The sequence below is a fragment of the Osmerus mordax genome, chromosome 6, assembly GCF_038355195.1.
Source record: "Osmerus mordax isolate fOsmMor3 chromosome 6, fOsmMor3.pri, whole genome shotgun sequence".
NCBI classification, from domain to species: Eukaryota; Metazoa; Chordata; class Actinopteri; order Osmeriformes; family Osmeridae; genus Osmerus; species Osmerus mordax.
This window is the reverse complement of record NC_090055.1, coordinates 13,999,743-14,143,921: the sequence shown is the minus strand read 5'-3', so window position 1 is coordinate 14,143,921 and position 144,179 is coordinate 13,999,743. Positions and strand designations below refer to the sequence as shown.

The following is a 144,179-nucleotide window of genomic DNA, read 5'->3' as shown; positions in this document are numbered from 1 at the left end:
ACATGTTTACGTGACATACCCGTGACCGACGCCTGCGATCGGGCATCTTCACTACATAATCGGTCACACTGAGCTTTTTCTCGATGACGTATGGGCCGCAGAAGCAGAGAGAGACGAACCTGGTACTGGCAACAACACCAAAACCTCGTCACCAGGTTTTAGGTCGAACAAAACAGCCACTTCGTCGAAGCGCTTCTTCATTTTCCCCTGAGCCACCTCCAAGTTCTGTCTAGCCAGTTCACACGCTCCGTGCAACCTTTCCCTAAACTGACTAACGTAGTCAAGCACAGGACGGGGACCCTGAATGTGGGACATAACGTGGTCCTTCAATAACTTCAGCGGACCACGGACAGTATGACCGAACACAAGCTCGGCTGGGCTGAATTTCAGCGACTCCTGTACGGTCTCTCTGGATGCGAAGAGCACAAAAGGCACGCCTTCGTCCCAATCCTTGCTTGTATCTATACAGTACTTCCTTAGCATCGACTTGAGTGTCTGATGCCAACGCTCCAACGCACACTGGCTCTGCGGGTGGTAAGCGCTTGAGACCTGGTGCTGGATGGCGAGCGTCTTCATTATTTGAGCAAACAATTTGGACAGGAAGTTCGAACCCTGGTCGGTTTGTACCACCTTGGGGAGACCAAAGATGGCAAAGAACTTCAGGGCAGAAACAACCACCTTGGTTGTTATCCTGCGCAGAGGGATGGCCTCTGGGTAGCGGGTGGCAGCACACATTATCGTTAGCAGATACTGGTTCCCAGACCTCGTTTTCGGTAGTGGGCCAACGCAGTCAACTATGACGCGCTCTCCCATCACCGGGATAGGGCAGAGCTGAACGGGAGGAACAACCTGATTCGGTTTTCCGGTTACTTGGCAGGTTCGGCAAGTTCGGCAGTGCCCTGCCACATCTTTCTTCAAACCCGGCCAAAAGAAATGTTGTAGAACTCGAAGGTATGTCTTAGTAACACCCAAATGCCCTGACCAGGGCAGGTCATGAGCGAGGGTCAACACACCCGACCAAAAAGCGAGTTATACTACTATCTGGAACACAGAACTCCAACTCTTATCCTCCCCCTTTTGGGAGGCCCACTTGCGCAACAGGAGCCCATCCTCCAGGAAATACTCAGTAACCTGCCCCCTAGCTTCCACCTGGTCTACCACTGAAGAATAACAGCTGGCCAAAGAGGGGTCTTCTCGTTGCGTACGCACAAAGAGCTCTCTGGACACAGGAAACACCTCCCTCGTTGTTTCGGGAGGGTCAGTGTGCCTCTGGTCGGTGCTACAGGGGGACAAACCAGCTACACTGTCCTCGCGGAACATGGGGCCCAACACCGTGTCGTCCAAACCAACCACATCATTACCCAGCCTACGAGTGTAAAGGCACCGGCGCGTAACTTGAGTGCTTAATAGGCTGCCTAACCCAAATAATGCCTCTCTATCAAAAATTACATGGGGCGGCACCGTTCCTTGCCTAGTGCGTTACATTTACATTTACATTTATTCATTTAGCAGACGCTTTTATCCAAAGCGACTTCCAAGAGAGAGCTTTACAAAATGCATAGGTCACTGATCATAACAACAAGATAGCCACAAAACATTGCGAGTAGCCAAAACATGAAGCACACATTGTGAACAACCAAAGTAAGTGCCAAAGGGAAGAACCATAAGAGCATGTAGTTAAACAAGTTACAAGTAAACAACATGAACTGCTATGAGTGCAAGTGTACCTGTGGAAAAAAAACAAGCAACAATAATAAAAAACAATATATCACAGCGAGTACAAAAATTTTAAATCAGTTACCACTAACCACAAGAGCAACAAGTCTCTGAGCAAGAGTCATTGTGATCCTTGAGGAAACTAACATTGGGTCAAGCGAACCATTCCTAAGTACCGTTGTACTCCCGTTGTACTCCCGGAACAAGTGCGTCTTGAGCCTTTTCTTGAAGGTGGAGAGACAGTCAGTGTCTCTGATGGAGGTGGGGAGTTGATGCCACCACTGGGGGGCCAGACAGGAGAAGAGCTTGTGTTGGGACCGGGCGGTCTTGAGCGGTGGGACCACCAGGCGGTTGTCTGAAGAAGACCGTAGGTGACGGGTGGGGGTGTAAGGCTGCAGGAGAGACTTGATGTAGACGGGTGCAGTCCCGTTCACTGCTCGGAAGGTCAATACCAGGGTCTTGAATCTGTTACGGGCCATGATAGGTAGCCAGTGGAGAGAGATGAGGAGCGGGGTAACATGGGAGCGTCTGGGTAGATTGTAGACCAGGCGGGCCGCTGCGTTAACAAGGGAGTAAGCTGCGTGATAGGAGTGTAGGCCCATGGGCGGCTTACTCTCCTGTGAGCGACCAACGAACAACACAAAACACAAACACAATGACTCTGTTACCGACAGAACTTAGCAGGAGCACAAACAGAACGCGAATGGTTGACTGCCAGCTCTGAAGACAGTTCCGGGGTCTTAAAGGCAGCGGGGAAGACGGACGGGATCGGGATTGGTCGGAATCCGGATCGAGCACAGCCAATCGTGGACAGCCACCTGTGGACAACGACAGGGAGGAGAACAAAAAGGGAGGGGCAAACACAATAGGGCAGACCAACACTAACACCAGGCCCTACAGGCCGTAACACTGATACAGTGCCAGAGGAGGACAGGGCAGGCCCTGTCGACCCTGGGGAGTTTTATCTGCCCATCACACGATTGGAACTCATAGCGGCTCAAAACTCAGACGTGAGATTGGCCAAATGTTTTACCTCCAATGGACAGCCCGCCAGAAACGACAATCTGGAGAGTGTAGACTATTTCTCTGACCATGGGTTGTTGATGCGCTGATGGAAACCCAGAGTGGGACCTGAATGGAACACTGTAGTCCAAATAGTGGTGCCAACGGTGTTACGCAAGCGAGTGTTATGTTTAGCCCATGACATACCATGGTCGGGCCACCTTGGCGTCACGAAAACCTATGATAGACTTCTCCGTCATTTCTTTTGGCCTGGCATGAAAAAGGACGTTTCGACTTACTGTCGGACGTGTCACATGTGTCAGTTTACCTGAAAACCGAACCAGGTAATCCCTCCATCTCCTTTAATGTGTGCCGCTACTAGGTATCCGGAGGCGATACCTCTGCGTAAAATAACCTTGAGAGCTGTGATGGCTGGTATGACCAAGTACTTCTCCACTTTTGGGTTGCCAAAAGTTGTGCAGTCAGATCAGGGAACCAACTTCTTGTCCTCCCTATTTAAACAGGCGTTGAAGTCCTTGTCCATCACGCACCAGGTTTCCAGTGCCTACCACCCAGAAAGCCAGGGAGCACTGGAGCGGTGGCACCAGACTTTAAAGATCCTGTAAAGCAAATTCCATGATTTGCTTCTCAGTACATTATATACGTGTGAAATGAGTTCCTAAAAGCATGTGCAAAGCGTGAAAACTTTGTTGCACTGAAATGTGGAGTTAGACCGTAGAAAAGTTTCTCTTCCATTTTCAGATCAGGTTTTAATGGGCGGAGCCAAAAAATTACCTATCTACGTCAGATCACTGAATGGTTCCTCCTGCTGTACTGTTATTGTAGCCTACATCAGCTAGCTAGCTAGCTTCAGGATGTCTTCCTCCACCCGGATCTGCATCTTCCTTGGATGTAAGAACTTCAGCTGCGCTGCAACGCTATTTAATTTCCCTATTGATGAGGAAAGGAAAAATAGGTGGATTGATTTTGTGAAGAGCCACGCTGATGGAGAGCTTCGGATAAACTCCAACAGCCGCCTCTGCACTGACCTTTTCATTCACGGCGGATAGTTTTAACATGGACCAGAGACAGACGGGGTTCAGGGACACACGGCTTCTCTTGCAGCGCGGAGCCGTACCGAGCGTCGCCCTCCCGGCCCTTCCTCCTCCGGTCGCACCTGGACCATCCACTGCCGCCAGCAGTTCATCACTCAGTTCTGTGTGCTTGTTATAATTATACTAGATAACTTTTCCAGAGGTATCTCTGCTATGAGTTAGTGCAAACCGCTAACTTGATATTAGGCTGTAGAATGATGGTATTTTGGTGAAATGGTAGCTAATGTGCTAGAAGTAGTTGAAGAGCTCACTGTCTGCTGTCTCTGGTGTCCATTTTTACTCCTGTGTTACAGCTCAGGGGAACATTTCATTTATATGCATGTCTGTATGTTTCAGTCATTGAACAAATAAATTCTAAGTCCATACCGTTTTGTTCGGCTTGACGTAGCGTCCATGATCTGGGTCGTAGGTAGGCAGCAAGGGGCGGAGCTTCAGCTCCTTCAGGCGACACGCCCCCCCAGTCTCAAGCAAAGAAGAGTGCTGATTTTCTCACGATTTCAAAGCCTAATTTAACATACTTGTCTGTGTCTTTTTTCATTCAAATTTGGATGGGTAGTTAATGAAGTGGAATAATATCACACTGCTGTAATTATGAAAGATGGAGAATGAGTATGGATTATATTATTGAAGTATGCCTTTTAATCACCTTTGTACTTTTATACTTTTATATGTTACACTACTGGAAAAGCCTGATGCAAAACCACTTTGATTGTTTAGTATTTCCCCTAAGATATAGAAGGAAAATGAAGCCCCAAAAGTGTTATTTTTGATGATTGGAGCTGGGTGTGAAAGAAGGCTACAAGATTAGGTTCCCACCATAGTAAACAACAAGGCGCCCAGTGTGATCAGTCTGATTCTGCAGAATTTGGCTCACGTTTGAAAGGAATCACCATGTTTGTATTGGATTCTGATTAAACACTTTGCATCAAACTCTGGAAGTTTTTGTGCTGTTTTCAAACTTAGAAAAATTAACCCAAGGACTTAGTACTTAGATTTTCTTCATCAATTGGCGACCACGAAGGGACAAGGGGGAGAGAACCGGTGGTCCTGTCCTGGAGGGGGGAGCACCTCAAATAAACGCAGTGGCCACTAAAAATAAAAATAAATAAATTATAAGGTAAGCAGAGTTTTTCTTTTTAGCATCTGCTTAATTCTGTGCGTTTCTGAGGTGTGAATTCCACCCGGGTCAGATAACTGGTCTCCTCCTTGTCAAATACCCTATTTCTTAAAAAACTGGATTAATAAGGACTTAGTACTTTGATTTTCTTCATCATTAATAACACATTCTTCTGTGGTGTGGTGAACTTAAAACTCCCGTTTTCAATTCCACTTTACAGGATCTTTAAAGTTGATGTTACGCAAATACTGCATGGACACAGAGAAAGACTGGGATGAGGGCCTACCTTACGTTCTGTTTGCTATCCGAGAGACCATCCAAGAATCCCTCGGTTTTAGCCCGGCCAAATTAGTTTTTGGGCATACCGTAAGAGGCCCGCTAAAAGTGTTGAAGGACCACATTGCAGACTCTACCCAACAGTCAGTCGGGGTGTCGGCATATGTCTGTCGAATTTGTGAGCGGTTAGTGAAGGCATGCAAGATAGCCAAGGGTTCTCTGTCTCTTACCCAGAAACGCATGAAGCAGCGTTTTGACAGGAAGGCTTCTCCACATTCGTTTCAACCAGGTGACATGGTGTTGATGCCTATCGCTGGCTCTGCCCTCTCTGCCCGTTTTTCGGGTCCCTATCCGATAAAACAAAAGTTGAGTGAAACTGATTATGTGGTGTTGACGCCAGACAGGAAACGACAATATCGTGTCTGTCACATATACTGTCTAAAGAGATATAATGTTTGTGATGAGAACGGGTTAACTACCGTGCCCCAGACTACCTCTTTTGCTTCTGTGGCTTCATGTTTCCCTGACGTGTTGAGGGATGTGGATGAGGATGGGTTACGCCTGCGGTACGCGCCTCAGGAGACTGCTCGGCTTTGCAACACGGAGATGCTGAGGGCTCTCCCCACAAGCCTTGCTGTTCGCTGATTGGACCTCCCTTACAAAGTAGTATACTAGTATATTAAAGTATACTATAAGTATACTAAAATATGGATAGTACACTTTTAGTTCACTTTTGATATACTTTTAAGAAGTATGCTTAGAAAATAGTTCACTTTTGATATACTTTTAAGAAGTATGCTTAGAAAATAGTTCACTTTTGATATACTTTTAAGGAGTATACTTAGAAAATAGTTCACTTTTGATATACTTTTAAGTATGCTTTGAAAATAGTTAACTTTTGTAAGAAGTATACTTAGAAAATAGTTCACTTTTGATATACTTTTAAGTATGCTTTGAAAATAGTTCACTTTTGATATACTTTTAAGAAGTATGCTTAGAAACAGAAAATGGTATACATTTCTTCTGGAGTAGGATGTACGTTTTCTATTATTATACAGCAAAAACTGTCAAAATAATTTTAAAGTACATTACAGGTTACATTTTTTTGATCCATCTCATTCTAATTATTCATGTCTATGAAAATCTATTATGCATTGCACATTGAATCTTTTTTGGTACTGAAGCTGTAATCTTAATTACTGCCAAAATATTCTGAAGCCCTATAATCTTATACGAATAATTATCAATTGGAGTATTAATGGAAAAAAAGAAAAAGCTACTTAAGAAAAAGCAAAAAGCAGACAGAAGGGTTGCATTTTGCATTTGAAGGTTATACTGTCAAACTGACTGAAGAACGAAATAACGCTAATAGCTAAATTTAATTTATTGAGTTTACTTCTTGAAGTACTTACATTAATTGAAAGTACTTACATTAATTGAAAGTACTTAAAAGTATTGCAAAATATACTTTGAGGCTCTTTAGGAAGTATACTTTATGAACTGAAAGTGCACTACACAGGCTACTTTAGAGTATTCCAAAGTATACTTTGAAGTACTTTAGGAAGTATACTTGATTAACTGAAAGTGCACTACACAGGCTACTTTAGAGTATTCCAAAGTATACTTTGAAGTACTTTAGGAAGTATACTTGATGAACTGAAAGTGCACTACACAGGCTACTTTACAGTATTCCAAAGTAAACCTTGAAATACACTATAAGTGTACTTTAAAGTGTACTAAGTGACCTAAAAAGTGGGCCAATTCAGTTTACTTAGTACAAAAATAGTATATAAATAAGTACACTGCTAGTATACTTTAAGTAACATGATAATACTATACTTTTTATAATAAGTATACTTACAAAATAAACTTGAAGTATACTTCTTTTTTGTAAGGGCTACAAAAATGTTGTTTCTGAAAACCGACTAATACACTGAAATCCCAGACCTAGTACAGAAGCAAAATCAAAATTGAGCGGAAGTACGTAGGAGGGCAGAGCCAGGATAGTAGAATAGCAACCTTTGAGCAATAACATTTTCCTCTGGGATTGTGTGTGGCTTCTTGCTTTTAGCAATCAGTTGAGCCACCAAATAAGAGTTTCTCTGAAGTTGTGGCCAAGTTCACCATCCGTGTTTTCTGGCGGGTGTATCCCTCGCTCCTTCGACAGAAAAACTATTTAGTTTTGTTATCAGATGTCGCTTTTGCTTGGCTGGCTTCATGGCTTCGTTTGCTAGCACGTGAAGACACATGACCCATTTTGATCTCCCATCGCTGTTCTCAATAAAACCAAAGTCAATATAACTGTCGTCATATTTTCTCAATTTAGCTAGATTGGCCTGAGCGTCACTTGACAATGTGGACTGACTAAAATGTGTATCCATGCTCGCCAGCTAGCTAGCTGGCTAACAAGCCAAGATAAGCGGGAGAAGGAACGGTTAGTCGCGCCCCGAGTGAAGCGAGGTAGGCCTATTCATGACAGATTGATGTGGTGTGTCACAATCATATCAGTTTCTATTGGCCAAACACTAACATGGGTGGGAGTAATGGACACAATATGCTTGTTGTATTGTATTCATCAAGTCCTTGTTCTGGACATATGTTCTTCTAAATGTTTGTTGGTTATTTTAAACAGATTATTCTGTTTATATCTGCGTGATCAATTAATGTTGCAAACAAATAACAATGGCTAAGAACTGAGCCTGCACAAGTTGCTGTTAAGAAAGTTACCTATCTCTGTGTTATCTGAAAATAAATTCAACAACTATGGTACAAATAACCACTGAACCACTCCGGAATGTTTATCTGTATCAGCAGTTAAGGGGTTGTAAATTAAATGTTGGGCCTATGTACAATGAATGTGTTTTAAGAGAAGTTTACAGTTGGATAAAAAGCTTGATACAATGAACGTTGATTCAACTCCATTTGGTAGAGATGCCACCTGTTGTTTTATGACACCTAACTAGGAGACGTGAAGTCTAGAGACGTGAAGTCTGGGTGACCTGGAAGAGTTCTTGTCACCTGGGGGGAAGAAGCAGTTGGTCTGAAGACAATGTGGATTCAACTGTATTGTTCTAAGGGTTTAACCAGTGACAGAAGAGATTTGGTATAGCTGCATGTCTGTAAGATGGACCAATGACTTTTGAGAACTGTCGTATCTATAAAATGGTCTGTTGAAGAATGTTCTGGGGGGTTCAGGGCCATCAGCTGCGTAGTGCTGGTGGGCTGGATTCTTCCGGTTCCATTCTAGAATACTAGATGGAGCTGTATGGTATTGTCTTTGTTAATGAGTGCGTTTACATGACCATGAGAAACCCAATTACTAGCAATTGTCGGTTTATGCCAATAATACGATTACTCCGTTTACATGTGTAAGTAGTTATGCGAAAACTCAATAAACGCGTCTACATGATTCTTTTTATTAATCGGTGTATGCTCCACGGACAAAACTTGCACCATCTTTCTTCTGCAACAAAGTTTCTTCCTGTGTCGGCCCTACTGCTGTATGTTTTATTCAATCAACACATTGAGTCCTACTAGGCTAGCTAGCTACATATTACAAACTTCTGCTCGGCGTCGCTACTTGTTACTAAGTAACAACTTTGTTGCACGAGCATGCTAGCGCCACAAACACACGTTAAACACAGTTATCCTTTCTCCGTGTTAACAACTAGTTATTTTGCTTATCGTTTGAGGATAGCTTATTGTATGTTATTGTAAAAAGGATGTTACTTTATTTGATGCAGAATCAAATGACAACGGCGTTCATGTTACTTTAAATAGAAACGGAAAAGTGGAAGACGTCATAATCTTATGATTCAGGCATCTACGCTCAGTACGCCTATGCTAGCTGTAGCTCTAGCTACCCATCACAAAATGCAGATGTTTTTAATGTATGTGGTTGTTTATTTAGATAGGCTAGGATAAATTAAATCATACGCGCTGTGACTTCAAAACAAGTGGCAGACATGCGCAGTTTCCAGAACCCGCAAGAAAGCCGAGTAAGGTGTTTACATGCATCAAAGAATCGAATGATTGGGCAAAAATCCAGGTGTCTTTATCGGGTTATGAATACACCGATTAAGACCTTAACTCGACTTTGGAAATGAGATAAAGGTGTTTACATGATCAGTTTAATAATCGCATTATTGCCATTATCAGGTTATGATCGGCGTATTAGTGTGCATGTAAACGCACTCATTGTCTTATGTTTGTGTGTCGATGATGTTATGTTGATAACGTTATTATGTTTATTACGTCATACGTCAAATAAACATTAACTCTGTACTTCACCCGACTTCAGCTCAATCTAGCCATAAAGCTCCTATCAAACATTTTACAGGGACATCTTCTCTGCACTCTGGAGAGACCAGGTGGATCCTGCCAAAGCCCATTACAGTGGGAGAGAGGCAATCCGGCATATCATTTACTCAGGTCACCTCTCTCATGGATTCTCAATTTTTGTAGAGAAAGAATGATTGATTAGAGGAAGAGATCATTCTGACCATTTATACAAGCAAAGAGAAGTCAAGTCACACTATAAAACATTCACATGGTGAGAACAGTGTCAAAGTTACTGGGTAGAAAGGTTTGGAAAAAAGCAGGCAGGGAACTCACACAACCAGCACACTTGGTGAAACAATGGAAATAGGAATGTGTCCATGTATCAAGGGAGACTATAACTATAGTAACTTATCCAATTCATGCTGGAAAGGAGAGGACAATGGCATTGGATGTTGTATATTATGGTGAAAGCAAACAACGGAGCAGACGTAGTGTAGAACTATCTTTACTTCACTTCTTCATCCCTCAAACTTACATACCTTTCCTCAGGTCTCTCATTATCCTAGCGTAGCACCCCTAGTGGATTGTAAGATATACCAGTCATTCCCTCTTTCTTAAAGAACCTCTGCCGGTGGCAGATTGTACAACTAGCCTACCTATTAAGAACTTCATTAGGCAGAACAATCACAACTTCAGTATTGACCATATACTGCATGTATTTTCTTTACCTTAAGAGACTGTACTTCAACCTATAAGATTTAACATGTTCAGTATTTAAACCTTGAGCATAATAAAGAATGGGTTTTGAGTCAGGTGGCTGAGAAGTTAAAGAATCGGGCTAGTAATCAGAATGTCGCTGGTTCGATTCCCGGCCATGCCAAATGACGTTGTGTCCTTGGGCAAGGCACTTCACCCTACTTGCCTCGGGGGGAATGTCCCTGTACTTACTGTAAGTCGCTCTGGATAAGAGCGTCTGCTAAATGACTAAATGATATGTTTTATTCGCCATGAAAGTTTGCACAGACAAGGAATTTGTTTTGGCAGGAAAGTGCAAACATTAAACATAGGAATCTAAAATTTAAATATGAAGACTAACTATACTAAGGGTACATAACTAGCAATACTAAGTGGAATTAGAATTAAAATAAACTATAAAATAAAATATAAGTTGCAGTAATTTACAATACAGAAAATACAAATATTACAAAAAACACAAATGGTACAAGATTGTGTTGTGCAGTGCAAAAAGCAGTGTGTTTTAAGGACATTGAGTCATGAAGTCAGTGTGAACCCTTGGCCTAAAGCATAACGTATGCAGAATATTAACATTATCACAAATGATACAACAGATCAATGTCATTCAGTGCACACAGCTCTAGAACACAATGTAACATTTTTTTTTAAAGTGAATATCTCTTCCCTCTTCTTTTTGGAAAAGTGTCTGTTACATAGTCCTTGTGCCATTCTGGAACACAAACAGTTCTCCTAGATGGCAATGCAGTAGCAGGCGGTGTGACCTGCAGCAGCTCATGCGTCTCATCAGGATGATGTGGAGTGTGAGGCACAGGCATGTTGACTGGCAAGGCAGGGGCAAGATGACTTGCGTTACAGATTTTGGTTGCAGGGCCTCTGTTCAATGATTTGCAGTGGCTTTGTAAACTTGTGAGCACTTTTCTTTACCAGAGTAGGCTTTTTAAAGCGCACAAAGCCACCAACCTGAAAAGTCGGGATTTGTGCACTGCGGCGTTTGCCAGTGTACTCCTTTGATTTGAGTTGTTTCTTCTTAACAGTGTCTCCGTTCTGCATCATCCAACTGCAAAAGACGTGTAGGCAAGCCCCTAATGTTCAATTTGGTGTTCATCAGGCGACCATGCAGCAGTTCAGCAGGGGAGACTTGGGTGATTGCATGGGGAGTAGCACGATAAGAAAACAAGAAATCAGTAGTAAACTGCTTCCAAGGTTTACCCTCAATGTCTGCTGTCTGGAGGCAGTCTTTGAAGCATCTGTTCCATCTTTCAACTTCGCCATTGCATCGTGGATAATAGATGGAACTACGGCAATGTTTAATGTCTCGGCGGGCAAGGAATCAGGCATGCAATCAGGCATGCAAACAGGTCAGGGGTAAAAAAGGTGAGAACGATAAGGCGAACCCCCGACCCTCTAGGGGGGTCCAGGGGCATGCTCCCGGACCCCCCCCCCCCCCCCCCCCCCTAGAAAACCTCTCCCAACTCTGCCCCTGATTGGCTGTGAGGTTTAGGCATTAAGAGTGACGGTTGGTTCCAGAGACAGTTGTAAAGTTGCGAAGCACGGGTAAAATGCTGTGTTGGCCAAGGACACAACCCCCCCCCCCAAATATTTTCTCATCGGATCTGCACAAATGTCGTAGGTGACCCATTTTGGTTTCAAAAAGGTGAGTCTCATCTAAAGGTGAGGAATTTGCATGCCTGTATAATGGAAACAGCAGATCCTGTGTCAATTAATAATTTCGTATTTACACTAGTGTCACCTGCTGCTTTAAGTGACACATTGCACCACAGTTTATTTGTCTGGAAATCGTTTTAATTCCCAATGCTTAACACAGTGACATCTGAAACTTCTTTTACAGTGGATGCAGGCATGCTTTTGCAAACTTTACCGTAATGTCCTGTCTTGTGGCACTTGTTACAGGTAAATGACTTGGCAGGGCATGAAGAACTGTTTGCCAAGTGACTGGATGATCCGCAACGGTAGCACTTATTTCCCGCGGAGTGGGAGTGCAGTTTAATTTTACTTGGGCGCGAAACGGAAGTCGATGCAATGATGCTGCGAGGTCTTTCGTTTTCCTCCGCCGCGAAAAGTAGTTCCCTGGACAGCCCCAACAACTCCATCATCTTTCTTAGTCATCGCTTTTGCCTCGGCAAGCACAGTTTCTATTTGGCTAGCAAGGCGTGACAGCCTTTTGTAAAGTCAATCCAGATTCTAATAGCAAACGTTCTTGTATTCTGGAACTGTTGGTTTTCTTGACCAGTTGGTCTCTAATCATGTCATCTGTCACCTCCCCATACTCGCAGGTGGAGGCAAGCTCGCGCAGGGCAGCAATATAGTGAACAACAGACTCACCAACGTTTTGGCTGCGTAGACGTAACTTGTTCCTTTCAGCCACAACGGTAACTTTGGGCATGAAGAAAGCCTTCAAGGCTTTAATAGCTTCTTCGTATGATGTCCCCGTTTCGAGATTGTAGAAAATTCGTTGTGCTTCCACACCAATGCAGTGAATCAAGAGCGCGCGCTTTCTTTTGTCCGCCAAATCCTTCTCGGACAAGTACGTCTCAAAACTTTTCAGCCAGGTATCAAAAGTAATTGTTAGGTTCACCTGGCGATTGTAAGAATGGTAGAGGTTGTGTCAGGCTGAGTAGTGCCATATCCTCGTCGCCAATATGTTGTATATTATGGTGAAAGCAAGCAACGGAGCAGACGTAGTGTAGAAATATCTTTACTTAGGGTGACCAGACATCCTCATTTACCCGGACATGTCCTCTTTTCGAGACCTAAAAAATGCGTCCGGCAGGGATTCAAAAATTGTCCGGGATTTTGCCTCGTCGGATATTTGTGTTTTTTTTCAAACTATTACGCCCTTACAAGTTTTGGAAAGGGCATCTCCCTTAAGTTCCACCTTCTTGCGCGAGCTCTGACTGTAGAGAGAACTATCATTTTGATCAGATAGTGCGGAATGCAATACACGACCAGCACTCCCCCCACGACGAAGTGTCCTCTTTTTCACAAACCCAAATCTGGTCACCCTATAGTTAACTCACCTATCAGTTAATGTGTTAATATCAATAGGAATTGATACATGATTCCGGATTTAATTAATAGTAAATCATATGTGACTCCCTATTAACAAATGATGTGTTCATGATCAGTGCATAATTAAGTACTTTCTGAGTTATGTATCACCTGATGATGATTCATGCATTAGTCAAAGCATTAATGAACGCTCATTAGTGCACCCTTATTGTAAAGTGTTACCCATAAAATAAAATAAGTTGAAGACTTCTTACGCAACCATTAGTGGTTTTGCGTATGATGACATATGTTACAGAAAAACATAAGTTTACGATCTAGGAAATATATATATTCAAATACCGGTGGTACTACATTCCTGCATCTATCCCTCCAAACTCTGTCTGAGGTCAATAAACTTACCTTTGCATTTCTCTTTTTTTCATTTTCTTGAGACCCCAAGAGGTTGCCTACGAAAAGCATTGTCTACTTTGTAAAATCCAAGTGCCATTCTGCAAAGGAAATACCTGCGCAAAACGGAATCTGAGCAAGACACACCGTGTGACCAAAAAAAATTAATTCTAGGAGCGTTGGTCGTTAGATGGCTGCATGACCAAAGAGCAGCAGCATGGTCAAAGCATTCTCTTTTCCTGCCTTTTGCAGTGAATAATTTGTGAATTTGTCATCCTGAATCCAGCTTGTTATTTCAGTTTCCCTTGGCCACTCAGATAGCCTACCTGATACACCTATCCCTCTATTCAACTAGGGGAATTACTAGTATCAGCAGCTTCTGGGATAACATAAGCAGCCTTGATGAGAGACAGCCATTGAAAGGTGGAGAGCGATATAGTTGCCAATTATGGTGCAGTATGTAGGCCTATAGAGACAACTAAAAACATGCACTAGGCATTCATCCATCAATGTCAATGAAAGTCTAGTAATTACATAAAATCAGCATCACTATAGTTGCGAATGTACATTTGCACAGATAGGGTGATAAGTATAGTATGTTCTAATCCATGTTACATGAAAGGACGGCATGCTCAGGGGCGTCTTAATAGCACTTGAGGCCCTGGGCTATGGACTTTTTTTTTTCTTTTTTTGAGGCCCCCCACACGCTAATCGCACAATCGCACGAGTTGCTTGTGTTGTTATTTACATTCCGTTGCACGGTTTAGGCTGAAATTCAGTTTTTGTGGTAAAAAGTGCCTTGTGTCAACGAAGGGAACTCAGTGCTAGCCTACGTCACAACGTCAGCACACGTTAGCAACGACGCATGGATACAACGTGCATTGCTGTTGCACAGCAAGTATCGTATCGTGCCGTGGTGTACTAGCAGCATTATACATTTAAGAAATTCAAGACTTGCATGTACAGTAAGTAATGTCACAATAAATTATGTATTTAAACTCAAGCTTGTGTGGTGCGTCGCTGTATTCAATGCCACAGCCTAAACTTTGTCAAAAGAAACGTTAATTTCTGGCGCATTCAAACAATAACCTCAGTGAAGTTTGGCTAGCAACAGCAGCTAGGCTAGCTTGCTCGTAGCACAATTCAGCTTCTCCACGCAGGGCTCTAGACTGAGACCAAAAAGTCGCGTTTGAGGGCATATTTTCAGTTAGCAGATGGTACCGTTTGAATCGCGATTCCATCAGAAAAATACTGCCGGTGACAACGTTGTTAGAATGGCTTGTCTCAAAGGGGGTTCAGCTTGTTTCATATTAAATGGACCCATCTGCAACCGACGCAAGCAAGCACACACTTCAAATTGTACCCTCTCTAGTTTTTGTTACATTTTGTTACATTTTGTTTAGATAAGGGGGAGGGGGGGGCCTCCCCTGCCTCCACATACAACACCAGAGGCCACTGTAGAGCAGAGTAATGACATCGCGAATACGGACGTTTATCATCATTATTATTTTGTATTATTATTAAGAGGCCCCTGATTGGTCGAGGCCCCGGGCTTAAGCCCAGGTAAGCCCGTGCATTAAGGCGCCACTGGGCATGCTTCAGACTTAATGGAGACCGCAACCATATCTGCTCATGCAGACTAGTCAACATGTTATGTACAGGTCTGCATCTCAACCAATGCATTCAACCTGACTGTACATGACATTTCTGCGACCGTGTTGTTGTTAATAGCAATTGCACAATAACTTCCATTTATACTATTAATGGATTTACCAAAAGTACAAACCAATTACTGTACTCAAGGATATTATTTGGGATATATATATCCAACTTGCTGAAATGAATCATTGCAATGCAATGATAAACTAGTGACGTGCCAAAATGAAGTAATGCTTGGGAAATAATAACTGCAGCCTCTGATGGAATTGTAACTTGTTTAACTGCATGCTCTTATGGTTCTTCCCTTTGGCACTTATTTGGTTTTCACAATGTATGCTTCATGTTTTGGCTACTCGCAATGTTTGGGGCTATCTCGTTGTTATGATCAGTGACCTACGCACTTTTGTAAAGCTCTCTCTTGGAAGTCGCTTTGGATAAACCTATTTATGAATCACATTTTAGTTGTTTTTCTCACACTTTTTATTACACTTGAAAAGTATGAAGAAATTGGCTGCTGGATTTAATCGGCAGATATCTTGATTTGGGGTTAATTATCAGGCTACACTGCAATGATGGGTAGGTTATAAATCGGATAAAGTTGGATGTGATTACACATCAGAAATCGTCCTCTGCAAGTTGATCTAGGAAAGCGGCTTAAGCAGTAATTAATGAGTGATGAAGGTCATGAATGCAGGCTTGGACTTCAGAAGGTGTTTACAACACAGCCCTCCATATTAATGTGTGGGAGTTGATTTAAATAGTAAAGAGAAAGAATGTTATTGGATCTTGTTCCAATTACCGTGAGAGATGTTACCTTTGATACAACGAAATGAAAGGACAATGTTAAGGTTCTTGATCCAATATTTGCATTTGTTGTATGAATATTTGATCTCAGTGATTAGACATGAAGAGGGAGAAAAGTGAAAATTCGACATCAAAGGCAATGTGTTTTCAATCTACTTCAACCCCTCCCGAATGGTCATTGCCTAATAAAGATCCTGTAAAGTGGAATTAAAAACGAGTTTCAAGTTCACCACACCACAGAATAATGTGTTATTAACTACCCATCCAAATTCGAATGAAAAAAAACACAGACAAGTATGTTAAATTAGGCTTTGAAATCATAAGAAAATCAGCAATCTTCTCTGTTCGAGACTGGGGGGGCGTGTCGCCTGAAGGAGCTGAAGCTCAGCCCCCTCTCTCAAGTAAGCTACCTACGACCCAGATAATGGACGCTACGTCAAGCCGAACAAAACAGTATATAATTAGAATGCATTTGTTCAATGAGTTAAATATACAGATGCATACAAATGAAATATTCCCCTGAGCTGTAACACAGGAGTAAACATTTACAGCAGAGACAGCAGACAGTGAGCTCTCCAACTACTTCTAGCACATTAGCTACCATTTCACCAAAATACCATCATTCTACACCGAGTAGCCTAATATCAAGTTAGCGGTTTGCACTAATTATAGCAGAGATACCTCTGGAAAAGTTATCTAGTATAATTATAACAAGCACACAGATCTGAGTGAGGAACTGCTAGCGGCGGTGGATGGTCCAGGTGCGACCGGAGGATGAACAGCCGGGGGGGGGGCGATGCTCAGTACTTCTTCGCGCTGCAAGAGAAGCCGTGTGTTGGTGAACCCCGTCTGTCTCTGGTCCATGTTAAAACTGTCCGCCGTGGCGCAGAGGCGGATGTTGGAGTTTATCCAAAACTTTCCATGAGCGTGGCTCTTCACAAAATCTATCCACCTATTTTTCCTTTCATTATCAACAGGGAACTTAAATGGCGTTGCAGCGCAGCTGGAGTTCTTGCATCCAGGGAAGATGCAGTTGCGGGTGGTGGGAGACATCCTGAAGCTAGCTAGCTAGCTGATGTAAGCTACAATAACAGTACAGCAGGAGGAGCCATTCAGTGATCTGACGTAGATGGGGCGAAATGACGTAGATAGGGCATTTTTTGGCTCCGCCCATTAAAACCTGATCTGAAAACGGAAGAGAAACTGTTCTTCGGTCTAACTCCACATTTCAGTGCGACAAAGTTTTAGCGCTTTGCACATGCTTTCAGGAACTCATTTCACACGTATATAATGTACTTAGAAGCAAAACATGTAATTTACTTTACAGGATCTTTAATAAAACATTGACAGGAGAAAAGAACTTGACTTAAACATCATGGTAGTAAATTAAACCATCTATCTCACATTTTAAATATAATCTCATCTGGAAATAACAGCATAAATAACAGACCACTGGGGAACCCAGCGCTGTATGTTAACTGTATGCACACTGATCTGACATTACCTGAGCATCATTGTAAAGGTTTGGTGCTTCTTTTGATGAGTCACTGATCCAGACTGCAATTTTGATACCAGTTAACCCTTGTGTTATCTTCGGGTCATTCTGACCCATCAGTCATTGTGACCCACCGTCGTATTGCGACAAATTTACCTCCTACAAAAACAAAGTGAAGCATTTTCTTTTAACTGTCGGGCTGTCTCAGACCCCCCACATTGCAATGGTTAAAAGAAAATTATTTTAATTTGTTTTTGTATTGGGTAAAATTGGGTAAACACAACGGTGGTTCGTTATGAACCTTTGGGTCATGTGACCCGAAGGCAGCACGAGGGTTAATCTTTTATTCCTAGCTAGAGATGCACCGATACCGGTATCGGGCCTGATACCAGGCTCATGTACTTGTACTCGTAAAAATACCCCGATACCAAAGACCGATACCTCACGTAAAAAAAAAAAAAAACATATTATGACAATGGTAATGTAGGTGAGAAATGAAATAACTAAATATATGTAGCTGGTTGGTGCGTTGTGTTCCCTCCCGGGGTGTCTGTTAGAACACAACTCTTGGACACGGCTTTCTTTTGTAGATTTATTGCTGGGAAATGAGTTTTCCGTTTCTTAAATGAGTGAGTGTGGTGTTGCTAAAACAACACATAACGTAGAAAATGATCACACTCCCGACACAGCATATTACAGAATATAGGTACCACAAATAATATATTACCAACGCCATTATATTAATAAAATCCGACCACTGTAGAAAACTAAACTAAATCCACAGCGCAGTATACACAATTCTCCAACCGCTACATAGACTTAGACCGCTACTTTACAGAATTAAATAAGGTTAAACAATCAGAAGACTAAAAACAACAACCAACATAATTTTATCATGAACGCACCGCATTTCACTAAATTAAAGATTGCTTACTGCGAGCATAAAAGAAAACTTAGTGCGGTATTACTGCAGAAGACTAACCGTCATTTAAATAACTCTAACTGATAAAAGTCTGACAAGCGTATCCGGTCTCCTATTGGCTGATCCCACCAGCCTTTCTTACAAGTAATTATGCCCTTTGAAGGTTATTGGACACTCACTGAAATGTGTGCTTTAAGTTTGTGATAAGCACATAAAAATGCTTTTTTCATTCGAGTAATAATAAATAAGCTGTCCTACATTCATTAGTCTCACTGTGTTGTGGTTGGAAAACTGCCCATCATCCCCCAAAAAATTCTACATGTATCGGTATCGACGAGTAGCCTAGCTCTGCCCTCCTACGTACTTCCGCTCAATTGATTTTGCTTCTGTACTAGGTCTGGCCATTCGGTACGTAAGTCAGATTTTCAGGTTGATTTTCAACCGGCCAATCAGCGAACATAGTCAGTGGCTGAGAACGATGACGTTGATGTCGTGCGCTAGTTTGTGTTGTAGTTCCGTAATGGCGGCGGAGAAAGATGCGAGCGAAGCCATTCGGCCCGTTTGTGGCAACGCTGCCGAATATCCAACAGCTAAAGCCGGAGCAAGAACAAGTTTTGCTGAGTTTTGTTGGTGGCCATGATGTTGTGGCCCTCCTCCCCACGGGGTTCGGGAACAGTTAGATTTTCCAGCTACGGCAGCTAGCTCTGTTACAGTAGTGGTGAAGGAATTGGCTAAGGCGAACGCTAGCGATTGGTTATGGCAGATCAGAGTGTCTCTGGGCAGATCCAATAGTTTTAAACTTCAACAGAGTACCCGCCTACAAGGAAGTCAACGCTTGTCAATGGAGCGAGGCCAGACTCTCTGTACAAATGAAATGTACGAGAGTCTGGTTAGGACCAGGCTAATCGACGAGTACCAGAAAAGAAATATCGGTACTTGTACTCGGTCCTTAAAAAATTGTATCGGTGCATCCCTAGTCCTAGCCCTTTTCTCTGTAGGAGAGCAGCAAAAGCTCCAGCTCTGATTAGATAACATGGGAGGATTTCACCAAAATAGGCTACATTGGAAATACAATGGATCTGAGGTGAGGTTCCCGCCACACTTTGTTGCGGAGGGATGCCAATTCCATGGTATAGTACCTCATCTACGTCAGCCATTTTCCAGATTGGTCTGAGAGGAGACTTGTCGAGTATACCTTAGGCAGGGGTGTTTAATGCGGTGGAAGATTTCCTCACTGTTGCACTGCGTGTTATGGACTAGCGTTGACGTAACTTCCAAAGGTTCAGTACCGGATGGAGGGATAGATAGAAAGAATTGGAAGCGAGAGGAGGAGTCAGATATCCCTCATGATCCCTGGCACAGGTGGAGAGAATGTGAGAAAAGAGAGAACTGAGGCTCAGTCCCCTCTACAGGAGCCCACAGAACAGTACCATGCCAGACCCAGGGTCAGATTCAGCTCAGTCCAAGGTGTATTTATTTATGATGATAATCTTGGTTCACAGCCAATCTTCTCCCCGAAGGAGGAGTTACTCAGAAGAGCACAGTACCATCCAAAATAATGGTCTAACCATGATCTTACTTTGATATGGATGCCATGGAAGCCCATGGAAGGAAAATAAATGTATCTAAAAAACTTTATTGTGTGATCAGATGTGATCAGATTAATCTGTTGCCAGATTGTTGGCCATTAGAAGTTCCAGTGGCAACTCTGGTAATGTTTGAATGGTTTCATGATACTTCCACAAAAACGTTTGTGTCGTATAATATAGTCAAATCTGAAACGAAGTCAGTATACTTAATGCACTTGTCTACCTAGGCTGTAGATCAGTACATCTGCAGGAAATGTGCCTTGCTGTCCAAAGAGGTGGAGATTTTCCATTCCATAAAAAAAGTTACAGTTCTGGATCTCTGTTCTCCTACCGACCCAGCTGTCAGCGCAACAACGAAGCACCCATTAGTGATATTCATTTTTAAGCCTTTTTAACACAGGGCCTCCGTGTTCCAAAATTATGAATTATAATTTAAAAACAACAGGTGTTCTTAGGAAATGGAATTTGTCCTTAGTCGAAACAAGTCTTATAGATCTCTCTTGAGACCAAGCTGTCTGTCTGTGTGGGACTCGTTGAGGGAAGCCTGTAAGGCTGAGGTGGTGGTTACCATGGCAACCGGCCCTATATATCTAATTTCCACACCTCTAAGATTGTTAGACTGTGCCACAACGATACTTTAGACTTCCCTTTGACCAAAAGGTAAGTATCTATGGCCAATGTGAGGGGCACTGGAGGAAAGGTAAAAGTGCAACAAAAGAGGAGTTGAGAGGAGAAAGAGGAGAAGAAATAGTAAGGAGAGAGACATAGAATATAAAAGAAAGTGAGAGAAAGGTGTCTCTCCTCCTTTTTCCATCTTCGACCTGAAATCTGACTAATTTGCAGCCTCACACCTCAGTGGCCAGGGTCCCCCAGTCTGTGACTCATTCTCATTGTCTCTTCCCCCCTATATCTCTCTCCCTCTCTCCTTCCTACTCTCTCCTCTGTCTCTCCCTCCCTGAGGCTGGTAGCAGAGCCAAGCCTAATGCAGGGTGTCGCAGGCTGGTAGCAGAGCCGAGCCTGAGGCGGTTGGTGGAGGCTGGTAGCAGGGCCGAGCCTGGTGCTGATGGAGGCCGGTAGCAGAGCCGGGCCTGGGTTCCTGGGAGGATGAGAGTGTGATTAGAGGATGCAGAGATGGTGGAAGTGATGTGGATGGTGCATGTATAGTTACCAGGGGGGTGATGTGGATGGTTCATGAATAGGTACCGGGTATGGACTCGGGGTGTGGCGGAGAGTCCTTATGGGTCACGGCCGAGCAGCGGCTCAACCGGATCCCCCGGGGAGCCTGGATAGACAGGGAGAAGCAGAGAAAAGGGGAGGGAGGGAGGGTGACAAAAACATGCTAGCACAAGGATCAGAGCAACGGAAGACACTTTATACAAGCCTCGTAATTGATACCGGGAGTTTGGTCGCATTCTTCCGTGCTTTCGCTAGGCTGATGCGTATGAAGTTGATTGGAGTTGGTGCGCATTCTTCCGTGCTTTTGCGATTTGCTTGATTGGAGTATAGGAGGAGTCTTGGTGCGCTGTCTTCCTCCCGAACTTTAGTTAGTTAATCTAACTCCCTTTAATGAATCAAGCCCAAAGCTGTTTGCACAGATTCATTCCCAATTTGTCTTCTGAAGGTCAGCACAAACTCCATAGCAGATGTTAAAGACACATTTACGGTTGGGATGCAAGAAAATGGAATGTTCCCACACAGTCCTTTAAAGGAACACGCAAATACACACGCATTCGTAAATGCCCTCTGTTGTCAATCCCTGTCACATCCATAGATCTTTAATCAGACACAGTTTTAAAAACGTTCAATTTTTACTGTGTCCTTCATTTTAGATCTATATTTGTATGTAAGCTTTATGAAATAGCTGACATGACACGATTGACATTGTACTTTCTAACCACCTTATGTTACCTTAAATGAGAGAGTGTCAGTCAAGGCATTGTAATGGTCTCTTCAATTCTTAGATAAATCACTTCATATTGTGTCGCTACCCACTACTATGGATCATTTGGCTTTTTTTCATCTCTACTTAATTTTTTTAGCAGAATACATCGTTTCCCAATTGTTGGAAGCAAAAGGAAGGTGAACATCAAGTAAGACAATCTTTTTACCAAACAATTATCGACAAATGGTCCAATTACTACTGACCTTGCACTAATATTGATATATGTGCATTTGATGTCTGAACATTAGTGTCACTGTACAAGGTAAACATTATTCTAAATGGTATTTATCCACATTGACACTATTTGTTTATAAATCCGTTGGAAAATAGATACTCCTTTGCAATAGTAATTCAATATGCCTTGATAGGTGACTGTTTAAATAGCCTATCTGAAGAGCGCGTGTCAAGATTGTAACCATGTACAATATTACTTTACAAAAGCAGCAGTTTTATCCAGAGTGTCAATCATAGGGGTCAGCATTTACTTATGCAGGGGTGGTAATTGTTGGCTTTTGTCGGCCAAGGAGCACTGCAACCTGAGCAGGTGAGTTGGCAGCTTTGCCATAGCGTTGGTGTTCTGAATGCCAAATAAGGTTTTCTGTTGTCCATAGAATAACCACTTGGAGCATGGCAGGTAACACTAGACAAATTCAAAGAGAGTGTGTGTGTGTACATGTGCATGTCTGTTTTTATGTGTATTGGATAGAAAGAGAGTATGGAAGAGGGCCTTAGAAAATCAACAGCCAGTCCATTCCCCTGAGATGCTAGACAGGCCGTGGTTGGCTGAGCCTGCGTCGTGTGAAAGGGGCCAATAACAGGCTGAGTAATGGGATTGTGCCACTGGAGATTGTCATCTGTGGATGGTCCAGGTGCGACCGGAGGATGAACGGCCGGAGGGGCGATGCTCGGTACGGCTCCGCACTGCAAGAGAAGCCATGTGTTGGTGAACCCCGTCTGTCTCTGGTCCATGTTAAAACTGTCCGCCGTGAAATGGTCAGTGCAGAGGCGGCTGTTGGAGTTTAACCAAAGATTTCCATGAGCGTGGCTCTTCACAAAATCTATCCACCTATTTTTCCTTTCATTATCAATAGGTAACTTAAATGGCGTTGCAGCGCAGCTGGAGTTCTTGCATCCAGGGAAGATGCAGTTGCGGGTGGTGGGAGACATCCTGAAGCTAGCTAGCTAGCTGATGTAGGCTACAATAACAGTACAGCAGGAGGAGCCATTCAGTGATCTGACGTAGATAGGGCGAAATGACGTAGATAGGGCATTTTTTGGCTCCGCCCATTAAAACCTGATCTGAAAACGGAAGAGAAACTGTTCTTCGGTCTAACTCCACATTTCAGTGCGACAAAGTTTTAGCGCTCTGCACATGCTTTCAGGAACTCATTTCACACGTATATAATGTACTTAGAAGCAAAACATGGAATTTACTTTACAGGATCTTTAAGCACTAAAGTGCTTAACTGTAAACATACCAATCAGGTGTAAGCACTTTAAAAAGGCAACAGGCAATGTTGCAGGAAGAGGGAGAATGAGGATGAGAGGAGGAGCCCATGGAGGATGAGTGGTAGGGAGAGGTAGACCTGGAGGCCTTGGAAGAATAGGGTCAAATTTACACTATCTAATGAAATTCAAGCAACATTGGTTGACCATATTGTGAACCATGGGGCAACATTGAGAGAGGCTGGACAGAGAATTCAGCCCAACCTCAACAGATATACTGTTACAACAGTAATTTGGACATTTCGACAAGAGCAAAGGTGAAAACTACTTTTCTCTACTGTCTCCAGTACAGTACAGTCAAATGTAGCCTACTATATGCACTACATCAGTAATTTTTTTGTACCCATTCACTGCAGTCCATGATTGAAACGATGTACTGTATTTCATTTGCTGTATGCTTTCTTTCGTCTCCACAAATGTATTTGCTGTGTTTACAGTATGTAGCCTGCTACAGTATTTGATTTGAAATATGTTCTGATCTTCTTCACAAAATGCAACCTTTACGTAGACAATGTGGAGAGTACAGTACATATTTTCATCAGTGTGCAGTACTAGTCTTGTTTGTTGTGTTTAGTCAATATATTCTCATACTTTACGTATGTACTCTACTGTAACAATATCTCTGACAAAATCAAGCAGGTTATATAATTAGAAAATAATAGTTACTGTAAAAGTAACACAACACACAACAGTGTGTCACAGGTTCAAACAGTCAAATTTGATGAACCATGTGTGTGGCATACAGTGACAGAATTGTTTTTTTTATAAATGATTATATAGTTTTGAACGAAGTGTTTCATTTTGCAAAAGATTGGAAGTGTTCTGCTACTTGTGTGTCTGGTTATGTGAATCGTGTGTTGTGTTTTGACAAAGTGAGCCCTGTTTTCAAAATTGTGCTTAAGCAATTGGAAAAAACTGTAAGTCCAGCTTTTTTGAGCTGCCTTTATGGAACAGGACTCAGATATTTGACACTAGGAGGAGGTATTTTGAACACAATGCCAGAAATGTGTTCTATGATGTCTATTTAATCTGTCTTATGTCCCCCATAATTTTACTTGAAGGAGAAATGGGTCCGGGTTCTTAAGGGTTAAATAAAATGAATGAAAATAAAATGGATAAATATGACTCAAACATTGTTTCCATCCAATAATCTGGTTAACTGCAATGCAAACTGTTTGACATTTTATCCCAATACTGAGGCCTCCCCAGTTGACCAAGCCAGGGAAAGCCATGAATCCAGCTGCATTGTGTGTAATGTTGATGTTCTCCACATTTCACTCCATCAATTGGGTGGCTGAAGCTGTGTAGTCCAGGCCAGTATTGGAGGTTTCAAGGGAGTGGATATCAATCCTCAAGTCTGTTGTTCTTTGCGTTCTCCACATATCCTTATTCATAAAGAGTGAATGCCACACGTCATATCACTGAGCATATTTCATGAGTGCTTGATTCCACCGGTGAACCTGAAGCAGAGCATTACTTTATCAGGCATGTAGCACTATTAACAACGATATACTATAACTCCAGAAACCCCTCAAAAGACAGTATTTGTATTATATTTAACTCCATTGTATGCTACAGTATTAAAGTGTGATTTAAAAGTCAGCCTCAGGGAACTACACTGAGATAAGTGATTTAACTTTGCTTTTAATGAACATCTGATTGATCCAGCAATAACATTGAGTAGTCTAAATGGTCCAAGTGTCTTGATTCTAATAAATTATCTATATCATCCTCCAAACAATATCCCTTAATCGTCAATCCTATTCTAAGGATTCCGGTTTGGATTTTTGCAAGGGAGCCACTTTGCAGCTTCTGCCATTGCATTTAGGATCCACTGTTTCCATGGTAATATCCATGGGGGGTACATAAAAAAAGAGTTGAAGTTTCATTGAACATCACAAAATACAGTCTCAACCATCAGTATCTTTTTGCTTTAGGTCCTGATCTACAATCATTCAGTAATTTCAGGCCGAAATTCACATTTAGGCTCCCCTCTTGGAGAGGTTAAGTAATCCCTTCAACCGATCTTCTATACTCGTAAGTCCTGTTCTTTTGACACATTTTTTTGCAAGAGTGACTTTGCATCGTCTAAAAGCCATTGCATTTAGGATTCACTGTTGCCATGGTAATTTCATGTGTCATGTTTTGACAGGAAGATAACTGGTTCCATTTTAATCAACCAGCAGATTCTCTCACTGCAGACAACCTGGTCTAAAAGACCAGAGAAATCACTTGTGTTATGGCACAATAAATCCCCAGAGGTCAATGCTGATTATTTGAATCCAGCCTGATTAGATGAGAGCAAATTTATATATCTTACATGCTGAGCTTTTGTCTTCTCCATCAGAAGTGTGACAAATTCCTCATCCTAATTAAGTGTGGGACCAAATGCAGTGTTTACACAGACACAGCCTCATTCTGTTTCCTGTTAACATCCATTTTTTTTTAATAATAATCCCTAATCTCTTCTATGCTTAGGGGAACTCATCTGCTGAATGATAAAATATAATTGGAGGATGAAAGTACTTTCAGTACAGGGTTAAAAGTTTAATGCTGAACATTAATAATAAAATACTTTCATCTCTTCCAATAGAGTATTTTTGCATTCAGATGGTGGAATTGGAAGTCATTCGGCTCTCTGATGGATTGTCATCTCATGGTCCGCTGAACAGAAAGAGGTGAAATCACCAGCACATCTGCTCCTGAAGAGGTCTGTCCTTAAACCATTGATCAGTTAACAACAATTAAAGATAGTGATCACTTTATGACTTCTATAGTGTTTGAAATGTTCTGAATATAATAAACAATGTTTGATCTATACCTTGCAATATTAATCTCATGAGCACATAACCCTTGTTTATGTCCAGGAGAGAAATATGCCTATCTATTAATTATGTTTCTTGTATCATTGATATACTGTCATTATACTGTTGCAATATGCAGATAGGAGTTTTGGTTACTTAAAAATGTTCTGAGGGCAGAAAGGATTGGTTTACAGATTCAACCAATGAAATTGAAGGAGAGGCGGGCTCAAGACGTTTGAATTGTGTGTAGGGAATCGGACATTTGAATTGTGGAGGAAATCGTCGACGTTTGGAATTGTGTTTGAGTGAATATTTTGTTCAAATTCAACAAACTCTGACGTTTACAAAGATAATTGGCCAACATTAATTGACAGAACTAATAATCATCTTATCTTATGCATTTTGATTTGACTCCATCAGTCGCACCAAAGCTGCTCATGGTGTAACGTTAAATAGGGTAAAACGTGCTTTTTTAAATGTTAGCCCGCTTTCTATAAAGCCATTATGCAACGACATAATTGCTTCAGATCTCCGTGACATTTCATTTATTCATTCATACATTTCTTACAACTTATTAATCTCCCGCTCTAGCGCTGCAAGATAGCGCTGTGCTATTGTTTTTGTATTTTTATTTTTAGTACTAGCGCTGCTCTCAGGGCAGGAGTGTATGGAGGACTAAAAGTGCCAAAATGAATTAAATAAATACACCATTAAATAATTACTTAAATGTGTCATTAATTAATTAAAATTGAAATTAAATACATAAATGTGTTATTAAATGTGTCCTGAATTCATTAAAATACCAATTCATTTGATGTAAAATACATATATAATTATTTCACTACTTAATTAATAGGCAGCTGCATATATGAAAAAACAAACACCTAACCCTAAAGAAATTCTAACAAAAGGTTTCTCAGCTGTTTTTTGTAGTATTAGGTGTCCTTAATAACCATACTAAAAGTTTACCAAAGTTTGACCACTAAAAAGGTGTAATTTTCAAGCTGGCGTCCAAGATGGGCTGGAAGCCCTTAAAATATCCTAACTCCTTCATTATTTGACCTAGCCAAGTAATTTTGATGTTTAAACCCCAAGGTTTTCTGGGTCTATGAATCCATTGGACATCGGTCTAAATTGCACTGACATGATTACATACTTATGGAATACAGGATTTTGTGAGATTACTGTAAGGTTTTATCTTTGTTTGGGGTGAACCAGAGGTGTACATTTAGTCATTTAGCAGACGCTCTTATCCAGAGCGGTGTAAACGATTAAGCCTATGTCATGTAACTCCTACTCAGTGGGTGTTTTTGGACACATACCCTTTTTTTTTGCTAAAACATAGACTTGACATTCAATGTAAAAGTTAATTCTGAATTAGCCCGAACAGAGGCCTGTGTGTGAACCCTCTAAAATGGTCACTCATTTCAATTGGAATAAGGTAATACATATGTAATGCATCCTAGATGTTTTTGAGTATATAGGTGACATTATACTAAACCCAACAAAACTAAATTCACAATTTAAGCAATTCAGAAGATGGTGGAAGAGAATACTGACATTTGATATTGCTTGCCTCATTGAAATGTTGTTGGCAGCACAGTGTTTACCATTTTGCTCGAACAAAATTCATCCTTGATTACGTAAACCACCCACCCCCCCACACATCCTCCCTGGGAACAGTTATTTTCCCGCAGTCTTGCAACAGGAGGGGCTCCACCATCAAAGTTGCCCAAGACCGAATCATTGAACCTGCTTTGCTGTTCCAACGGTTCCTGATCATGTCGAAAACTGAACAGTTTTCACTGGAAGATGTAATGAGCTATGAGCTCATTTCCTACATCCCTGTTTGAAGGAAAGGGAATCTTCCGTATAGCCAACAAGCCCCAACTAGCGCAGGCAGTCACTGAGTTCTCAAGCAAGAAATCTAACAAAACTGTCCTGGATTCCATCCCACCAACTGAGTCCAATGTCCTTGACAGTGGCTCCCTGGTTCACCGCTTGGCATGGAAAAAGGGTGACAGTTACGGTGCCATTGCACAGTCATGTAGACTTTACCATACACCATTATGGTAAAGCAACAGTTGTTTTTGAAGTTATAGCGAAGGTCCTTCCATCAAAGACAATACGCATCAGAGACGTAGTGAAAACACTCACCCCATCGTTAACTTCAATGCAGAGACTGAGTTTGTGGGAAGAAAGGATGATTTCCTTTCCAGATCTTGCAACAAACAAGGATTTATCAATCTTATGACCGAGGAGCTGGAGAAGAAGGACTGCACTGTTATCAATGCCTGCAGTCAAAGCTGCAGTCAAGGCCTCAGAACATCACCCCACAACATTGATAGGAGAGGATACAGACTTATTCTTCTCCTCTCCTCTCCTCTACTACCTCTATAAAGCTACTAAAGTGTACAACATCAGTGAGATGAAACACGTCCTGGGCTGCGTTTCCTGATAACGATGGATCGTAGCTGTTACGAGGGTTCTCTACGATCAAAATAACGATTCAGGACCCTGCAATCACCGTGACGAGTATAAAAATGCTCAGTTAACGCCCAAACCATTTGATGAAAGGCCAATGGCGTCTGAAAAAAAAGGAAAGCTGGCTTCAAGCCTGAAGAAATAGCGATTCTTATTGAATAAGTTGAAAACCATAAAGATGTACTGTTTTCTAGGTTTAAAGGTGCCCACACCAATAAACAGAAAACGAAGGTGTGGGAGGACATCGGCCAAAAATTGACGGCAGTCAGTGGGGTCAGGAGAGGGGGAACAGACATACGGAAAAAGTGACAAGATTTCTCCAGTCTCTCAAAAAGAAAGGCAGCTGCAGTGAGGGCTTCTCTGAGCCAAACTGGTGGTGGCCCAAGCTCTGCCACATCACTGACACCCGAGGAGGAGAGGGCAATTCACATCATGGCTGTCACTTCCACTGACGGAATCACTGGGGGGGTGGATATCCGTGGGGGTGTTTTTCCCACAGCCAGCACCTCAAGAGCACATGACCCTAATTGTCCGGTCTCCCCTGGTCTCCCCTGGTCTCTCCTGGTCCCTTGGTCTCCCCTGGTCCCCTGGTCTCTCCTGGTCCCCTGGTCTCCCCTGGTCCCCTGGTCTCCCCTGGTCCTCTGGTCTCTCCTGGTCTACCCTGTTCTCCCCTGGTCCCCTGGTCTCCGGTGTGCTGCAGACGGCGGTCTCAACCGCACCCAGGTTTGAGAGGCCACCTGTGCCTGCAGTCAGGATCTAGTGGAGCTGGAAAGGAGAGAAAATTAGAATTTTGAAGGGAATTCAGCAAACCCTGAAGGACTCAGCGGCCAGGGATGCAAGATTTCAGGAGGAGGTCCTGGAAATCAGGAGGGCTCGCCTCCAAATTGAGGAAAAGAAGCTCTTGCTTGAGCAAATGAAATTTGAGAGGCCCTCCATTTCTGTGCCCATTCTTCTGTCCAACCAACAAGGTAGTGTATAGGTTACCTTACAGCCTAAGCATACAATGTTCATTTTAATTAAGTAAAGGCTAAATTGTGTATTGTATCATATAATCAGTGTTGCCTGTCCCATCCTTACATGCTTTTGTTTTTTCATCTTATAGATCCAAGTGAGGAGCAGGAGCAGGGAGAACAAACTCAGAAATAAAACAAATATTTCTGATATCTTGTGCCTTGGTTTTTAACTCTTCTTGATACTCCACTTTCCATGGGCAAATCTATATGATTCCTATGTTTACTACTTTATTGAGCAACAAAGTAAAAATAACAAGCATTTAAATGGTATCACACATGCCATGACACAGCTAGCAGCCTAAATAATACAATGTACAAATACAAGCATCTCAATCTCCAACATATTTACTGTCTTATTTTCTATTGTTGACTATATCTACAATCTTGCAATAATAGGCCAACAGCTTTCCAAGAACATGTTTGCAATATCATGATTCCCACATTGGCCACAAATGACAATGTGACAAACACATAAGTAATGAACATCCCATGTCTTCAACATGGAATCATTGTTTCCAACATGAATAATCAACTCTAATTGATGGTTGATCAATTCTACTCATTATGAGTGTTAGATGTGTCAGATGACTCTAATCATTTTAATTGACATACAGACCCGTCCATTACATTCTCACGGTATATAAAGAAGAGGTCTAGCCTACTTCTCAAACGGAACATGGCTGCAATACAGAAAATCATTCGCTTGAGAGCTAGAGAGAGAGAGAGAGAGAGAGAGAGAGAGAGAGAGAGAGAGAGAGAGAGAGAGAGAGAGAGAGAGAGAGAGAGACGGTGGCGGCGGCCCAGAAGTAGGCTGGTAAGGCTCAATGCCTTTGTGAGGACGACGATGAGTCCACTGGACATCTTTGACGATTCTGCCGTACTCCATAAATACCGGCTCAGAAGGGCTGACATCGTGATGCTCCTGCAGAGAGGCCAACACTGAGGTCCTATGTACTCACACCTGCAACCCAGCTACTGGCAGCGTTACGCTTTTATGCCACTGGCAGTTTTTTGGAGGTGCTTGTCGATGGACATGGGCTCTCCAAGGCCTCAGTGTCAAGATCAGTGCAGGCTGTAACATCAGCATTATTTCGCCACATCCCAGACCACATCCATTTCCCCACAACAAGAGGGGACAAGTCTGCGGTGCAGGATTTTTTTTCCCAGACACACGACATCCCCCAAGTCATTGGGGTAATTGATGGCACCCTCATTCCAATTCTCACCCCTTCCAATGAGGCCCACGTTTATTTTTGTAGGAAAGGCTATGCTGCCATCCACTGCCAGGTTGTCTGTGACCATCAGGGGCTCATCACTGATCTTGTGGCGAGATGGCCTGGCAGCAGCCACGATTCTTTTGTTTTTTGAAACTCCTCTGTTGGCCAGGAGGCACAAGCTTCCAGGGATGGATGGCTGCATCTCAGGGACAGTGGGTATCCATTGAGGCCATACCTTTTTACTCCTGTCGCCGACCCCCACAACGAGGCTGATGAGAGATACAATGAAGCTCACCGTGTGGCCAGGAGTATCGTTGAGAGGACTCTTGGCAAATGGAAGATGAGATTCCGATGTCTCCACAAGTCGGCTGGAGGTCTTCTTTTTCACCCTTCAAAATGTTGTTTAGTTATTGCAGTAACTGCAATGCTCCACAACATAGCTGTAAGGGCTACAACACCCTTGGGTCCTCAAGAAGACCAGTTGGAGGAAGATGGTAAGGAAGAAGTTGATGGGCCTCCCCTGCAGGCCCACGATCCCCAGCATGACCAGTATCTGGCTGGCTTTGAAGCACGGCAACGTGTCATTAATGAGTTTTTTGTGTAGGCCCTGAATGGCTTATGATTTTTGTATTAGTTTTCACTCCCTCCCAGCCCCTTCACCCTGTGACTTCCCAGTCAACCCTGTGGAGTCCTTCCATTTCCTGGGCGCTGCCATCTGCCAGCACTTTTTGTACATCTCTCTCTCAGAGGTGCTTTGGATAAAAGCATCTGCTAAATGAATACATGTAAATGTAACATCTGGGTAGTGACTTGTTCCCAGTTGCTGTTTATTCACGCCTGATACAACTTCACACATTTTCTGTGTTGGCAAACAGACAGCATTTCAGAAACTTGTGAATGGTGAATCAACCATCCAGTCCTGTGCGTGCAAATGTATTTCTGCTCACACACACATCAAGCAAGGAATTTCATAGAGGACCATGGGACCAAGGCAATGGCAGTGTTGTTTGGCGGAAAGAGTACCGATTCACTTGCCTCTTTGCGCTACAACCTTTTTAGCAAGAAAATCGTTACCACCAAATAATTTGTTACCCCAAAACATCTGCCTCCAACTGAGTCCTCAACCAAATACCACTGCCAAACAGTTTACTTCCAGATCATGGTGTGGATTGGAAAGGTGGCACCCCTGTTTTGACTAATTTTACAGTACCACACAGTTCTAATGAATTTATTCTTTATTGGAATCAAAAGAATGGTTATGAACCACAGAAACCACCAACACTAGGCAAAACGATATGAGAAAGGAGAAATATGCAATTACTTAAGGGAAATTTAACTTTCGCATTAATATGCTTGTAACCAATTGCTTTCATATATAATTGTACTTGTAATCACTTATCTATCATGCAAATATGCTCATTAGAAAATAACATGGACAAAACATGTATCAGGCATCAGTATTCTTGGTTTAGGAGGAATACAAAGGAGTAATGGTCATTTTAACCCTCGTGCTGCCTTCGGGTCACATGACCCAAAGGTTCATAACGAACCATCGTTGTGTTTACCCAATTTTACCCAATACAAAAAGAAATAAAAATAATTTTCTTTTAACCTTCGCAAAGTTGGGGGTCTGAGACAGCCCAACAGTTAAAAAAAAATGCTTCACTTTGTTTTTGTATGCGGTAAAGTTGTCGCAATACGACGGTGGGTCACAATGACTGATGGGTCAGAATGACCCGAAGATAACACAAGGGTTAAGGACCTGGCGGCCGCCATTTTGAAAATGGGGCCTTTCTTGGAGTCGAACTTTGGTAAACTTTTAGGATGTTTTTAAGTACATCTGATACTACTGTAAACCATTGAGAAACCTTTTGTTAGATTTTTTTGGGGGTCATTCCATATTTGCAGCTGACTATAAGTATTTCATGGTCCTGTAACACTGAGTGGAGAATATTCAAATGCAATACATTTACATTTACAATATGCTAAACAGCGCCCCCAGTCGATTGCATTTACATTTCACAACGTGTTGTGTTGCAGTAGCCTGGCTCTGCCCTCCTACGTACTTCCGCTCAATTTTGATTTTTCTTCTGTACTAGGTCTGGGCTTGAGGTACGTAAGTCAGATGTCTCCGGTTAATTTGCTACCTGTCCAATCAGCGAACAGAGGGAGTGGCTGAGAACGATGACATTGGTGTCGTGCGCTAGTTTGTGTTGTAGTTCCGTAATGGCAGCGGAGAAAGATGCGAGGGAAGCTATTCGGTCCGTTGTGGCAACGCTGCCGAATATCCAGAAGTTAAAGTCGGAGCAAGAACAATCTTTGATCCCCACCGGGTTAGTTTGATTTTCCAGCTAGCTCCGTTGGTCGTGAAGGAGCTGGCTAAGGCGAACGCTAGCGATTAGTTATGGCAGAACCAGAGTGGCTCTGGGCAGATCCAATAGTTTTCAACAGAGTACAACCCTTCAAGGCAGGGCACTACACTGCGACCGAAATGGTCGCATTTGCGACCTTTTGAAATGCCATTGCGACCGTAATTTTTAATGGGTCGCAAATGTATCACTGATTATTTTTGTGCTTACCTTAGGGTTTAGGCAATATGCTATGATTTATTATGAGCATTTGTTAAAACCGTAATGTGTATTTTTAAGAATGTTTTAAAACGTGCTCTGAGCAAAATCAACCTCGTCAAGACGCATGCAGCAATCGCAGAGGCTACTCAATCTGACATGTTAAAATGAAGCGGACAATTCGCCATGTACGGCGCATGTGAGTGAGAATGATACGGACATACGAATTTCGACACCAGTGGCTCGAAGAATACCAGTGGTCATAGGTGCCATCACCAGAGTATAAGTAGTATTGCCAAACTTTTTCGCCAATGCAAGGTGCAACGTGTAGCCGATTGAAAAGTCTAATGTTTTTGTATCGCTTCAGATTCCTCACTACATCAAATGTGGTTGTCATTACAGTTTACTTAAGTCTTCTAAATTAAACTAGAGAGGGTACAATTTCTGGGGAAATTGTAGGGTGTGCTTGCTTGCGTCGGTTGCAAAGGGGTCCGTTTTATAATGACATTTTTACAAGCTGCCCCGGTAAATTGTACTACTACGGTACAGTACTAGACTACTGCTGTGTTTGTCTTGGTAGCGATTGCGTTGGTTGAATTGGATTTAACGTTCCGTTGTACGGTTTAGGCTGAAATTAATAATTTTCATGAACAGATTGACAAAGTTTAGGCTGTGGCAATGAAGTTCAGGTTAGTAGTCAGATAGTTTCACCTATTGAAAGACTTTTGATTTAAGTAAGGGGAGTGCCGAACATGTTCTGTCGCTGTTTGACTTCCTAAACAGCTGTGGAGATGTTTTTGTTAGAGCAAGCTAGATAATAGTGTGTCTCGCGTAGGCTACGGTACAGCGTTCCAGTGAGCTACACTGGTTTGAAACCACAGGTAATGATAATTTCACCAACAAATCGTTTACTTGTAATCTAATGTCATAATAAATCCTACAACAATTTTTTTTTGTGAGGAATGTTTATTTTAACGATTGAAAACAGATGCATCATAGGCCGCTGTAGTATGTGTTGCCCGGGCAACAGAGGCTAATGTCATGATGCTAATGCTTCAGTGAAACAGTAGACTACTGTTTCCGAAAGTAGATATACTTCCTTATATCAGCTTATATTGTATATTACACTTAACAATTGTGTTTCATATCACAAAGTAAAATGAGTAAATAGTTATCACCCTGGCCTCTTGGCTTGTGGCGTTTCTGCAGCCGCCTTGCAGTAAAGCAGTTAGCCATCTCCCAGAAGTTAACGAACTGCAAAACGAATGTTCTGCTACTGGGAGTCACGCGTGTTTTCGTGACGTTAGTGATGTTTAACGTCACGTCAGTGACTGTGGCTAGCAAGTTAGCCACCGTTAGCTTCACTTTTCGCCACAAAAACGTAATTTAAACTTAAACCATGCAACGGAACGTAAATAAAAATACAAGCAACTCAATCGCTACCAAGACAACATTTTTGAACCCAACGTTTTCTATGTAGTCCAAATATTGAGGCATCCTTAGGGGTGCGAAAAGAAACAATAAAAAGAAGAATAAATATATTGTGAGAGAACAACGGTTGAGCCCTTGCCGAAGTCAAAGCACACCCAAATGACAAATCTCAACATTTCCATTTTTTAGGTGTGTCCCAATGTAAGACATACAGTTAGGTCCATAAGTATTTGGACATTGACACAATTTTCATCATTTTGGCTCTGTATACCACCACAATGGATTTGAAATGAAACAATCAAGATGTGCTTTAAGTGCAGACTTTCAGCTTTAATTTCAGGGTATTTACATCCAAATCAGGTGAACAGTGTAGGAATTACAATACATTTTATATGTGGCCCCCCCCTTTTTAAGGGACCAAAAGTAATTGGACAATTGGCTGCTCAGCTGTTCTATGGCCAGGTGTATGTTATTCCCTCATAAAGGGAGTTCGTTATTTCATTGACAAGGAGCAGATAAAAGGTCTAGAGTTCATTTCTAATAGTGTCTTACTGAGTGTACTTCGTGACTGCCATCTGACTGTAAGTAACCAGAGTTTGTTTCATTCATTTGTGTTTTGCTAATTATTTGCCTCTTTGACAGAGGGTAAGGGTATAGCAGCTAAATTGGTCAATAGGTAGCTAGCTAGAGATCGAGTTTCAGGGTACTTGCCGCCGAGTGAGACCCTGGCTTTGTTTACATAATTAGGGCCATTGTAGAATTTGGTTAAATCAGCCCTGACTTCTGTAATCAGATTCAGAGCTAATAGTGTCTTACTGAGTGTACTTCGTGACTGCCATCTGACTGTAAGTAACCAGAGTTTGTTTCATTCATTTGTGTTTTGCTAATTATTTGCCTCTTTGACAGAGGGTAAGGGTATAGCAGCTAAATTGGTCAATAGGTAGCTAGCTAGAGATCGAGTTTCAGGGTACTTGCCGCCGAGTGAGACCCTGGCTTTGTTTACATAATTAGGGCCATTGTCAGCTGCGCCTTTAGCATATTTAGGCGAGTAGCACTGCAGAGGCAGCCTCGTCTGGCAGCCTCGGTCGAACAAAGACAGGGAGTCTACCTGCGGGAGTCCACCGAGGATGGCCGACGTGGTGGATCACCTCTTCTGATAAGTATCACCCTATTTGTATTCTAATCCACCTACAACATATTCATAGCTAGCATGTGTTTCTTCAGCATTCCCGTTCATTACACTACCCGTAGACGTAGATATATCACAAAGTATATACGGTCAACTTCTAACCTTCGCTACCTATCCAGATCTTCTCCACCTGCCCTCTCTCTTTCTATAGGGCTCTGGAACTGCCAGTCCGCTGTGAACAAGGCAGACTTCATCCCAGCGTTTGCATCTCATGCTTCTCTTCATGCCCTTGCGCTGACAGAGACATGGATCCGCCCTGAGAACACTGCAACTCCAGCTGCTCTCTCCGTCAACCACTCCTTCACTCACTCACCCCGCTCAACCGGGCGGGGTGGTGGGACAGGGTTGCTTCTTTCCCCACATATTAAATACACATCCACACCACTCCCTGTTACTGCCAAATCATTTGAACACCATTATGCGATGCTAACTGATCCTATCAAAGCCTGCTTAATTGTTCTTTATCGCCCACCAGGCCCGCTAGCCGACTTTGTGGAGGAGCTGGACATGCTCCTCAGCGTCCTCCCGGATGATGGAACCCCCCTGATAGTCCTTGGGGACTTCAACATCCACCTCCAAGGAACTCAGGCCGTCGACTTCTTGTCTCTCCTGACCTCCTTCGACCTGACGCTGCTGAGCACACCGGCGACCCACAAGGCAGGCAAACAGCTAGACCTCATCCTGACACGTAACTGTATCACTGACTTAACCTCTGTAACCCCACTGCATATTTCTGATCACTACTTTATCCAATTCTCTATCTCTCTCCCTCCAACTCCTTCTACCTCCCCTCCCCTTGTAACTTTCCGGCGCAACCTCCGCTCCCTATCCCCCTCCCATTTCTCCTCTATTGTAACATCCTCCCTCCCCCCCATTGACGAGTTCTCGTCCCACCCCACTAACACTGCCACCGACACCTTGTTAACCACTTTAACTGCATCACTTGACTCTCTCTGTCCCCTGTCAACCAGGCCTGCACGATCTTCTCCCTCCTGCCCGTGGCTTACGGATGTTATTCGTGAAGAACGGTCCACCCTTTGGGCAGCCGAGAGGAGATGGCGCAAGTCCAAAGGCGGTCTGGACCTTGATAAGTATCACTCCCTCCTCAAATCCTTCTCTTCTCACATAACTGGTGCTAAAACCCTCTACTTTCTGAACAAAATTAACTCTGCTTCAAACCCCCACAAACTTTTCTCTACCTTCTCCACCCTTCTTAACCCACCTCCCCCACCCCCTCCCTCCACCCTGACAGCAGACGACTTCTCCTCCTTCTTTGAGAAAAAAGTCGCCGACATTAGCAGTCGGTTCCCTAAACCCACCTTTCCTACCCTCTCACCCTCCATGACTGACCCAACTAAATGTCTAAACTCTTTTTCTCCCCTGTCTGAGGCAGAGATCTCTGACCTCATTCTCTCTCATCGCCCCACCTCCTGTCCCCTTGATCCTATACCCTCCCCTCTCTTTCAAACCATCTCCCCCTCCATCATAACTTTTCTTCTCCATGTCCTAAACTCCTCTCTCACCTCTGGCACCTTCCCCTCTGCCTTCAAACAGGCTAGAGTTACCCCTCTACTCAAAAAACCCTCCCTTAACCCTGCCGTTCTCCAGAACTACAGACCGGTATCACTGTTACCCTTCCTTTCAAAAACAATTGAACGTGCTGTATCTAACCAACTGTCTAACTTTCTCTCTCAGAACAACCTGCTTGACCCCAACCAATCGGGCTTCAAGACTGGCCACTCCACAGAGACTGCCCTCCTTTCAGTCACCACTGCCCTCCAGTCTGCCAGAGCGGCTTCCAGGTCATCCGTTATCATTCTGCTGGACCTTTCTGCAGCGTTTGATACAGTTAACCACCAGATCCTGCTCGCCAGACTTTCTGAGATGGGCATCACTGGCACTGCACTCCAGTGGATCTCATCCTACCTGTCGGGAAGATCCTACCAGGTTTCCTGGGGAGGCAAACTGTCGGGCCCTCGCCAGCTCTCCACTGGTGTCCCACAGGGCTCCGTCCTTGGACCCCTCCTCTTCTCTCTGTACACCACCTCACTTGGACCAATCATCACCTCCCATGGCTTCTCCTACCACTGCTACGCTGACGACACGCAGCTGTACCTGTCGTTCCCCCCGACCGATCCGGGGATCTCAGCTAGGATTGAGGCCTGCCTCACAGACATCTCCGCCTGGATGACCGAGCACCACCTCCAGCTGAACCTCGCCAAAACAGAACTTCTCATCATCCCGGCTAAACCCTCCATCTCCCACGATCTCTCAATCACCCTGGGATCTGCGACGGTGACCCCTTCATCCTCTGCCAGGAACCTTGGGGTTACCATGGACGACGAGCTCTCCCTCACGGCCCACATTGCTGCGGTCTCCCGGTCGTGTAGATTCACCCTCTACAACATCCGGAAGATCAGGAGATACCTGTCTGAGCACTCCACCCAGCTGCTAGTCCAAGCACTCGTCCTCTCCAAGTTGGACTATTGCAACTCTCTGCTCGCTGGTCTCCCAGCATGTGCAACCCGCCCTCTTCAGAGGATTCAGAACGCGGCGGCCCGCCTGGTCTACAATCTACCCAGACGCTCCCATGTTACCCCGCTCCTCATCTCTCTCCACTGGCTACCTATCATGGCCCGTATCAGATTCAAGACCCTGGTATTGACCTTCCGAGCAGTGAACGGGACTGCACCCGTCTACATCAAGTCTCTCCTGCAGCCTTACACCCCCACCCGCCACCTACGGTCTTCTTCAGACAACCGCCTGGTGGTCCCACCGCTCAAGACCGCCCGGTCCCAACACAAGCTCTTCTCCTGTCTGGCCCCCCAGTGGTGGAATCAACTCCCCACCTCCATCAGAGACACTGACTGTCTCTCCACCTTCAAGAAAAGGCTCAAGACGCACTTGTTCCGGGAGTACAACGGTACTTAGGAACGGTTCGCTTGACCCGATGTTAGTTTCCTCAAGGATCACAATGACTCTTGCTTAGAGACTTGTTGCTCTTGTGGTTAGTGGTAACTGATTTAAATTTTTGGTTCTCGCTGTGATATATTGTTTTATTACTGTTGCTTGCTTTTTCCCACAGGTACACTTGCACTTATAGCTGTTCATGTTGTTTGGTTGTGACTTGTTTAACTACATGCTCTTATGGTTCTTCCCTTTGGCACTTACTTTGGTTGTTCACAATGTGTGCTTCATGTTTTGGCTACTCGCGATGTTTTTTGGCTATCTTGTTGTTATGATCAGTGACCTATGCACTTTGTAAAGCTCTCTCTTGGAAGTCGCTTTGGATAAAAGCGTCTGCTAAATGAATAAATGTAAATGTAAATTTCAAGTATGGTATTTGTGTTGGAATCTGTTGCTGTCAACTCTCAATATGAAGTCCAAAGAGCTGTCACAATCAGTGAAGCAAGCCATCGTTAGGCTGAAAAATCAAAACAAACCTATCAGAGAGATAGCAAAAACATTAGGTGTGGCCAAATCAACTGTTTGGTACATTCTTAAAAAGAAAGAACGCACTGGTGAGCTCAGCAACACCAAAAGACCCGGAAGACCACGGAAAACAACTGTGGTGGATGACAGAAGAACTCTTTCCCTGGTGAAGAAAAACCCCTTCACAACAGTTGGCCAGATCAAGAACACTCTCCAGGAGGTAGGCGTATCTGTGTCAAAGTCAACAATTAAGAGAAGACTTCACCAGAGTAAATACAGAGGGTTCACCACAAAATGTAAACCATTGGTGATTCTCAAAAACAGGAAGACCAGATTAGAGTTTGCCAAAAAACATCTAAATTAGCCTGTACAGTTCTGGAACAACATCCTATGGACAGATGAGACCAAGATCAACTTGTACCAGAATGATGGGAAGAGAAGAGTATGGAGAAGGGAAGGAACTGCTCATGATCCAAAGCATACCACCTCATCAGTGAAGCATGGTGGAGGTAGTGTTATGGCGTGGGCATGTATGGCTGCCAATAGAACTGGTTCCCTTGTATTTATCGATGATGTGACTGCTGACAAAAGCAGTAGGATGAATTCTGAAGTGTTTCGGGCAATATTATCTGCTCAGATTCAGCGAAATGCTTCAGAACTCATAGGACAGCGCTTCACAGTGCAGATGGACAATGACCCGAAGCATACTGCGAAAGCAACCAAAGAGTTTTTTAAGGCAAAGAAGTGGAATAATCTGCAATGGCCAAGTCAATCACCTGACCTAAATCCAATTGAGCATAAATTTCACTTGCTAAAGACAAAACTGAAGGGAAAATGCCCCAAGAACAAGCAGGAATTGAAGACGGTTGCATCAGAGGCCTGGCAGAGCATCACCAGGGACGAAACCCAGCGTCTGGTGATGTCTATGGGTTCCAGACTTCAGGCTGTCATTGACTGCAAAGGATTTGCAACCAAGTATTAAAAGTGACAATTAGATTTATGATTATGTTAGTTTGTCCAATTATTTTTGGTCCCTTAAAAAGGGGGGGGGGCACATATAAAATGTGTTGTAATTCCTACACCGTTCACCTGATTTGGATGTAAATACCCTGAAATTAAAGCTGAAAGTCTGCACTTAAAGCACATCTTGATTGTTTCATTTCAAATCCATTGTGGTGGTATACAGAGCCAAAATGATGACAATTGTGTCAATGTCCAAATACTTATGGACCTAACTGTATATAATATTTCCTATTCACTAAGTAAATTTGCAGATCTCACTGTAGCAGGATTCAAAACACTGAACGCAGAGGTGCAAAACCACCGTCTGGTATTGATAAAACATGGTCTGGCCCTAGATGACCTTATAGGCACTGAGGGAGGGATGTGCAATGTGTTAAACTTGAAAGGAGGCAGAGGTGCCACTTTGCTCCCAGCCTCCAACAACATGTCCACCATCATTCAAAACCTTGAAACAAATAATTATTTCCTTCCTCATTCCAGTGTTTGCTGTCATATTGACCACCATTGCTGTACTTTTGTGCTCCTGTTGTGCTGTGAAGCTTGTGTGTAATGCAGTACCAAGACAGCCGTGCCCGAGTCCTTGATGATGATGCTCCCTAGAGAGCGTCCCCACAGACACCTCCCAGTGTGTGTGTGTGGCCAGAGTAGGCCTTTACAAGACCTGTGCCCCTTGCCCTTTTCTAAGGCAAGGCAGCACAGATATACATTCCGTTGCAGGCTCTCCTCACTACTATTGAAGCCCCCACTGACTACTGTTGCATAATCTTATAGACAAAGTACATTTTGAGGATTTGGAGAATCCTCAAGAGGGGACTCCTACATTTAACCATCTTTTAGACCAAGTAAATTTTTGTGAGGATTCAGAGAATCCTCAAGAGGGGACCCTTAAATTTATCTCCCAATACTAACATAAATAGACTCCTGTTGTTGAGGTCCAGAGAACTCGAACAGGGGAATGAAGAGGTCTGTCCTTAAACCATTGATCAGTTAACAACAATTAAAGATAGTGATGACTGGACCCCCTGCAGCCTCTACTGGACCCCCTGCAGTCCTCTACTGGACCCCCTGCAGTTTGCCTACAGATCCAACAGGTCTGCGGACGATCCAGTTAACATGGCCCTCCACTTCACCCTACAGCACCTGGACTCCCCAGCATCCTATGCCAGGATCCTGTTTGTGGACTTTAGGGCTGCAACAACAAATAAAATCGATTATTAAAAGCGTTGGCAACAAATGTAATTATCGATTCGTTGTGTCGCGCAATTATTACGCCACTCAATATGTCGCGGAGATGTTTGAGTATAAAAAAAAAAAGTTTCGTTGAGTGCGGAGCGGAGGTAGAGGAAAGGCCATCGGAGAGACGTTGTTGAGTAACATTGTTCTGAAGCACATGGCGGAGGCAGAGAAATCAGTACGACCCAAGTCATCCAAGGTGTGGGAGCATTTCACACTAAATACATCGAAACAGTGTGTTAATTGACCGAGGTGAAGTTAGTTTCATGTTCGACATTCGTCTCACATTCGGAAGACGCTACTTTGCAGCATCGCGTTTTTTTTAATTTTTTTTTAAATAATATTTTTAGGAATATAAAACCTCAAACAGACACTAGAGTATCTTAACAATGTCTGGTATACTTCCACAGCCTTTACTTTTTCAATGAAGTTTCAAATAAAATGATAGAAAATCACTAATCTTTGAAAATAGCTTAATCCTTGCAAATCTTAACTTTTTTCAAAATTGTGTCAAAAAATCTTAAATATACACCAGATTATTCTAATAAAGTCTGGCCTACATCCACAACCTTTCAATTTTCAATTAAATTTTAAACAAAACTCAAATAAATTGCTCATCTTGGAAAATAGCATTAAATCCACGCTAATATTAATAACTTTTTCAAAATTGTGTGCCTGTTTGCACATTCTGAAGTTTTTTTACACTGTGAATTTCCACTCTCCGTTCTGTTTTTGAATAAAGGGTTGGAAATTAATTGTGGAGTCCTTCCGCTTCCTGGGCACTATCCTCTCCCAGGACCTCAAGTGGGAACTGAACATCAGTTCCCTCACCAAGAAAGCACAACAGAGGATGTACTTCCTACAACAGCTGAAGAAATTCAACCTGCCAAAGACAATGATGGTGCACTTCTACACAGCCATCATTGAGTCCATCCTCACCTCCTCCATCACCATCTGGTACACTGCTGCCACTGTCAAGGACAAGAGCAGGCTGCAGCGTATCATCCGCACTGCTGAGAAGGTGATTGGCTGCAATCTGCCTACCCTCGAGGACCTGCACACCTCGAGGACCCTGAGGCGAGCGAGGAAGATTGTGGCCGACTCCTCCCACCCTGGTCACTCCCTGTTTCAGTCACTCCCCTCCGGCAGAAGGCTGCGGTCCATCAGGACCAATACCACACGCCACAAAAACTTCCCTTCCGCTGTTGGCCTCTTCAACAAGGCCAAGGGTTCACACTGACTTCATGACTTAATGCCCTTAAAACAACATTGCTTTTTGCACTGGACAATACAATCCTGTACCATTTGTATTTTTTGTAATATTTGTATTTTTATATTGTAAATTACTGCAACTTATGTTTTATTTTTTATTGTATAGTTTATTTTAATATAATTCCATTGCTAGTTATGTACCCTTAGTATAGTTAGTCCTCATATTTAAATTTTACATTCCTATATGTTTAATGTTTGCACCTTCCTGCCAAAGCTAATTCCTGGTCTGTGCAAACTTTCATGGCGAATAAATCCCATTCTGATTCTGATTACTTTATGACTTCTATAGTGTTTGAAATGTTCTGAATATAATAAACAACGTTTGATCTATACCTTGCAATATTAAGCTCATGAGCACATAACCCTTGGTTATGTCCAGGAGAAATATGCCTATCTATTAATTATGTTTCTTGTATCATTGATAAACTGTCATTATACTGTTGCAATATGCAGATAGGAGTTTTGGTTACTCAAAAATGTTCTGAGGGCAGAAAGGATTGGTTTACAGATTCAACCAATGAAATTGAAGGAGAGGCGGGCTCAAGACGTTTGAATTGTGTGTAGGGGATCGGACATTTGAATTGTGGAGGAAATCGTCAAGACGTTTGGAATTGTGTTTAAGTGAATATTTTGTTAAATTTCAACAAACTCTGACGTTTACAAAGATAATTGGCCAACATTAATTGACAGAACTAATAATCATCTTATCTTATGCATTTTGATTTGACTCCATCAGTCGCACCAAAGCTGCTCATGGTGTAACGTTAAATAGGGTAAAACGTGCTTTTTAAAATGTTAGCCCGCTTTCTATAGCCATTATGCGACTACATAATTGCTTCAGATCTCCGTGACATTTATATCATTGATAAACTGTCATTATACTGTTTTAATATGCCTGCATAGCCATAAGTTGGGTCTTTGTAAGGTGTGACTAGGGAAGGCCTGTGTCGCTGATGGGGCAGAGTTGTTGGAGCTCAGACTGTGAACTTACAACGCAGCATTGATTACAACAGGGATAAGTTTGCGGCTCTGCAAAGGAAGATGGAGGACATGGAGACTTTCCTGAAGGGTGGACGTGAAAATTGAGTTGCGGCTACTCGTCAAAACAACTACACCAATCTTATCCACTTTCGGCCCCGTAACCAGCACAGGCCTTGGCTGGAAAACAACTCCCCTGGAGAGCGCTGAAGCGAGACTATCTTGCTCCTCCCTCCCCCCCCCCCCACCGACATCTGTGGTTTGGTCTCTGCCCGGGTCATGACCAAGGATGTCTCCTGGCCAACACAATCTTCATAGGGAGAATCGGACTGATTGTGGCCTAGGTCGAAGGCGCCAACCCAGACCTACTCACACATTAACTTTTACCTACTACAGATATCACCACCCCCCCACCCCCATCCAACGCCTACGCCTGCTTGTTTCCCCAGGGTGGCTGGCGGGTCTGTGTCCAGCGCCTACCATGGCTGCAGGTCCAGATGCTGCTTGTCTACCGCCCCCCCCCACCCCCCACTCCCCGTTGCAAGTCACGTGTTTTTGTAAATGTTGTTGTGCTTATGTGCTGAGGTTTTTGTCTGTTCCCACACTGTACTCCTCTAGGAGCATTGTCTGGGTGTTGCCTTTTTCTCTCCTCCTCTCTCCTCATGTTATGCTGTAACTTTCTAGTTGGCGCCGAAAATGGCTGCCTAGGTAGGCTCTCCTGCCAAAGTAAATTCCTTGTCTGTGCAAACTTTCATGGCGAATAAAAACCAATTCTGATTCTGAACTGTATCCACTGTGTTTAGCGCCTGAGACCCACTACCTACATCACAACAGTCCTATATGACTCAGTTGGGCATACTAACGGCTTACGGTTGTGGGTTCAACGCCCCCAACTTGGGAGTATGTACACTATATTTGTTTGAAAAATGGGGAACTGGATAAAGATGCTCTTGAACGTAGATATGAAGGCTAAAACAATAGTTTATTTAAATAGGCCCAGGCTTGGGATAGTAGGTACTGTCGTGGGAGATTGATTATGGGGTGGCAAGGCAAACTAGAGAAGGTTACCCCAGACTAGGTTCTGGGGCCTAAAATTGCTGACTCCTAACTGCATAGGTGAAAATCACTGCACAGTTGATAAACTCCGCTTGAAACTGGTTTTCTCCAAACAGATGAGTATGATTTGGCAAAACTAAGTATGAGAAAGGAAATGGTATCCTTAATAACGGCCTATGATGGGGTCGTTAGGCTCAAGAGGGCCTGTCAAGAAAGGACAAGGGAATGAGACAGGGGGTAAAGAGTAGGCAAAGTTACTAAGAGCTCTTATCTCATGAGACCACCTTCATTGCCAATAGTGATCAGTTGTTGCTGAACCAGGCCTGAATTAGGAGTGATAGAGAAGAGAAGCAGAGTCTGTTATGATGGGATCCAAGGACAGGATGGGACATTGGAGGGGGAGTACTTGAAAGATGGGGGATTCAGCTGTGGAGAAGTTCATCAACATCTTTACTAGCCAAAACAGTGCCTAAAAGGTAAAGATGGGGGGAGGAAGTTAGAATACTAGGAAATCTAGGGACTTCCTGAGATAGTTCCTTCATATCATCCAGGGCGGGGGATTCTTCTCATTTAGCCTATAAAAGTTTTGGGGCATTGGTCTTTGTCTTTTCTGTATGTCTTGTGAATGCGCTATTGCCTTTCCGAAATAAACCATCAAGCTGCCTTAAGCTGTTGAAAGATATTTGGTCTTCGACTCCTTTTTTTACTACCTTCTACGGACGTCTTGATTTCTACAACAGTACATATGCCTGACACAAGAGAACCAAATTTTGTTTGTTTGTGTACACATTCACACAACTCCATCCTGTGTTTGAGCTTTATGAGGTACACAGTTCACTCAAGATTGTTATTGTCACTTTACATTGATCCTAATGTATTGCTGCCTGTATGCACTGAATTTGGTAGCACATTATCCGTTTATCATGAAGTTTCTGTGCGTGACATTATGAAGGAACATATGCTATGCTTTGTTGGTTGCATTTTCCACATAAGGAGAAATATACAAAATAAGCCGAAAACGTAATTCAAACACAAATTCTGTAGTTACACGTAAACCTATATAACTGGGGTATTCAACATTGATACAAATCACTTGGATCTACCACAATTTAATGACAAACCAGACTAATTTGATTATTTAAAAAATATGAAGGGCTGCCAGGTAGCTTGTCAAGTCGCAAAGAAAACTGAGTTATTTGTGTGCAAGTGCCTCTCTTTCCAATAATGCTATATCACTTGCTGACTTGTAATTACTGTTAATCATCAGGCACCGGTGACACAGGCCACAGAACAAGTTGTACATTTCACACAACGCACCCGCAGCCGCTGACATTGTTAAACAACGCCTTGGAATATTATAAAAGAGTGGACTGCAAATGTAGCAAACAATTATTTCTTGATTAAACACAATGCTGACAGGCTCATTTTAGTGGAGGAAGTTGGGATATCACTCAATATGTTACAATAGTTTTAAATGATGAGACAACTATTTTTATGAAGTCCAGGGTAACTGGCTATTAATAGGTAATCACCACCTGCTACCCAGGGTAAAAGCAATGCAGGCAAAATAAAAGGAGATGCAATGTTTTTTAATTGGAATTACATAAAAGTATTTCTGTGAGGATCAGCAGCAAATGCTTCAATTGGTATAAACAATTTCAAAATATGCTGTTCGGTCAATATGCTGTCAATATGCTGTTTGGTCACTGGTTTGTTGTTAACAGATCTGGCACGGCAATTATCCAATGATGGGGCTTCTTGTGGGAGGGCGGGTGAGCATCTCTGGAGCCTCTCTCTTCATCTCTGTTCTAGCTGTTGTGGCCTTGCAAAGCTTCAGCCATGAAGAGCTTCCCAAGGTTCTGAGAGGTGAATTCCTTCACATTCTGGCAGTAATTGTTAATTTGCCCTGTTGGGGATGCACGCCACACAATAAGTGGGTTGTCAGAAGAAAGGGAAGTGTCAGGAGGGGGTTGAGGGGAAACATCAATAACCTTTTATAAGAATGTAATTTGAACATAATGGTGAGATAATTACTGAACCAAAGGTCACTTTCACCGGACTTGGAAGGGCGTGTGTGTGTTTACCTGCGATGAGAAGGGTGTCCATGCGTGGAGGGGGCTGAGGAGGCTTGAACATCTTGCTGATGTCTTCCTCGGGCAAGGGGGGTTCCCCTCTGCTCTGCCGCTGGGTGTTCTCCTGCTGGCGCCTCTGGACATACTGGGGGGGAGGAGGAGACGGCAGAGGTGAGACGAAAGGGAGAGGTGGAAGAAGATGAGTTGACAATAAAGAGGTGGGAGGATAGTAGTGTGTGTGTGTGTGTGTGGGGTGAAATTAAGAGGAAGAGATGAAGAGGTAGATGGAGACAGGAGTTATGTGTGACAGGAATGACGTGATTTGTGTGTGGTTGACAGCCAGTAAATCAATGATGTGCTTTGTCCCTGGATATCCCTAAAAGCCCTGTTAATTTAGGAAGATAGAGGAGGAAGAGAGGCAGAGGCAGGAGATGGCGGAAACCTGAAGGGTTCTATCTCTAATAATGCCAGGAATCTGTATCTGTGTACGTATTAGAATGGTTTAGTTTCCAACGAGTACCTCGAGAACTGGGAACTCAGCAAAGTACATTTTTTGCAGGTGTCCCTTTTATAATCCAACAGAGTGCAGTGCCGAGATTGATGTTGTTTGGATTAGCTTTTCGACATTTTCAGGGGGTGTTTTGGTGGATGGTAAGTAAGCTTTTGTATTTCTGCTACCCATCCCAAAAAAAAGTATACACATGGCCAGTCGTCGCTGTGTTTTACCAGCTTACGGACACAAAACCCACCACCAGGAAGAAAATAGAATAGCAGTAGAAGGACATTCCAAATGAGGTTTTATTTGAAACTATGAAAATCAAATTTAGAAAAACATTTTGACAATCCACGTCCCGGGATTGAATAGTTTTTCTCGGACTGTCGCTCAAAAAGAACAATCTTGGCACGGGTGGCAACCCTAGCTACAATTAGTTTGCAATGCTGCTTTTAAAGGGTAGCCTATACTTCATGGATTAAATTCTGGCTAGCTAACAGAACGACAATATAAAGTGGATACTTTCAGTATAGATCAGTGAATTTTGTTACTGTAATCAATGTGTTTACTGATGTCAAAACTACCTGCACATTGCAAATGTGCACACAACTCAACACCAAATCAACTACGACATTAAAATTACCAGCGCGCGCATCACAGACATGGGCATTATTCCGACAATTTAGCCTCCTTGGTCGGTTTCTTAAGGCATGGATATGCTATATCTAGCGACTGGAACATTTTAGTCTACTCGGTCAGTTGCCGTGTCATTTTATGAGTATGCGACACAGAAAATGCAAGACTATTTTACAGCATTGCATAGCACAAAGGAAAAAATACAAACAATAATATAAAAATAGAAAACACCCCTTAGTAGGGATGTAGCGATATAAAAATCTCACGGTACGATAATACCTCAATATAAATGATGACAATGAACAAGTTCCCTTTTTTCCATCTGATCAACATGCAGGCCCTGTAGTAGATGGGAAGAGATTGGACAAAGGGCCAAAGAAAGAAAGAGATAAAGAAAAGGTGTGTGTGGGGGGGGGGGGGGGGGGAGGGCAAGGAAACATGATGGATCATGAAGGTAACCAAGGAGATGGTGTTAATGGCTAGGCCGGGATTGTTCGGAGGGAGAAGTGAGGTGTTAGCAAGAAGTGGTGTTCTGGAAGGTTCTCTGTGATTAGACCATAAACAGATTGACCAAGCGTTTCTTCATGCAACAATGACTCCCATGACTCTTTTACTTTTACGACTAATGCGTTTTATTTCCTTTCAAAAATCCTCCCGGTGTTCACCTGGAGGTGAACACTGGTTATTCTTCTGACAACTGTATTGGCTAGTCAGTCAACATTCTGTGGGCATCCATGACAGATGAAGCCATTTAAAATGTTTGAGTGTGTGTTTGTGCATGCACGAGTGTTACCTGGTGTTTCTGCTGCTGCTGTTTGCTGAGGTTGCGACTGTAGGTATTGTACTTGACTATGTCCTGGCTCATGTCATCCACTCTGTCCATCAGAAGCTGCAGGCTCTTCTCCAAGTGGTTGCTGCAATTACATCACAACACACGTTGCTTTTTCTACCCACAGCCTTCCCAATCAAACTCAGAACTCCTGTAAACCAAGCTGCACTCTTCTTTGTTAAAAACTCATGCTTGCTATTCTACTATCAAACACATACTGTGTAAGAAAGTGATGTTTGGAGCGTTACACGTGGTTCAGTATTTTTTCACAGGCATAAGAGAGGTGGCTTCCACACCAATAGTAACACTCCCAAGGCACTTGTACCTCCGGCAAATTTGACACCAACTCATAGGTTCACGAGTTGCATATCAATTAGCGGAGTTTCTTAAAATGCAGCCATGAATCGTTCAATGGGCCTCATTCACCAAATGTTCTTAGAAACTATTTTTTTCTTAAGTCCCACTTATGCAGTTTTTCACGAAGATTCTGGCATTCATCAATGTTTTCTTATTTGGGATTTGTTCTTAGGTAAGAACAGAATTCACGCATACCCAAGAGCACTCTTACACATAATTGAGAGCTGACAAGTTTGCGCAAAATAAGTAGTTATACCGTTTTCGTCCGTTCTAATTTAAAATCGAATATTTCTCTCCTTAATAATTTTGCAACTAATAATTGTCATTATTTTACACATAATTATATGTTTGTTTGTTTTTATACACTACACTTAAGCTCATTTGTAAAGCACTTTGAATTGCCATTGTGCATGAATTGTGCTAGGCATATATAAATAAACTAGCCTTGCTTTGCCTTCAATTCACATCAATTATGTTAACAGGGAACCATGCCATCTTATTTATTTGCATAATGACGAGTAACGGTTGGGACGCTTTAGGCTACCAAGAGCAGTCCTCATGGATATTTGTAACAGTCAACTGTCTTCTAGGCTATGTTTTGAAATATGTTTTTTTGCTTCAGAATTCAGATTAAAGTTAAACCATTTATTTTTCACTTCATCAGTTCTGCGCCCTTCTCCAGATACAGCGTTCACTGCATGAGTAATTGCATTCCATGCATCGGTTTTATTTACTGCTTTGTATCCACCGCTGACGCTATTAAATATGATTTACATTTACGTTTTACATTTATGCATTTAGCAGACGCTTTTATCCAAAGCGACTTCCAAGAGAGTTTTACAAAAGTGCATAGGTCACTGATCATAACAACGAGATAGCCCCAAACATTGCAGGTAGCCAAACATGAAGCATACATTGTGAAAACCAAATAAGTCCCAGAGGGAAGAACAATAAGAGCATGTAGTTAGACAAGTTACAATTAAACAGCAAGAACCAAAAGTGCAAGAGTGTACCTGTGGAAAAAAGCAAGCAACAATAATATATGTCACAGCGAGTAAAATATTTTTAAGACAGTTACAACAAACCAACAAATGTTGTCGTTTGTCGCGAGCTTTGTGTTTTTATGTCTTTTGTCGAGGCCTCCACCGCCAGTGTGCACATGGCCCTGCCATCTCACGCCCTTTTATGGGAATTAACGGGGCGTTTACCTATGCTAAATAGGAGCAACGGGGCACGAGCTTTCAACTTACGAAATATTGGGATTCATCATTCTAAGACCACACCTGCGAACAATTCTGCTGTTTAGGAACGTCATGAATCACAAGTCGATTTTTCTTAGGAACTTTAAGAACAAATTTAAGGAATAACTTAGGAAGATATTGGTGAATGAGGCCCACTGTTCTTTATTTCGAAAATACATTTTTATAAGTTGCTTTCATTAAAAAAGTCAAAGTAATTCTTGGAATTTAAGCAGTTATTAATTTCCTGTTTTGAGAGGCTTTATGACGACTGTACGGGCCCAATGAACACCTGCAGGTCTGCTAAGTGGTCTCAGGGCAGCTAATGGAAAAGGAGCTACTGAACACTGTGCATGACAATGGCAAAATTCCCCCAGAAACCACACAAGTTCTACACAGTAAAAGTGAACAAATGGAACCCTTCCACAGAAAACATTTGCTGCTACTTTCACCCTCCTCCCCTCATCCTCCTTCCGCTGGCGTGCTTTTTTGTCACGACTCCCTTTCTCTGCCTCCCTTTCTTTTCTGAGTTCTTGGAGTCCCTGGTACCTCTCACTGAGAGCAAGTTGGGCCACAGGAAAATAAAAGGCCAGTGTGGGAAAAAAAGAAGTTCTGTTCACATATGTCTCTATACAGAAAGGTGTAATTATTTGGTCGCTTGGAGGCCGGAGCACTCTAATCCTTACACTAGCTCCCTGGGGGTGAGGGGTGCTCTGAGGAGGATATGACAATGACAAATGTCAGAGATTGGAGAATGAGACAAAGGAAAACATTCAACAAAAAAGGATGTGTGGGGGGCAGGTTGCAGTCAGGCAATCTGACAACTTTGGGGAGAACAATTGTGCCGCTATGCAGTAAAAACCTATAGCGAACTTAAATAGCATGACAAGCAAGCATATTACAAAGCGTGAGTTCCAAAACGACAAAAATATATTAAACTACAGACTCATTTTGGTGCATTTTAAAACAGTCACTAGCTAAATAGCATGGTAGAGCTACGAGCGAGCTACATTTAAGGTGGCTCAAACAGAATGGCCAATTAAAAGAGACACTCCCATCGTAAATTTAGTGAACATAGCACAGCTAACATAATGCCCCTGGCAAAAAAAAAGGGTTACTGGAGTAACGTTTAAGTGGAAATGGCCTGTTGGTAGAATCAATCATTTTGTCTGTCAAGTCAAAAATGTGATCAACCCATGTGGACTGTCTGTTTTTGATCTATTAGGTATCGAGTATTGAATCAGTATTGTTTCAGTTTCAAGTATTGTTTTGGTATTGAGTATCGTGATATTAAACTTGGTATTGGTATCGAAGTAAACATTTTGGTATTGTGACAACACTAAACCATTCACTCGACTGCTGGGCTGGTATGCTTGTGCTAAGACATCTTGCACAGCGGATAAGTCCTGTCAGTTTGTAAATGACTGCGTTGTGTGAGCCGGACTGGTTGACTGACCTGCTGGAGAGGTTGAGCAGCTCATGTTTGTCAGCCACGGTGGACTTCTCCTCCAGTTCCCACATCAGGACATTGATGAGGTGGGAGTTCTTGATGACGATGGGCACTTCCTCAAACATGTGCTCGAACCCAATGTTGGCCTTCTTCAGTCTGATGGGGAGACAGACGTGGGGGGTAAATATTTGATTGTTACTTTGCTACATGTTTGTTGAGTATGTTTTTTTTATGACTCTGCATATGTGAACAAGTGAGAATAGGGGTAATATATCCTTGGACAATAAAGTTTGGTCCTTTGATAGATAATTAGGTCATCAGAACAGTCTGTCATGTCCTATGTAAAGGTGTGCTTTTTGGCCTCATCTTATGATCCCATTATATTCAACCCATTCAGATTACGTTATGTTACACACAATCAAGATTAGAGAAAACATCAAAGCATAAACAGCAATCAACTAATAACAAAACTTCTCTCGCCACACCAGAACGGTAACAACTGGCTTATTGTGTCAACAGTTAGGACGGAGGGGAAACAGTTTGCTGGCGGTCAGAAGTGAGCTTCACAAACTAAGACTCTGTTACCCTTCATTCATCACTACCCCCCAATCAAGATGCAGAGCATGTGTTACATTAATTATCCCCACGAGACCTTAGACCATGTCAAATTCATAATTTTGGGGTATTCTCTGCCGCAGGTGGTAGCAACCTGTCTACTCAACCGTCTTATTACTGAAGCAGCCCCAGACTGCACCGATAAAAGCTGAAACAATTAGGAGAGGAGATATTCATGCTCATGCAGGGGATCAATGGCAGAACAACTGAACTTGTGCAGTGTTCACACCAAAAGCAAAACAAATTTGTGCAAATGAAGCGAATTTTCGCTTCACGTTCATTTGTGTTAATTCGCGCAAATCGCTCAGAGCCAACAATTTTTTCCCCATCGTCAACCATGTCCGGATTGACTACTATAAACGAATACAAAGTAGTGTCGTATAGCAGAGGATGCCCACAGACAGTTAGAATACTCTTGACCTCCTTTTCTTCTAAAACGTCAGTGACATTTCAACACTGATACTGTGTTTGCATTGACTTTACATGTAATCTCGACATGCAAATAATTTGCTTCCATTTCTTTGTGAACACAGCATTAGAGCCTGACCGATAAAGGATTTTTAAGGCCGATATTGATACAAGTATTTGGTAATTAAAACATCTGATAGTCAACATCTGATATATCCAGAAACACGTAACAAAACAAACAGATTTCCCACTCTGCCCGACCCAGGCTGGATCAGCTGGTTGTAGGGTTTGTGGCGTTCTAAACATGAGTGTTGCCAACAGGGATGTTGTAGAGTGCCCTCCTGTGGACAAACTATGCAACACCAACACTCATAACATGGTTGAAGAATGTTTCGTCCGTTTTTTTTTAATATTAATTTCTCGGCCATTGTAAATGCCAATACCGATAGTTTGGAAAATGACTAATATCGGCCTGCCAATAAATCTGGCGGGCTCTACACAGCATTAGAGAGAGCAATATGAGAGCGATACTGAGAGAGCGGCAGAAAGAAAGAACATGGGGAGGGTGAAAAAATAGACGGCGCTATAGATAAAGAACGAGGGAGGTAAGGGCAGGAAGGGTCAGAGAGATAGAATTCCCTTTATTTGCAGATGCAATTTGAAAGCAATTACTATCAGCCTTAGGGTCAGGATGAGAATAAACATTGTACACTTGTTTACTTGACACGGCTGACAGACTGAAATCATAGTCCTCAGCAGGCTTCTCTAAAAGCCACTGATGGTTTCCCCTGTGGATAGGCAAGCCTGAGTTGCCTTACAATTAATGTAGAATCTCACATCTTGTGTGGCTCGAGTTTTTTCTTATGAATGTGTGTGAGCCGTTTGTTAAAAGTATTATGGCACATTGCTACATTCTAGAATACAGTGTTTGTGTGTATATCGCAACAACTCACCCCTCTGGTGTAAAATCCTTCTCCTTGCAGATCTCCATCAGTTTAGGTGTCAGCCTGTAGGCCTTGAGGGACAAAGAGCCCTGAGCCGTTTTGATAGGGTCTACATTGGGGCGAGAAAGAGCAAAAGAGCGGTATGTGTGTGGGGGGGTATCAGAATCCTGTTATGGAAGGATGAAAACCCACTTTACTTGATCTTACCCAAGGTAATCCAATTAAATCACAGGTGAAATAAGCGATTTGAATAAGTGAACTGATGACTCAGCTATTGTGAGTCTCAGGATTTGAAGGACGGTCCATGTTCACCCTGTTATTTCCTCTACTTTACCTTGACCTGTCTGCCTCCCAGTTGCGTGAACTCTGAAGTTATCCGACAGTCTAACTGAAGAAAACAGGCTTTTCACAAGGCTTGACTGGAAAGCAACTCACTGGACTCATGCGAGGAGGAACAAAAAAATCAATTCTCTCTCGCTTGGTCTTGATTGGTGATAATGTCGATTCCTTAGAGGCTTTTTTCTTCCATTTAGGTATGCATTATTGATTGACATTAATGCAAGCTCTCATCAAAGATGAATAAGGCCTGCCTGTGGAGCTGGTCTGGAGGTTCGAGGAACATCACTCCTGCCTATTATGTCAGAGGGAAATTAGAGTACATGACACCACGACCCTGAGGCCGACTTGGAGGTGAGCACTGAGTTTGTGTGTGTGTGTAATTGGGTGTGCTCACGCCTTCGGCGAGCACAACCATTGTTCTCTCACATATATATTATTATTATTGTTGGAATGCTGCTTCAGCATTCCAAGTATTGTTCTTTGAATCTTTATTCAACTTATTTTTATTATTATTATTTATCTTCTATTTCTTCCGTGGCACCTTTCAGCGCCTTCAAATCTTCTGCTATTAAAACCGTTCAGCTATCAAAAGAATCTGCAGTTTCAGGCCATGGGTGCTATGACTTTTCAGCTTTGTACCTCTTATGCTTGAATTAATATAAATATATATATATATAAATATATATATAAATATTCATAATATTTTTTACATGGGTTTCCAATGGAGTTCTTTCAAATCCTCTCAAACTTCTTTAAACTTCTTCAACTTCCAAATCCTTCTTCTTCCTCAATCTTTCAGCTAGAGCCACCATTTAAACGTGAACATTTTGACAAAACCCTAAACTATTTTTAAATAATTCCGCTTTTTGATATCTATTCAACTTTTTTCAATATCACTGATTATGTTTCATGACTTTTTCAAGCCGTTTCTGAGATTTACATGGGTGTGTACGTGAAACCCTAGAGTGCAGACTGAAACGCTTAGAGTGGAGGCCTGAGCTTCGGATGTCGTTGAAAAAATATTTCTAGTTTGCCAGCATTGCCACAATTGTCGCTCTTCATGCTTCGTTTTTAGATCAATAGATAGCTAATTTTGTGCTGGTCGTAGACCGTTGTCTGTGGAATCCAACACTTACACATTTGTTCAGAGCCCCACGAAAGCGAGACAAAGTCCAACTCTCGCCCCATAGAGACCAATGAAAATCTGGCGACAAAATCGTCAGAGAAAGCAAAAAGAACAAGATTTTGAAACTGCAGGTAGAGTCGTATTTCTGACCGCAGAGACATAAAGGACATCTCTGGTTTCGGCAGAGTCTTGGGTCTTGGAAAATATCCGTATTTTTTGGGATTGGACGTATAGTTTTGCGTCTAGGTTAACTTCTTTGAGGTGTGGATTCTAGCTACATTTCTGTTATTCTCTGCCCTCAGCGCGTTAGCAATCATAGCTGCACCATCACCGTGGCAACGACAGACACGCACCACTCAGTCTCACGCAGGTGATTGGTATTAGCTGATTAGTGGAGTCACAAGACAGAGTTTGATAGTATTTCAACCTGATACAATTTACAAGAGGTGACTGCAGGTGCTGCTAATATCTCTTTTACTACTATTGCTAATGGAACTGTTTTATTCTACTACACCACTGAGTGTGTACTTGACCATGAGAAACCCGATTACTAGCAATTGTCGGTTTATGCCAATTATACGATTACTCCGTTTACATGTGTAATTAGTTATGCGATTACTCAATAAGCGCGTCTACATGATTCTTTTTATTAATCGTTGTATGCTCCACGGACAAAACTTGCACCATCATCCTTCTGCAACAAAGTGTCGCCGTGTCTTCCTGTATCGACCCTACTGCTGTGTTTCATTCAATCAACACATTGAATCCTACTAAGAAAGCCGAGTAAACGCACTCAATGATAAGCTACATCTGCTACTGCTATTACTATCCCAATTATAATTTCAGCTGTTAAAACTATAATATTCTTGTTACGACTAGCTAGCCTACTTCTGTTTAACAGTTCAGCTTTCAGCTTCTCCCGCATTGTAGGCTATTTAAGCTCTTAGTTTGTTAGATGATGCAGTTCAGCTTCCACATTGCCTCTTGAAATTCAATTATTTCTTTGATTTCTTCACAACGTTCAAACTTATTCTCCCGCATTGTATTTAAGCACTTAGCTTTGTTAGATGATAAAGTTCAGCTTCCACACTGCCTCTTTTGTGTGACTCACATTTTTGAAATTCATTTCAGCTTGCGGATATTTTCTCATTTCTGTAGCCTATTTTCAGCAATTTAAAAACAAATAATTCATCTTTAAGATTCCAACGCATTTTCTGGAGGAAACGCACTTTCTAGTCTTATTCTTCTATTTCTTCCTTGACACCTTTCAGCACCTTCAAATCTTCAGCTATTAAAACCATTCAGCTATCAAGAAATTCAGCAGTTTCAGGCTATGACTGCTATGACTTTTCAGCTTGGTACCTCTTATGCTTGAATTAATATAAATCAATATTCATAATATTTTTAACATGGTTTTCCAATTGAGTTTTTTTTTCAAATCCTCTCAAACTTCTTTAAAGATCCTGTAAAGTAAATTCCATGTTTTGCTTCTAAGTACATTATATACGTGTGAGATGAGTTCCTGAAAGCACGTGCAAAGCGCTAAAACTTTGTCACACTGAAATGTGGAGTTAAACCGAAGAACAGTTTCTCTTCCGTTTTCAGATCAGGTTTTAATGGGCGGAGCCAAAAAATGCCCTCTTTACGTCATTTCGCCCTATCTACGTCAGATCACTGAATGGCTCCTCCTGCTGTACTGTTATTGTAGCCTACATCAGCTAGCTAGCTAGCTTCAGGATGTCTCCCACCACCCGCAACTGCATCTTCCCTGGATGCAATAACTCCAGCTGCGCTGCAACGCCATTTAACCTTTTCAAAATCCTGTTAAATTTGCCTGAAAACGCCTAAACAGCATACCCAAAGTAAATTGAAAGCTGTTCTTGAACCATTTGGAGTACATGCATGTAAATGGTCTCCTTTGAAAGCTGACAAGTTATTTCCCCTGTTGTCAGGTACCCTGTCAGTCCTACTAGTGTTGAGTAATAGAAGCTTGAACGCAAGGAAAGTGAAAGTTTATATTTCTGCCTAGATTTTGTTTTGAAAACAGAGGCCTGAAGAGGCCTAAAGGAGGTAGGTATTAGCTGGAAGAGGGAGTCAGATGGCTGAGCAGTGAGGGAGTCGGGCTAGTAATCTGAAGGTTGCCAGTTCGATTCCCAGCCGTGCAAAATGACGTTGTGTCCTTGGGCAAGGCACTTCAGCCTACTTGCCTCGGGGGGAATGTCCCTGTACTTACTGTAAGTCGCTCTGGATAAGAGCATCTGCTAAATGACTAAATGTAAATGTAAAATGTAAGACTAAATTGGACCACAGGTTGAAGCCTTACCCAATTCAAATCAAAAGTCAAACATAATACCACAATATATTCATATTTGACACGTGTTTTTATAAGAGTACATCCAGGCGTTTTCTAAAAGGGCCTTTTGGAGACTCCAAAATGACCCTTTGTAACCAAGGTCAAATACTTAGGATAAAAAGGGATTATTTTTCATAGCTGTTATCTCTAATGAAAGGTGGTACTTAGAACTATCATATATAATAGCTAAATCCCTAATTAGTATTACTGAAACACAAAAACTGAAGCATGAACACATTGGAGTGCTTTATCTGATTCCCAGGATTGGCGCACAAAGAACACTGATTCTGTCAACCATATTGCGCAATCGACTTTTATTTTGAAGGCTCCACAGAGACATACAAATGAGGTATTAGCATTTTCAGATAGCTCTCAGCTACAAGGCTAACAAGCTAATTTCAGAGCCCGTCAAAGCCAGTTCGAAAAATTTGTTTAGAACTAGTGGGGGGGGGGGGGGGGGGGGCAGGACGCACAGACCTAGTTGGCTTTAGAGGGCTGTCAACGGGGCATGGAAGCTCCTATTGGGTCAAACAAGGTGTCAATCGAAAGGGGAGGGTTCAACGGACATTTTGATGCCTTCATATCGTAAATACTCCGTTGCTAACCGGAGAAAAGAACACTTTTGTGAACAAGTGGTTTCTTCCGTCGGCTAACTTGCATTATGAAACAAAGGGTAATGGCTATTCATGAATATAAAACATTGTATTTGGACGAATTACTTTACATGGTTAGATACTTTGAACCCTTGGGAATGTACGCAGATCAAGTTTTGATGTGTTGTTTGCATACCTGGACGACACTGAACCTTTGAGGGTAAGTAGAGACGTTTGGCTTTGGTGTTGTTTACAAAGTGGTGACTGGACAAACACGTTGACTAAACTTGTTGTTGTGACTCAATCTTGAAATGGTTTACATATCTACAAGCACAAGAATCGTAGCTTTCCAATGATGTATAACATGTGTAGTAGTCTAAAAAATGTATTATTAACATTTAGTGCGTAGTAACTGGGGGAGGAGGGGGCAGTGTTTCGGGCCAGTGGGCGGGCCTGCACGAAAAACAGGTTAAGTTCCCTATTGATAATGAAAGGAAAAATAGGTGGATTGATTTTGTGAAGAGCCACGCTCATGGAAAGCTTCGGATAAACTCCAACAGCCGCCTCTGCACTGACCATTTCACGGCGGACAGTTTTAACATGGACCAGAGACAGACGGGGTTCACCAACACACGGCTTCTCTTGCAGCGCGGAGCCGTACCGAGCATCGCCCCTCCGGCCGTTCATCCTCCGGTCACACCTGGACCATACACCGCCGCCAGCAGTTCATCACTCAGTTCTGTGTGCTTGTTATAATTATACTAGATAACTTTTCCAGAGGTATCTCTGCTATGAGTTAGTGCAAACCGCTAAATTGATATTAGGCTACTCGGTGTAGAATGATAGTATTTTGGTGAAATGGTAGCTAATGTGTTAGAAGTAGCCTAGTTGGAGAGCTCACTGTCTGCTGTCCATTTTTACTGTTACAGCTCAGGGGAACATTTCATTTATATGCATCTGTATGTTTCACTCATTGAACAAATAAATTGTAATTCTATACGGTTTTGTTCGGCTTGACATAGCGTCCATTATCTGGATCGAAGGTAGGCACTAGGCAGCGAGGGGCGGAGCTTCAGCTCCTTCAGGAGACACGCCCCCCCCAGTCTCAAGCAGAGAAGACTGCTGATTTTTTTATGATTTCAAAGCCTAATTTAACATACTTGTCAGTGTTATTTTTTCATTAGAATTTGGATGGGTAGTTGATAACACATTATTCTGTGGTGTGGCGAACTTAAAACTCGTTTCCAGGTCCACTTTACAGGATCTTTAAACTTCTTCAACTTCCAAATCCTTCTTCTTCCTCAATCTTTCAGCTACAGCAACCATTTAAACTTAAAAATGTTGACCAAACCCTAAACTTATTTTTTTTAAATCAGCTTTTTGATATCTATTAAACTTTTTTTTACATCACTGATTATGTTTCATGAGTTTTTCAAACCGTTTCTGAGATTTACAAGGGTGTGTATGTGAGAGCCTAGAGTGCTGACTGAAATGGTTAGAGTGGAGGGGAGCTTCGAAATCAGTTTCAAAAAGTATTTCTAGTTTGCCAGCATTGCCACAATTTTCTAGCCTGGCTCTGCCCTCCTACGTACATCCGCCAATTTTGATTTTGCTTCTGTACTAGGTCTGGCCATGAGGTAAGTAAGTCAGATGTCTCAGGTTAATTTTATACCGGCCAATCATCGAACAGAGGGAGTGGCTGTCGTGCGCTAGATTGTGTTGTAGTTCCGTAATGGCGGCGGAGAAAGATGCGAGCGAAGTCATTCAGTCCGTTGTGGCAACGCTGCCGAATATCTATAAACTAAAGCCGGAACAAGAACAAGTTTTGCTGAGTTTTGTTGGTGGCCATGATGTTGTGGCCTTCCTCCCCACAGGGTTCGGAAACTGTTTGATTTTCCAGCTACGGCAGCTAGCTCTGTTACAGTAGTGGTGAAGGAATTGGCTAAGGCGAACACTAGCGATTGGTTATGGCAGATCAGAGTGGCTCTGGGCAGATTTAATAGTTTTAAACTTCAACAGAGTACCCGCCTACAAGGAAGTCAACGCTTGTCAATGGAGCGAGGCCAGACTCTGTACAAATGAAATGTACGAGTCTGGTTAGGACCAGGCTAACAATTTTCACTCTTCATGCTTCATTTTTGGATCAATAGATAGCTAATTTTGTGTTGGTCATACACGGTTGTCTGTGGAATCCAACAGACTTACACATTTGTTCAGAGCCCCACGAAAGCGAGAAAGTCCAACTCTCGCCCCATAGAGACCAATGCAAATCTGGTGACAAATTCGTCAGAGAAAGCAGAAGGAACAAGATTTTGAAACTGCCGGTAGGGTCGTATATCTGACCGCACAGATATATAAAGGACATCTCTGGCTTCGGCAGAGTCTTGGGTCTCCGAAATTATCCTTATTTTTTTGATTGGACGTATCATTTTGCGTCTAGGTTAACTTATTTGAGGTGTGGATGCTAGGTAAATGTATATTATTCTCTCTGCCCAGCTCGTTAGCGATCACAGCTGCGCCATCACCGTGTCAACCAAACAGACACGCACCAGGAAAGCAGAAGGAACACGTTTTTGAAACTGCCGGTAGAGTCGTATTTCTGACTACACAGACATATAAAGGATATCTATGGTTTCGGCAGAGTCTTGAGTCTCGGAAAATATCATTATTATTGGGATTGGACGTATAGTTTTGCATCTAGGTTAACTTGTTTGAGGTGTGGATTCTTGGTAAATGTCTGTTATTCTCTCGCCCTCAGCGCGTTAGCAATCATAGCTGCACCATCACCGTGGCAACCACACAGACACGCCACTCAGTCTCTTACACAGGTGATTGGTATTAGCTGATTAGTGGGGTCACAAGACAGCTATTCAGTCAACTCGTCTCATTAAAAGACTAAGAGCACTATAATTTCAGCTACTAAAACGAATATTCTACTTCTACTACTTCTACAGTTTAACAGTTCAGCTTTCAGCTTCTCCCGCATTGTATTTCAGCTATTAGCATTGTTATTTTCAGCAATGAAAAAAAAAGAATTCAGCTTTCAGCATTCCAACACATTTGTGCAGGAAATACACTTTCTAGTTATTACTATTGGGTGTGCTTTGCCTTTGGCAAGGGCACAACCTTTGTTCTCTCACATATATATTCTTATTCTTTCTTTTCCCACCCCTAAGCCTCAGTCAATATTTGGACTACATAGACAGCGTAGGTGTCAAAAGTTTCGTCTTGGTAGCGATTGAGTTGCTTGTATTTTTATTTACGTTCCGTTGCATGGTTGAAGTTTAAATTACGTTTTTGTGAAAACCGAGGGCTAAAAATTGGAGGTAACTCGCTAGCTAGCTTGTCAGTTTTGCTGCACTTAGCGCTGTTTGCATTAGTGCATGCGCAGTGACCTAAGTCTCAGAAAAAGTCAAATGTCATCTGACTGGCTGCCCTGTCTATCATTCAAGTGACGGGATGGATGATAGGCTGACGTAATTTTTTTTATGTCATGCGATCTACCCAGAGTACCTTTGAGATCGACTGGTAGATCGCGGTCGACGTATTGAGCACCCCTGCTCTAGCTCATCTGCTTTTTAATAATCGCTGATTTGCAAGGAATGCAAGAACAGCTAGATAGCGAAAACGCCTAGAGTAGGCATGTAAACTAGTTTACCTATGCTCTTGCGTTAGCAAGCTAATGTGTGATGAATTAGTTTATTGGCAATGGGGCTAACGCGTTATTTCATGTTCCTGACTTTCATTTGAATAAAAAACCTGTACATGTAAATCTACAATTCACGATGCATGTTTGTCCAGATCTTTTGCAGGTTATTTTTTATCTAGCTAACTGAAGCTGAGTTGAATCACAATATAGTTTGGTTGCTAAGCTGTAATGTTCTACCCACCTACGTCGATCCAGTTTGCTTCGACAACAGAAGTGGAAACAACTAACGTAATAATTTCAAATGATATCTAGTCAATCTGTTGAAAATAGTGTTGTGTAGACACACAATAGATTTATTTATACGTTTTTATTTCAAGTCTCCACCTTCGTTGTTTCAGTGAGTGTTGGCCGTGTTGCATCTTTGCTCCACAGCTTCACTCGTTGTAAACCAACCAATCAGCACGCAGCTCATCTATATATTCATGAGCATACCATAAAAGGAGAAAACCTAGCGTTTTTTCCCGGGAAAATTTCAGGGGGCATATGACAGCACCCGGGCCATTTTCAGCCCAACCAATGTTACATACCCTATTCGGAGACCTTAAGGAACAGTGTGAAATACCCCAAAAACCCAGTCAATCAGCCCTTTAAATCCATCACAGACCCTCTACTGGACCCCCTGCAGTTTGCCTACAGAGCCAACAGGTTTGTGGACGATGCAGTTAACATGGCCCTCCACTTCACCCTCCAGCACCTGGACTCCCCAGCATCCTATGCCAGGATCCTGTTTGTGGACTTCAGCTCTGCCTTCAACACCATCATCCCCGCCCTGCTTCAGGACAAGCTCTCCCAGCTGAACGTGCCTGATTCCACCTGCAGGTGGATCACAGACTTCCTGTCTGACAGGAAGCAGTGCGTTAAGCTGGGAACACAAGTCTCTGACTCCCGGTCCATCAGCACCGGATCACCCCAGGGCTGCGTCCTTTCTCCTCTGCTCTTCTCCCTGTACACCAACAGCTGCACCTCCAGTCATCCGTCCGTCAAACTCCTGAAGTTTGCGGACGACACCACCCTTATTGGGCTCACTCTGGTGGAGACGAGTCTGATTATAGGTGGGAAGCGGCCAACCTGGTGACCTGGTGCAGCCAGAACAACTTAGAGCTCAATGCTCTTAAGACAGTGGAGATGGTTGTGGACTTCAGGAAGAACACAGCCCCACTCACCCCCATCACCCTGTGTGACTCCCCAGTCAACACTGTGGAGTCCTTCCGCTTCCTGGGCACTATCCTCTCCCAGGACCTCAAGTGGGAACTGAACATCGGCTCCCTCATCAAGAAAGCACAACAGAGGATGTACTTCCTTCGGCAGCTGAAGAAGTTCAACCTGCCAAAGACAATGATGGTGCACTTCTACACAGCCATCATTGAGTCCATCCTCACCTCCTCCATCACCGTCTGGTACGCTGCTGCCACTGCCAAGGACAAGAGCAGGCTGCAGCGTATCATCCACACTGCTGAGAAGGTGATTGGCTGCAATCTGCCTACCCTCGAGGACCCTGAGGCGAGCAAGGAAGATTGTGGCCGACTCCTCCCACCCTGGACACTCCCTGTTTCAGTCACTCCCCTCCGGCAGAAGGCTGCGGTCCATCAGGACCAATACCTCACGCCACAAAAACAGTTTCTTCCCTTCCACTGTTGGCGTCTTCAACAAGGCCAAGGGTCCACACTGACTCTAATGACTTCCTGCTTAAAACACACTGCTTTTTGCATTGCATTACAAAATTGTATCTTGTACATTTGTATTTTTGTAATATTTGTATTTTCATATTGTAAATTACAGCAACTTATATTTTATTGTATATTTAATTTAATTCTTACTCCACTTAGTACTGCTAGTTTATGTACCCTTAGTATAGATAGTCCATGTATTTAAATTTAAGGTCCCTATATGTCTATTGTATGCACCTTCCTGCCAAAGCAAATTCCTTGTCTGTGCAAACTTTCATGGCGAATAAATCCCATTCTGATTCTGAAAATATCACTACTGTAGAAGGGAAAAACGTAAGGTGAAAAACTTTAGTCATATAAGTTAAGTTCATTCTACATTTACAGTACATTTAGTCATTTTAGCAGACGCCCATATCCAGAGTGACTTACAGTAAAGTACAGGGACATGCTACACTTCACTTTTTGTATTTTGAATTGTACATGAGCAGCAACAAATGTAGGCTATGCTTTTAAATCTATGGATCTTCATAAATAATAAGTAGGCATTTTTATATAAAATATACAGAAATATCAGTTGTAAAAATAGCAGTTAATAAATGGACCCATCTGCAAGAAAGGACACCCTACAATTTCCCAAGAAATTGTACCCTCTCTAGTTGTAAGTGCTGTCAGAGAGTTTAACACCAGCACTTACTTATGCAAAGCCTCAACTAGGCAACCAAGTACATTTGGTCTGCTTGACACAGTAGGTGTAAAGGTTCCCATTCCACAGAGAGATAAATGAAATACCTCCAATATTGCTGCCTATACTATACTCAGAATACTAATCATAATAATAAATCCCATTATATGAACAGGTAGGGCTGTGTGATCACAAATAGCAATTACGTTGCATCTTATGATTGGAGCGCTGCTCTAAGATTCCATTAAAACCATTCAAGACAGACTGTATGACTAGGGTCATTCAGATTCAATATGAGCCTTGTTGTAAAATGGGGTTGAGCTCCCACTGTAAGTGAGTTCTTGTGTATTCAGGCTTGGGCTTGTCCAATGTTTGGCCAAGGGAGAGTGGAGCCAAGGCCTTACCGTAGATGAGGACAACAGACTCCTCGATGGCATGCTGGTAGCTGAACTGGGAGTCGAGCAGGGCACGGCTGACAAACGAGCCATAATAAGTGGACTGGTACCAGCCCACATGCAGATGGTCGATGTTGACGTGACGCAGGCTTCGCATCATCTCCATCTGGTACTGGACTGGAGGGGCAGAGAGAAGGAGGGACAGAGAGAGTGAGATATGGGGATGAAACTGAAGAAAGAGAGAGAGAAAGAGGTTAAGGACAATTCCTTAATGTCTGTAAATAAATAACCCTGGAGGAACTGAATCGTCATTGTCATTCCTATTTTTACGGTCTGAGATACGTACGAGTGACAGTGAAAAGGAAGAAAAAGAAGACAGTGGTCGTGTCCTTGTTCCATGTGCAACAACCCCCACTTCCCTTTTGCCCAGGCTGGTGAGTTAAAAACAGTCTCTCTCTCACACTCTCACACTCTCACGACAATAGTGTGTGTGTGTCATAAATCTTCCCTTGACGCTTTTCCTGTTCTGCGTTGGGAGACAAAAAGAGGAGAGTTCCATCTTTGTATTGACCTCTTGCGTAGCTCCAAGTCTCTTGCTGCGGAGAAACCTGACAGTGGGACTTCTTAAACATCAACAGAATATTATGGGAGGAGGGTTGGACCACAGAGATAAGAATGGGAAATGACGGTGGTCCTTATAACACAAGATTGGACTATTAAGACTTTTGGAATCAGAAGACTACATGTAGGGTGGACAGTGTTATCCTAGACTTAAAACAATAGGAGTACAGGCTAAAATTGGATAAAACAAATTTGGTAAGACATTATGCAGCTGGCTATACTACATTTAGCTTGTTTTTATATTATTGTTGTGTGTGTCTCTGTCATGTACTGCTATGTACTAACTAGCTACCTTATTGGCCCCATGCAATCAAAATTGCATTGCTATGCTACTGTTATTGCGTGTCAACCCCTAGAGGGGGAATGTCCCTGTACTTACTGTAAGTCGCTCTGGATAAGAACGTCTGCTAAATGACTAAAATGTCAAATGTAAATGTAGATTACAATTGAGTTATACAATTAGAACACTTGAAAAGTGTATTGTGCTCTATAATAAGGGTATTCAAATACAGTCCAGTCACACATTTCCGCAGTAGGAAAGGTCTGGACCACAGATCCTCATTTATTGGTCCTCTTGTATCAGGGCTTGAAATAAACTTTTTTTTACTTGGTAGCACTGGTGCTCCCCAACTTAAATTTAGGAGCACCAGCAACAATGTAAGAGCACCCACCAAATATCTTCATATCGTCTTCTCAGCTCTTCAAATGTTGAGCGCAAGTTTTTCACTCCCTGTCACCTGACAACAGAGCGCAGTGACAAGGAGTGATTGACGGGTAATTTGAACCTCAAATCTGCATTAAAGTTAACAACCCTCTACAATGCGAGCAAATCACTCGCAGATGCGACCAAATTTCACGCTACGCGACTTATCTTTAATTAGCCAATGGATAGTAAATTGTTCATTTCACTCACCTGTTATTAAAGTTTAGCGCAGATTTGAATGACACACTGTCGCTTGACTGCGAGTTAACATGATTGGCTGCTATGACAACACAGACAATTAGTTATTTTGCTGCTGTTTGCTGCTGTTCAACAACGAAAACGGAGATTGCCAAAGTAACGGAAAGTCGCTAGATTTGTTGCTCGTCGCTAGATAAGATTTTTTGTCGCAAGGGAAGGTGAAAAGCTACACTGCCTCTGTTGCTTTCTCTTACAAAAATATCGACTTGCTTTTTACGGCACTCGTCACGCACAAAGAGATGGATGCAAAAAAAGCTACAACTCCAGTCTGAGCAGAAAACATTTTATACATTTTTTTGTTATCAAAACAACTTAACATTACTGTCCTTGTTCAGATGATTCTTTCTCTGTTAATCAGCTCTGCCAACTGCGAAAGAGCCTTCAGTGCCCAAAAGAGAATAAAATCAGATGTCCGCAGCAGTCTCACATCCTCATGCCTCAGAGAATTAGATAAAACCGCTGTGTATCTGAACTGGTCATTTTTTATGTCAAGGTGCTCTTTAAACTCTCTTTCCAATCAGCCGTTTGTCTAATACTTATAAACAGAGAGCCTAAACTGATCACACCATTCTAGTGAAGATGGCCAAAACTTTCTTCCACACAGTTTTGCAATGTGTGTGATCTTCATTTCAACAGAAGCCCCAGACCAGAGCTTCAGAAGGATGATCCATCATCAGCTGTGGAGAGGTGGCTGAAGTCAAGTGGCAAGAGAAAGCCGTTAGCAATTTTTGTTAAATTAAAATTAAATCTATATGCAACATAAAGGATCATTCAGACAGATAATGTACATTTGTTTACGTTTGTTTGTGTGTTTTTTTCAGTTGCATTGTTCATGCATTTCATGTGAAAAGTCTGGCGAGTAAAATAAAAAATGTACTAGTCAATTGCGACTCAAGCTTCATTGTGTCCGTAGAGGGTTGGTTAAGAACGTAAAGATGAAGTTTAACTGGTTATGCAATGCTGGAAAGAACGGTGGACCAGTCACAATCAACTCACAGCAGGCATATAATGTGCAGTAGGCTAATTAGCGAGCTTTCGGTAAAGAAATTAAAACAGGTCGCACCATAACGATTATTTGCACTCGCACAAATGCTCCCAAACATATTTTTAGTTCGCACAGATACAATTTTGGGAGCATGCATGACCAAAATGGTTGCAATTTCAAGCCCTGTGTATTGTCTGTGACTACTGACTTTTGTTTAATCTCAATTTTTTTCAGAAACATTATTAAATACTATACATTGAGACGCAGCTCTCAAGACAAATTACCACAGACCGCAGTCCTAACGTGAGCGTTTGTGTGCGTGCACATGTAGCGTAGCCACAGGTAGACTTGGAGGCAGATTCGAGGCAGACTAGGGGATAGAGAATAGAGAAGCCAATGGTCCTGGCCTGAGGCCTGCCATCTGCTAGTCCGTGCCCGCACTAACTATTTTAGCTTTTTATATATGTAATCTATGTTCTGTGTATGTATATGTTATGTTATGCCAGGTTACAGCACTTTGCAATGACGTTATACGAACTACAACAGTGACTTTAGAGAACTGCAACTCTGCATTCATCTGTCTGACACGCCCCCGAGCGTGGTGCACTGTGGGAAGGCAAGCGATTTGCGCCACTGTAGTGGACACGCACTGTCGGCTACAGCGGAGCAGGCAGCGCGGAGCAGGCAGCCCGCAGGAAAATTAGCCCTCTCCTCTCCCAACACTCGCTAAACAAGAACTCGATATGCCATTTACTCCTAGGTTTCACACATTCATCAATGCTGTACTGATTCCAGAGCAACTGCAACACGCCTGGTTCCTGGTAGACACTGACCTTGTAAGGTTGTGTGTGTGTGTGCAATTGAGGCAGTAGGAGACCGTGGCCAGGAGAATATTCATACCCAAAACATGCTTTTGGGCTGGTTAAACTACCCTGGCATAAAACAATTATCATAAAATACTCTTGCTATACTGTATGTATATATAACCATATCTATAGCAAATCTGACTGCCAAGAAACGCAACTACAAAACACTACAAATGAGCGTGAAATGGTCTGCGGTGTGTGTGAGCTCAGGTTCACTCTGAACCTGCCCAACCCTTCTCTCCGCACACCTGGATTAGCACCAATCTCCAGTAATATATTCTGATCCCTACTTTAGCCAGGGCAGAATCTCCAATGAGACAAAGCAGGGGATGAATAAAACAGTGGAACTGATGGCAGCAGGCAGCACCAAAGGTTGGCGTCTACATGCCTCCGCAGGCTAGCGTTAACGAGGCTCAACGTGTGCTCGCCAGCCAGATACTGAGTGTGGAGCATGAAAATCCGGATTCCTTGGTTATTGTGCTAGGCGACTTTAACAAAGGCAATCTCACTCAAGAACTCCCAAAATATAGACAATTCATCAAATGCCCTACCAGAGAAGGAAACACCCTGGATCACTGCTACTCTACAATCAGCAAAGCATACCATGCGGTCCCCCGAGCAGCACTGGGTCACTCTGACCACGCCATGGTCCACCTGATTCCTGCATACAGGCAGAAGCTAAAGCGCTGTAAGCCTGCTGTGAGGACATCAAAACAGTGGACCAGTGAAGCTATGGAGGATCTGCGGGCGTGCTTGGACTGCACTGACTGGGACATGTTCACGACTGCTACCAATAGTCTGGATGAGCTCACAGAGGCTGTGACATCATACATCAGCTTCTGTGAGGACTGCTGTATACCAACACGCACCAGGGTAAGCTACAACAACGACAAACCCTGGTTTACAGCTAAACTCAGAAGGTTGAGGTCAGAGAAAGAGGCCGCGTTTAGGAGTGGGGACAAAGACAGTTTCAAGGAGTCAAAGAACAGGTTTAGCAAGGCGGTGAGGGAGGCTAAACGACTGTACTCAGAGAGGCTAAAACACCAATTCTCTGCAAACGACTCTGCTTCTGTCTGGAGAGGGCTCAGGCAAATTACCAACTACAAGCCCAGAGCCCCCCACTCCACTAACGACTCCCGCCTGGCCAACGACCTGAATGAGTTCTACTGCAGATTTGAAAGACAATTGGACAGTCTTGAACTACCCCTTCCCACCCAGGAGGCCTCCCACCTCCCCCCCTCTACAGTGACGACTCTCTCCATTCAGGAGGGTGAAGTTAACAGACTTTTCAAGAGGCAGAACCCCCGCAAAGCAGCTGGGCCGGACTCTGTCTCTCCAGCCACCCTCAAGCACTGCGCTGACCAGCTGTCTCCGGTGTTTACCCACATCTTTAACACCTCCCTTGAGACATGCCATGTGCCAGCCTGTCTCAAGTCCTCCACCATCATCCCTGTGCCCAAAAAGCCAAGGCCAACAGGACATAATGACTACAGACCCGTCGCCCTGACCTCTGTGGTAATGAAGTCTTTCGAGCGCCTGGTGCTGGCACACCTTAAATCCATCACTGACCCTCTACTGGACCCCCTGCAGTTTGCCTACAGAGCCAACAGGTCTGTGGACGATGCAGTTAACATGGCCCTCCACTTCACCCTACAGCACCTGGACTCCCCAGCATCCTATGCCAGGATCCTGTTTGTGGACTTCAGCTCTGCCTTCAACACCATCATCCCCGCCCTGCTTCAGGACAAGCTCTCCCAGCTGAACGTGCCTGATTCCACCTGCAGGTGGATCACAGACTTCCTGTCTGACAGGAAGCAGTGCGTTAAGCTGGGAACACAAGTCTCTGACTCCCGGTCCATCAGCACCGGATCACCTCAGGGCTGCGTCCTCTCTCCTCTGCTCTTCTCCCTGTACACCAACAGTTGCACCTCCAGTCATCCGTCCGTCAAACTCCTGAAGTTTGCGGACGACACCACCCTTATTGGGCTCATCTCTGGTGGAGACGAGTCTGATTATAGGTGGGAAGCGGCCAACCTGGTGACCTGGTGCAGCCAGAACAACTTAGAGCTCAATGCTCTTAAGACAGTGGAGATGGTTGTGGACTTCAGGAGGAACACAGCCCCACTCACCCCCATCACCCTGTGTGACTCCCCAGTCAACACTGTGGAGTCCTTCCGCTTCCTGGGCACTATCCTCTCCCAGGACCTCAAGTGGGAACTGAACATCAGCTCCCTCATCAAGAAAGCACAACAGAGGATGTACTTCCTTCGGCAGCTGAAGAAGTTCAACCTGCCAAAGACAATGATGGTGCACTTCTACTCAGCCATCATTGAGTCCATCCTCACCTCCTCCATCACCGTCTGGTACGCTGCTGCCACTGCCAAGGACAAGAGCAGACTGCAGCGTATCATCCGTACTGCTGAGAAGGTGATTGGCTGCAATCTGCCTACCCTCGAGGACCTGCACACCTCGAGGACCCTGAGGCGAGCGAGGAAGATTGTGGCCGACTCCTCCCACCCTGGACACTCCCTGTTTCAGTCACTCCCCTCCGGCAGAAGGCTGCGGTCCATCAGGACCAATACCTCACGCCACAAAAACAGTTTCTTCCCTTCCGCTGTTGGCCTCTTCAACAAGGCCAAGGGACCACACTGACTCAAATGACTTATTGCTTAAAACACACTGCTTTTGCACTGCACCACAACATGGTATCTTGTACATTTGTATTTTTTGTAATATTTGTATTTTTATATTGTAATTTACGGCAACTTATATTTATCCCACTTAGTACTGCTAGTTTATGTACCCTTAGTATAGTTAGTCCACATATTTAAATTTTAGGTATATGTTTATTGTATGCACCTTCCTGCCAAAGCAAATTCCTTGTCTGTGCAAACTTTCATGGCGAATAAATCCCTTTCTGATTCTGATTCTGATTCAAAGGGCCATGCTTACCTTAAAGGATTTCCCGCAGAAAATTGTTTAGTTAAGGTGGTACATTTACATTTAGTCATTTAGCAGACGCTCTTATCCAGAGCGACTTACAGTAAGTACAGGGACATTCCCCCGAGGCAAGTAGGGTGAAGTGCCTTGCCCAAGGACACAACGTCAGTTTGCATGACCGGGAATCGAACTGGCAACCTTTGGATTACTAGCCCGATTCCCTCACCGCTCAGCCACCTGAGTCCCAAGGTAGGGTGGGGTTTGCCGTCAGATCGGGGAGGGGGAAAACGACTATTTTGTGCGATAGACTAATGCGGGGGGGCTAGTTTGTGCAATAGACTGATGCGTTCTGCAGAGAAGGATTTGGAATGGAAGGGAGAAAACAGGATAACGGCGGATATCGCTATGAATTTTTGGGGGGACTACGTAGTTAAGAAGGCAGGTGTGTGTTGCTTAGGCGGCCGCCTTAACTGAAAAGTGCTGTGGGAAACCCTGCCTTAGATCTCTCAAAATTAGAGAGAAAGAGAGAATAGGAGGAAGGAAAAGAGAAAAAAAGCAGGAGAAAGAGAGAGAGAAGGATAGCGGGGCAGTTCTGGTTGTGTCCCCTAGTTTTCTAATGGACTTTTTCCAACCAAGCACACAACAGTAAACACTTGTTCCTGTGGATCAGACCCTTTGAAGGACAGCACCATATCTCTCTAATAATGACAGGAATCTGTGGTTTAGTTTCCCACAATAACAGAAAGCAGGGCTCGACAATAACGATGGCCCAGGGCCAGTAAAAAGTAAGTTGGGACAGTTAAACTAGCAACTCACTGTCCCGATCGGGCCACTGCAAAGTATTGATTGAAGAAAAACAAAATTGCATTGTAAAACTTAAACATCCTGCATGTTTTGAAATGTGCTAAATGCATAAATAACTTTGCAGCTCGTGGGGCGCACCGTTGGCCAATCAAGAGTTGAGTAGTGATTGACGAGTGGTTGTCAAATTCTAATTCTCTAACCGCAATACATTTTTTAACAACTGGCGCGAGACACTGAAGTGAAGATGGCAGCAAAGGAGAGCTACGAGCTCAACTGGAAGCAACTTTTTTATGGAACCAAGATGCACTGCGTCGTCTGTTCCCGTCTAAAGCAGACAAAAGTGGATCTTTTTACACAGGCAACGAGAATTTCGCAAAACAATCCCTGACCAGCCATGCTAATAGCAGACAGCACCTGGTTTGCTTTTATATATTAGCATTGATGGACCAGAGGTTTCCCAGTTTCAGCCAGACAGAGTTGTGCAGAGATGGCTGTCAGCGGGGGAGAGAGCACGTCATGTTTGAGGTTAAAAGTCAATTGTTTTGCCCATTTTGACCATTACCTTTTTATTTTTATCACTAGAAATTTGATTTCATTGTTGTTCTTTTTATATCCAGGATGTGTTTAAATAAATGGTTAAACATGTTAACAGAATAACATAACTTATAAGTCTTTGGTTTTGTTGTAACAATAATAAAATACAACTTTTAGAAGGGGTGCCAGTAAAAACTGTCTTGGGGCCAGTAAGTTTCAAACCCACTGGCCCAGTGGGCACCCTGCAAACCGGGCTCTCAGCAAAGTTAATATCTTGCAGGGGTCTTTATAATCCAACGGAGTCCAGTGCAGCAATTGACATTGTTTGGATATTTTTTTTTTACATCAAATGAAAAGATTTGCAGCCAGTTTGCCTTGCTCTCTTCGCTCTGGACCCGAAACGATATGTATATAGCGAGACGAAAATAAGCATGAGACATGAACAATATTAGGTTTTCATTGCTTTAGACATCATCACTTGCTGGACAACCTTTCAATTGGCACTTCAAAAATACATTTTTGGGTACCCTATAGCCTACTGTTATTTAGAAGCACAGATATAACAGATATGGCCAGGTTAGCAGTTCTGACTGCTGTCATATAAAATCAGCTGCTCAAAGGGTTTTCTTTATGGATGAAATGCTGGCTAGATAACAGAACATAATAAAGTGGATTCTTACAATAGATCAGTGAATTTTGTTACACAAATTAATTGCCTGCCCATTGCAAATTTGCTACGGCATTATAAATCACCAGTGGCATCACAGACATGGACACTTCCTACCACTTAAGCCTCCTTGGTCGTTTTCTTGAGGCATGGATTTAGCTAACCACAAACAGGCCTACGACAGGAACAATGTTCGTACGTGTTTAGTCTCCACGGTCAGTAGTCATGTCTTATTTATACAAATGCGATACAGAAAATACAAGACAAATTTACAGCACTGCACAAAGGAAAACTTACAAACGTATTAAACATAGCAAACACCCCTTAGGTAGAACTGTACATGCGCTGTATGATCAATTAGGCCCACAATAATGACAGCAGGCTAAACCATTGTGCATGTGATGTTATGAACTAACTGTCTAGATGTTTGTGGTGGTAAGACAATTTTAAAGATCCTGTAAAGTGGACCTGGAAATTAAGTTCACCACACCACAGAATGTGTTATTAACTACCCATCCAAATTAGAATGAAAAAATAACACAGACAAGTATGTTAAATTAGGCTTTGAAATCGTGAAAAAATCAGCAGTCTTCTCTTCTTGAGACTGGGGGGGCGTGTCGCCTAAAGGAGCTAAAGCTCCGCCCCTCGCTGCCTAGTGCCTACCCCCGACCCAGATAATGAACGCTATGTCAAGCCGAACAAAACCGTATAGAATTAGAATTTATTTGTTCAATGAGTGAAACATACAGATGCATATAAATGAAATGTTCCCCTGAGCTGTAACAGTAAAAATGGACAGCAGACAGTGAGCTCTCCAACTAGGCTACTTCTAACACATTAGCTACCATTTCACCAAAATACCATCATTCTACACCGAGTAGCCTAATATCAATTTAGCGGTTTGCACTAACTCATAGCAGAGATAGCTCTGGAAAAGTTATCTAGTATAATTATAACAAGCACACAGAACTGAGTGATGAACTGCTGGCGGCGGTGGATGGTCCAGGTGCGACCGGAGGATGAACGACCGGGGGGGCGATGCTCGGTACGGCTCCGCGCTGCAAGAGAAGCCGTGTGTTGGTGAACCCCGTCTGTCTCTGGTCCATGTTAAATCTGTCTGTCGTGAAATGGTCAGTGGCGCAGAGGCGGCTGTTGGAGTTTAACCGAAGCTTTCCATGGCTCTTCACAAAATCTATCCACCTATTTTTCCTTTCATTATCAACAGGGAACTTATAGCGTTGCAGCGCAGCTGGAGTTCTTGCATCCAGGGAAGATGCAGTTGCGGGTGGTTGGAGACATCCTGAAGCTAGCTAGCTAGCCGATGTATCCATCCATCCATCATCTTCCGCTTGTCCGGGGGTCGGGTCGCGGGGGCAGCAACCTAAGCAGGGAGGCCCAGACTTTCCTCTCCCCGGCCACTTCCACCAGCTATTCCTGGGGGACCCCGAGGCGTTCCCAGGACAGCCGAGAGACATAGTCCCTCCAGCGTGTCCTGGGTCTTCCCCGGGGCCTCTTCCCAGTGGGACGTGCCCAGAACACCTCACCAGGGAGGCGTCCAGGAGGCATCCTTATCAGATGCCCGAGCCACCTCAACTGGCCCCTCTCGACGCGGAGGAGCAGCGGTTCTACTCTGAGCCCCTCCCGGATGACCGAGCTTCTCACCGTATCTCTAAGGGAGAGCCCGGACACCCTGCGGAGAAAACTCATTTCGGCCGCTTGTATTCGCGATCTCGTTCTTTCGGTCACTACCCACAGTTCGTGGCCATAGGTGAGGGTAGGAACGTAGATCGACTGGTAAATAGAGAGCTTCGCCTTTCGACTCAGCTCCTTCACCACAACGGACCGATGCAGAGCCCGCATCACTGCGGACGCCGCACCGATCCGCCTGTCGATCTCGCGCTCCATCCTTCCCCGACCCGGAGATTGCACTCCACCTTTTTCCGGTCGATAACCATGGCCTCAGATTTGGAGGTGCTGATTCCCATCCCAGCCGCTTCGCATTCGGTTGCGAACCGCTCCAGTGAGAGCTGGAGGTCACGGCCCGATGAAGCCAACAGGACCACATCATCCGCAAAAAGCAGCGACCCGATCCTGAGGTCCCCAAACCGGACCCCCTCAACGCCCTGGCTGCGCCTAGAAATTCTGTCCATATAAGTTATGAACAGAATCGGTGACAAAGGGCAGCCCTGGCGGAGTCCAACCCTCACCGGGAACAAGTTCGACTTACTACCGGCAATGCGGACCAAACTCTGGCACCGGTCGTACAGGGACCGAACAGCCCCGATCAGGGAGTCCGGTACCCCGTACTCCTGGAGCACCCCCCACATGAGCCCCCGAGGGACACAGTCGAACGCCTTCTCCAAATCCACAAAACATGTGTAGACTGGTTGGGCGAACTCCCATGCACCCTCCAGAACCCTGCCGAGGGTATAGAGCTGGTCCACAGTTCCACGGCCAGGACGAAAACCACATTGCTCCTCCTGAATCCAAGGTTCGACAATCCGACGGACCCTCCTCTCCAGCACCCCTGAATAGACTTTCCCAGGGAGGCTGAGGAGTGTGATCCCCCTAAAGTTGGAGCACACCCTCCGGTCCCCCTTTTTAAAGAGGGGAACCACCACCCCGGTCTGCCAGTCCAGAGGCACTGTCCCTGATGTCCACGCGATGTTGCAGAGTCTTGCCAACCAAGACAGCCCTACAACATCCAGAGCCTTAAGGAACTCCGGGCGGACCTCATCCACCCCAGCTAAGCTACAATAACAGTACAGCAGGAGCAGCCATTCAGTGATCTGACGTAGATGGGGCGAAATGACGTAGATAGGGCATTTTTTGGCTCCGCCCATTAAAACCTGATCTGAAAACGGAAGAGAAACTGTTCTTCGGTCTAACTCCACATTTCAGTGTGACAAAGTTTTAGCGCTTTGCACATGCTTTCAGGAACTCATTTCACACGTGTATAATGTACTTAGAAGAAAAACATGGAATTTACTTTACAGGATCTTTAACAGAGAACCAATATAATACATTTATCAACATAAAATAAGCAATTGATAATGTAGCCTTCCATTTGTCTGCTGCATTGGAAATTTGTTTAAAACAGCAAAATTGCTTTTATGATGCGCATAAGTGACTAGAATAGATGAGGTTGAACAAGTACTTCAGAGATGACAGTGTCAATTGTGATATAAGAAATATAGGTACCAAAGCCACTGAGCAGAACTGTCATCACCAGCTGCATCACAGGCATCTATCTATAATTCCAGACATCTGTGTGTGTCACCGACATCATTGTGGGCACTGTGCCCCATCTATAATTCCAGGAATTGTGTGTGCCCCAAATTTTATCACGGGCATTGTGCATTATTTATAGTTCAGGTAATCTGTATTTGTGTGTTTCACTGACATCTTAAGTAGGGGTGCCACGATACCAAAAATTCAGTAGTCGGTGCCAATACCAGTAAAATAACACGATTCTCGATGCTGATTTCGATACCACGTTAAAAAAAGATTTTGTTTTACGATTCCATGTACTTGAACTTCTTTATTAACCCGTAAAGGAGTAGCGTCGCACATATGTGATCGTTCGAATGCGGGTCTCACATATGCGATTTCGAACATTACAACTGAATATTTTCCGATTGACAACTATGCGACAAACGCTTTAGTATGGCTTCAAAATGTACTAATGAGAAGGCTAATTCAACCAATCAGTCCGACTCCGTCCGTCCGTCTGTCCGTAACGGAGTCGGAGAAGTATAATTCGGCATTAACAAGTAACACTAGCATGATAGTAGAATTGCTACGAGTATTATGCTAGCTAATTTAGCCAGGAAGCTAACGAAAGCTAGCTAGCTACTGTTCCGTTTCGGATAAATAACTTGCGCTGTGTGGACTGTCGGAAATATTTAGAACTCACGTCTAAAATACTTGAAAAATATCAAAATGTCATAATACATAAAAACATGTGCAAAATAGCATAGAACAACATAAAGTGCAATTAATGCTTATAGTGCAACAAATACTGGAACACTGAAACGTATGCTGCCCCCATCAGTTCCGGAACCGATGCTGCTAACACTGGCATCAAAAAAATGGGCATCGTCGGTGTTTGGACATTTTAGAACCGGAAGGTATCGGTAGTATCGGTTCTCGTGACATCCCTAATCTTAAGCACCAACTGCATCACGGGCACTGTGCACTAGTTATTTTAATTAGTCAAGAATCCAAGAAAGGGAAAGAACAGGAAGAAATCAATTTCTCCATTGCGACAGGTAATCTGATCTATTGAAAGGCTAACTCCTATGAAAGTGTTATCACAAAGCCCCACCATGTTTCAAGGTAGAAAGTGTGAATAGATGCACGTGGGTGGCATACTGATTAACAGCACACACAAGGGATGTGAATCAACAGCTTGCAGAGATCATGGCTGATGCATTCTTTAAGCCCCCTGACTTTAATTAACCCTGGGTGAGATGAGAAAGTCCACCATTAGGGCACAGGGACAGAGGGTCAGCCTCAAAGACTGTGGGGAGAAATGTGCTATTACCAGGGTAGGTGTGTTTGTGTTAAAGCTGATTTACACTACTCCGTTCTCATGGACACGGACAGAGGGAACGCCCTCTCCGACGTGAAACGCCCTCGCCGAGCCCTCTCTGAGCCCCTCGAGAGCTCTACGTGCACCTCCTGATTTTCCTGACTGTCCGTCCGTCATTTTACGGATACCCCTTGGCTGTGATTGGTCCGTATTAAGAACCGCTTGCGTCAGGGGCGGGGTTGCCGTGACCAACAAGACAAACAGAATCCTTTGATCGCCATTGCTGTAAGTTTACAATTCATATTTCAGCTAAACAGTACCTGTAAATCAGCATCTGAATTAAAATGTGACGAGAAATGGGCAGTGTAGTTGCTGAAAATGTGCTTATTTTATTGATGAAACGGCTAATTTGTAAATTTGCTCCGACTTTTCGATAACCTAGCTAGCATCGCAGTGCAGCGCCACCTACTCTTCTGGCAGTGAATTGTTTTCAGCACCCACAGCCTTAGGAGTACTATAAATTTAACCAATCCGTCCGACTCCGTCCGTCCGTAACGGAGTCGGAGAAGTATAATTCGGCCTTAAATCTCATCACAATGAAGTTTGGTGTTTAACTACCATGCTGGCTGGGGTAAGGGCTGTCTGCTAGAAGTTTTGCTATCGCAGCTTATAAATGATGATGCTTTGTGCTAAACGGAGAAAAGTGGAGCAGCAGGGATGTCCCTGTACTTACTGCAAGTCACTCTGGATAAGAGCGTCTGCTAAATGACTAAATGTATATGTAAAATGTATGATCACTCGTTCTCTGTGGAAGCCTGATAACGACCATTCATTTGTATCAGGTGTGTTGGAGCAGGGAAACATCTAAAACACAGGACAGCGGCCCCTTAGGACCAGGATTCGACACCCCTGCACTAGGAGATCTGCTACGTAAAATTGATAAGATAATTGAGGTGCACTTGATATGGCCTACCTGCAGCCAGTTTCACCTTGTGTTTCTACAGTTTATATGACACAAGTGTGTGAGCTCCTGCCCCAGTGTTTCCTCTACATTAATTTGGGGAGGACAGCCACAATATTTTATTTTTTTTTTTTTTTTACTGTTTAACATGGCAACAAAAATTATTCATTGCACAGCGCACTGATTATGCGCAGGACGAACGAATCAATCCGGAGTTTACGAACGGTTAGGCCCAATCCAGCAAAGTGCTGTCCCATTCCAATTCATAGCATTTTGAGCCCTTGCAGCCTCTTGCACTCAATCACTTACTAGGTGACGTCAAGTAAGTCTGTGAAGGTTCAGGGCTTAGGGTTTAAGCGAGACATTGGGATTAGGGTTGCAAAATTCCAGGAATATTCAAAGTTGGACATTTTCCACAGGAATTAACGGGAATATACGGGAATTAACAGGAATAAACTGGAAATGTTGTGGTAATTTAACTGTATTTAGCTTGTCATAAGCAGACATGCATGCAAACATTTATAATACAACTTTTGTGTGGACATACATACATCCTACTCTCACTGCTGTAAAAAGTTAGTCTACTGTATACAAATAAACATGGCTTCAGTTTACCAAGTACTCAATATGCTAGGTAATGACAAACAGTGTTGGGAAAGTTCACTTTCTACATGAACTAGTTCAGTTCATAGTTCACTTGAGGGTTTAGGTTGGTTGAGGGGCAGTTCTATGGGTGTATGTGAAGCCCTCTGTGACATGCTTGTGTGTAAAAAGGGCTATACAAATAAATTTTATTTGATTCATAGTGCATAAATTTTAAAATGAACTAGTTCAGCTCATAATTCAAAATTTTTAACGAAGTTCACAGCTCCAAACATTTCTTTCAATATGTTGCGAGCTATAATTGAAATCTCAATCTGTCTGAAATACCATACTTGGCCAATGAAAACCTAATATTATTCATGTCTCATGCTTATTTTCTTCTCGCAATTCGGCACTCTCACACTTGCCAGGCATAGGGCTGAAACTTTCAGACGCAACACTGATGACAAAGACGTTCAAAAACAACAGAAACTTTTACGTTTAAGTTGATGTTTCTGGCAGACAATGTTCCCAACCAGCTGCATTCAGGGTCCAGCTGAGCTAGGCGTGCATAGTCTTGTTCTCAACTACATTGAAGTTCCCTGTTATATGCTTTTGCAAAAAAAACTGTCACATTTTCTTTCTTCAAAATTCCCGAGCCAAAATTCCCGTGGAAACTTTGCAGAAACTTTCCGCCCCTTTGCAACCCTGATTGGGCCTTAGTATCATAATTCTCTGCGCAAATTTGTCCAAAACTGATACATTGAAGTTAAATATAATTATATTCATAGTTAAATTCATTCGTCAAATATAACAATGAGTCCAATGTAATGTTTATATTACATAAAGCAAAAAAAAAAAGCTAAAATTAATGCTAAAAAAAAATGTATCTGACGGGTACTGCACGCGCACATTACTTGTTTAAGTCCTTATTTCCACTCACATCAAAATGAGACAAGGACCTAGGTTTGGCCTAAGCCCCTAATGTAACGTCTGGCTCTGCCCCTGCCTACCACCACTAATAGGATTTGAATTCTGTGGGAAACACTGTGCCCTATAATATAGATACAATATTACACAACAGTGTATTCCCTAGGTTTACAGCTTTGGGGGGGGGGGGTTGGGTTATCCATGTAGAGACATAAATGACATGCTGTCTGGTAAATAAGATAAATAACATAAGGCCATTTAGTTTCTTTAAAGATCCTGTAAAGTAAATTCCGTGTTTTACTTCTAAGTACATTATTTATGTGTGAAATGAGTTCCTGAAAGAATGTGCAAAGCGCTAAAACTTTGTCACACTGAAATGTGGAGTTAAACCGAAGAACAGTTTCTCTTCCGTTTTCAGATCAGGTTTTAATGGGCGGGGCCAAAAAATGCCCTATCTACGTCATGTCGCCCTATCTATGTCAGATCACTGAATGGCTCCTCCTGCTGTACTGTTATTGTAGCCTACATCAGCTAGCTAGCTAGCTCCAGGATGTCTCCCACCACCCACAACTGCATTTTCCCTGGATGCAAGAACTCCAGCTGCGCTGCAACGCCATTTAAGTTCCCTATTGATAATGAAAGGTAAAATAGGTGGATAGATTTTGTGAAGAGCCACGCTCATGGAAAGCTTCGGATAAACTCCAACAGCCGCCTCTGCACTGACCATTTCACGGCGGACAGTTTTAACATGGACCAGAGACAGATGGGGTTCACCAACACACAGCTTCTCTTGCAGCGCGGAGCCGTACCGAGCATCGCCCCTCCGGCCGTTCATCCTCCAGTCGCACCTGGACCATCAACCGCCGCCAGCAGTTCATCACTCAGTTCTGTGTGCTTGTTATAATTATGCTAGATAACTTTTCCAGAGGTATCTCTGCTATGAGTTAGTGCAAACCGCTAAATTGATATTAGGCTACTCTGTGTAGAATGATGGTATTTTGGTGAAATGGTAGCTAATGTGTTAGAAGTAGCCTAGTTGGAGAGCTCACTGTCTGCTGTCTCTGGTGTCCATTTTTACTGTTACAGCTCAGGGGAACATTTCATTTATATGCATCTGTATGTTTCACTTATTGAACAAATAAATTCTAATTCTATACGGTTTTGTTCGGCTTGACATAGCGTCCATTATCTGGGTCGGAGGTAGGCACTTGGAAGCGAGGGGCGGAGCTTCAGCTCCTTCAGGCGGACACGCCCCCCCCCCCCCCCCAAGTCTCAAGCAGAGAAGACTGCTGATTTTTTCACAATTTCAAAGCCTAATTTAACATACTTGTCGGTGTTATTTTTTCATTCGAATTTGGATGGGTAGTTAATAAAACATTATTCTGTGGTGTGGCAAACTTAATTTCCAGGTCCACTCTACAGGATCTTTAATAAAGGAGCAAGCTATAGACCTGTTTCGTAGGAAAGGTAACCTTAATCAACCTATGTGAGCTATATATTAATATATATATATATATATATATATTTTTTTTTTTTTTTTATTATTAACTTGACCTTCCAGGGGGGCGGGGGGGTGCCGTTGGGGGGGCAACGAGAGAGCGAGGCGACGAGAGAGCGAGGCGAAGAGAGAGCGAGGCGCCGAGAGAGCGAGGCGACGAGAGAGCGAGGCGACGAGAGAGCGAGGCGACGAGAGAGCGTCACCCCTGCAACTTGTTCAATACTGTCATGCATGTCATCGAGCAGGCAACGCAACAGGCAACGCAACAGGGTTTCTTGTAGCTCAGGGCAGGGGAGACCAACGCTGACCTTATTAACCAGGGGATAAGGCCCATGGCGAGGATGGAGAGGAGGGACAGTGGAAGAATGCCTGTACTAAATCAAATGCCACTGGGTGCCTGTTAACGCTAACCATTTACTTCAACGACTTTTAGCAATCTTTCCCCTCCTCCCCATCCTCAAAATTCCTCAGCTGCTGCTTGTTAGCCAGAGACACCAGATCTGCTGGATCTGGAAAAGCATCTTCCCTTCGGATGGCGTCTGCTGGGCTGCCGATGTGGCGCTAATGCCGTTTGACTGTCACTTTCTTTGACAAAGGAAAAACCAGGGCTGCTAATGGTTGCAAGAATGTATTCTGAACAAAGGATGCTGGAGGGGCGGGGGAGATTCTTAACTTAACAGAATTGGGCTTAACAGAAATGAGTGCGCATACAGACGCTTAACTGACAACATTGATCAAATATACCGCCACGGCTTGACAATATGGAGTGCTTGGTCCTCATTGCCAACTTTGACACGAAAAATGGGTGTATACACTCATAGGGGATAGGGTTACCTTCGTCGAAGTCAGCATCGTCCTCTGTGTGTTGGGGGAAGGGAAAGCAGTTGGTGATCTCCAGCCTGTCCTCCACCACCAGGCCAAGCAGCACACCCTGTACCACCTCACTGCCCTGACCCTCCTCCTGGTAATGCTTGATTATTTTCAAGACCACCTGAGGAAGGGGGAGAGAGGGAGGAAGGGGTTAGTGTGTGATAGAGAGCATGTGTGTGTGCCCGTCAGCTTGCTTTCAGTAGACGCATGCGTGAGGAGAGAAAGAGGTGAAGCAGAGGAGAGACACTGCAATAGGATTTCTGAAAAGGGGCAGAGAGGAAAAAAAGTTGCCTTGATCCAGTACAAACAACGAAAATTTTCAGCTTGCCACTATATTATTTACTTCTTTATTTATTTGTCTGGAGAACCTGAGAGGTAATTCATCTGGTTCAATGCAGGGACCTGGTTCCTGGTGGCAGCCCATTAACCATTAAAAAATGTACTCTAGCTCTTATGTATGTTACAAGTGTCAGGAATGTTGACTCATTGGTTAAGTAAATACATTAAGCTCACAAAAGGAGAGCAGGTACAAAAACAGTTTCAATAAAATATATATTATAAATGAGAATAGCCAAAGAGGAGGAATAAAACAAACAAAAAAACTGGAAGTGAGGGCAGGAGGCGCATATGAATCACCAGTATCCAAGCAGCACTGGCTAGGTCAAGCCCACAGGCATTAATAATGTTCGGTGGTTGACAGCGGGAGTCAGTCTTAACACATGTAGGGCTGTAATGGCAGACACCTGAATGATACAACCCCTTTTTGTCACTGGTCACTCAGACACTCGTCTGGGACAGTCGTTGATTTACATAAAAGGAACTGTAATGTTAAAATGAAAATAACACTTTAATGACACCTCTGGAGATGTGGTCTCAACAGTTGAGCAATGTCATGACAATGCAATCCGCACCGCAGCGGCTAATCTACCGCACTCGGACGGATTTGGATTGGGTAACTTGTGTCGCATGAGTTTAATTTTTCAACTTTTGTAGTGCTTTGCCACGGAAGAGCGACTTTAGCGTTCAACAGTAGCCTATGTTTATGGGATTGCAAGAAAACTGTTAAATATTTGTAGTGAGTTAGCTATAAACAGTTATTACATGGCTGAATCCTCTATAGGGAGTCAGATGGCTGAGCGGTTAGGGAGTCAGGCTATTAATCAGAAGGTTGTTGGTTCACTTCCCGGCCGTGCCAAATGACGTTGTGTCCCTGGGCAAGGCACTTCACCCTACTTGCCTCGGGGAGAATGTCCCTGTACTTACTGTAAGTCGCTCTGGATAAGAGTGTCTGCTAAATGATTAAATGTAAAATGTATTCTGTTGGCCTACACACGACAACTTACAGAGTAGGCTACTGTTTGTTGGTTGATGTCGGATAACTTGAAATAAAACCATTTCCAAACAACAGAAGAGGCCCCCTTTTCTTACAAATTCTTCTTCGTCCGGCAAATCAACCCCACTGGCGTTTTTTCAGACATCATTAACGCTTGCTTACACTTGCCAACAAAAGCAGCAGGGTTTTTCCTGCATAGAGAACATTTTGACACGCGCCAAAGCCATTTTTTTAAATTTCCACTCAAAATGCTGACAAAAGTTTGATTTACAATTTCCAACGCAGCCTCCATTGGTATTCTTAACCTGGAATGATAATATATAGTGCAGTGTTTCCTCTATGGCTAAATTTCTGCCGCCACGGTATCAGAAATCAGGCTGTACATTTATCAGCAGTGATTGTTAGAGTGCATGTCGGAGAACTGCACGGACATGCGCTTCACACCGCAGTTGAGATTGCGTGTGTGCATCCTTGAGAACTGTAAGTCGTATAACTTATGTTGTCAGTAAATAAATAGCATTCTTGTGATATTTAGAATTGTAGTATAACTTTTATTTGATTTGCTATTTTCGTTTGACCTTGAAGGACATTTGCATTGGTCTGACGGAATTTTCGATGTGGAGTGTATTTTGTCTAAGCGGACTACATTCATGCCGATGCTAATTAATTATATATTTGATGACCCATTCTGCAGGTAAACAATTCGATTTGTTGTTCAAGTTTTATGTCTTGTGCTGTAAAATTATTGTTGTAAAATTACACTGGTGGCGTTGCTAGCATTCTTGATCTAGGATGACTAGTGAAGGCTAACTACTTACTAACTGAGTGTGAGGTAATGCCGGGAAATATCAAACTGAGGCTTTAACATATCGACCGAGCTTTAACGAGGTTGATACGCTGAAACCGAAGTTAGATATGGATAGTAAAACTCTGGCAGTCATGCCATCTGAGGATGGCATGAATGCGCATCAGCCAATCGGAACGCTCATACTCGTAACGTTTTGGAGTCTTTTGTTTTTAACTCAAGTGTTGTCTCATGTGACGCAGTTGTTTTTGTTTGTAATAAATAATCGAGTGCGATGATGAATTATGGTTACTTTGTACCATTTCTTAATTGAATTTACAGAACAATTACTATACCGTGATATAAAATTACTCATACCGTGATAGAAGATTGGTCATATCGCCCACCCCAAGTCGTAGCTAATTTTCTCTTTTTTTTTATTATCATTATTTATTTATATGACTATTTGTATATTTTTTTTTTTTATATACATATATATATATATAGCGCCAGATCACAAATTAAGTCATTTCAAGGTTACCTTTCCTATAAAACAGGTCAATAGCTTGCTCTTTTATTAAACAAACTAAATGGCCTTATGTTATTTACACGACGGCATGTCATTTCTGTCCCCCCCCCCCGTAATACAGGTTTATTATTATTCATTATTATCCAGAGCGGCTTACTATAAATCATTTGTGCGACCAAATCATGTTCTGCGCCAGTGCCACCAGTGGAAAAGGTTAGATGAGGTAGAGCCTTGCAACAGCAAAAAAAAAAGAATATCACTTGCCAGGGGGAGGGAGCCCTTGTCTCAAGCCCTGGCCCGAGGACCTGTCCTGTTCTAATCTACTGGGGAAACAGATGATTTATTTCAACGCAGCTCGGCTGCCATCGCGCAATGTAAATACCCAACAATGATAACGGTTTGAACTCGAGAGGATAACCTATCCCTTCCCAGCCTGTTGTCTCTGTCTATGGGGTGGCTGAATCACAGACAACAGGTCAAGGGGAGAGTGACAAAGAGAGGGAGAAACCAATCAGAAATGTGGACACCTGAAGTTTCCCCTGTCTTCTATCTCTGTAACTGTTGCGAATGGCTTTCTTTTCACTGCCACAAGGTCAGATAAAGAAACACACACCTATTCCTGATCCCGACAACCATTACATCACTCACAGCCTGACCTCCCCTCACCCCCAAATAAAAAAACAGGATGCAACCACGTGTCTGGAATCGATACCCGCATTGTACTGAACCACCTGAATTATTGGAAAGGGATTATGGAAAACCAACATAACACACAAGCCAGTTGGGCTATTCACCACTGACCAAATGCCATCAGGTACTGGGAGTAAGCTTGGAATTGGAACAGGTCTCTTTCTGGCTGTCTCTCAGGGGCTCTCTCTCTCTGTGGCTCTGGTGACTGAATAACAATACTGAACACCCCTCCAGATTGTGAGTGATAAGTCCAAACATTACAGATCCTTTGTTTATGTTTAAACTAAGAGTATACCAACCATTCATAGTACCAATTACATTAAATGGACACAAGGTTCTGTCAGTGACAAATATTTCATTTAGTAGGCCAATGTCACTGTGGCCCGCATCTCAGCCTCTGCCTCAAAACAAGTGGTGAAAATAAAATTTTCTGGTGGCAATCTTTTCAGAGGGGACGAGGCTTAAAAAAAAAAAGCTCATCCTCGTCTTCCTGTGGTTGTGGTGGTTGAGGTGCAGGTGCTTGAAGAGCATCAAGCATCCTCTCAAAATTAGTGGGCTCTGTCTCGATGGGGAAGTTGCCACTTGTCTCCCTGAACTCTAGGAATGGAGCTAGGAAACTCATATGACAGCAGCGTATCTCCATGGTCTACCGCTCCACTCCTGCTCCACTCTTTCTCCCTATTATTTTCCTTTTTGTAGCCGTCCCTCAAGGTCTTCCATTTATTTTTTGCAAACCTCAACTAGAAAGAAAGATTTATCAGACAAACGTTGACATGTGTACTAAACGTTGACATGTCAGGGCTCGACAATAACGATGGCTCGATGGCCCGGGGCCAGTAAAAGGTAACGTTGGAACAGTTAAACTAGCAACTCACTGGCCTGATCGGGCCACTACAAATTATTGATTGAAAAAAAAATTTGCATTGTAAAAGTTAACATCCTTCATATGTTTTGCTAAATGCATAAATAACTTCAGCTTGTGGGGCGCACAGTTGGCAAATCAAGAGTTGAGTAGTGAGTGACGAGTGGTTGTCAAATTGTAATTCTCTAATCTCGATACATGTTTAACAACTGGCGCGAGACAATAAAGTGACGATGGCAGCAAAGTAGAGCTACGAGCTCAAACGGAAGCATTTTTATTTATGGAACGAAGATGCACTGTGTCGTCTGTCGTATGTTCCCGTCTAAAGCAGAAAAAAGTGGATCTTTTTACACAGGCACCGACAATTTTCTAAAACAATCCCTGACCAGCCATGCTAGCATACAGCACCTGGTTTGCGTGACAGCTAAGCGGATGGTTGACAATCCATCTTCCAGGCCGTTGACCATGCTGGTCAGGAATTAAAATGTAGATGCCCATCGTGTTATTGCACGACTTAACAACGGCATATCACGTAATTAAGACGGGCCAGCCGTTCACCTCGTTCCCCCAGGCTATTGAACCGCAGCAGAAGAATGGTGTCGACTTGGGTATTTAGTATCATACTGATGAAATGCTATGGAAGCTTTTATATATTAGCATTGAGAGACCAGAAGTTTCAGTTTCAGCCTGACAGAGTTGTGCAGAGATGGCTGTCAGCGGGGAAGAGAGCACGTCATGTTTGAGGTTAAAAGTCAATTGTTTTGCTGACTATTACCTTTTTATTTTTTATCACTAGAAATGTGATTTCATTTTTGTTCTTTTTATATCCAGGATGTGTTTAATAAATGGTTAAACATGTTAACAGAATAACACAACTTAGAAGTCTTTTGTTTTGTTGTAACAATGATAAATTACAACTTTTGGAGGGGGGCCAGTAAAAATTGTCTTGGGGCCAGTAAGTTTCAAACCCACTGGCCCCAAGTGGGCAGTGGGTTTATATATATATATACACACATATATATACACACATATATATACACACACATACACATATATATATATATATATATATATATATATACACACATATATATATATATACATATACATATACATATGTGTGTGTGTGTGTGTGTGGCCTCGTGTTTGTTACTTTAAGGGATCCAAAGACAGGGAGCCCACCAGTAGGACGGGGCCCAAAAACCTTGTGGGGCCCAAAATGGTGGGCCCCACACCGATTATCATTTAAACTAGCTCAGGAGGCTCCCCTGATATGCCTGTCGATTTTTCTTTGAATGTCCCGAAATGTAGCAAATATGAGTTAAGGGTGTGTATGTGTGTGTTATTTTTTTGCTCTATATTGCCCCTGAAGGATCTTCGCGGTACTGCAGCACACACACACACTTCCGGATGTGTTACAGAGTCCCGCTCTTACCGCGCGCTTAGCCAATAGAATCACAGAAGTCCCGCCCTTAACCAATCTTGTAGCTTGTCGCGCGTGCGTGTCAGTCGACTCTTATCTTATCTCTTATCTTATCAACGTTTGACGATACACGTGTTCTGAAGACCTAATTGCATATGAGAGAGCTAACGCTACTTATTTGTCCATGGAACCACTTCACAGCAAAACTAAAACGGAGGTGAGTAGTAAGATCATCTTACTAAGATGTGTATGTATGATATGTCGTGGTGCTTTAGAGTGAAATTGCATTCAGGAAGGTAGGCTAGTAATTATTAGCTAGCTAGCTATATCATGACAGCTAACGCTAGCTCTAAAGCCAACGAATTGTTTCAAATTTTGCTAAATCAGTTTTACTCACAGCAGTACAACACATCAAGTAAAGTGAAATTGCATTAATGAAGGTGGTAATTATTAGTTGGCTTGCTAGGCTTTATAACCATCCATACACCTGCCTGTTAAGTTAAAGCTAGCGATTTAGCTAACTTTTTATGCTAACTGAAGTGATAGAGAACACATTAATTATTACAATCATTCATGCGATTTTAGTCGAAAGGACGTGTACACGTAATGTTGAGTAGTGCTTTTGAGTTGAACTGCATCACTGAGGGTAGTAAAAATAAGCGGGGTAGCGTTAGATATTTAGCACCAACCAACTAAGCCAAGATAGGTAGACCGAGATGGAGGGCGAGGGGGATCGGGGGTGATGTAGGTAGATAGGATGATAGTTTGAGGGGATCGATAGGTAAATTGGGGGTGGGGGGATCGGTTGATTGGGAGATAGATAAAAATATGCATAATAGATAAGATAGTGGTGTGAGGGGGATGTATTTGGACATGGATGTTCCCCTTCATGCTGTGTGAAAAATGACAGGCAGACCTGAAGCATCTCATTCTGATGTGATTAATAAAAAAAAAATGGGGTACCTGGCCTTAATCATTTCAAGTTTGCATGAGTGATCTAAAGGTAATTTGGGGTTTGATGTTGGACATCCATTTGATAAGTTATCAAAAGATGATGTTGGATACCTGTGTAATTATTTAAAACTCCAGACACAATGATCAAAAGGAAGAGGATGCGGCCTGTTGATGATGCAACTTCACATATTTTGTCATCGAGGGACAAGCCATTGTTTGTGGAAAGATTCATTGACAGCTACAAAGGTAGGATTTTTTAAATTTAAAAATGGGATATTGTTTCAAATAAGTTTAAATATACATGTGTCTATACCATGTCAATTTTCAAATTGTACGCAACTTTCAGGAGGAATCCAAGTTGTTCCTTGTAACTATATTTATGATTTTATTTGTTTGGCGCATGATTGAACCCATGATGCAAACAGCCATGTACATTTATTTGTGACCTTATAGGTAGAGGAGTGTTCACCACCTAGCCCATTGAATCAGGTGCTTTCGTGTTGGAGTACAGGGGTGAACTTGTATCATTGGAAGAATGCCAGTCAAGAAACTACTCACAGACGGAGTGTACTTTTCTGTTTGAATTTGAATGGCAGAAACGTAACTGGTGGTAAGCATGTCAAGTTAAATATTTGGTAGACATCAGTGACATTTAAGTAGTTTAAATCTAAAACCAATAGTTAATTGAATAGTTAAAAGCATAAGTAAAAGCAACAATATTTTAATCACCTGCTTAGTGAATCAGTTTTTGATTATAACAGCAATCACAGATTGAGTATTGATACTTAAGGTTAATGGGAATAGATTAATCTAGACCATGGCATCCTCCCATCACGTCATGCAGTCAGTTAATTTGCGACACTTTTACCTTTTTAGTATAATTGCAACCAGTGAAGACGGATCTCTTGGAAGATTAGTAAATGACAACCACAAATCTCCAAACTGCATAATGAAAAAAATCATAGTAAATGGCATGCCACATTTGTGCCTATTTGCTGTACAAAATATAGAAGCAGGAACTGAAATAAATTACAACTATGGGGATTCAAAATGGCCATGGCGTGAAAAAGTGAGTGATTTAGATAAGATATGGTTGCATATTTTGATCATTTATAGTGTTTGAACACGTCTAGTCCAGCCAATTTGTATTTCTCTCGATGGTAAAAGGAAGTCAACAATCAATTAAAATATATAGGTCTTTATATATGTGTATGAGGATATCCATATAATCTCTCAGCTCTATGATCTGATGTATTAGTTCTTGTTTTTTTTATCTAAAATTCCAGGTGACAAAAACACTTGCTCCCTATGTGACAGTGGAGACTGAGGCGTGCCTGAACCATACGACGTCCTGTGACGATGCTAGCCCAGAGGTAAGGGACTTATGTAGACGGTCACCATTGTCACACACTGTTGACTGTAGGTGACCTGTGCAGTCTGTGAGGGATAGGCAATTCCCATCCTGGAAGGCCAAAACACTTCTGGTTTCCATCCATCCTTCTGAATAGAGGGATTCAGAGCTTGATTATCAGGTGAATGTCAGCACCAGCCATGTAAAACAGGAAAACCAGAAGTGTTTTGACCTCCAGGACCAGAATGGCTTATTCCTATCCTATGGACTTCCATGATCAAGAAAGTTAGGTGTTCACATTGCATTTCTGATAGAGCTTTTCAAGCAGGCTCACTCGTTTTGAGTGATCGGTAGACCCCTGATTGAGGGAGCGGGGTTAATCTGACACACACCTTCCTTTCTAGTCTAGCCCTCGTGGGGCTCTGGGCATGGATTTGGATTTTGGATTCAGATGGAGTTAACCTCACACACACTTGGTTGCTAGTCTTGTCCTCATGGGGTCCTTTAAACTTCAGACACACACATCTTGGTGTCTAGTCTTGTCCTCATGGGGTCCTTTTAACTTCACACACACTCTTCTTGGAAACTAGTCTTGTCCTTATGGGGCCCTCCCGTGTAGATGACATTGTCAGTGATTTTAAACCATTTGGCCAACACCTTTCAGTATCTAAACTCCAGTTGTTAGAGCCATAATGTTGCGCATGTTGAGCTGTTGAGTGTTTATAACCAATATTTTGAATGTGATCCATTGCAGCCCCCTGTGTGTTATTGAGACATCTAGAAAAGACCAGGTCTTGCACCTGGCTTTAAGTGATGCTAATTCAGAAATGGTTTTCAGTTGTGACTTTTGTAGATATCCATTCAAACAATATTGACCAGATCTTAATGAGCCTTGCTTTTCTATCTTGCAGGCTCCTGCTGTGGGAGTAGAGACTGAGGCGTGCCTTAACCATATGCCGTCCTGTGACGATGCTAGCCCAGAGGTAAGGGACTTATGTAGACGGTCACCATTGTCACACACTGTGTTGACTGTAGGTGACCTGTGCAGTCTGTGAGGGATAGGCAATTCCCATCCTGGAAGGCCAAAACACTTCTGGTTTCCATCCTTCTGAATAGAGGGATTCAGAGCTTGATTATCAGGTGAATGTCAGCACCAGCCATGTAAAACAGGAAAACCAGAAGTGTTTTGACCTCCAGGACCAGAATGGCTTATTCCTATCCTATGGACTTCCATGATCAAGAAAGTTAGGTGTTCACATTGCATTTCTGATAGAGCTTTTCAAGCAGGCTCACTCGTTTTGAGTGATCGGTAGACCTCTGATTGAGGGAGCGGGGTTAATCTGACACACACCTTCCTTTCTAGTCTAGCCCTCGTGGGGCTCTGGGCATGGATTTGGATTTTGGATTCAGATGGAGTTAACCTCACACACACTTGGTTGCTAGTCTTGTCCTCATGGGGTCCTTTAAACTTCAGACACACACATCTTGGTGTCTAGTCTTGTCCTCATGGGGTCCTTTTAACTTCACACACACTCTTCTTGGAAACTAGTCTTGTCCTTATGGGGCCCTCCCGTGTAGATGACATTGTCAGTGATTTTAAACCATTTGGCCAACACCTTTCAGTATCTAAACTCCAGTTGTTAGAGCCATAATGTTGCGCATGTTGAGCTGTTGAGTGTTTATAACCAATATTTTGAATGTGATCCATTGCAGCCCCCTGTGTGTTATTGAGACATCTAGAAAAGACCAGGTCTTGCACCTGGCTTTAAGTGATGCTAATTCAGAAATGGTTTTCAGTTGTGACTTTTGTAGATATCCATTCAAACAATATTGACCAGATCTTAATGAGCCTTGCTTTTCTATCTTGCAGGCTCCTGCTGTGGGAGTAGAGACTGAGGCGTGCCTTAACCATACGACGTCCAGTGATGATGCTAGCCCAGAGGTAATGGTGTTATGTAGATATGTATGTAGTTCTGTCTCTGTAGCAATCAGACTGACATTGGTGAGCGGGCCCTTAAGGATAGTAGCCGTATCTGCGTCCTCTATGGTTATGAGGGACAGCCGGTGGTGGCGTTGGATAACCTGATTTTGTTTTTCATTTTACTTAGATGTGTACTGTCAGAGGTTTTTCTTTAGTTGATTATCCGGACACGGATGAAACGGATGAAGCTGATGAAACGGATGAAACCAATTATTTTTTGAATAACCTGGGTCTACATCCAGTTGTGCCAATGCTGAGGAGGACAAAAAGCATTTTGGTATGCCTTTGATATTTTGAATACCTGTAAAATAATGTTACACAATTTGCCCTTTCCCTTGTGATTGGTTTTAATAGGATCTGACCATACTGACTATACCTTGACAATTCTCTTCTTTCAGATGATTGACAGAGTACCAGACTATAATGATGCTCTCTATGATTCAAATGAGAGCATAGTGGAAGACACTGACTATGAGGAGTCTCTTAACTATTGTTCAAGTGTCCAATCGGACGAAACTGATGTAAAGACTAAAGACACTCTGGTATGCCGTTAATGCTTTGAATACCAATATGTTGAATTTCCCAAACCATCTTTTCTCTAGTTATTTATTTTATTAGGATGTGAGTGAAAATGTACAACTGTCTTGTTGCAGATGGATGACAATACAACGGATCCCTCACTCAGACTCGCTTCACTAAGGGCAAGAACAAGCATAGGCCATCTTGTAAGCCACCTTTTACTCTTTTCGCTTAAAGGGTAGTGCTTCTCAAAATCAAGTTTATTAACTAGAGAGGCAAACGTGCAAATTAGGGATTTTTGCTTGACCAAACTCAGCCGCTAGGGATAGCCATGGGTGTGCATTTTAATGCTTTATTCTACATTTTACACTCAAGCTGTTACACTAAGTTTTACCAGTATCACATTATTTGTAAATGTACTTGTGTTGTACATAGTCTGACATATCTTTTTAAGTTTACCGTCTTTTTTTTCTTTCAAGATTCAAATGAGTCCTATAGGAGATGAGTTGTTAGACTCAAGTGATGATAGTGGGGAAGAATACGCACCCAATCCTAATGAGGAAAGCACAGACAGTGACTGCAGCTTAACGATTTCCCAGGAAAATATAAATAACAAAATGACATCTACGAGTCAGAGCAGATCAAAGTCTACACGTCAGAGCAGCTCAAAGCATAGCATGGTCAATCTTGATGACAAGGAAATAGAGCAAACATGTACTAATAAGGAGTCAAGTGTTTCAATGCCATCTGTCTTTGCCAGTCCTGCTTCAAAAAATGAGGATGGTTCTAGGAGATACAACAAGAAACACCACTGCCTTTATTGTAAACAAGTAGTTCAAAAAATGTCCAGACACTTGCAGCGTAAGCACAGCAATGAGATCGATGTTGCAAAAGCCCTTAGTTTTACAAAAAACTCAAAAGAAAGAAAAGTGCAATTGGACTATATCCGAAATAAAGGTAACTGTGTGAATAACAGGGAGGTCTTGGAGAGTAAGAAAGGCAAACTCGTACCATGCAAGCAGCCAAAGAAAGAAACGGAAGGACATGAGTTTTTGCATTGTGTGTACTGCTCTGGATTGTTCAAAAAAAGAACAATGTGGCGACATTTTCAGGTCTGCAAATTGAACCCTGAGAGGCTGACCTCCAAACCAGGTAAGACAAGGGTCCAAGCACTGTGTGCTTTTGCTGAACCTGCTCCAACTGGATTTAACGATGCATACTGGAAGTTCTTAAATTGTATGATTCAAGACAAGATTACTCTTGCCGTTAAAAAAGACTGCTGTATTTTAGAGTATGGGAAAAGACTGTTCACAAAGAATGAAAGGGCAACCAGCCAGCACCAGTACATAAGACAAAAGCTGAGAGAGCTTGCTAGGCTGATGCTAGCGGCTGATGCTAGCAGCGGAAGAAGTTACACCTGTGAAGACAATGAGAGAGCTTATCAAACCTGAAAACTATAACCACGCTGTTACAGCTGCAAGACACGTGGCTGGGTTAAGTGATGAAACTGGAAAATTTGACCGTCCAACTTACGCTCGCAAAAGTTGGACACAACTTGCATTCTTTGGCCATGTTTATAAAATCTGAAGGCTTGAAAAAAAAAGATAAGGAAGCAGTTCAAAATGCAGACGAATTTGCACAGCTATACAAAGAGAGTTGGAGATTTGACATAGCAAGCCAAGCTCTAACTCAAATTAATCAGTCCAAATGGAATGCTCCTCAACTCTTGCCCTTCACAGAGGATGTCCTGAATCTCCATTCTCATTTGTCTGCAAAACAGCAGCACCACTTGAATGCCCTGAAAGAAGAGGTTTCACCCCAGAACTGGAAAGACCTCACTAAGGTGACCCTGGCGCAAGTAATCCTTTTCAACCGCCGGAGGGAAGGAGAAGTGTCCAGAATGCCATTGACTTCGTATTTAACAAGAGATGTATCAGAGGCACATGAAGATGTTAACTTAGCTCTCACAGAACTCGAACAGAAGCTTTGCAAACATTTTATCCGGATAACCATAGTAGGAAAGAGAGGAAGGAAAGTCCCTGTTCTTCTCACTCCACTGATGAGGGAATCGCTCGATATGTTGATTGAGAAGCGAGAAGAATGTGGTGTGCTGAAAGAAAATGGATTCTTGTTTGTGTTGCCAAAATCGGTCCATTACATCAGGGGTTGTGACTGCATAAGACAGTTTGTGCATGAATGTGTTGATGTCAAAAACCGCAAAGCACTAACCTCAACGAAACTGAGAAAACACATTGCAACTCTTTCAACCGTTCTGAATCTCAAGACTACAGAACTTGATCAGTTGGCAGATTTTCTTGGACATAACATTGACGTCCACAGAAAGCACTACCACCTTCCAGAGGGCACTCTCCAGCTTGCTAAAATAAGCAAAGTTCTCATGGCACTAGAACAGGGACGGCTTGGAGAATACAAAGGGAAAAGTCTGGATGAGATTCACATTGATCCAAATGGTATTAAGTCTAAAATACATTTTAGTCTTAGTGCACAATTATATGGTGAAAATATAACAGTATATTTTGAATTTTAACTGTTCAGATATGTGGATGTCATTTTTTTAATGTGGGAAGTTAAAGGAGCATAATGTAATAACAATTTGAATCAAGTACAGAGAATTCAGGTATGGTAGTAAGAAGTTGTCATACTCAGAACATTACATACTGGTGAAAAGAGCTAGAATTAACCATAACCATAAAATGTTTAGGTTAAGTATTTATATAAATTAGACCACATTTTTGTAGTGCTTTGGTATCCATGTGCCGGGGGAGTTCATCACAAGTTTTAGCTTTCCAACTCATGCCTATTGTCGATTACCATTTTAGAGACTGTTGATATTGACACAGAGATGCAGATGGCGGATGAATCCATGGAGGTGTGTTCAGACCAAGACGTTGGAGGTGTGTGTGATTGTTTTTCTTAATGCGTTATGATCTGATTTATTAGATATGAAAATGTATGACCATTGCATGTTGATTTGGAAAGTTGAATGCCTGTAGATTTCACTAGTTCTCACCATTTTACTTAGTATGCATGATAAACATCCTAGTCTTGACAGTTTTATTGACAATTAAGGTTAGTTGATCTAAATATTTTCGGTGCCTACAGAACATGCCAGTATGCCAGAAACACAGAGGTCAGAAGATGGGGACAGGGTGACCTCCATGCAAGAATGTGATGACCAAAACAAAGGCAAGCTCAAGAAGAAGTCAGCAAAAAAAAGAGGCGAGTTCAGAGAAATCATACTGTTTAGAAGAGATGTAATAGGTGGCATCTTAAAGATTATGATTTATCTGTATTATAAAACCTTCTGTATCTAGGTGCCCGTACTCCAGGAGCACAAGGGTCAGGAGATGCTTGCAGGGAAGACCCACTATCATGTACTTCCACAAGGGACGACCAAAGCACAGACGAGACTGGAAAAAAGAGAGGTGAGCTTAGCAAAATTAAGGAGATTGATGGCGAGTTTCTTGTTGGGCATTTCACGTGTTGACTTAATGGTTAGAACAGAGGAAAGTGATCAGTGATTGGAATCATCTGAAAGAATGATAAAAGCTTTGTATGTCCACTTAGGTAAACAAACTTCTGTGAAACGAAGCTGGATGCCAGAGGAATCGGCTGCCGTAGAAAAGCATCTGAACAACTTCATAGTGATGCAGAAAGTTCCAGGAAAAATGGACTGTCAGCGCTGCATCACTGCTGAACCTCAAGCCCTAAGAAATAGAGACTGGAAAGCAGTAACATTTTATATCAAAAACCGTATTTGTTCCCTAAGAAGGAAAATGTGAGGGAGGGAGGATTCCAATGAAGTGTTTGTTATCTTTGAGAAATACATGGGGAGGGAGGGAGGGAGGGAGGGAGGGAGGGAGGGATCCTACTTTGTAGGAATACAGTCATAACACTGGTTTAATAAGTTCATAAATGGTAAAAAAAAAAAATAGTTCAATAAATGTTGTGAACAAATTAGTGTTTTGTGAGTACTGCCCAGTCTACCTAATGACAGTTTCTTACTGAGGTTAACTACACAGTGACTGATCTTGACTTGATGTTCAGGAGGTTGGTTATTGTTGAGGGAGAAGAGCATGGGAGACTAGATGCCAGATGTAGAAGTTGAAATAAAAATGTAAATCACAAAGTCCTGCAATTTCACCTACCAATCAAGGACAAAATACGAAAAACAGTTGTCTCCAGATAGTTTATTGACTGTGTCCCCTCTAAGATACAAAAGCTAGAAAACATTTGACTGTCTGTCCCCTCTAAGATACAAAAGCTAGAAACGTGTATATGTGTGTAAATGTGGTCCCCACAATTGCTGTACGCTAAAAACATGACCCCACAAGTGTCCATAACACTGGTGTACCAAAGTTGTGAATTATGTTACTTTGAAGTGGTATTTGTGATTAGGAACTGCACTTTACATTCCCTGATTTTTTACAGAGGTGTAGGACCATTGGAAAGGGTGGGCCCCATATGTGGGCTAAAATCTAGCGGACCCCCTGAGGGGGAAAGACGAGTATGTGTGTGTGTGTGTGTGTGTGTGTGTGTGTGTGTGTGTGTGTGTGTGTGTGTGTGTGTGTGTGTGTGTGTGTGTGTGTGTGTGTGTGTATATATATACACTTTTTTTTCATATATATACACATATACACATATACACATATACACACATACACATACACATACACATACACATACACATATATACACATATACATATATATACACACACATACATACACTTTTTTTTTCTTTTTTCTAATCAATGTATTTATTCCCAGGTGTTTTGCATCTAATTGCAAATAATAACAATAAACCCACTTTTTATTAATTAAAACTACTTCAGCATAATAATGCACCTAAAATACAAACCTGAGCAAGGGCAGCAATCGCTATCGAATCAACAGACATGTGCAATTTAGCAAGCAGGGGAAGAATACAAACAACGAAAATCGCCAGTTAACTTGATTTAAATTTGCAAGAACTATATACTTATACAATAACAGGCTTACATGAACTGACAACATCAGTTATACGACTTAAAGTTCTCAAGGACGCACACACGCAATCTCAACTGCGGTGTGAAGGGCATGTCCGTGCAATTCTCCGACATGCACTCTAACAATCACTGCTGATAGACGGCCTAAAATTTTGTCTGATTTCTGATACCGTGGCGGCAGAAATTTAGTCATAGAGGAAACATTGCACTATATATTATCATTCCAGGTTAAGAATACCAATGGAGGCTGCGTTGGAAATCGTAAATCAAACTTTTGTCAGCATTTTGAGTGGAAATTTCATTTGCATTTGTACAGGTGTATTCGTGCACGTCGGGCTGGCCCTCGCAGCGGAACGACAGTTTAGTGGCCACTCTGTCCATTTGCGCACCTCACAGTTGCGTATTGATTAGACAAGATTACACACTTATCAACTCGATTACTATTGATCAAAACAGAAAGAAGGTTCGGCTGTAGCCTACTTGAAACATACTATTGAGAACATATTCGCTGACATGCATTGCACGCGTGATGAACACCGCTTTTATTTTATTCTTTTATCACAGACTTTTTTTTGCCTTTGGCGCTCAGGATTTGTCATTGGCGCTCGGGAAAACGGCTTTGGCGCGCGCCAAAACTTTCTCTATGCAGGAAAAACCCTGTTAATTATATGCACATACTGAAACTCTGCTCTGCAGTCGGCAATGGCAATTTATTGAGGATATTGAAAAAAAGATGTTACTGCTGGCAAGTCAAGGTCCTGGTCTTAAAAGCAAAGCAAATAGCTGTGCTCTCGCTGCTGAAAGTCACTGGTAAAATGTGTCTACCAATGAAGCAATTGTGTCCCCTGGTGGCAAAGCATAAGTATTGCAAAAAAAAGTTAATACTACATCTGGGAGTCGCCAAATGTATGTGCATACAAAAGGTAGAGGGACCTGTGTTTCTTAACACAAATACTGTGAAATATGGTGATGGACAACCATCATTTAGTCCTAGGAAATTGCTATTTCTGGCCATGAACAAAATGTTCAATGGATGCCTTGCTAGAGGGCTTGAATATCCAGCTACAGGGTTTCAATGCATTAAATTTGACTTCACAAATCTTTGTTCTCTAATTATTTGCAATTTATATTTTGGACTCAAGTGATCCGGACCTCGGTTTGGGCCACGCAGATGACCTGAGAATATTGATTTCCAAGAATCTGAAGCAAACTGACTAAATCTGAGAATGAGTATTTATATATTTAGAACGGTTCATATTCTTCATCTTTTCTTATTCTTGACACTTCTCTTCATCGTTGTTAATTTACAGTTAATGTATCTAATATCTCAGCGGCACTACACTGCGACCGAAATGGTTGCATTTGCGACCTTTTGAAATGCCATTGCGATCGAAATTTTTAATTTTAATAAAAAAATAATAAAAAAATATGATTTATTATGAGCATTTGTTAAAACAGTAATGTGTATTTTAAGAATAAATTTTAAAACGACGTGCTCTGAACATTCAACACATCAAGTTGGCTTTAGCCCTGCGACCCCCTCGCCCCCCTCCCGAAATGGTGTAGCCTAAAGTTGATTTAAAAAATAATAATCTACCTCTTGTCCAGACGCACGCAGCAATGGCATATAGGCTCCTCAAATCTGACGGGTTAAAATGAAGCGGACAATTCGCCATGTACGGAGCATGTGAGTTAGAATGATACGGACATATGAATTTTGACACCAGTGGCTCAAAGAACACCAGTGGTCATAGGTGCCATTACCAGCGTATAGGTAGTATTGCCAAACTTTTTCGCCAGCGCAAGGCGCAACGTGTAGCCTATTGAAAAGTCACATTTTTCGTATCACTTCAGATTCCTCACTACATCAAATGTGGTTGTCATTACAGTTTACTTAAGTGTTCTAAATTAAATAAACCTCATAAGGTCTGCGAAAAAGTAGTATTTCCAGGCAAATGAGGCAATACTTGTTTCAAAAGTAGTATTGCCATGGCAATACTGTCAATACTGACGGCGGCAGCAATGGTTAGAGCTAAGTTACCAAGACGAGCAATGCACTGTGTGTTCTATAAATTCTGTGGGCCTTCAATTGCAAGACTGTCTAAATTTGTAACAGCGTCAAAACAATTCAAACACAAAACATTGAAGCTTCACAATGACGGCATGAAGCACGCGATGTGTCGAGACAGGTTGGGCCTACATATACCGTGATGCAGCAACACCTCCGACTGCATGTGGGCGTTATTTTTCCTTACTCTTATCACCCAAAAAAAAAAAAAAATGAAATAAAAGTACCCCCCAGACAAATCCTCAAAATCTAATTAAAGTACCCCCCGGAATAAAAGTACCTCCAGGAAAATTGCCAAATCAACACGCAAACTGTGTCCATATGCTATCAAAATGTGTTCCTACCAGTGTAAGTGCGCATCTTTTACTGTCACTTGCAATCAGGAATAGAAATGGACAGCAAATATACCATTGCTAGGAAAAAACTTCAACACTTGTTGGTTTGAAATACATAATCATTGTTAGAATTCTTTTTTTTAAAGAGGCTGTTTGGTTACAAATATAGTACTGGTACTTTCTCAAAAACTTAGTCGATATGACTAACATGAAAACCACTAGCAAACAAAGCATTGCTAGGAAAATACTTCAACACTTGTAATTTGGAAATACATAGTTATTACAAAGTAAAAAAAAAAAAGAAAAGAGTCTGTCTAGTTACAAACATACATGTACTAGTACTATAACTTTTCCTAAAACAGCTTACAGTGACTACATGACAACCACTACCAAATAAAGCATTGCTAGGAAAATACTTCAATGCCTGTAGCTTGGAAATACAGTTACAAAGCTGTCAAATAACAAACATACCATGACTACTGGTATACCTAAACAAACTTATAGTAGACACGACTGCCGCGCAGCACAATTGCAGGTGCTGTGATATACCTGTAACCACGTAGTTGACACTGACACAACAGCAGAAGGCTAAAGGTAAATGTCTTTTTTACTTTACTTGAGTTCGCAAATATAAAAAAGTAAATACCCTGGGATTTTTATTTGACGATGAGAGGCTCGTTGTCTATAGGTTGTGACTGTCATGCTGGTGTGCTGAATGGGAACCGTTATGTGAGTGTACAGTAGCTAGAGCTAACATCAGAGCCATAATGAGGCTCTGGCTAACATTTACTAGCTTGCACAGACAACCTTCAGTTGGTAGCTAACGTCGTTAGCTAATGTAAGCTACTTGCCAGTAGCTAGCTAGCTAAGGTAGCTAGCTACGTTTTCACATCAAAGAGTTCAAATTTATCTTCCCTTCCGAAAAGAATGCATGGAATTTTCTAAAATTATGTCTCGATTTTCCCCCAAAAAATAAACGTACCGTCCAAAATAAGCACGTACCGGATGGATTTTTCGGGTAAAAAAATAAACGTACCGGTACGTTTATTTGGGAGATAAGAGTAAGTGTTCAGGAGTCTGCCCATCTGTGCCCCAACCATAACATGCTGAAATTTAAAATAAATTCATTTTGCACTTCATAATGTAGGCCTACTGTATTTTCTATTGCAGTAAATCTATCACAATTAATGTTAACGAAAACAAGAAGGCATGTGGTTTAAAAGATGGCAAGTAATTAAAGGTCCCATAGCATGCTGTTTTTTGATGCTTTTATATAGGCCTTAGTGGTCCCCCAATACTGTATCTTAAGTCTCATTCCCGAAATTCAGCCTTGGTACAGAATTAAAGCCACTACGAGCAGTCCCACAATGAGCTTTCCTTAGAACGTGCCATTTCTGTGTCTATAGCTGTAAATGCTATGAGGAGGAGATGTGGTGTGGGTTAACTGCCATTGCAAGCCATGATGTCTCTCGAGGAAAAAACAATATCGCGCTCGCACAGTCGTAGCTCATCTTCTCATTGGGGGGGCCAAATTCTCTGTGCGGTCAAAGCAGAGAAAGGGAAGGTAACCTTTCCCCTTATGACAACATAAGATTTTCAGATCTAAGCATTTGAGCTTATTTTATCAAAGGCGGAGAAACATACCCAGGGCTTGGTTTACACCTATCGAAATTTCTAGCCACTGGGGGACCAAAGGCAGGCTAGGGGAACTTTAAAGGTGACATGACATGAAAACTTCACTTTAGGAGGTTATTTAACATTAATATGAGTTCCCCTAGCCTGCCTTTCAGAAAATGAAAGCTCAATTGCTCTGTTTGAAAATCTCTTTGTTACGTCACATGGAGGAAGGTTACCTCCCCTCTCTCTGCTTCGCCCGCCCTGAGAATCTGGCCCGCCCATAAGAAACTGAGCTACGACCGTGCAAGTGTTTTTATCCTCGAGAGACATCATGGCTTGCAAACGAACGAAGCATTACATTTGCTCAGTTTGGAAGTACAAAGGAAAACAAAAATCTTTTTACAATTCCTTGATCCGAGCCTCTGAAGACCCAGTATCTTAATTTTATTTTCTCTGGAAATGCACCTACACACCTTCTGTTGTAGGTGCATGCAAAACACACCATTTGTTTTGCATGTCTGCGCCAAACACTTCAGCCACGACTGTTTCCTCAACTTGAGCTAATACAAAACTGGCTGAAATTAAATTCTGTATCAGTACTAACTCTCCTTCGTCCAGCTACTAACCTCGGACAAGTAAGTTAACTAACTCTATATCATTTTGTAGCTTTACTGTATATGGTTACCTAGCTTGCTACCCTTAGAATGTGGCTGTAACATTAGCTCTGCAGCTAACAGCTGAGTTACTGTCGCTAATGGAAAGGTAGATAGCATCAAGTATGTGTGTGAATACACATGCTGTAACGTGAGTGTTGTACACTTGTGTTATTTGGATAACCGTTCTGCTGTTGGTGTTATGGCGCATGCGATATCCGCCTTTCCCCTCATTGAAATGACTGAGTGTGTACCTCTGCAAACCAGGGTTATCAGATGAGAATGGGCAAATTCGAGGCATCTTACAGCAACGGGGCTACAGCCATTGCGATACATCCATTGTAAACATTAGCGCATGGTGCCGCCCCTCCGCTCCTCATTAGCATTTAAAGCTACAGACACCAAAACAGCGCGTTCTGAGGAAAGCTCCTTGTGGGACTGCTAGTAGTGGCTGTAATTATGCACCAAGGCTGAATTTTGGGAAACAGACTTCTGATACAGTATTAGGGGACCACTAAGGCCTATATAAAAGCATCCAAAAACAGCATGTCATGTCTCCTTTAATGTTAAATAACCTCACAGTGACATTTTCATGCCATGGGAACCTTACAGTGCACATCTGTATGCAATACAGGTTCATTATTGTTCATTATTATCCAGAGCGGCTTACTATGAATAATTTGTGTGACCAAATCATGTTATGCGCCAGTAACTGAAAAGGTTAGTAGCGCAAGTGCAACCAGTGGAAAAGGTTAGTGTACGCCCTGTATCTGACATCTTACTTAAAGCCACTTTCAATATTTTCGTAGTACCCATGAACACGACGTTAGAGCTTTCCAACACCCTGCATCATCGCTGTATACAGCAAATGTGTTGCTGATGTTAGGCGAGTTCAATCAATTGAAATGCTGTTTATTGTTTTAACCCCTTTCCAATCCTGTCAAATAAATACTGGTAACCTGTAATAGGCCTGCATCTGATGATCGCAGTGTTCTAGCTGGTGTGTAGTTAGTAAGAGAGGTAGCAATGTAGCTAGGTCCTTGTCCATTTGGAGCTTTGTATGTGAGGAAAAGGACTTTAAAAGTAAATTCTGAAGGTAACAGGGAACCTGTGTAAAGTAGCTAGGACAGGACTAATGTGTTCTCTCCTTTTAGTTTTGGTTAATAATCTAGCTGCAGAGTTGCGAATGAGCTGTAGTCTTTCAGTAGTTTTCTTGGGAAGACCAGTTACAGTAGCCCAGCCGGCTCAGGGTTTTTCCTGCATAGAGAAAATTTGGACGCGCACCTAAGCCGTTTTCCCGAGCGCCTATAACAAATCCCGAGCGCCTAAGGCAAAAAAAAAATCAGCGATAATTATTATTTTTTTAAAGCTGTGTTCATCACGCGTGCACTGCATGTCAGCGAATATGTTCTCAATAGTATGTTTCAAGTAGGCAAAAGTTTGATTAACGATTTCCAATCCAGCCTCCATTGGTATTCTTAACCTGGAATGCTAATATATAGTGTAGGCACAAAGAAAAGAAAAGAAAATTGCAAAACACCTGGGAATAAATATATTGATTCGAAAATGTATATAAAGTTCTATGTGCTCGCTATAACTTCTATTGGAGCCGTCATCGCAATTAATCACTCGTGCAGCGCATGTCCTTTTAACCTGTCAATTTAACTTGACCTGCAGGTCAAGTTAAATTGGTGCGTTCTCAGCTCAAGTTAAATTGGCCGCCAATTGAATTTGAAGGTCAAATCAATAAATCTACATCATTTACGAATTTCTTGACCCAAATGGTCTCAGAAACCATGTATTATGCAGCAGTGTGAGCAAAACCATTAAAAAGTTCATTTCCAGCTTGGCTGACGGCAGCCATTTTGGATATAGGGCTCTCACAAAATGTTCCCACATTTTTTTGAGGGGCCCCCCGGCTTATTTATTTTCTTGAACCTTTATCGATGACAAATCAAGTGAGAAACGAACCTTCGCTCTCCATGGTCACGGAACTGCTATAGATGACCCAACTAACATGAGATCATGGCTATTTCTGGATGTAATACAGTTTTGGCCGAAATATTTTACATGGTTAGATACAAGGCATTACACTGCGACCGAAATGGTCGCATTTGCGATCTTTTGAAAGTCCATTGCGACCATAATTTTTAATGGGTCGCAAATGTATCACTGATTATTTTTGTGCTTACCTTAGGTTTTAGGCAATATATGCTATGATTTATTATGAGCATTTATTAAAACTGTAATGTGTATTTTAAGAATACGTTTTAAAACGTGCTGAGTATTCAACACATCAAATTGGCTTCGGCCCTGCAGCCCCGCGACCCCCCCCCCCCCGGAATGGTGTAGCCTAAAGTTTCACGTCAGGACGCACGCAGCAATCGCATACTCAAATCTGACATGTTAAAATGAAGCGGACAATTCGCCATGTCAAACGGAGCATGTGAGTGCGAATGATACTGACATATGAATTTCGACACCAGTGGCTCGAAGAATACCAGTGCAGTGTTTCCCACACGCGTTGCGCCACAGAATCAACACAGCGTTGCACCACAGAATAAACACCAGCCACCACATATTGCGTTTCGTAAAAAAATGGTTTTAACACTATTTAGGCTAAAACACGCAGCGTATTTGTTCAGCTGCATTTCCTTTCCCTGCTTTCCCGCCGTCTCTCTGTCGCTCACGCGTCTCTCTCACATACACGTACACACACACACACACACCAGTCACAACGTCAGCACACGTTAGCAACGATGCATACATACGCTGTTCTAGTAAGACAGACAGCTATATCAGCAAGCCTTCAGCATTAGTACCGCCGCTAAAGGTCTAGGAAAGTTGAGGCTACTTTTCGCTAGGTACTTACGGACATGTCTTAAACTGATAAGAACAAAGGGGAACCCACTTGTCTTTGTTGAGCAGTCTCAGGAGCCCTAGCTACTTACCCGGCGTCATGGAGCCAACCAGTTAAATAGTTATTTAGCACTAGCGTTGCTACCTGCATATGCAGAAATTGTTTGTTTGTTGTTGTTGATTTTGTGAAGGTGTGAATCATTTTGTATTAATATTTAATATAAAGTTCTGTGTAACAAATTATTAATGAAGGAATTATTTTTAACCCCACCCCCCCAATAATGTTCCTTTTGTGCTCGTGCCCTGTTCGTATCCGCGGGCACATTTGCAGGCAACTTTTCTTGACGTAAGCAAATAAATGGGGTGCTAGTTTACCCATTTCGGATTGGTTTCAAACTTCGCAAAAATCAGGAAAAATAATTCGATGAAAAAGTTAGTAGTATGAGCCAGGTTCGAGAATCGAACAAAAAATATTGGGGGAGATAGTTTTGGATATTTTGACTGGATTTAATCGGATAAAAACGACCGGACGAGCCGGGTGCCTAACCGGAAGTGCAATACCACCTACATCCACCGGGGCCGTTGCCTCAAGCCAAGGGGAGAGGGGTGGCGGTCTGATCTACACACATCAAAACGATACTCGGACTAAGGTTTTGGGCAAAGCCCCTAATGTTTAAAATGTCTGGCTCTTCCCCTGCCTCCACCACAAAAATAATCTAATTCGCACAGAACTGTGCTTTTATGTACATGATTCTGCTAGGGCTGTCCCCACTCAGTCGACTAGTCAATTTTCTGGTGGATATGCTTGTCGACTAAGATTTTTTTCGTCGAGCTGCCATATGGCAGTGTGAGATCTGATTCCCGCTTGTGTCATCATTGCTGAATTAACTCAATGTTCTACAGAAATTGTAGATTATATTATTTAAGACAAATAAAGCAACTCTGAAAATATATAATTTAAAAGAAAAGGTGTAACTGTTTTCCCTTTCGTTAATCTGCGCTTTGTTTTGTTTTGGTATTTTGCACAAGGCACGAGCACAATTGGCTGCCGAACTACAAGCTCTGCCATAGCCTACTTTGTCTGTGTTATTAGTCAAAATGGCAAAGAAATCTGTGGTATGGCAGCATTTCATTAAAGTACATTTACATTTACAAAGTACCGGGTGACTCGAAAAACGTTGAACGCAAACTCTGCCAACAACGGTTTATTTTTCATAGTTCGACGTCGAATATGATGTAGCCTACCACCTGAAAAACGTAAGTTGGACTAGCACTACTTCGCTCATGCTTACGCGCTGGGTTGAAAAATGAATATGCCTATTATAAGAATTACATCCAAATCTAATGACATTATCTTCTCCGGCCAAGACAACAAAATCTTTCTGTTGCACCGTTCCCCACTCAGCTTCTACGTAAGTTCGCATGCTGCAAGTTTTCAGGCAGTGATAAGCGCGCTCTGATGATTTGCATGTTAAACAAACAATATCTTTAATTTGTAGTACATTGTAAAAGATAGGCTACTAAATGCCATCGGCATAAAGTTACAACAGGACTGGTGATAGGAGTCTTATTATTAGTAGGCTATTAGCGGCTGAATCTGCAATGTCCAGCAGCCATTGAGTCAGATCGGGAACATGTTAGTACGTTTTTTTTTTTGTGAAAATAAAAGCGTTTCAAATTTCGATTAGTCGATTTTCAGACGTTTTAGTGGAGTCTTGGTCGACCAAAGAAAATCTTAGTCGGGGACAGCCCTAGATTCTGCAGTGTTTACATAATATCGCAATCTTTGAATACAGACAGAGTGGATTTCAGCTATCCACTCCGGCGGGACGAGGCGTTTGGTGCCCGCCATGATGGTAGGCTAACATTATTGTATTAGGCAGAGCCATCACGTTTCGAGATATCTTTGTAATGGCCTTTGTAGCTAACAACAGACGCTTCACATTTGCTACTCACCAGTCCTTCTATCTGTATCTGCTTTACGGGAGAGTCCAAAGTGTTCCCCGTTGAAGCCATTGTGGCAGTCGGAGTAGCGCCGGAATCCTTTCGCGAAGCCATTCTGAACCACACGAGAAAGGAGGGAGGAACGTGTGCAAGGGAAGCGTCCGGTCCATGAGTGCGTTGGTTTTCTTTGGCCGGCCAAATGTGTGGACAATTAGTGGATGGTTCCACTTATATATAATAACAACACAAATCATTTGGCCATTTGACTCTTTCCAGCTCGAGTAATTATTCCATTCGGTGCCACAAAATTGTTGTCATATGCATATTTATATTACATTCATATTCATCTTAAATCACACACCTGAACTATCATACCATATAGAGGATAAGAACTAGGGTTTTCCAATTATTAAAAAATCAGAATGGTTTATTAAGGCTAATCATCCTCTATTAAGATTTCACACAGCAATTCTTTAAAAATATTCTCTGTCCACCATACTTCATCAGACAACTGCATTTTGAACAATATTAAGTAGGGACGGGCGAACGATATGGAAGCAAATCGTTACCAAAATTCAAATGCAAATGCATTTCCAGAAATGCATTTGCATTTTAAGAATGTGGCTGCATTATTTGACTCATAAATGAAATTAGTAATCAATCATCCTATTTGCATTTTAATTTTCTTCTTCAAGAGTGCTCAATCTTTCACTTAATTAAAATGAAAAAGAAATTTAATTTTCAAAACATGCCCCAGCAAATAGATACCAAAATTAAATTTGAAATGTAAAATTTGAAAATTAAAATGCATTTCCAGAAATGCTTTTTCATTTTTAGAACGTGGCTACAAAATCGTGACCACAATTCAAATTCAAATGCATTTCCAGAAATGCTTTTTCATTTTAAGAACGTGGCTGTAAAATCGTGACCACAATTCAAATTCAAATGCATTTGCAGAAATGCAAAATGAACGAAAAAGCGTTCTGAGCGGCGCAGCAGAGTGACGTCAGTAGTCGCTCTTCTTCAGCTCCCTGCTGACCGAGCTACCCATCTTGTTCGGTAGGGAGCGGTGTGCACATCTGCATTGCATTACATTGCAAATGTGCCGGGAAATTGATTGAATTGCCGTGTCTTTAGAGGACGCATCACAGACTGAGCAACTTGATGTCAAACAATGAATAAAACAGTGGCAGAGCTACTATTAATGTGTAAATCTGTGACGGCAGAGTATGCAGCCAAGCTCTCTATGACTTGTTCTACTCAGTCACGGGCATCAGACTCAGATATATTATTAGATTCTACCTGTTCAGCTAATTCTAACAGTGTTTGCACAATTTGAGGGAGCGCCATGGTCTGTGATGCGTCCTCTAAAGCAGCGGTCCCCAACCTTTTTTGCGCCACGGACCGCTTTCATGTAAGACATATTTTCACGGACCGGCAGAACGGACTGGGAGGAAAGATAGGCCCTGGACAGCTGGGCTGCTAATGCATGTACATTCTGGGTTTGATGTGATCCTAGTCAGTGACTTCCACACCTAATGCGAGCGCGCGGAGCGCGCGAGAAAAATAGTTTAGCTGATTTGAGCGAAAAATAGTTTTTTGAGTTTTATGTAACATAAACAGCCGTTTTTTTCAATTGACCCATCTTTAAGTTTCTAAGCCTGGTTTTCCATCGTTATATTGTTACTAGCTAGCTTTCGATGTGTCAGTCCCACTGTTGTGTGTGACTATAAGCTACGACAGTGACACCCGAAGTGCGTTCCTTATATCCAGTTCAGGCCTATTCCAAAATTTTGTTTGATTTCTGTCACGGCAGAAAATCCCGCTTGATGTTGGAAATGGAAGCAGGGTTTTCAGTGCTTTAGTGGCGATCTCAGGATAGCCTTCATCCAAAACACCGATAGAGTTGTTGTTTCAAACAGGCTTCATTGAGTGGTAACTATCACTTGTCATGTGTCAAGAGGAAGAGACGCGCATGATACCGTTCAATAAAGCCCACAAACTTGCTAAAAAATGAGTAAACACACGTCTTTGCAGAGCTTTTTTCTCAGGGGAAAAGGCCTACGGAGAAGGAGAGAATCGGGTCATTTTTCAGAATAAAACGTCTTTCAGACTCTGATAATCAATTAAAAGGAAATAATGTTATTAATTCTTTTTTGTGCGGCCCGGTACGAAATGACCCACGGACCGGGACCGGTGGGCACCGGTTGGGGAACGCTGCTCTAAAGACCCGGCAATTCAATCAATTTCCCGGCACATTTGCAATGTAATGCAATGCAGATGTGCACACCGCCCCCTACCGAACAAGATGGATAGCTCGGTCAGCAGGGAGCTGAAGAAGAGCGACTACTGACGTCACTCTGCTGCGCCGCTCAGAATGCTTTTTCGTTCATTTTGCATTTCTGCAAATGCATTTGAATTTGAATTGTGGTCACGATTTTACAGCCACGTTCTTAAAATGAAAATGCATTTCTGGAAATTCATTTTAATTTGAATTGTGGTCACGATTTTGCAGCCACGTTCTTAAAGTGAAAGATTGAGCACTCTTGAAGAAGAAAATTAAAATGCAAATAGGATGATTGATTACTAATTTCATTTATGAGTCAAATAATGCAGCCACATTCTTAAAATGCAAATGCATCTCACAGTAAAAGTTAAAGAATATCTTCCAAGGTTCCCTGCAATGGGGCGCGAATTCGGGTACCCAGAATTGCTTTATCAATACATTGTCGTGCAACGCTTTAACCAGCTACACCACCGAAAAAGCCGTTGGAAGACGACCTGGGTGGACGGACTTTAAACGATACGGTTTTTATATCAATTAAACTAGATTACACTGATTTTTTCTTATTCTTAACATTTGTGATATGTAGGCCTATTGTGAACTGGGGGGACTTTACTTTTACAAATTATTATTAGCATACTGTTGACAATGTTGACGAATCATCAACATTTGTTTTCTGGGCACTGTATAGACCTACCTAGTCCTATCATGTTACGTTTCATTTCAATAAAATAACACAACACTCAAGTGAACGGATTTATAATTATTACAATACGGATTTGGCTAAATAATTATGACTGATGGAAGAAACTCGAGTGATGCCTGGGGGGTATTCGTCGTAGCTCGCTAAGCGGTTTAGCGAGCTAATTTTCAGGCTAAGATAAAAAACGCCCCTCTTTTTGGTTCGTGGAAGCAACTTTCGATAAATCACCATAGTAACATATCAATTAGCACTAACCTGCTCCAGAGCAGGCTAACGTAAGTGTAGCTGGATAAGCTTGCCACACCCCCAGAAAATAACATGGCAGCTCCCTTTTTGAGAGACCCAGTTGACCAAGGAGCTATAATTTAGTTCGATTAGTTTTCCATACCAATAGAGTTCTTCGAGATTGCCAAGATCCTTTATTTCACACGGATGAGTTCTTGTTTGAGCGATATCGATTCAGCCGACATGGACTCATTTATTTGCAAGACCTTCTCGGGCCGTACATTGCAAATATCACACACCGCAGCAAGCTTTATGCTTTATTATGAGCTTATGCTGCTGTATGTGAATATGTAACGCTATGTTTTACGAAATGTCTTGTCTTATCTGTTGTGCCTGTGCTTTTTATATGTTTCACTGTGGGAGAGTGGGAAACGTCATATCGATTCCTTTTTATGTCTTGACATGTGAAGAATTGACAATAAAGCTACTTGAAACTTTAACTGTGCTTCAGACTGCATAGCCTTGAGGTTTTTTGCGTCAGGTAGGCTATAGGCTACATTTTTATACAGTATAGGCGATGCAGAAAACATTGGCAAAGCCGCAGCATGCGTTGCTGTAAGAAAAGTGTACTTGGCGCTTAACCAGCTGATGAATCAATTCATCATATTCCCTGGCCATGTCCCAGTCAATGACATCAAAGAGGGATTTACACATATGCCTACATGCATATACACATATATAGTACATGATATAAGCGCAGTAGCCTACATATATCCTCATAATTGTCTATGAATTCGTATCAATTAGATACTCTTTCGCCTTGTTTTTATTTAGCCTACTTATTCTGAAAGAGTTGAGATCATTATTTTCGCTAGCAAGATCTCATTCGATTATTAATTTCCATTAAGCCTATACCAGCAGGCACAATTAAAGAAATGTGATCTGATTGATTGGGTTAATGAGGCACTTAAGATGAGCCTATACATTTCCCCAAAACTTTCGCATTTAGCTTATCGGCAATTGTTTCCCAAGCTGCTTGTTTGCTCTGGCAGCGGTGGCGGTGTTTGACTTAGCCATGATTATATGCTTATTGTCTAGAGACTCATTATAATAGTTTGCTCGGATGGCGAGAATAGCCGATCACCGCTCTCTCTTTCGTCTTTTCCGCCATCATACCGTTAGAAAATCACGGTTTTGGTGATCGACCTTTCCTGCCTTTTGAAGTAGGACGTGCACGTGCAATTTCCCTGATAAGTTTAGCCTGATTGAAATTAACCACATGATTTGGATGCGGATCAGCCGTTGACGAACCGATATTTACTGTTCTCACTCATCTCGCTAATGTTAACGGACTAAAAGGACAATTGATTAACTTAGCTTCAACCCTTACGACGAACGGGGCCCTGGTGCTGCTTCTCTGGCAATGTGAGATTTGTCTTTAACAAGAAGCGGTGGCTTCGTTCCTTCTATGGCTCTGGTTCAGAAGAGTGGCAAAACTTCGAAACAGTTTGTGACGTTTGAAGCATTGAACGTCATCTATCACGTGGTTTCGTAATTTGATACAAGCTCCAAAATACTTTTTCGAAACTGTGCATATTGGTTTTGCGACACAAGCATAGTTGCGTCAGTGCCATACATGGGCGTCGCCTCAATATAACCAGGGGGGGGTCACGTCCCCCCCACTTAAAAAAAAAGGTTGTTTGGACGCCCCCACATTTGCTATCAAAATATTAGTGCATGACGACAGGGGCCTGGGGCCCGTTCTCCGAACGTCGCTAACTCAGTTAGCTGGATTTGATTGTTGACGATTTGTCATTATCTTGGATTGTTCGGTTCTTCGAAGCTCATCCTGGACTTGCTGTCATAGCAACAGGTCCGTAATCTTAAACCTGCTAGGGAGCAGGTTTATTTTATGTAAACACGAATAGATTGAGGCTTTACAAGCAGAGGTGATACAGGAAGTCTGTCACAGACATGTCTTGTCCATTTTTACTACAGGAACCTGTTGCAGAAGGTGCAAGAATAATTAGCAGAATTTAACATGAAACCGAATTAATTGCTCATTGCGTGATAGATAGGCTCCTTAAGCACAGCGCGATATGCTAGCCTATACTTTTTGAGGGTGTCATTTACATAATACATTTGTTGAAACCACATCATATGACATTAAACATGATAAATGAAAATATGAAAGTATGAAAATAAAAAAAACATAGGCCTAGCTTACTGTAATAAGCGATAAAACGCGTCACTCCTCTACATTTAATTTGGTCTGCTACTTTTTGCCAGCCGTTCTGATAAAATCTTCTAATTCGGAGTAACCTTCGAGCAAGCTGTTGCTCTGTTGGCTCTGTTGCGGAAAAAACAGGGCGCTCATTTTGGCCACGGTGAGCAGCCATAGACTTATGTGAGCAGCCAATAGCAGTGTTGCTGATCAAGGTTTCTACTATCGATACATACCCCCTTTTAGACCAATGTATAACTCAATCCAGCTATACTAATCATAAACAACAAGTGTGTTCGAAGAACCGAATTAGCCAGATCATGATAAGCAAGATGATGTCATCTTGGATGTGTCATTTGATCTCGGATGTAATAAGCGACGTACGGAGAACGGGACCCTGTACTACGAATCAAGATCAACATGCTCTGGATCACTTTCAGTTACCCGGCTACGCAAGGCGTAACAATCGCAATCACGATAAGTGGTATCACGACAGCGGTTATCAACTCTCTAACTCAACCCAGATCTTTCCAATCTAGAGACGTGCGCGTTCACATAAAGGGGCGGTGTTTGCACCGTATGTCCAATCAGAAACATGGACAAAACAAGAGCCGCACATTTCACGCAGGAGGAGCCGACAACAATCTTCCAAAATGTGTCTACTCCTCCTGCGTGAAATATTGTAATACAAACATATCAGGAATACAGACATATAATACAGACAAAAATCAACAAAGTCGCTGCTGCCAAGCTGGCAGAAAATAGCAGACGCTGTAAATGCGTAAGCTACATGACTTATTGATATCTTGTGCCCCAGACACAAGATGTGACCATAATTACATGTGTGCATTCCATAACGTTAAACTTTTGTTGCTGTATTATTTTATTTGCCACCCTGGCAGTGGCAAACGATCGTGGGAGCAAATAAAAAATAAATATAAAACCATAATTCAAAACGGTAAGTAGCAGTAGGCAATACCTACTTGCATATTTTAAGGCAAACAAGTACAAGGCTCCTGCTCCTGCTGAGGAGCTGGCCCTCTCCAGCTATCAGGGTCGCCCCATGATGGAAGGAGTGGAAGGGGGCATTTCTTCAGACCCTGGTGGCAGCAGCTCGGAAACCCAAGCATATGTATATTTCAAGTATGTGACTATCTATGTGGTCTATGTGACCATGTTCATTTAACAATTATTTATGAATATTGTAGGAGTGAAATGTATTACTGTTTTCTGCAGTGACAGGAAATACAGTGGTGTTGCTGCCACCACCCATTGTTGTCCCACTGTGCCATACAGAGGTAACAGTGAAACTAATAGTCATACGCCAGTATGTATGCCATATGTGGTTGCTGAATATTGATCAAATATGCCATGTACTTTCTCAAGTGGAGGTCCTAGATGATCAGGAAACTGTCTGCCTGCTCAGAGAGCATTTTGGGGGTACACTTTTGAGTTTTATTTACCACTTGCAATACAGATGGTGAGTGTGAACGTGTGGCTGTGATTGAAGTGTCTGTAATGACTTGCTAATGGTGGTGGTCTGAACATGAGACACAAGTCCTTACAGTGCTCATTTCAAATATGATTCAATTGATTAAATTGCGGTGTTAAAGGAACATCTTCCTCCTCCTGATCCTATAGGCCTCCACTTCAAGGCCAAGACAAAGACACAAATTATAAGCAATGAACCTTGAAACTCAGTAGTCAAATGGACACCTTCAACTTTCTCCAAGTGTGCCTTGCAAAGAGACAATGTTCTTTGTTTCAGGTTGGAGCAGACAATGTGAGGGTCCTGTATAAAAGAACCCTGGAGCTCGATATAGAGTATAAGAGGCTTTTAATTAAAAAAAACAAGGCTGGCGTTTCTGTGTTCCTAGGGAAGGGAGAACACATAAGGATGTATTTGTTAAACTTTGTTCTACGTTTTGGTCTTTTTAAACCTTTTTGTGGCTTTTTTTGTTGTGCATTTTGAGTCTTTTGTGGGGGTTTTCACCATTTCTTTCTTTCAATGTCCTATTTATTCTTTTTGAAAAATGCTATAAAAGTGAATGAAACATCCAAATTCAATGAAAGTAGTGAAATTATCATTTATTTAACTTGTGAATCGCATTGTATGGTACCATACACATTGTTCTTTTTGGTTTGAAATGTTTTGGTTGAAAGAAACACACATTTCTGATATGGAAATGATTAGAAAAAGGCTCAAAGCAACCCAAGGACAACAGAATGGGTTAAGGGGAAACACCCTAGTGAATAGGGATAACATATCAACATGAAACCTCCCCAGTTGATAACTAATATTAGGTCAAATATTGTTTTCATTACTAGTTTCCTGTAAATGTATGTTTAAATGAGCAAATGATGCATTAAGTTGTAAAATATGATATAATTTGCATACATTTCCAGAACGAAAATCAGAACATTGCATGAAGACAGAATGAAAATCCTTGTTTCATTTTGTCAAGATATTAGAGTACAACGTTTTTACAAAGGGCACTTTGGATATCTCTTTTTCATCACTCCATTAATCAGAATATGGTGGCAACAGCCATTGAAGAAAATCCTTTGCAAATTGAGCGGCAGACCGTGTTCTTGCTCAGGTTCTCCGCCCACACTAAAAGTAGTTAGCGAAATAACGAAACGCTATATATAGTGGGACTGTGAGCGCACGGCTTCGATGTGTCGCATTGGCAACATACGGCTCAAGAAGCTGGCAAAGATACGTAATTCCCTCTGCTGAGAATCTATATCTTTCATAAACATACTCATGAGGGAATGCGAAAGGGTTTTGTCGGTCTCTAAATGTTCTTGCTCTTCTGAGCGCACCTCTCACTATCCGCGCACCAAGCTCCACAGGATCTTCTATGAACGGTGACGGCATTATCCTCAAGAATGAGTTAGTGGGCGGGGCTTTTGTACCAGTTGATCTCTGATCTCCAACTTAACCTGCACCCGACCAGGTTAGCCGTTCAGCATGTGTTACCATGGCGACCTACCCCGGTAACAAGTGATCCACCGTCGTAGTACAGAAAACCCTGGGTTGAACGGTTTTCCCAAGGAGATTTTGGGTGTTAAATACTTCATTTCCTGCATTCTGGTGATTGTTTTCTTAACCAAATTGTGGTTTTTATGCATCAACTTAAATTCCTCTGCCACTCTAAACATAAAATTAATGCAGAGCTGCATCTATTATATTTAAGATGCCCTAAATGGAAAATTTTGTTTTTCTTACATTTAAGTGGTTTAAATGTTTGATCTTGACTACATTTACATTTAGCAGACACTCTTATCCAGAGTGACTTACAGTAAGTACAGGGACAATCCCCCCAAGTAAGTAGGGTGAAGTGCTTTGCCTAAGGACACAACGTCAATTTGCACAGCCTGGAATCGAACCAACGACCTTCTGATTAATAGCCCAACGCCCTAACCGCTCAGCCATCTGACCCTCAGTTTAGTTATGACTAAACATAACTAAACTGGCATCTGTGCAGTTTGAAGAGTTTTCTTTCACAATCCTATACTGAATCTTATACTGGAAGTCTACTGTTGAACAAAATATGAATCACAGTAAAGTATATATATATTTTTTTTGTGGGGGCTTTAAGGATTAAAACACCAGATCCTGGACATGTGCAATATGTTTGGTCTGTCAAAATTAACTATTTAATTTGGAAGAAGCAAGAAACCATGGATAAACTCAGAAATAGCAAATGACCTGGTAGACCACCAAAGACCACTATGATGGATATTTAATGTATTTGTGAAATTAAATTAACAATACAATTAGTTGTGAAGATAAATGCATTAAGTTCAGAATATTTTTTGCTGTCAAGCCGATCAGAACAACTGTCAAAAGAGCAGGGCTCTTTTAAGAGATCGAGGCAGGAACTTGATTATTAGAATGCCAAGTCATTACAATCATCATCGACTACGCGTGGGACTTCTTAGTTTGGTTTACCGTATTCAAATGTGTCCTTTTAGTTAAACGTTTGCATGCATCCAATCAGTAAGTTAAATGTTATGTATTAAGTGTTCTTAGTAGCTATATGCCACATTGAGTTTAAAAAATACTGTGTTGCATACTGTTGGAATTAATGGTTAGCTAGTTATCTAATTCATCATACTGGGTTTGTAACTGCCCTGACGTGATAGTCCCCTTCTGAGTGCTGTTTCAGGTCTGACAGGCCACCATGGGCGACAGAAAATATCCTGTGGCAAACTTTACAGTTTGCCTTGAATTCGTTTCCCATGACGGGACTCACCCACTCGTTCTCCGTCTGCCATTCACTTCTATATTTTGAAAGCCTCTTTCGTTTGACAGGCGGACATGGGCCGAAGGTAGGGTTATTAGCCGACATTTTTAAAAGCCCCGCGTCCGAGTCTACGTAACCATGGTAACAATGACGTTGCTTGACTGCCTGTCATTCTGATATTCAAGATTTTCACAAGACAGACGTATCAGAATGACAGGCAGTCACTGTCACTCAACGTCATTGTTACCATGTCTCGTGAAACTCTTGGTTTTATTATATTATTTCTCATGTAGGAGCATGTGAAAACGTAACGTAAGCATTAGAGTAGGTTTAGCACGAATATACGGGACATATTGCGTCCCGTATTGACTCAGTACGGGACGGTAAATTGTATTGTTCAATACGGGACGGTCCCGTATTATACGGGACGGGTGGCAACCTTGAGTGACAGTAGACATCAGAAGGGCAGCTGAGTCTGCTGCTTCAGATCTGGGAGGAGGAAGTTCCCACAGCAGACGCACTCCTACACAAAACTATTTATATGTAAATGACTGCCTGCTAATAGAATCGAAGCGTTCCTGCTGGTTTCTGTGTTAAGAGAGTAAATAATTGCTTCTGGATGATTCTGGGAGCCTAATTAATGGGTGTGTTGAGATGATTGCTCAAGTTACCTCGCTAACGGCAAATCTTGATTCGTAGTACAGGCCCCATGTATCGGCTGTTCGAGATGGACATAAAACGTTTTTTTTTGTCGGAAGAGAAAAGTCAGAGTTGCCCAAATTTTCGCTTCAGTGGCCAAAGCACCCTTATGAGACATTCTCTGACTATAATAGCATTAAGTCACAAAGATCCTTCTGCAAACATTATGATTATAGATAGGCTAGCTAGCTATTTACGTACAACTAGCACTAGGCAATACCATACTTTATTTACCCATTACAAGTGGAACAGCATTTGTTGATTTCTTAATCTAGGTCTGAAATATGTTGTGATTTTGGCCGTGTTCAGACCTAGGCGTCTGTTTCAGGCAGAATGCGATGATAACAATTACATTTACATTTATTCATTTAGCAGACGCTTTTATCCAAAGCGACTTCCAAGAGAGAGCTTTACAAAGTGCATAGGTCACTGATCATAACAATAAGATAGCCACAAAAACATTGCGAGTAGCCAAAACATGAAGCACACATTGTGAACAACCAAAGTAAGTGCCAAAGGGAAGAACCATAAGAGCATGTAGTTAAACAAGTTACAATTAAACAACATGAACCGCTATAAGTGCAAGTGTACCTGTGGAAAAAAAACAAGCAACAATAATAAAAACGATATATCACAGCGAGTACAAAAAATGTAAATCAGTTACCACTAACCACAAGAGCAACAAGTCTCTAAGCAAGAGTCATTGTGATCCTTGAGGAAACTAACATTGGGTCAAGCGAACCATTCTGATTCAACCACCTAAACCATGTATTTTCTGAAAGCATCTCAGAAATCTTCATATGAACAATCTACATTGAGCTTATTTCAATTATCAATATGAAAGAATGCTTAATGCATACATGTCTCCTGATATAGGTGGTTGAGATTGAGAGTGAGGCAGAGGCAGAGGCAGGGGCAGCATGCAGGGGCAGTGGAGACAGCTCTGTTGCTGAGGTTAGTGCTGAAAGGTGACAGGCAGTTAAGGAAGATGTCCCATTGCTTATTGGGAAGTTTAGTTTTCAAAATCTTTTAATGTCCAGTCCCTCAGTATATGTCTAACAACTATTGCACTATAAGGAATAATCTAGCATGCCTTAAATTTACTGTGAAATTATGAAAAATAATAATGAAATGGCTAGCCAATTTAATTAATTCCATTCCATCCATTTTCATTTCTAGGAACAAGAGACATTAGATAGGGGATAGGGAAATATTGAGAGCACAGTGAGAGTGACCCATTGTGTTGGAGATGCAAGAGATGGGGATGTTGAAAGAGACGAGGGTGAGAGGAGCCAGTCTGAGAGAGACGAGGGTGAGAGGAGCCAGTCTGAGAGAGACGAGGGTGAGAGGAGCCAGTCTGAGAGAGACGAGGGTGTGAGGAGCCAGTCTGAGAGAGACGAGGGTGAGAGGAGCCAGTCTGAGAGAGATGACGGAGAGGATGTGTACCACAAGCCAAATCAGCCTGACCCAAGAGTCATTCCCCCCCAGCATCTGCTGAACAAGACTCTTACCTTTCAGGAAAAATGGTTTAGGGACTTTCCTTGGGTTCATTATGTGCCAAATGCAGGGGCGGTGTTTTGTTTCTATTGTAAAGAAGCATTCAAAAGGCAGGTAAGCCCTCTTGCTAAATGCACTGATGTAGCCTTTATGGTTTCTGGTTTTAAAAACTGGAAAAAAGCCATTGAGAAATTTAGAGCACATGAAAACAGTCACACACACAAAGTTTCTATCACAACACACACACACCTTCACAGAAGCATTGAAATGCAGTTATCATCAGTTAAGATGCAGCAGCAAAGAGAGGCCAGATCATGCTTGCTGAAAATCATTAAATCAGTCAGTTTCCTTGCTCGTCAGGGTCTAGCATTACGTGGACATGAGAGTGATGGGGGGAAACGTGGTTCAGCTACTAAAGCTTAGAGCAGAGGATGATGAGGTGCTGAAGCGTTGGCTCAGTAAGCCCTGCAACCATTACACAAGCCCAGAAGTGCAGAACGAGATTGTAAATATTATGGGCAACTCCGTTGTGCGTAAAATATCAAAGGAAATACACGAGGTGTCCCCACTCATGTACTCCATCATAATTGATGGGGTACAAGATTTGTCTGGGAGTGAACAAGAGGCAATATGCCTACGTTATGTAGATCATGATTTGCTACCTCATGAAGACTTTGTAGGCCTTTATCAAGTCTCCTCAACAACAGGGAAAGAGTTGGCTTGGATGGCAACTGATGTCCTCCTTCGATTGAACCTGCCCTTATCGTGCCTTCGCGGGCAGAGCTATGATGGGGCAGCAAATATGGCAGGTGGAGCTAAAGGCGTTCAGGCAGTCATAAAAGAAACACAGCCTCTTGCTCTTTACGTTGATTGCGGTCCTCATTGCATTAATCTGGTGACTCAGACAGTCTGTAGCACAAGCACTATTGTGTCTGATGCGCTGGATTTAGTCCACAAACTTGGCACTCTGTACCATCTATCTGGAAAATATAAGACAATCTTTAAGGAGGTTGCCCAGTCAGAAGCAGGGAGTTTCAGAACTCTGAGACCCCTCTGCCCCACACGATGGCTCATGAGGGTGGTAGCCATCCAGGCAGTTGTAGATCAGTATGAAAACATTTTGGTCAGTCTTGAGGAAATGGCAGCTGGTTCCTCCGACACTTGCATAACTGCAAGAGGGCTTCTGGAGAGGTTTCAGAAGGGGCAGATTTTGCTTAGCCTTGTTATGGCCCTAGAAGTTCTTAAAGAACTTGAATGTCTCAACCGCTCCCTTCAGAGCAAGACAGTGAGTGTCTCAGGGATGCTGGATGCGGTTGATTGTGTAAAAAACACAATTTGAGTAAAGAGATCTGATGAAACATTTCATCATATATATACCCGAGCGTGTGATATGATCCAGGAGTTGGACATTGAGGCTATCCAGACTCCTCGCATCCGGAGACCCTCAAAGCGCTTTGCAGGAAATGCACCTGCATTTAGACCTACTTCCCCTGAGAAGCTCTACAGAATAGAATTCTTCAAAATGGTGGATGCAGTTGAGGTCCAGTTGACGAAGCGCTTTGACCAGAGCAGCTTCCGTACACTAAATGAACTGGAAAAGGTTTTAATCACTGGAAAGGTGGAGGATGTTGTCAGTTCTTACCCAGAACTAGACCGGTATTCATTAGAGGTACAGCTGGCAATGTTTAAACTACTGTATACCTGCAACACAGTAAGTGAAGTAGTAGATACCCTGAGAGCTATGCTGCCAGAAGTCCGTGGTTTATTCACACAAGTAGAAGCGTTAGTTAGGCTTCTTCTTGTTGTGCCATGCTCCTCAGCAGAAGCAGAAAGAAGTTTTAGTGCCTTGAGAAGGCTTAAGACGTGGCTCCGCTCTTCCATGACTCATCAGCGTTTGAACAATGTGGCTGTTTGCCACATCCACCAAGAAAAACTTGATCAAGTTGACATAAGGGAGATTTGCCAGTCTTTTGTGTCTGCAAATGACAAAAGAGGTGCCACTTTCGGAGCCTTTGTATGATCTCAGCTAAATACTTTTGTTCTAATTATAAAAATCCAGCTGTAAGCATAATACAGAGAATAGGGTGTGGTAGAAGATATGTAAACAGAAAAACACTCACACAAACACCATCTTTTCACTCTGTGCCTCTCTATATCTCTCTAACACAAACACTATGCTCTATCTCACTCTCTAACACACACACACTATGTTCTCCCTACCTCTCTCTAACACACACACAATGCTCTCTATCTCACTCTCTCAAACACACACACTATGCTCTCTCTATCTCACTCTCAAAAACGCACACACATTATGTTCTCCCTACCTCTCCCTCAGACACACACACAGGCACACCATCCTCTCTCATGTGGTTGAAAATGGTTGGACAGAAAACTCATCAATAAATGTATAATGTGTAAATCCTCCTTTTAAGTCTTTTGCTCTCATTAAATGGAGAATAAAGTGCCAAAGTTGTCAGTGTCAGTCCTCTGTGTATTACGCCAAAACATTGTCCTGGCTATCACCAGACCAAGCTCAATCTTATTTAAAATTGCAGATCGAATGGGTTTACCCAGTCTACCAGAACATAATAGTAGCCAGTAATTGCAGACCATGCCGACTCCAAGGAAAAACAATGAAAGAAATATTTTTTTATATTAAAAAAAGGTAAATGCACCAGAATGCGGGGAGTCTGGGGAGAAACCCCCAGACTCCCCGGCAAAATTTGTCCCCCCCACTTTCAAAATGCTGCTGACGCCCATGGTGCCATACGTCCCATCCCTAATTTTAATGATATATCAGATATTCTGGGAGTGCAGGATTCTAGTCGGGTAATAAAGTACCATGAGCTTGTAGGGGGTTTAATATTTGCCAAACAGCAAAAAGTATTGATAAATTCCTATGGTTTAGAGGAAGAGGGGAAACTGAACAGCGTATTAACATTACCCAAATTATATCAATACCAATGGAAATTGCAGTTATTTGACTCTATGGGTTAAATTAGAGCAAGAATGGTCAAAGTAAGGTGAAATGAAATATACATTTAATAACACTGCAAATGAATGCTCCTCCGGAGGTTTCCCTGTATTTTTCTCTTAAAAGTTTTTTGTTGTGGGGAGTTTTTCCTCGCTTTCTTGGAGGGTTTTAGGTTGGCGCGAGGAGGTCCTGAAATGTCATGTCTTTGTACTGTGTAAAAATCACAATGCAGGTTTTTTGAGGTGTGATTGTCATTGGGTGATTGAATGGTAACAATTTGCACTAGGTGAAATGTGGTGGAAGTTTTAACCTTGCACTGTAAATTTTGTATATAATTTTGGTAAAACCATTAAAATCACATTTATAGCTGCATTTTAACATAGTGGGAACTTCCATTTGCAGAATCACCTTGGTGTATTGTAAAATATATTTGGCTAATGGTAAGAAGATAATAAAGGTGCTGCACATTGTAATTACAGGTCATTTATTTTTAAATTATGGCATTTCCACCCATTTGGTAAAACATTCTGTAACTTTGTGACATTGTCCATGTCAATTGTTCCACTGTTCACAATGTTTGGAGGAACCCACTTCAGAACCCATGCAAAGCCACCTATAGATAATGCGAAGTTGAAGTTAAGGTTGACCCGCATCCGTTGTGTATCGAGGCATGCATGCATATTCATATTTTCGTACATTTTCGTATTAGTTTCGGGAGTCAGGTGGCTGAGCGGTTAGGGAAGCGGGCTAGTAATCTGAAGGTTGCCAGTTCGATTCCCGGCTGTGCAAAATGACGTTGTGTCCTTGGGCAAGGCACTTCACCCTACTTGCCTTGGGGAGAATGTCCCTGTACTTACTGTAAGTCGCTCTGGATAAGAGCGTCTGCTAAATGTAAATGTAATGTAAATTTATTAAATCATACTCCTGAACTATTTAAACCATATTGAAGAGAAGGGCTTTATAATTCTATAAATGAATGCATGATGATTTAAGGCAAATCGTCCTTCATCCAGATTTCAAAGAGCAATTTTTACAATAATCTTCTCCGTCCGTACAACTTAATTTTCAACCACTTTTATTACAAGATAGAGGAAAATATAGAGCATATGAAATAAACACAATTATGTGGGCAATGTAGGACAGAAAACAGATTCGAAATATATCCTTTTTTTAAAAGTTAAGGCCATTCTTGTGATTGTTGGAAAAAACGCAATCCCTCCCCCCAAACAAAAACTAGCTAGCGCTAGCTAGCTATACTCCTCTCCATAAATAAAAAGGTTAGACTTAACAAGTTATATATATTTAGCTTAAAGGGTAAATACAGTGTTTTTCCTGGGTCAAAATGGGTCTTCGGTGCTCCAAAAATTTTTTTTGTATATATATATTCTTTTTCATCTTTTTTCTAATCAATGTATTTATTCCCAGGTGTTTTGCATCATTCCAGGTTAAGAATACCAACGGAGGCTGCGTTGGAAATCGTAAATCAAACCTTTGTCAGCATTTTGAGTGGATATTTCATTTGCATTTGTACAGGTGGATTCGTGCACGTAGGGCTGGCCCTAACAGCGGAACGACAGTTTAGTGGCCACCCTGTCCATTCGCGCACCTCACAGTTGCGTATTGATCAGACAAGAAGACAGTCTTATCAACTCGATTACTATTGATCAAAACAGAACGAGGGTTCGGCTGTAGCCTCCTTGAAACATACTATTGAGAACGTATTCGCTGACATGCATTGCATGCGTTTTTTTTGCTGACTTTTTTTAGCCTTTTTTGCGCTCGGGATTTGTCTTTGGCGCTCGGGAAAACGGCTTTGGCGCGCGCCCAAATTTTCTCTATGCAGGAAAAAACCCTGAAATAGTGTAGCAAGCTAAAGTTTATTTAGCAAGTTTCACAGAAATCTGAAATCTGAGGCTATACAGTACTGACTACGGTCAGTAGCTACCTGTCACGAACGCAACAGCACATTGATCGTGTATTTTTTGTCTGAAACTTGCGTTAGACCGTGTCCTAACTGGATGCGAGCGTACGACTGTCGCGTAGCATTGGACGCTCTCTGTCCACACTGAATCCGTCAAATTCACTTCTGTTACATCATGTACACTAACCACATTACTATGACTTCATGTGCTACAGAGCTTTCAATGCGAGCGACAAAAAATAAATAGAAACAGGGCGTCCGACAAAAAGTTGAGCCAAAACGTTGCGCTGCGTCACGCAGCATCGCTCGCACAGTATCGCTCGCACAGCATCGCTCGCGTCCAGTTTGGACATTCTAACAGAAAACAAGGCAATCTAACTGTTTTTAATCGCGTCCTTCGCGTCCCGTCGCTCTCGTCATATCCAGTTAGGACACGGTGTTACTCCTACAAATGCTTGGTAACTAAAAAGTTTTGACTTTTAATTGACAAAATTGACAACACATGTAAAGAAACTTGTCTTTACTCGAAATATCGCCTCAATTTTCAATTTGAAGCAGTAAATCTAACACTGTAGGAAATCTCCCATGGTATCCTCTCTGGCTCCGCTTACACCGTGTCCTAACTGGATGCGAGCGTACAACTGTTGCGTAGCATCGGACGCTTTCTGTCCACACTGAATCCGTCAAATTAACTTCTGTTACGTCATGCACACTCCTAGCTTGGGCAAGCACAGTAGTGAGCTAAGCTACTAGCTACTCTACAATAAATTCAGCTTCACTACACAGAAGCTACCACTCATAAAAATGTAGCAAGCTAAGTTACAAAAATCTGTCAAAAGTAGCTTGATACATTAGTAGCTACTTTCAGTTAAACAAACTGCATGCCAAGTCAATGCAATTTTTGTGATCAACACAATTGTCAGTCAGATAAAGGCTAAAATATGTTTAGATGTATTTATTGAACAAGAGCCTAATCCACAATGCTAATACACAATTGCTGTTATCTCGTCAGACTGGCCGCGCAGGCGCTGTGTGAGTGGAGATGAGACGATGACAGCCCTCGCTGTACTCAGCTCTCGTGAGATCGGTTGTAATGTGAACTGCAGAACGGGATATGTGAGATGTTTTTTCAGTGCTTTGTCAACACAATAATCCACCAACCTTATGAATGAACATCAGAAATGTCCAGGAGAAATTAGCTTTCGAGGAGGCTACTGCGCTACTTGATCAATAAAAGAGCTTAGCTACTGAAAAGTTACTTGGTTTTGTAAATAGCAACGTTACCGCAAAGCTACTGCCCATCACTGTGTGCACTAACAATTAGGGCTGCACGATTAATCGAATTTTAATCACGATCACGATTTCGTTTTCCCACGATCAAATTCGCGTGATCGAGCAATATTTAAAATGCGTCATTCTGTTCATAGAACACTCCGTATAAAAGTTGTTGTTAATTTTTTTTGCAAAGCCAATCTAGCGCTCCGTAAAACAATAGGTGCGTTCGACATTGACTGGCTGCATGAAACGACCAGCTAGAGTTGCTGCTTGCAGTTGGGGAGGAGTTATAAACGGCTCCGTAAAGTCGAAAATGTTGTCATGTATTGGGCTATGTTAAACTCTTTCTACAACCTGCAGGCAGCCGGCTGCAGCGCTGCATTAAGTCGAATACACCTACTGTCAGATCACGTACGTACATGAGCCAGTCGGTCAGACGGTCACAACAGAGTAACGTGAGAAAAATTCCACAACAGAGAGTAGTCGGTCATAAGGCTATAAACTATCATAACAAAGAAAACAAAAGAATGTCTAACGAGAATCGGATCGTCATCCGTTGTGTGGAAGCATTTTGGGTTCAAGGCAAGTGACACAAAACAAGAACAGGTCATATGCAAAGTGACGTAAAGTTGCCACTCAAACAAACACCATAACATTCTAGATGAATGTATGAGGGCCAAGAAATGCGTTGCAAAGACTAATCTAAACACAATATCAACTCAGGCATCCATCGAAGAAGATGGATAACGAAGAAGAAATAACGAATGCAGTCGCATTTCATTTGGCCAAAGACATGTGCCCAATAAACACGGTGACAAACAAAGGTTTCAAATTCTTGATAAACGATACGTGATCCCCTCGCGGAATTATTTTTCCAACATGCGATGTAAAACGCAGAGGGGAAATAAAGAGTGAATCTTTCTAGAAACCTGTAAACTAGTATTTTCTGCATAGTTCTGAAACATTCTCTTTTGGTTACATTCTGTTATGGGACTATATGTTTTTATTGATTGTATATTCTGAGTTTTATTCACATCCATTATGCAGGTACAATGCATTGAGACAATAACATTTGTTTAGCTTAAAATCAACAAATAATCGTGATAATTAATCGTGATCTCAATATTGATCAAAATAATCGTTATTATCATTTCAGGCATAATCGTGCAGCCCTACTAACAATGTTACCAGTGTTGGGGGTTACATAATATTACTTAAGTGAGTAACAAAGTAATATAATGCGTTACTTTTTGACATTGAGTAATATTATTACAGTTACTTATTTAAGTAACTTGTGTTACTTGTCCAAGTTACTGCTTGAATTCAACAAAAGACTTAAATAGCCTTATAAATACAGATTGTTACCTAATCGACACTTCTTGGTCGCAGTAGCCTACTGTTTGCCTTTGATTCACGCTGCAGACAAACACAACAGCAATCATGGCCGCAGAACGTGTCACGTTTTTGGCGTGGAAATATTCACACTATTTCGCTTTCTTTGACAATATTGGAAAAAGCATTAAAGTGAAACGCAAACTGTGCCCCAACAAAATATTATCGACTGCCAAAAACAGATCTTCAAACTTCTCGAAAGTGTCCACAGAGAAACGAAGCTGGAAGCTAGCAAAAAATCCACTTTAATAAGAGAGATGCCGACCCGTTTCCACAACTCGCTACTAAAAGTAATAGTAAAAGTACTATAATAAGTAAATATAGCTGCAAGCAGTGATGTGGGTTCCTCTGCAAAATGGCAATATATTATAAAAATGTACATTGTAGAAGATCGAGAGTTGAACAACAAGAGAGCAGGACTACTTCATGTTTGTGAAAGGGGAACCGCCCTGTTATTCTCCTTTTGGAAGAGGAGGGTGAGGAGGATGTTCAGGCCCTATGGAGGACAAAACCTGCCATATTTAAAAATAAATGAATAAATAAATGTATCAATAAATTTATTTATACATTAAAAAATATAAATATATATTGGTGGGCATAGATTAATTCTTTTAATCTAGATTAATCTCACTGTAATCTTGGCGTTAATCTAGATTAATCTAGATTAAAATGGCTCATTTGAATTCCGCCGAAGGCATTCAGAATATGTGTGCTACCCAAATAATGACTAAAAGTAAGTCTTTGAGAACGGGTTTCTCAAGCCAGGTGGCGCATTAGACCAGGATGTGATGCATTTCCAAAATGCATCACAAACTGCTTGAGAAAGCTGTTCTACTATGATAATTGGTGATCAAATCAAATTTATTTGTATAGCCCTTTTTACACGCAAGCATGTCACAGAGGGCTTCACATATGCCCATAGAACTGCCCCTCAACCAACCTAAACCCTCAAGGATTGAAAATAAATTATGTTCAATAAGATGTACTTGTGTTTATTAACTGTTTATTAGATTAGTTAGCTTGGCTGATAGAGCTGTGCTGACGGGCTTGCCTCGGTTGCACTCAAACATCGTAGTTTGACGACGACTCTTCCCCTGCGCTACATCAGTGCTTGGCCCGGCATCTTCCGCATTAGTTAAGGGATGCTTTGTGTTTAGGTGGTATTTGAGACTGGAAGAACTCCTACAGTAAACTAATTCTGCATAGCACAAGGTGCAAACAACCTTAGTCTTGTCGAGGTTTCCATTGGGAAGCTTCTTAAAAATACATTTTCCCTGAAGCAAACCAGGCGGCTTCATAGCTGCATCCATGTTAGCACGTCACGTTTGATGTGATAATTTCATACACAAGGCATACACACAGGTTCGAAGACTCGTTCTCGCCCCCTACAGTGCAATTCGGCTAGGTATACATCCACGCTAAAATATCAAGGTGAAAGTCATCATAGCTTGTGTAGTATAGACCCAGCTCCCAACCCAACTTTGAGAATAGATAAACGGCAATATTTTTTTTATCGCCGATAAGAGTCGCAGCGCGTTAACGCGCGTTAACGCCGATGACGGCCCACCACTAATAAAAAATTTTTTTTTTATGAAAACATACTTATTCCGTATTTATTTATTTACATGGCCATTTATTTCTGTATTTATTTATTTTTGTATCAATTTATTTATTTCCTCATTTATTTCTGTATTTATTTATTTCTGTGTTCATTTATTTCTGTGTTCATTTATTTCTGTATTTCCTTGTCCTTAAGCTAATGAGGTAAGCTGTCAATGAATGTATGTCACGGTGTCACCTTAACCCCATTGGTCGATCGGTATCAGAGTGCGAAGATGGACTTTCCATGCCTGGGGTTTCTATGACTACCTTAGTAAACAAATGACTGCACACACACGCAACAGATAGCCAGAGATTTGGGAGTTTTGGCCATAGATATATATAAAGGGTAGATGTCTCGTCCAGGGGTGTAGCCAGGACATTATTTCTGGGGGGGCCAGCTCTGGCCAGTCTTTTATTTGGGGTGGCACTTGAAAAACTACTATTTTAAAACTCACACACTGCAACTCAGAGCAGCAGTTTTCTAACGGTATCCAGTGGTTAGCTGCTAGTCTCCATTGAAGCGCTGTCAGAATGCAGGTATGTTGGTTTGTGTCTTGTGCTGTTGATGGGGGCGTGGCCCAACATGTTGCGAATATGGGGCTTGTAGCATAAGTGACAAATGCCAATATAAAACGACTTTATAAAAAACTTCTATTCTATTTTTTTTTTAAATAACATAATTATTCATAAGTATGCAGTGGCATAACGACATCTCTGACGTTGATAACAAACCAAAACCCTTTAAAAATCGGTTGAAAATTGAGCAAGTTATGGTCGTTTAAAAAGTACATGTAGCATCAACACAATGTTATGGGTGAGCGAGTTGACTGTAGCAAGATGGCCGCCATGTGCGGACGTTCTAGACTCCGCCGTAAGACATCTAGTATTTATATATATCTATGGTTTTGGCTAGCTAGCTTAACCTTGCTGAAAAAGTGCTAGTCAAGATGTTTTACTTATTCGCGTTGAGACCCTCGCCCCTCAACTTGAAGCAACGGCCCCGGTGGATTGCATTTACGGTTAGGCACCCGGCTCTTCCGGTCGTTATTATTCTATCTAGTCAAAATGTACAAAACTATCTCCCCCCAAAAAAATTGTTAGATTCTCGAACCTGGCTCATACTACTAGCTTTTTCATAGAATCATTTTTCCTGATTTTTGAAGTTTGAAGTTTGAAACCAATCCGAAATGGCTAAACTAGCACCCCATTTATTTGCTTACGTCAAGAAAAGTTGCCTGGAAACGTGCTCGAGGATACGAACAGGGAACATCAGCAAATCGCTGATTTACCTGAGCTGAATGAGAACAAGGAGAAAGGACTTGATAATGTACAGTTGCAAGGGCGTAGGTTTGCATAGGGTCCATAGGGACTAGTCACGACCAAAGTTTGGGAAAGACACAATTGTCCCCACCAATATTTTGTTAATTTTCGAAAACAATATTTTGCACAATATATTTGCAAAACTCATTTGTATTATTATCTATACTATGTTTGTCGACCAGAAAAGTGAAAAATACATTTCCAAGTTAACCAATGCGCCCTCGAGTCTGCGAGACAAGATGATGTCATTTAATTGGCTGAAGTGGCACAGTCAGAAACACTTTGTGTATTGTGACTTGCAGAAAGAGAGCTGGCAGTAGTCTGGTAGTCTAAGCCAGGGGTTCTCAAACTTTTCAGCCCACGACCCCTAAAATAATGGTACCAGTGACTCGCGACCCCGCATCCAAGGAGGTGGTTTACGTATACGTGGGAGTAAAAATAGGCCCTGGATCTGATCCAGACCGGCCCACCAGCCTGGCTCTGCCCTCCTATGAACTTCCGCTCAATTTGGATTTTGCTTCTGTACTAGGTCTGGGATTTCGGTGTATTAGTCGGTTTTCAGAAACACATTTTTTGTAGGGCCAATCAGCGAACAGAGGGAGTGGCTGAGAACGATGACGTTGATGTCGTGCACTAGTTTGAGTTGTAGTTCAGTAATGGCGGCGGAGAAAGATGCGAGCGAAGCTATTCGGTCTGTTGTGGCAACGCTGCCGAATATCCATAAGTCGGAGCAAGAACAATCCTTGCTGAGTTTTGTTGGTGGCCATGATGTTGTGGCGCTCCTTCTCACGGGGTTTGGGAAAAGTTAGATTTTCCAGCTACAGCAGCTAGCTCCGTTACAGTAGCTCTCTCTTGGAAGTCGCTTTGGATAAAAGCGTCTGCTAAATGAAAATGAATAAATGTACAGTAGTGGTTAAGGAGTTGGCTAAGGCGAACGCTAGCGATTGGTTATGGCAGATCAGAGTGGCTCTGAGCAGATCCAATAGTTTTAAACTTCAACAGAGTACCCGCCTTCAAGGAAGTTAACGCTTGTCAATTGAGCGATCCCAGACCCTTTGTACAAATGAAATGTACTAGGGTCTGGTTAGGACCAGGTTATCACTGTGCTTGATTGGCCAGCAAACTCGCCTGACCTGAACCCCATAGAGAATCTATGGGTATTGTCAAGGGGAAGATGAGAGACACCAGAACCAACAATGCAGAAAAGCTGAAGGCCGCTATCAAAGCAACCTGGGCTTCCATAACACCTCAGCAGTGCCACAGGCTGATCGCCTCATGCCATGCCGCATTGATGCAGTAATTCATGCAAAAGGAGCCCCAACCAAGTATTGAGTGCATAGGTATATGAACATACTATTCATTAAGCGGACATTTCTGTATTAAAAATCCTGTTTTATTGGTCTTATGTAATATTCATATTTTATGTGATACTGAATTTGGGGTTTTCATTATATGTAAGCCATAATCATCAAAATTAAAAGAAATAAACGCTTGAAAAGTTTCACAGTGTGTAATGCCTCTGTATAATATGAGTTTCACCTTTTGAATTTACTTATCAAAATAAACTTTTCCACAATATTCTAATTAACTGAGATGCACCTGTATATGAACTTTGATTGGATGCGGACTGTAATTGTCCAGCAAATATGCCTGTGTCGATAAAGATTTTTTTTTAATGTTCCTTCAAAAATGTGCAAGAATTGGACATGCCAACACATTTTATTAGGGTTGTAGAAACGTTTTAAAACGATACAGAAAAATCTAGCTCCTCCATCAGGGATCGTTCAAATGCACAATTTTGAGCCTCGGCCCACCACCTAAATGCGTCACCGACTTCATCAGGGGCACTGTGCCCCATCTATAATTCCAGGAATCGGTGTGTGCCACCAATAACCACATGCACTATCTATAGTTCAAATAATCTGCATTTGTTTCTGTGAAATCTTAATCACCGACTATTACAGGCACTGTGCACTAGTGTTCTGTAATGTACAACTGTTAATGCTTTCATCAGTGTGAGTATGAATTTCTTAAAGATAGACCTCTTCTCCTCAGGGATCGCTTCAATGTTGAATGATCACAAAACCAAAAGTACTTAAAAGCCTTTATTTCAAATTTGTACATGTATCACAACAACTAACCATATACTAAAAACAGAGTCTGTAACATTTTCAATGACTAATGATATAATGCAAAAAAAGAAAAACAAATGGAGGTACAAAAAAAAAAAACACAATGCCACATGACAGAACATTTTCCCAAAATGAAACATCTAAAGGAGGCAATGGTAGTTGTAATTTAGCCGAATTATGGACATATACTTTTAATTTGGCATTACTGCAAAAACCAAGACATATGAAGTGCAAGGAGGATGAACTTGGGTGATGCGAGTTTACAAATGTATTTTATGATAAAACAGTACCTTTTCACAACATATTTGCATCAAGTACATGATTTATGAAAATGAAGGGTTCTTAATCTGTGCCAAAGTTTGGCATTTAATGACATTAGAAAATTAATCTACAAAATACACACAAGGGATGAATGTACTGTGGATGCAAGCTTACAAAAAGTGAAAAGGAAAAATATGAATTGAAATATAAATATACCCAATACACCAACTCCTTCTCACTATGAAGAAAGAAACATACACTGCATGATTCTGTTGGTTGATACAGTAAAAGGCTTAAAAAGTCATAATGTTGAACAAAAATGACATACAGGGCTCAGCCAACAAGAAACAAAACAGTAAATAAAAACATAGAAGTTCAGTAAAAACTGTTGCAAAGCCTTGTCTGTGTGATGTCTAAATGAGGTGGAATCTTGGTCCAGCTGTTGCAATAATGTCACTGTAGGGCTCGGCTTGGTTGAGCTCGATGGCCTGCTGCTTCTTCAGAACCAGAAAGCTGTAGAACTTGGCAGCAGCCTGCTTCTTGTTGTTATTCCTGCTGAGGTCCAGCAGGCTGACTGACTCTGCACCAGTCTTGGCCATGACACGCTGTGAAGAGATGCACACATACAGATGGGTTCATTAACATTATTAGCAATGTGCAAAACATTATTTTTTTCCTGCCTTAAGGACCACTGGGCAATTATTTATGTGAAAGCAGAATATGTCAGGAAAGAATACACTAAAATACTGTTCTTTTCAGTCTCATGACAAACCAAAACGATGATCACATCACCTTTTATGGGATAGATCAACTCAATAATAACTGCATAATAGGGTTGGGTGTTTTACCTGAAGACCATGGAGCATCTGCTGAGTCCTCTTGTTCCATCTCTTCTCCTCCTGGTCCTGATCTCCACCCTGACCCTCCTCCTCCTGGATAACAAAAATAAGGCATCCTTTTATTCCCCTGCACTCCAAACCAATTCATTTATTACTAACTTAAGGGTTTAGGTTAGTTGAGGGGCAGTTCTATGGACGTATGTGAAGCCCTCTGTGACATGCTTGCGTGCAAAAAGGGCTATACAAATAAAAGTTGATTTGACTAACTATAAATTGTCTTGCAGAAATGTGGAATTTCCAACAGATTTGATTAAAGCAAATTGAATTAACAACCACCATAAACCAAGTTCTTGCCCTTCTTAATGCAATGACAGAAAAAGAACGGTACTGGGTGATACCATCCACCTAGATTTTCTCACCTCCTCATCATCACTGTCGTCCTTCTTCTCCTTGTCTCCCAGCAGGTCCAGCTCAGGCACCAGTTGAGTGAGGTTCAAGCCCTCCTCTGGAGGCAGGTCCACCTGAGGTAGCTCCAGCCTCTGGGACAACCCTGAGCGCTCGGCCGCCTGCTCCAGTGAGCCCATCTGAGCACACAGATGCATCATTAACAGCTGAACCACATTACAGGGTTAGAAACTGTCAAGAGGAGCAGGAAAAAATAATTCAAATGTACTTGTTACAAATGGCAAATACATTTGAGAATCAATTATTTGGCATTCTCAGCAGCAAAAATGTAAAATAATGCGCAATGACAAAATATATTACGCTAACTTCTTAACGTGTAAAGGGAAACGTCAAGCATTTAATCCTTCACATATTTCAAAAAGAAGTGACAGCATTGCCAACGACATTCAATATATTGCCGCTTGGCCATCACTGCTTGAGTTCATTCTTTATCTTCTCAAAAACCACAAACTCACGGGCAGGGTGGCCTCTTTATCGTGGGCCTTGCGTTTAACCCCACGAGGGGTTGATGGGGGGGGCATGACGGTCTCATCCAGGGAGGTCCTGCTGCCCTCCATGGCTGAGGCCTGGAGCATGCTGGGCTCCTCCATGATGGTCTGGTCTACGGGGGAGAAGATACACATCCATAGGACTCCTTCCAGACTCCCAACACCTTCAAGTACAATGTCCCAGTCTATCCATACCCTTCCCATACCTTCCAACAGCACCTGATTAATGATGTCTGTGTGTATATGTTGTGTGTGTGTGTATCAGGGCTTGAAATGAACTTTTTTTGTTCGTGGCACTGGTGCTCCCCAACGTAGATTTTTTTTGGAGCACCCACCGAATATTAATTAATATATATTAATTCTAGATTTACAGGGCTTCGGGGGGCAGAAAAATTACCTCTGTATGCCTGTGCCTTGTCAAAACATTTTAGCAGTACAAGTTATCCCTTCTCAGTGTGAGAAATATAAAGTGTTGCGTGAGTAGGGCTGTCACGATAACTTTTTGTTGTGCGATATATTGCACCAAAATTAATTGCGATAAACGATATTATTGTAATTGTCAGACCATTTTATGCTACTGATTACATAATGACAGGGCTGGGGTATGTATCTGGTCTCTAAACACTGACTGCAGAGTCCAGTCAGCAGTTATGCAGTGTATGGTAAAGCTCATATAAGACGTCATATTTGAGCTTGACCACATATCTGTAGTGGCAGAGTAAAAGGAGATGTCCTTTATCTCCTTCAGAATGTCATCTTTTACTTTATTGTACAAGGATGGAATGGCAGTTTGGGAGATGCATGTTTTCTTTGGCAATTCGTACTGTTTGTCAAAAGTTTGCAGCATATTTGTAAATGTTGGTTTTTCGACCGTGTTTAATGGCTGCATTCTTTGGCTATATAGCGAGTTACGCTATCCGTGAGTGGCGCCATTTTAATTATAAAAATGATCAGTTGCAATATATTGCGGCACCAAAAATGATTGCGCTCATTTCCATATATCGTGCGATAAGTCAATATATTGACTATCGCGACAGGCCTATGCGTGAGAAATGGTTGACATGCATGAATCTCACGGCAAATGCCTGAGACTTGAGCCCTGGATTCATTTTGCGCGTTAGTTGGCTCCTTGTCACATGACAACCAAGCACAGTGATTGACGGCTAATATTAACCAATCTGAAATCTGCATTAAAGTTTAGAACGTAAAGATGTAGTTTAATATGTTATGGAACGTTGGACCGGTCACTTATCAGCTCACAGCAGGCACGTACTGTGTAGTAGGCTAATTAGCAAGCGTTTTGTAAGAAATTAAAACAGGTCGCACCATAACGATTATTTGCACTTGCAAAATAATACACTAAAATACATGTTGCTGCTCGCACAGACAATTTCAGGAGCATATGCGACCAAAATGGTTGCAATTTCAAGCCCTGAGTTTTGCGTGCAGCAACATACCAATGACATCCCTGTGCTGGGACATGGCCTCTTCTCTTGGCACCTCTGGGTTCTCTAGCTCCTTCAGGAACTCATCCAGGCTGTCAGCTTCGCCTCCCTTCCTCCTCTTCCTCAGCTCATCTGGCACGAGGGGCGTCAGGCAGCGGGTAAACATCTGGTAACACACACACCCCATCCAAGACACGAACGTTGACAATGGAACCCTTCAGAGAGTATGTGTTGTTCTAAGTGTGTGCGCGCGCTACCTTGAGCAGCCTGCCATTCCAGAGCGGCTGGGCAGGGAGGGAGAACAGCTTCTCCACCCCTCCGGTCTCCTTCCACATCATCAGCTTCTTGGTGGGTGGGGCCAGGTCTAGGGTGGTGACGATGTCAGAGTAGTCACTGAGCTGGGCACGAATGGTCTTGCTGTCTAGCTCCTTCACGCTGTCCACAATCAGCTTCCTTTTGCGCTTCGCCTTGGTTTCCTTCACTAATGGAGGTGACACAAAGACCAATAGCGAATTATAATATATTTTTTTTACAAAAATAAAAAATTACTGAGTAATTGTGCTGGCAAGCACAATTCAGCCCCATTATTCCTCCGGGTTGCTGTTTTCCACATAGATAAGTACAATACAAACTATAAACAAGGCATAACATAACTCACCAGTGATGTCAATTGGCTCCAAAGCAAAGGCCTCCTCCTCATTGTGGACCAGGGTGGTCTGCTCTGTCTGGTCTGCCATGGCAGGTAGGGGCTCAGCTGGGCCAGAGTCTGGGCTGTCTGGTCCGGCTATGACAAAACAACAGGGTAGTTGTCAGAGTGACTCCAAATCTGATGTTCATTCACAGTGTCAGATTAAGACAATGTTTCACAAGGAAATCCATAAATATACCGTTCAGCAGATGAAGAGCTCTCAAAAAAGGTGATTTGAGGGTTTTTACACATCAAGCATCACATTATTCCGTTTCCCCCCTACTGTGGACTTACGGGACTGGAGGTTGTCAAAGTCATCCTCGTCATCGCCATGGTCCGGAGGCATCATCACACTCTCGGTGATGGCTGGGGGATCATCAAAGATGCCGCCACCGTCCTCGCTGCTCAAAAGCTTGTCGACTAAGAAACAAAAATATGCAAGTCTAAATGTGCATGCCGTGGGTCACTTTAATACATATTCAATTGTTTACCATGCAAGGTCGGTGGGTGAATTAGTTTATACTGTATAGAAGCTAGGGCTGGGCGGTATGACGGTATATACCTTGCGACGGTAGAAATGTGTCTACAGGGAGAGATTTGGCTATACCGTTTCAAACGCTGTATTTCCCCCCCTACTCACATGAGATATGTAAGCAGGGCTCTAGAGTGCGACCAATTTGGTCGCACTCCAAAATGTCCAAAATGTGTACGGGTGCGACTACATTTTTTCCTAGGTCGCACCGGTGCACCTAACCTCCTCGCATCCGCTGTCTCTCCACAAACGAAGCGTTTGTTATCCTAAAACGGAACTGACACTCATGGTTGGATCATATTGTGGTCTAAACCAATCAGAGACAGAGATGGGGCAGGTCTTTGCCTCTGATTGGCTGTGGTCCAGATATTCCTGTAGCTCCGTGCTGTGCTGATTGAAATTACGACCTGAGCACCAGAGTCAGTTTAGCAGACCTGGGCATTGTATGGCCCGCGGGCCATAACCGGCCACAGGCTGTCTCAATCTGGCCCGCGTGAGGTAAATCCAAAATTTTAAATAAATAAATGTGTTGAGCGGTAGTAAATATGTAGTCCTGAAAGACTACAGTGATCAGGCGATTTACATATGTGCGCTTGCGCAACCTCACCGACAGGAGAGTTAGCTGTTGGTTAGCCCTCGAAAATTAAAAACTTTGCCACTGATTAACTTTTAACAAGACATGGACTTCTAAGTATCTGTTTACTGAGGTCAAAGTGAAAGTGAAAAAAAAAACTAACGCGGACATAATAAGAACTTTTCAGTGGGCGCGGGCTGATGGTTTGCTAGTTGAACTGCAGACCCTGATCATTACCTGTCAGCTGTCCTTCGCATATCCACCTCAGACATTCAGACAGATTTCGATGCACTTGTTCAAGCCCACTGGATTTCTCTCACAGAACAAAATGAACTGAAAAAACGTATTGCTTTTTGTATAAAGTTGATCAATTCCACATCTTTAACATACTGCAAAACAACTTTTCAGTGTTTGTGAAGATTAACTGATTACAAATAAAATGAAACACTGTTGTTGTTGTTTATACTGTTTATTGGGTGTGCTTTGCCTTCGGCAAAGGCACAACCTTTGTTCTCTCACATATATTATTATTATTATTATATATATTTTTTTGCCCCCCTAAAACTCAGTCAATATTTGGCCTACATAGACAACGTAGGTGTCAAAAGTTTCGTCTTGGTAGCGATTGAGTTGCTTCTATTGGAATTTACGTTCCGTTGCATGGTTTAGGCTTAAGTTCAGTTTTTGTGGCGAAAAGTGAAGCTAACGGTGGCTAATTTGCTAGCCACAGTCACTGACGTTACTAACGTCACTACCGTCACGAAAACACGCTTGACTACCTTTGGCAGAACATTCGTTTCGCATCTGTTAACTTGGGGGATAGCTAGGCTAACTATAGCTTTACTGCAAGGCAGCTGCAGAAACGCCACAAGCAAAGAGGCCAGGGTGATAACTATTTACTCATTTTACTTTGTGATATGACACACAATTGTGATGTGTAATGTACAATATAAGCTGATATTATTAAGGAAGTACATCTACTTTCGGAAACAGTAGTCTACTATTTCACTGAAGTATTAGCATCATGACATTAGCCTGTGTTGCCCGGGCAACAAATACTACAGTGGTCTATGATGTATCTGTTTTCAATCGTTAAAATAAACATTCCTCACATGTACATTTTCGTTGTAGGATTTATTCTGACATTAGTAAACGATTTGTTGGTGAAATTACCATTACCTGTGGTTTCAAACCAGTGTAGCTCACTGCAAAGCTGTAGCTTACGCGAGACACTACAAAAACATCTACAGTACACAGCTGTTTAGGAAGTCAAACGGCGACAGAACATGTTCGGCACTCCCCTGACTTAAATCAAAAGTCTAACTACTAACCTGAACTTCATTGCCACAGCCTACACGTTGTCAATCTGTTCATGAAAATAATTAATTTCAGCCTAAACCGTGCAACGAAACGTTAAATCCAATTCAACCAACGCAATCGCTACCAAGACCAACACAGCAGTAGTCTAGTACTGTACCGTAGTAGTACACGGCTATATCGCATTTTGCGTTGTTACTGACAGTGAGCTTTTTATGAATGAGCGATTTTCCACTAAATAAATGTCAAGCTTATTTACGTTTTGGGGGGCATATTTTCAGTTAGCAGATGGTACTGTTTGAATCGCGATTCCATCTTCTACTGCCGGGTAACGTCGTAGAATAATCTTCAAAGGGGGTTCTTTATTAATGAATGCAATGAGTAGGCTAAATGCCTGAAAATATCACGAGAAGGGAAAACTTAAAAGGACGTTTAAGTCATAGAGATTAGGTCAATTTTTACACCGGTCTTCCGAATTTATTCGTTTTGATTCAACGATGAGGCTGCCTCTTGCAGGGGAAATGAGAAGACATATATTTCACTCTACACTTCACTCGTATTTTCAGTTGTAAATGAGCAGCAAAAAAAAATGCAGTTAAATCTATTTAATCTTTATAAATAATAAGTATGCATTTTCATATAAAATATACATAAATCAGTTGTAAAAATGTCATTCAAAAACGGACCCCTGTGCAACCGACGCAAGCAAGCACACCCTACAATTTCACCAGAAATTGTACCCTCTCTAGTTGTGTTTGGAATCTGTTGCTGTCAACTCTCAATATGAAGTCCAAAGAGCTGTCACCATCAGTGAAGCAAGCCATCGTTAGGTTTGTTTTGATTTTTCAGCCTATCAGAGAGATAGCAAAAACATTAGGTGGCCAAATCAACTGTTTGGTACATTCTTAAAAAGAAAGAACGCACTGGTGAGCTCAGCAACACCAAAAGACCCGGAAGACCACGGAAAACAACTGTGGTGGATGACAGAAGAATTCTTTCCCTGGTGAAGAAAAACCCCTTCACAACAGTTGGCCAGATCAAGAACACTCTCCAGGAGGTAGGCGTATCTGTGTCAAAGTCAACAATTAAGAGAAGACTTCACCAGAGTAAATACAGAGGGTTCACCACAAGATGTAAACCATTGGTGATTCTCAAAAACAGGAAGACCAGATTAGAGTTTGCCAAAAAACATCTAAAAGAGCCTGTACAGTTCTGGAACAACAGCCTATGGACAGATGAGACCAAGATCAACTTGTACCAGAATGATGGGAAGAGAAGAGTATGGAGAAGGGAAGGAACTGCTCATGATCCAAAGCATACCACCTCATCAGTGAAGCATGGTGGAGGTAGTGTTATGGCGTGGGCATGTATGACTGGTTCCCTTGTATTTATCGATGATGTGACTGCTGACAAAAGCAGTAGGATGAATTCTGAAGTGTTTCGGGCAATATTATCTGCTCAGATTCAGCCAAATGCTTCAGAACTCATAGGACGGCGCTTCACAGTGCAGATGGACAATGACCCAAAGCATACTGCGAAAGCAACCAAAGAGTTTTTTAAGGCAAAGAAGTGGAATGTTCTGCAATGGCCAAGTCAATCACCTGACCTAAATCCAATTGAGCATGCATTTCACTTGCTAAAGACAAAACTGAAGGGAAAATGCCCCAAGAACAAGCAGGAACTGAAGACAGTTGCAGTAGAGGCCTGGCAGAGCATCACCAGGGACGAAACCCAGCGTCTGGTGATGTCTATGGGTTCCAGACTTCAGGCTGTCATTGACTGCAAAGGATTTGCAACCAAGTATTAAAAGTGACAATTAGATTTATGATTATGTTAGTTTGTCCAATTATTTTTGGTCCATTAAAAAGGGGGGGGGGGGGCCCACATATAAAATGTGTTGTAATTCCTACACCGTTCACCTGATTTGGATGTAAATACCCTGAAATTAAAGCTGAAAGTCTGCACTTAAAGCATATCTTGATTGTTTGATTTCAAATCCATTGTGGTGGTATACAGAGCCGAAATGATGAAAATTGTGTCAATGTCCAAATACTTATGGACCTAATTGTATATATGAATGTATATGGAGCGTGATAAAAAGGTGACCTTGAAATTGTGGCGATGCAAGGAAAGATTTGGGTGCACCTAAATTTTGTGCTGGTGCACCTAAATAAAAAAGTTAGGCGCACCAGTGCAACCAAGGCAACAAGTTAGTCTGGAGCCCTGGTAAGGAATAATGTATAGAACGCCAGTCATTATCGGGAAATTAAGCCCAGACAGGGCGAACAGCACCCCGACGCGAAGCGGAGGGTCTATACATTATCCCGCTTATTACACATAGGGATCGTTAATTTTTATCGATACCATTTTCGAGACTGCTTAACGATCCGAGTCTTTATTCATAGTAGTAGTATCGACCACTATCGATACTTTTCTGGGGTGAGCTTGAGCTAACCACCACCTAAATGAATGAATTTGGCAAATGTTAAACATATAGCAGCACCCACAAAACCCACTGTATGTAAACAAGATTACTGAACAACATTTATAACAATAACTTAAGTAAAACAGATGTCAAATAGAACAAGGGGAACATGTTGCTGTCAGGAGGAGGCTGGATAAAAGGAGCACATATTGGGACAATGGATCCTGGCTCTGGCTAAATCTACAATTGTCCACTACAGATGTACCATCCACAACCTGGATGAGTGACTAGTATAAATGACTGTGATTGGTTGGTTGACAAAAAGTGACATTGACAAGCCGTCATTGTTCAAGACCTTATGAAAAGTTTAACACGTTTCAACAAAAAGGCACCTGATATAGCTAAATAACCAACTAACCAAACCCAACCCTTCCTTATCTCATCCCTGTTATTGTTTAACAAGATGCTTTAAGCAGCCCACAGAGCCATGCTCCCGGTGACTATGTTTTGAATGATCAGCAGCGGGGCGGGGGAGGCTAGTCTTTACTCACATACACTGACTGTGCTCGTAAATTATTTTTCCGGTTCGCGCACGCATCAAATTTTAGGGGCATATGCGAGTGAAATAGTTGCACTGTAGAGGCCTGGCTCTTATTTTTTAGGCTTATTATTGTCAACGATGGATACTTGCTACGAAGTTGGGGTGCGCTGACTGCGCTCACCATGCATTCCTTGGGTGGAGGAGGAGGAGGATTGTCCTGCAACGGCAGCTGGAGTTGGCACCGTTTCTTCTCGAAGACAGTCGAATGTACTGCATTTTACCTTTAGCTGATGCACAACGTTGGTGCTTATTCATTGCATCAGTGTTCCTTACAAGAAATTATCTTCGAACATATTACACGTCGCTGCGTCCTTATCTTTGGCTTTATTAAAATGTAGCCAAGCCTTTGACCGCTTAGTACGTTCAGCCATCGTAGCCAGCAACAAAATGAGAAATGTAGCGAAGTAGGGCGTGACCCAATTAAATTCTTCTTCTTTTAGTTTAAAGGCGGTTGGCAGGCCATTTAATTGAATTTAGTAATTTTATTAGACAATCGATGTATGTTTGTGCACCAGTGATTTGATTTAAATGACCTGACTTATCTCTCGAGACATAAGTTACATTATATTACAGAGTCTCGATAACGGTATCAATAAGCTCAGACCTTATTGATCTTCGGGTATTGAGAAATTTGGAACCGGGTCCTTACAGAACCGGGTATCGATCCCCATCCCTAATTACACGGCTACTTGCTGAAAAAATAACTTAACATTGTGTCTTTTTACAATTTATTTGTTACCATTCGTAGTGTTGATCAGCAGAGAAATAGTTCGCCAAAGACGTTGAAATTCATAGAAGTTGAACATTCTTTAGGCTTCAAATCGGGAGTCAGATGGCTGAGCGGTGAGGGAGTCGGGCTAGTAATCTGAAGGTTGCCATTTCGATTCCCAGCCGTGCCAAATGACGTTGTGTCCTTGGGCAAGGCACTTCACCCTACTTGCTTCGGGGGGAATGTCCCTGTACTTACTGTAAGTTGCTCTGGATAAGAGCGTCTGCTAAATGACTAAATGTAAATCAGCTGATGCCGCTAAGCAACGGAGTACGCTGGGGTTGAAAAGTTACCGGACTAATTGCGGAGTGCTACGAAAGACGTGAATCCGAGGCAAAAAGGCCATTTCCCTTGACAGCAGTTAAATATGCATAGCAACGGTCAAATATGAAAAAAGTGTTCACCGCAGAATGTTGGGAAGCCCCATTCAAGTGAATGGAGCATTCTACAGCGTGAATGCCGTGTAATAAACCGTAGTATATACCGTAACCGTGATATAAAATTACTCATACCGTGATAGAAGATTTTGGCCATATCGCCCACCCCTAATAGAAGCTGGTGGCTGTCGTACCTAGCATCCCTCCGTCGCTGTTGCCCATAGTGTTGTCTCCGAAGTCATCATACTCCATGTGGTTGGACTTGTCAGGCAGGTGGGCTGGGCCAGGTTCCGTTTCGAGGAGCAGATTGGAGGCGGTGGAACCGTGGATGATGTCCTCCTCAAAGGCGCCCTCCACTCTCATCATCTCCCGGTCATCCATACCAAAGTCAGCTGCAAAGGGTTGACCAAGTTGGTTTAGGACACTTTTGCAAATAACCTCAAGCTCAAAAACAAAAAAGGTTAAACTGTTGTTTGTAGTATTTGTTTCTGTAGGGTTAGTGAAGACCAAGGGAGGCAGCCAGCGATGGCTCATCCACTTACCAAAGTCGTTATCTTGCATCAGACTGAGGTTCCCCACATCCTCCCTCATGGTAATCTCCTCCACTCGACTCTGGTTGAGGGTGAACTGCTGGGCCACATCTATGTCACTGCGAGGACCACAGATCATTAGATCTCTAATTGTCACACACACAAACTCACAAAAAGTTTTTAGGTGTTACTTAGATGTCTTACTCAAGATCAGGTAGTGGTTGGTCAAAGTCATGGAACTCTTCTGGCAAGGTGATGGCATTGTAGGCTGCCTCTCTGTTCTCCTCTGGCAAATCGACCACGCCTAAAATACAGAGGCAATGTTCAGACTACAATATACTGGGTACTTAGGCCTATCATCTAAACATATTTTCAGATTCAACTTTCGGCACCAGCCAAGCATAGCTTTACAACATCACTATCTCCCTTCAGAAGTTGTACCCAAATGTAATGGGTAACTAGGAATAGAGATCTAATATTGGCCCATGGCCCTGGTGTC

At 42.3% G+C, this 144,179-nt stretch overlaps 2 protein-coding genes across 2 annotated transcripts in view; both read right to left on the bottom strand.

Annotated features, from left to right (window-relative positions):
• Positions 1 to 46,864: 46,864 nt before the first annotated feature.
• On the bottom strand, positions 46,865 to 108,033 carry LOC136944686 (eukaryotic translation initiation factor 3 subunit H). Its single transcript, XM_067238544.1, has 8 exons — positions 107,878 to 108,033; positions 82,920 to 83,076; positions 65,212 to 65,379; positions 54,348 to 54,447; positions 52,378 to 52,527; positions 49,291 to 49,411; positions 47,381 to 47,513; positions 46,865 to 47,202 (listed from the first exon to the last, which is right to left on the bottom strand). The coding sequence occupies exons 1-8, from the start codon at positions 107,977 to 107,979 to the stop codon at positions 47,105 to 47,107; spliced, it is 1,029 nt and encodes a 342-aa protein (XP_067094645.1). The 5' UTR covers positions 107,980 to 108,033; the 3' UTR covers positions 46,865 to 47,104.
• Positions 108,034 to 132,329: 24,296 nt separating this feature from the next.
• Positions 132,330 to 144,179, bottom strand: part of LOC136944531 (double-strand-break repair protein rad21 homolog A-like) — a 13,297-nt gene continuing 1,447 nt past the window's right edge. The window contains exons 4-14 of the mRNA XM_067238331.1: positions 143,885 to 143,984; positions 143,693 to 143,799; positions 143,345 to 143,542; positions 136,850 to 136,975; positions 136,526 to 136,651; positions 136,125 to 136,348; positions 135,880 to 136,033; positions 134,390 to 134,535; positions 133,889 to 134,053; positions 133,479 to 133,562; positions 132,330 to 133,235 (exon numbers count right to left, since the gene is read on the bottom strand). Coding sequence (XP_067094432.1) covers positions 133,044 to 133,235; positions 133,479 to 133,562; positions 133,889 to 134,053; positions 134,390 to 134,535; positions 135,880 to 136,033; positions 136,125 to 136,348; positions 136,526 to 136,651; positions 136,850 to 136,975; positions 143,345 to 143,542; positions 143,693 to 143,799; positions 143,885 to 143,984 — 1,622 coding nt within the window. The 3' untranslated portion in view covers positions 132,330 to 133,043. The remainder of the gene's footprint in view (positions 133,236 to 133,478; positions 133,563 to 133,888; positions 134,054 to 134,389; positions 134,536 to 135,879; positions 136,034 to 136,124; positions 136,349 to 136,525; positions 136,652 to 136,849; positions 136,976 to 143,344; positions 143,543 to 143,692; positions 143,800 to 143,884; positions 143,985 to 144,179) is intronic.

Coding starts and splice junctions, on each gene's coding strand:
- LOC136944686 (XM_067238544.1), bottom strand. CDS start 107,979: ATGGCTTCGCGAAAGGATTCCGGCGCTACTCCGACTGCCACAATGGCT. Junction 83,077..107,877: donor AGATACAGATAGAAGGACTG/GTGAGTAGCAAA, acceptor CCCCTTCCTCAG/GTGGTCTTGAAAATAATCAA. Junction 52,528..54,347: donor AAGGATTTTACACCAGAGGG/GTGAGTTGTTGC, acceptor TCTCCCCATCAG/ACTGAAGAAGGCCAACATTG.